Source organism: Rhopalosiphum maidis, chromosome 1 (genome assembly GCF_003676215.2).
Source record: "Rhopalosiphum maidis isolate BTI-1 chromosome 1, ASM367621v3, whole genome shotgun sequence".
NCBI classification, from domain to species: Eukaryota; Metazoa; Arthropoda; class Insecta; order Hemiptera; family Aphididae; genus Rhopalosiphum; species Rhopalosiphum maidis.
In genome coordinates, this window is record NC_040877.1 from 67,927,250 (window position 1) to 68,032,594 (window position 105,345).

Consider the following 105,345-nt stretch of genomic DNA (forward strand, 5'->3'; position numbering starts at 1 on the left):
TATATATATATATATATATATATATATCACATAGGTACAAGTGATTAACATATTAACTATGTACAATATTCTGAAATTACGAATTAATGAGAATTGATATTTTTTATTAGTTCATAGATTTCATTGATTATATTCCGAAGCGTATTCAATTAATCCGTCTATTTTTAGTTTCAAATCATCACTAATCATGCACTTATCCTTTAAGCTTTTAAGGAAAATAATGATTAATGAACTATACGCTTTAATTTCAACACAATAAATAATTTATAAATATTTTAGAATAAGTTAATATAACACAATATATAACTATATTAAGTATGTACACATATAACAATATTATGACCTAATATAATTATAGCACGAGACTGTATTCATATTTTGCTTATGAATCTAGGTAACTCAGTGGTGTTTGTAAATACTATGCGTAGTATGCACTTAGTGTAAATAGTTTTATATGATGCCATGAACGGCCTTTAAATAACTCTTTTGATGGCCTTTTGAATTAATTCGATTTCGACGTTATATGAAATAATCGAATATACTGCTCACTTTCGCTCTTCTTTTTCTTTTCACCGCTTTCCTGTTGCTCTTGTAAAACGTTTTGAGCGTAGGCCCTAGAACACCGGTCAAATAGTTATGCATTGCTTTACATTTCTTTTCACTGTTTACGTCGTTAGACGCTCCCCAAATGATCACACCGGACGCGTCGTTTTTCTTTGGTATTGAAAACGAATTCATCAGATCAGTCTGAAAATAATAAAATCGAATAAAAAAGTGATAAGTGATAAATTTGGTATTATTTTGATGTCGTCTTCGAGCGTTTGACTACCCTGAAGTGACAAATCATAAATTAACGTCTTATTTGTTGAAGAGGAACAGGAATTCAAAACGTTAATATCTGTACTACATGTTGTATTTATTTTCTGTGAACTATCGCTTGAAGATGAGTTGATAATGGCTTTACTACAATATATTTACTTTATTAAAATTATAATAATTAAATTGTTCTTTATAAAATGCATACAACTTAAGTTAAATGGTACTATTAATTTACTGTGATTGCAATACAAACAAAATTTCTAAAGAGAAAATAAACAATATAATCTTTAGTTTTCAATTTTTCATTAAAAAAACCATCCTTTTCGCCACATGAATTCAATACCACGGCTAACCAACGGCTGTGGTCTTAGAAGATACAATGTGATTATGACCCGTAATAAAAAATAACTTCATAAAATATAATTCAAGGGGATGTAAAAAAATACACAGGGTTACTCACTTTAAAATAATACAACCATTTCCCAAAAATTAACTTAATTTTAATTATATAATACTACAAATACATATAAAGACTAATATTACTACTTAATAAAAATCGTATAATATGTGAAATACAACGCCGGCTTCTTCTTTGGTTATTCATATTATATTTTGTATTAGTTTCTGAGTTGAAGCGTAGAATATATTGTATTTATTTTAAATTTTACCTTTTTTATATTATAAATGAAAAAAAGTTCTTTTCTTAATTTATTATTTTATTAAATTACAATTAAATATATTAACTGATTTTCGAATTTTTTTTCACAGAGGCTATATTATCACACCTTTGAGTTTCGAAAAAAATAACGACAAAAAACGTACGTCTTTATGATGCTATTTAGTTTTCGCTATACCTATTTCATTTAATAAAAATCAAAATATTGTTATCAATTTGGACTTATAATATTAAAAGTTATTACAATAGAAATATTACTTATTACATTTTAGTTGCTATTACCGTTTATAAAGTCAAAATTAAATTTATCAGCGTCATAAAGTTGTATTTAATTTAGTATTTACCAAACAATACCACTAAATGTGTAATCACTTGTAAAATATAATACGTTGAAAATGTCTTTTATTATAATATTTTAAATATTGTTAAAATTTTTATTAAATTGCCTATATAAAACCCCTTAAAATATGTATGTATGAGGCATTTAACAAAATTCAATTATTATAATTATTAATATTATGTTTATTTTCGTGTTAGATTTGTTAGTGAAAACAATTCAACAACTATTAAGTTATAATTAACATGAGTATGTTATAATATATTTTCATCTTGATAGAAAATTAATTTAAAGCAAAATAATGTATTGAATTAATATTCATATATTTTTTTTTTTATATAAATAAATTTATTACTCTCTTAATAATACCTATAATAACATCGGTTTTGATAAAAATTTATTTTTATGGTTTGTCTTTGGGAAAATGCTTTTTGTTTCAATATTTCATATATGATTGAGAAATAATTATGAAAAAAAATATTTTACAAGATTCACAGATGTATTCAGAAAAATAACAAATACTGGAATAAAACTACTGAAATTGTTTACAATAGTTGTTTAAGAATATATGAATTATTAAAATATTTTGAAATAGTTATACACTTCTTACTTAAGTGGTCTACTCAACACGACATGGACATATTATTCACGTGCCAAGTGTGTTCGATCTTTTTATTATTAATGTTTTTAAAAATATTATCCTTATTTCATTGCGAAATGTGAAGTTGTTAAATAATGAATGCGACCCGATATGGACTCGTTGGTTGTTGAATATCAGAATAAATAACGAAAATGCGTTTAATGTCATTATTTGTAATTTGTATGCATATTTAACATTATAATTTAATATAATTTATTCTCTAGATCAAATATTTATTTTTATTTAAATATTTTTTTAAATTTCATCTTGATTAAATTATATTAAACTTTATTTACCTTTTTTTGATAAATTGTAAATTATAAGATTGTATCCTGAAATTATAATTACCTTCTCTACAAATTGTTTTGTGTCATAGTATTTAATCCATGTGTATGGATAAACAAATTTTTTTGAACTGCTCATTTTCTCTACGCGTATTGCTTCCACCATTCTGCCTTGCATAAACTTAGATCTCTTTTCTGAACTCATATTTTCGTATTTGAAATATAAAGATGGATAAATAGCTGTACTTTCTTCAAATAACCATTTTGATCTATACGAAAATAAATATTACATTTATTAAGTAACATAAAATTGTACGTTATTTTACATTTTTCTCCAATTGGGTATAATAATATTAATTCGTATTTAAGTTAAAGTACGTATTGTTAGATGAAAAAAACTAAATTTAATTATTAAGTTACAAGGTACCAATGACTAAAATTAATTTATTAATAATAATAAAAAAAACCTTTTAGAGATTAAATGTTAGTATATAATATAATTTTAAACCGTTAACACTTATTATCTTAACAAGTATTAATGTTTATAAAATATTGTTTATTCATATAATTTTAATTTATTATAAAACAAATTCTTTATTAAATATTACGTACATTATCAATATTTTTTTTTATCGTTTTTATCATCTTTGTTTTTTTTTTTACTTTTTTTGAATGATATCATGCAACTTACATTATTTAAGTACTCAAAAGAATTTTTTTTTTAAATCGTTTAACAATTAAAAGCTAATTAAATTGTTAAAAGAATAATTCTCTGTTTAAAAAGCAAACTAATCACAGAAGTAATCATAAAAAAAAAAACCGATTCAGTCAACCGATGCTGGCCGGTTCGGACTTCGGAAAGCAGAAAACTGGTCCATCATAATATCTCAATTAGATTGTGTAATTGATTTATTATAGACTTGACAAAAAAATTTGTTGCCTGGACTTTTTGTCTTCCGGACTTTAATAGAAATTACTTACACTTGGATTAAGTCAATATACAAATAATTCATTTAAGGAATAAATTATTAATGTAAGGTTCTATACATTTTATAGCAGCTCAATGTTTTTAAATATATTATATACTTACATTAATTATATTTATTTTTTAAAAATGTACCTATCTATATTATTTTTTTGGGGTTCACAAAATTCCGACTGCGTATTGGTTATACGTGCAATTTATTAGCCGATATCATTAATAACAGTTTTTACTTAACCGTAAATTGTAAATACAAAATCAACTAAAATTTAACCATTTAATCTTGGACTATATTTCAATATTTTAAGTTATTTCAATATTCTAACTTGTAGCGTAATAATTTAGAATAAATATTTGTTTTTAGTATTTATTGCTTTTAATTATTTGGTTTTAAAAATATTTTAATTTACTTACAATGATTCTTTAAGCTACAATAAATAAATATTACTTTTTGGTAAGTATATTTAGATTTTTAATAACAGTAACTACTACGAGTAGTTCAATATCGCCTATTATTGCACGCACTTATTATAGTAGTTTATGAAACATTTTTACGAGTTAATAGTCAATGGTATATAATTTTCATAATTAATAAGAAATTATTGTATCTATTGTAAAAAATAAAAGAAAAAGGATATCTTTAATTTAATGAAAAACTTGGTTGTAACATGATATTTTCAGTTTGAAAAAAATAAATTAATTTTTATTAAATACTATCATCGTAACCATAATAATTATAGCAATAAGTAAGAATGCATGTTATTATTAATAACAATTATGGTGATTATAAAATGTGTGCATTGAACTATTTTACTTTATTTATCGGTTAATTTAATTATTCTTGTAATTTTACTGCAATACATTTATTATTTAAAAATTCAACTATACACCTTAAGTGCATTGCACGTAAATTTAATAATTTAGATTTACCGTTTGAACCGGCTATTGAAGGAAAATTATACTGTAATTTAGTAAGATCCTCTGATTATCATTTTAAGTTTAAAATGGCCCATTTAAATAGTTTTCTGTTTTGCCTAATCTCCCCTTCTGTTTCTACATCATCGATTATATATCATAGTGCACATCTAATTTTGTTAAATCTCTTTCACCGCTACGTCATACCACAACTGATGTGGTTTAATTCTAGATATTTTTTTCATTAAATAACTTACTTTATCCGTTTTAGATATCCACCTGCTCCTAATAGATGTTTTGACTATTCACAACATTTTATTAATCACATTAATAAATCTTTCCAAGTCCATTCACTATCAATTTTTCTAAATATATCACTTTCAAAATATGTTAGCGTTTGACGTTTGTTCACTAATCACTAAATAATCTTTCATTTATATGGAATGGGAATAGATATTATATTATACACTGACGCACTTTGTACACCTCGACAATGTGGCTTTAAAATAGTCTATTTTATATACATATTACAAATTAATGTCACAGTGTGCTACTTAAATTTCATTGTGCATTTTTCTTTTCATTTATTTCAACTTGGCAACTTTCAAATAATTTAAATTTCTCACTTATCTAATGAATAAACTCCGATTATACTGAGATTATTAATTGTAAATATATAATACACTATTATTCGAAACATATCTTAGTAGGTACAAAGAAATATTATTTGTTTAAATACCATTATTTATTCTCTATAAACATGATGTAATAACAATATGTTTGTGCATTTTAGAGTAGAATACGGAGGATATTGAATTTATAACTACTATGCACAATATACATTTTGTTTAATATTGTATTTAGATTTCTGTTGTTAAAAAATTACTCTAAAAATGAAACATATTTATCCCTATAAATTAAACTTATAAGACTATGTAAGGCTGGTAAGTTTTTTATTATAAATTTAGGTGTAATGAAATGTAATATATTATACGATATTATTTACCTGGATATTCTAATCGATAGTTAAGAATGATAATTTTATTAATAATTTAATGGATTTATCATTTATGAGATTTATTGGAGAAAATAATGTTTTAATAAATTAATATTATATAATTTGTAGTTTTGTACATTACTTTTCATTATTCTTCATTACATTTGATGAACATTTTGCTTGATCATTCTTTGGTGTGTAGTTGTAACAAAATGGATATCCATAATATCCCCAATTAGCATTTGGTCTTAATGACTTTGCAACTTGGAGAGTTCGTTTAAGGAACTGTGTAGCTGCTTTTTCAAATTTTCTCGAAGCCTAAAAAATGTTTTGAACACATGAATTGAGGTAGCAAAAATATGTATAGAAAATATAAGTTGTTTTATGCACTATAAAAAAAGAATGAAGACTTTCAAATCAAAGTCAACGCTTAATTAAAAGTGCTTATGATCGAAATAGTGGGTTAAATATATGTATATATATATATATATATTAACAGAAAAGACGGTCTTTTGTATAGTAGATTTGTAATGTACCATAATTTTGAAAATCATAGAGTAGGAATTGCATTATTTTATTACAAAATATTAACTATATTCAGATTCAATTTGATCCATTAATCTATATGCACGAAATACTATATAAAGTAACTTGATACTTTAGTTTTAAATTATAATATTTTTATTGAGAAATTGCATTATATTTTCTAAACGTTTCTATCATATTTTTTTAGTCAACAATGTTGACAAAATTTGTGTTTTATTCTATAGCGATAATAATAGTGATAACGATAACAAGCTACGTTCAGAAATTTAAATGTCATCTAATACATTTTAAATATAATTATTCCCAAAATAAAATATAGCAAGATAAAAACTTCGAAATTATTTTATTAAGGTTATAAAGATAAATATACCTCTCTTTGGAGATCTTCTTTTTGCCAATACGGATGGTTATATTTCTCAATTTCCATGGAATAATCTTTGTATGGCGATAATGATCCAAAATTTTCTTCATACATAGGACGCCAGTGTTCAAAATCAATAATAGCTAACCCTAAACATTAGTATTATTTACTTAGTAAGTAAATTTTATAATTTTTAAGTTTTTACTACTGTTAAATAAATGTATAACTATTTCTTTAATGTTATACTAAATTATTATTCAATATAACTTTACTATTATTTTATTTCATTACTTATTGGATAATGTTGACACGACTATGGCGGTAGGTGCTTGGTGGGTCCACGGTGAGCCGGTCAGGATAAAAAAACAACGCGAATTTCACTATTTGTATGATGTATATTTATTGATGACGAACAACGGTACACAATAGTTGTTAGTTGTCAAATGTCACTATGTCAGGTTGTGATGACATAAAAGAGAATATACAATTATGCTTTACGCGGTCTTACGACTAGGAGGCGTTGTCACCGTTGTCGGTAAGACGGTTCACGGAAGAGCGCGAGACGCCCGGAGGCCGGTACTCGTCCAGACCTACTTGTCTCCCGTCCCACCATGTACCTTTGCGGCGTGGGAGAGAGTACTTTGTATTGGCGACCGTTGCGTACCGTGTCAATTTGTAATATGTGAAGAAGAATAATTTTTAATACGTATTGTTTAAATAATTACATTATAATAATATATTCGTATCGTACATATAATAAGATTGATAGTTAGGGCATTATAGATGAGTATTGTTTTGAATAATTCGTTATTTATATAATTATTTTAATATAATTAATTTTATTAATTCAAATCTTATTATATAATTTCTTGTTAATAAATTTGAAAAAAATTTAATAATATAGTTATAAGATATAAGTAATTGGTACGTATTATGCGAAATTTCGTTTTTCATAATAATAAATATTTGCTTATCGTTATTATTTATTTTCTCAGTGATTACTTACCCGAAAAACTTGGGTCCGGTACTAGCTTAGTGACTATGTCTCTAGTAAATATTTCCAGATGCTTGGTAAGGTTGCCTTCGTGGGGCACACCACCGTTCCTAATCATATGATTGCTCCGCGAACCCCCACCTTCCATGAGAGCCGGAAACAGTCCCGGATCGTACAGCAAACTGATCTTATCACCGCGAAAGTTATCGTCGATGTTCTGCTGTATGCCCCATTCGGCCACTTCGTTGAATTTGTACCCAAACTTGTGACATTGAAACGTGGGCACGTTCCAATATACACGGAACTCATCCAACACGTCGTTGTACTCGTCTGCTTCGTCTATCGTCGATGTATAGTCATCGTCGTACTTGGGATACAAAATTCCCCTGTACGTACTATCGTCAAACAACCTATATGCATATAAAAATATAGTAAAGTAATTTTATTTGCATTCTATTCTCATTCACCCGGGTAACGAAATCAAGAATACAGGATGATTCTTTTATCAAATAACACTCATTATTTCAAAAAGTATTATTGTTTTTGAAAATATTTTTTTACATAGTTTCAAGTTGTTAAAAAACAACGTTTTTATAAAAAATTTATATTTTTTATCCTTATAATTTTTTAAGTTTTTTACTTTTTTGAATAACAACATAGTGTTTTAATTTTATATTCCAAAGCAGAATAATTTTCTCAGTTTTTTGATACAAAAAATTCGAATTTAGGTTGAGTAATTTATGAATTATACTTATTTAAAGTTTAGACAAGCGGAGTAGTGGACAAACATTTTGCGGGGTAACCCCGTATTACTCCACTCCACGCAACTAAACTTTAAATACGTATAACTCATAAACTACTCGCCTTAAATTCGATTTTTATGTATCTCCACAACTCCTCATACTCAACAAATTATCCTGTTTTGGAATATGAAATTAAAACACTATGTTGTCATTCAAAACAGTAAAAAACTTAAAAAATTATAAGGATAAATAATATTTAAAAATATAATTTTTTAGTAAAAACGTTGTTTTTTTTAACAATTTGAAACTATATAAAAAAATATTTTCAAAAACATTAATACTTTTTGAAATAATGAGTTTTGTCTGATAAAAGAATCACTCTGCATATTACGTAACACAATGGACAAAATACAGACACCACGACGTTTTAATGAATTAAAAAGACCTAGTTTTAATTTTTAAAGAAAATTCTAAGGTTTATATAATATAAAGTAGACGATGGATTTTTAATACTAATCTATTGAAGGGTATTAAATGACCTGTTTTATCTTGTAATATTGTATTGTACTATATTACTATATCGAATAAGACTTTGAATGAACTTTATATTTTTCTTTTAATTATATAATAAAAAAGTTAATAAATATGATATACAAAATCTTAGGTAATGATTTGAAAAAAATTTAAAATGTTAAAATGTTGTTAACATTACTCAATGTATTTTATTACAAAAAAAAATTATAGTATCTACCTTTAATAAACATACGAAATTTATTATAAAATTAGAAACGATTAACAAACAATATTGTCAATAATTACTCAATATACATTTTAAAAATGTGCAATATTGTCAGGCAACAATATTTTTTATATTTTTAACTTTTGTGATTTTTTATTGTAAAACTATATGGCGATACCTGCTTATTATTTTTTGGTTTTGAGTTTTTATTAATAAGTTATATTAAAAATAATTGTTTATTTATTACATTTAAATAATCAAACGTAGACGTTAGTCACGTTATGATTTATTCCAAAATAAGTGAAATAATCTAATGATTTGAACTACATATTTGGAAAAGATGAATATTTAACGTTGAATATGATCTTACCGTAAAATTTTAAATTTAAATACTGTTACAAGAACCTATTTCATAAGACTTATTGATTTCAAACATCATATTCATGGGTATAGAGCCAATCCACGTGTTGCATAAAAATTAACTACAAAGTAAGTATTTTTTTTTATAGTTGTAGAGTAATATTTAACATATTTATAAATTGAGAATGAATTATAGGAATTACTAAAAGATAATTTTTAGCCTATGAATTAAAGTAATTCATTTCTAAACTAACATATTATGTATTATTTTATATACACCTACTGTTATACTATAAAAACAATGTAAAATATAATATTTATCATTGTGGAATAGTACCTAATATATATATATATAAATTATATTATTATTTATTATGTCATAGAAATATTGAATACGTGATGTGTCAGGATTCAAGGTGAACCCTATCATTTGAATAGAAATAATATTCCTTAGATCCAAAAAGTGAGGATAATAATATATATTATGATATCTTCAATAAATTAATGAAACGAATTCAAAAAGGTTTTATAGCATTTTTAAAATATTTATAATGTAATATTATGTATACTGATTTAGTGTTTTTAACAAATAACTTATTTATAACTTTAATACATTTTATTTTATAATAATTTTACATTTTTCGAAATATTTATGAAGTAATTTATATTTGAAAAATATTATTAGATCGTTACAACTATATTATTAATTAAAATGAAAAACTAAAACTAAACTGTATACATTTTTTATTATAATGTAAGATAATAATATTTCATTTAATTATTACACAATATTATATAACAAATAATGTTGTAATAATATAATATAATAAATAACTGTAACAATTATTTAATGAATTTTCGTATTAAAAAAAACCGTATTCTGCAATTCTAATATGTAATTTTATCTAGGTACTAAAAAAAAAAAAAAATACTAAACCATGGACGCGGCGTTAAATTATTGTTCCGCTTGAGATGTAAAGATTCCAAAGAAAATTAAATAATATCAACAACCAAACTATTATATGATACACCCACCCTAAAATGTTTATATCTATAATATTGTGTTTAATTAAATGTATTTATTTTTGAATAAAACATAATATTATGTTTACTTTAAAATATTTTAGTTATTAATTTACGGTCAAATATTCTTAAAGCTAGCAATATAGTTTTGTTATTTTCGTCTTTAGAACAATCATGTATTAACAGTAATATATGATGAATGATGTTCCTACCTATAATAAATTTAAAACTTAATTAGTATTATAAGTTATGACATTTTCTTTTATTACTAACAGGACGTTGTACCCCAGTTAGGTTAGGTCATATAGGTTAGGCCCCCCAGAATGGTTTATAACTTTGAAACCCACTCAAATTTTACGTGAGTAAGAGATACTCTTAATAATTCTTGATTAAGGAATTATATAGTATTTTATTTAATATTTTAATTTTTAATTTGGGGCGTAAATGTAAATATGTGTGTATATTTATACTTTTTAATAATAGTCAGTACTTTGTAAATAGATATGTAAAAATAAATAACATTTTTATTACGAGTAAATTAACTGTTGAAATACGTTATAACGGGAAAAAATGTTTTCGCCAATTAATATGCATAATATAAAGTCTGCTGATATACCTACGTAATATAATTATTAATTTCATATAAAACGAAATAATGTGTTTGTCTTTAATTATTTAATTTCGTGATTGGCTGAAATTCTGACAATTAATAGAAATGCCATCGGAAACCTAGTAGGCATTGAAGAAGAAACATGAGAATTTTACACAGTGTATATGGCGGCACTCCCAGTGAAAGTGTGCACGATTTTAAGTAATTAGTAAGGAAATTGTACATTGCGAATTCTGACTCTCACGCATCTCATTGTGTTCATGAACTTGACGAGGTCAGGTCGTAGAGTGTGAACCATAAATATAAAATTATGTGGTCAATATTTTTACTTGGCATGTATTTTTATCGTCGTTTTTAGGGATTATAACGTGCCATATGCGTGGTTGTTGTGACTCCTAAATATAATTTTGTAATTTACACACACGTATTATACATGCAAATCATAATATGAATATTTTTTCAATACTTATTATAAAATATCGCAGAAGCTTGTGATATTGTATAAAATGAAAACAAAATTTTACAACTTGTATACCTACATTAAACGGTGAAAGTAAGTACGGACTGCGAAGTGTAGGCACATACAAAAATATGTTAATAGTTGTTAATAAAAATTTGTAATAACAGTATGTTATATTTTATATTGGATGTTATTAGTTTTAAATATTTAGCAGTTAATACTATAATTAAAAGTTACACCTTGCACACTTCCTGTTTTCCCGCGGATACGTCATTTTGTGTACTGTGGTAATGTAGATTGTAGCATAGTCCGAAGTATTTTGTTCTTTCGTGACATTATTAAATAATAGCTGATAATTTTGCCCACAACCCATTAATCTGACCCAGTTCCGTTTAAATAAAGCTTTATTTTGTCATCGTATTATCAATCTTATGCGTGATATAATTTGTAATGTTGACACTTATTGCCAGGCTTTATCATTTAACAAGTATGTATTATTATTATTATTATCATTTATAATATTATTAAAATAAACAAATTCTGCCAAAAAACCAAATTTTTTATATAGTATTACGCTTTCTGGCAAATACCCAGTCCTTACTCCTTAATCCGTTACTCTACTAAGATAAGTTTTTATATAAAGACTTTCTATATACCTACAATTAGTTATTCTTAGCAATTTCATAAAGAAAATTATATATTTAATTAGATATTTATCTTAATATAGGTCTCCTATAAAAAGTAACGGTACTTATATTTATAGTTAAAAAATTTACAAATTATCGATTACTTGAAATATTCTAAAGGAAAAAGTAATATTAATTAATATAGAATTAAATTATGCGTACGTTTTGCAGTGAACACAATTTATTTATTTAACAAAAAAAATAATAACTCTGTAGCTAAAACAATTTTTTGTTTGTATTAAATGTTCAAAAATAGTTAATAAACTTAAGTAATAACCATTATATTGCATTGGTATGGTTAATAAATTATCTAAATTAAAACAGTATTAATTATTGAAGAAAACCAGAAAAACAACAAAAAGAATTACAATTTTTTTGCATTAAATATTTATTTGTATGTAAAAATTTATATGGTAATTACTACTTTCGGACGTTTTTCACTTCAGGTTAGATACTTCTAAAATTAATTAACCATAAAATAAAATATAAACTATGAATACATAATAAAAATGCAAATAATTAACAATATTAACTACAACAATTTTTGTGATATTGAACAATTGTTAACAACATAATTTTTTGGTTTATTTTGGTGATTAGCAATAAGTTGTACAACATATTAATATCGTATAGTATAAAACGTATAAATAATGTTGGTATATTAAATTAATTATGTAAATACTCATAATAATAGGTGGTTTATCTGGTTACATCAATACATCGTGAATAGTATTATAAATGGGCGCACCTTAGTCGGTAACATAGTACCTAATTAATCAACTATTAAACTGTTAATAGTCTTAACATTTTTAATTATTTTCTATTGAATCTAACATTTAAAAGAATAAAATATCTCATATTTCTATTATCTACTAAAATATACAAAAAAATTAATTTTATACGACTTATAAAACAAATAATGAATAGGTTAACCTAACTAATGCGTCCACAGTCACATATATAAAATAAATGGACTTTTCATACACATGAATTTATTTTTATGATAAAATCTTTTTTTAAGTATTTAAAATATATTTATATAATATTTACAGTATTTTTATCAACAAGTTCATAAATAACATTATAATATAGAACTTGGTAAAATTAAAAATAAATTATTATTTGCTACATCTTTTTATACATTATCCATAGGTTAGGTTGTTTTTTTATTTATATTACAAATATTATTGTATATTGTATATAAACATTAAACATAGTTAGTGCCTATGTAACTTTTTAATAATATAATACCTACTCTTAAGTTTACTATTCAAGTTCTCAGGGTTTTCCAAACATACACATAAGTACAAAATTTCCACTGTTTTAAGTTCTAACACCTATAAAAGTTTTCCGAAAATATATTATTATTTATTATTTAAACGCTACTTGTCGATTATAGCATCTTGGTGACTCAGTTATAATATAGTTAAAATTTTTTGAAGTAATTTTTAATTTATTCTCACTGTTTATGTATGTATGTATATATATATATATGAAATTTATAGACATAATGATTTTTGTTACCATGAAATACTGAAGGACCTGGTGGACGGGACGTGCACAAGAAGAATCAGTAGCGAACACAAGACGGCGGCGGCGGCGACTGGTTCGGGTACCTGCGACGGCCGTAGGAGACGCTTCGACCATGAGCGGCAGCGCGTCATTTCCAGAAGACGTTATGCAACTAAACGCACACTTTTCCGTCTCGATTCGTCTATTAAAAACACACTCTTTCAAGTTCCCCCTCCCCCTTCTCCTTAGATATCACCCACATCACACGGTAAGTTTATAATGTATAATATAGTTATATTATTACGAATGTTAAAACAAATATAACATAGGTACGTTGCCGTACGTATACACCTAGGTACAGAATATAAATATTATACAGTTACACTATACATATATTTAGTATATAAATTATAAACGATATTTTATACCTCTTATGTTATAGTCATCACTAGCCGTCGTATAATATAGCTATATAATCGTCTTGTATGTCGAGTCTTGACGACAGTATTATAGGTACCTACGACCGTTCGGTCGTATAAACCTCGACGATCACAGCAGTCTCGAACAGCCAGATCTGAAGCTAAACATGGATTAGTATACCAACATTGCATGCCTACTATAGATACTAATATTTAACGTTAACATTGAACAGTGCTAAGTTATATTATAGGTAAATAATGTTATACAAATTTCACAACGCGCGAGTTTCAATAATACTAACTAATACAGTTTAATACGTTTTTAGCTATAATGCGCTCGCGGATAACATGTTATAGTTACAGGTTGACTATAAAACAATGTAAATAAGAGCAATATTGTTTTTATATTACGTATAGGTACACAGTGGTTACAAACACGCTCACGGGCTGGTGTTAATCGTCGGTTGTCAGCGTTTGTAATGTGTCCATAACATTAAGATTGCATACAATAACATAATATAATGGCAGTTATTGTAGATCTTTTTGACCGTGAAAAGTTGTATTGAAACGATTTACCTGTTATGAGTAATATTTTTGTTTGTTTGTTTTTAAATTGCTGATTTGATTCACTATAAACTTTAAGTTATACAATACATTATTACATTATTAGTATAATGCCTTATTTTATAATATTAAGTATATTAACTACTATAACTGGATGAAATTAAAGAGAGTTTGTATGATGTGGACTTTGGATGTTGCAAGATTTGACACGCTCGGAAATTCCCGGGAATATTTATTCCCAAAAATACCAACAACTGTGAAAATGTAAAATTTTTGAAGTTATTATCTTTTGTTATAAATTTATAATAGGCAGTCACACATCTTGTTTTATGATTTTTTACATGAATATAGTTATATTACTTATTTTATAATAAATTTAAAATTTATCATAAAATCCTGTACTATATTATATTATAATTTAGGATAGTTATTGGTCATTACTCATTATAATCATTATATTATGCAGTATTAATATTTTTAACATTAATAAAGTAATTGTGTTCATAGTAAGTAGTAATAATAGTATATTAGGTACCTATTAACCTATTTATAAACTACTTGATTACTAAGAAAAGATTTTTAAATATGTTTTATATTCTGAAGAGTGTGAGGAAACTATAATATATATATATATATATATAAAACAATTTAATAAAAAGTCAAACAAATACTTTGTTGATTATTCAATGTTATTGCTAACACTAGGAGCGCCAATCAATTATTTAAATGACATACATCTAGTTGTAGTTGTGGGTTTGCCATATTTCATTTTACTTGAATTAAGACAAACATTATTGTATAATTTGTATAGATAAAATCTTAGCACTCCTTCAGGGCCAATCATTAGTTTTAACACTCTATTTTTTTTATAAGTTCCACAGTTTCACACACAATGGTTAGCACTCTATGACTTATATTTATAAAGTAAAAACTAACTCACTTACAAATTGGAATGAATAACCGACAAATTTAACAATTAGCGTAATAAATTTCAACGAAAATAATCGTAAGGGAACGGGAAAAGACAATGTATGTGTATTCATCAATAATTGTCGTCTCTAAGATATCAAATAATTTCATCGTATAGATTTTGTCAGTCAATCGATAATTAATCAACTTATCTTTCATCTAACAGAACAATATTATTTTTTTTTTTTTTACTAGACATGTTAAGTAATTATTTAAATAAATAACTATTATTGAAGTTTCGGGAGAAATTTGAATTCCAAAACACTTTATTTACAACCAGGACAATATAATAAAAAATCGGTAAGTCCTGACTAAATCAGGGCGTATGGAAATCCTTATTTATTTGTCAGCTCCCCGTTAATTGTATATACTCACTAGTTACTGTGGATGCCGACATACAGTTAAACATTTTTCCTCGAGTTTCAAATATTTTAGATGTGGTTATAGTGATCGACATGATCCGTTTTTTAAAGTTTATCGCAATGTCCCGAAAATGTTTATTAGGATTATCTCAGAAATATGTCTGGCTTTATTTACAAATAAGCATTCTAATAATGGCAAATTATTCAACATGTCGTGCTAAAATAACATAACTAACATTTACATTTTACTACCTCAAAGCAAAAATCTTCTTTAAAGTGGTCAGTTTTTAATTTTCCAATAATGCGTTTTATTTATAGTTACTTATAGCTTCGCTATAAGTATCTATGTATAAAAACAACGACATAAATTTCAAATGGTGCAAATAATAATTATTACAAATTATATTTAACTTCTATGAGATATTTTGCAAGTAAAATATTTATTTAATTTCAAATATTTATGTTTTTAGACTAAATTATCTAATTTCACGAAACATTTATAAAATTAAATTACTATACACAATTATTATAGGTCGTAAACCTACGTAATTCGTTGATAAATTATCTTAATGCTTAGTAATCAAAACCCAACTTGCTTTGTTTCTATTTGCGTCGAATTCTACATAAATATTTATTCTTAAAAGTTAAGACTTATTCAAGTCAACGAACCTAAATAATTTTGTTGCCAAAAGAAAAAGCTTAAAACATATATTCTTATTATTTGGACAAGTCCTCTTAGATATTCCTCGGCGTAAACAAATTGTAATAAAGTTATAATAACAATGATAAATTGTATCAGCTACGTTCAAGTCGTTCAACGTACTACATAATATATAAATCTAAGCTAATATTTTATGTTTTTCTGCAGAGTTCGTGTTGTTAAATTACGATGTGATGAGTAACAACTCGATTATAAATATTTACAATGGCGAACACATGCTGTTCGTCCAATTTCACCCGTCTACGATTTTGGACCACACACACCTACTATAATATTGTTTTTCAAGGTCGTTTCCTGTTTACAATATTTCGAAGGACTTTCAATTTTTATATTACTTATTACACTTATGTTGTCAAATGCTTTATCATATATCTATTGTTAAATAGATGCACTTTGTGTATTGCAATTAATTACCTTGCTAGCTGTTGTTTTTAGTTGACCTAATTTTTCGTTATCAACCGAGTTTTATAATTCGTCCATTTATTCACACGAAACAATAGCCAATAGGTGCATAATATATTTCATTATTCACTTTGGTTGATATCACACAAATTTATGTTATCACAACACTAATTTGTGAACATTGAATTATATGAATTTGCTAATGCTAATGCTAATAATAATAATAATAACAAAACCGTTTTAACTTAATGATGTTTATTAGGTGTCACAGTTTAAGTATAGATATATTCAATTATCATATAGGTTATTGTTATAGGTACTTTCCTATCACACATTTACATGTAAATAACACACTTCAAATGTTTTCAAATTATGTTCAGTGCAAACATAAGTAAGCAAATATGTTGTACCTTGACGTTAGTTATAACTCGTGTGGTTTATGCAATTTTTTCATACAATATTTAGCTTGCATTAGAATCGATTTTTAAAAGTATTTTAATAAGTATCAGGTATATTTACCCGCAGATATGAGTAAATTTAAAATTATTCAATATATTTAAAAAATCAGATAGGTATATAATATAACTGGTATAAATTATAAGTTACTCTTAAATAGTGTATTTTTTTTACAAGTTAAATCAAAAATTCTAAAAATATTATTTTCATTAAGTTATTAGTTTTTTATTATTTGAAGAACAAATGTAAATGAAAATACAAATTACAATGTAACGATTATAACGCATTAATCAAAAAAAGAAACCAAGGGAGTTTTGCAAAACACCAATATAATTTATTATAATATAATATCTAATAATTAATATTATAATATATTTAATATATTATTATAACTAACAATTAATGTTATTTAATATACCTACTGACGTACCGATGAAGCCACGTAGGTATCGTGTGAATAGTGTGAATAGGATCGTCATGGCATAAATAACTTAAAATTAATCTAAATATTTTTTAAATTTCATTATGTATTGTAGGTACACAACTATATAATAATATACCTATTTAGTGACAACATTTTTCTTTCAACATTAACCCTACAAATACATATTTTTTTTCTACAAAAAAATCGATGACTAAAATCTTTATTTTTTGTTTAAATAGGTAGGTATTCAATTTAATAGAAATTTCACTTGATATTATGTTGATAAAAAATTGTACCTATAATATATTTATTTATTGTTGAGATTTTTAGGTTTCTGTAAGAAGGAACAATTTATAATATTTTTAATTTTTTTCTAAACGATAGGAAATAAATAGGAGTAGGTAGTAGATTACTGCAATAAAATAATTTTAATGATTATATTATTTGGTCCCATCATGTTAAAATTAAATATATTTTATTTTAATGTTTAAACATGACGAATCTATCCATAAAAAACACATTCTATTCATTATTTCAATTTTCAATATTTTGTATTTTTGTGACTGACGTCGTTTCTCAAATAGGTGGTTGGTGGTTCAATTAGGTATAGTTTATAGTGTTTACTGTTTATAATAGTTAATTATAAAAAACGTACCAACTTCTTGTTTATCGTTATAGGTATCATTATTAATTACTTATTTTGTATTTTTGTTGTTTAATGCCTTCAACTTGCAATAATTAGTTATTTGTTAATAACAGTTATTGAGTATTGTTTTTTTTTTCGTGAAAAAAATTTCAATATTGATATTATTAGGTTTAGGTATGTTATTATGACGTCAAATAGATTTTAGTTTGCATTTATTAAATTGTATTCGTCTCGCACTGTAATAGCACGTGCACATCATAATTGTTATCAAAATATGATAAGAGAACGATAACATATTATCATAATAAATCTATTACTTATCTATTATGACCATTATAATATTTTATATATTTTTGAGTATATGAAATAATGTTAGTACCTAAGTAAGTTTAATGATTATTAGTTATAGTTTATTGTAAAATTTTTTCATATAATAAATATTAATGTAGTGTTTTCACTGAGATGACATCTGTTAAGCCTTTGCAATTGACTTTAGCCATCATGAAACCTCATGTGGTGTCCTGTCCATTTTCTTTACTCGTAAGTGTTCTTAAAATGTTATATTTATATACACCATTTTGTTTTAACATGATATTCTTAGTTAAGTTAATATTTATTGCATCTGTTATAACTTACATTAACCAAAGACAAATATTCTAGTACCCTTTGTACCTAATATGGCTATGTTGTATATTCTGGTCCTCACGGAAAGTAAATCATTCGCGCATGTAGACTGATGACAGTGACCAATTTCAACTGACGTCAATATTGTTGATATTATATCAAATGCGTCAACTCAGACGTGTGTTGGTCGGGACATGATTTACTGCATTTATGGGCCAGAGCATAGATATTTTTATTGAGTTAATTTGAATTTGTTGATGTATTAAAATAATATTGTGCACACAAATTAGATTCATAATGGTAAACTATTGATGTTTTCAATAGGATATTAGGCGAACAATACTGGACAATGGTTTTTACGTTGTACGTTCAAAACGCCAAACTATTAAACTAGAACAGGCAAAACAATTTTATAGTGAGCATAAAGCAAAGTTCTTTTATAACAGACTTATCACATTCATGACAAGGTATTTAAATTTATTTTAATAGCTTAAGAATATTTTACTTATATATCTGTTATATCACTTAGTGGACCGTCAGAAGCATATATATTGGCTAGAGAAGATGCAATTTCAGTTTGGCGTCATTTAATGGGTCCAACTAAAGTTTTCCAATGTCAGCTGAGTAATCCTGATTCTATAAGAGCTAAACATGGACTAACAGATACTAGAAATGCCACACACGGATCTGGTAATTTTGTATTTATTTTGTGTATTATATTCCATTGTTGTACTTATTTTAAATAATATTCATGTAATCATATACTTTAACACTAATAGTAATACATACATTAAAATAATTACACAGTACTTTTAATTTTAAAAGGAAATAAGTTAAATTTAATTATTGTAAATATTATGATCCTATATTTATTAGTATCAAAAGAAAAACTTAATGTTAAGTTCATGCTCTATGCAGTTTGAATTAAATGTATGTAAACACTAAAATAGTTTGAGTTTGGCAGTACATCACTACATCATATTTCATTAGAAAGAAAAATAATTAGATTAATTATGCTATTTTATAATTGCATTTCTAATACTTTATTTTGTTTTATTTTTTAAATTTTTAACCAAAAATATTTAAAATAAATTCTTTGAAATGAAACAAATTATGAGGCCGTCTAATACTTAATTCTTTTTATTTATGTAATTGCTGTTGTGAGTATTAGCAAAATTGTACAATTACTTAATGATTTATTCAGTATGAATAAAAAAGAACAATGTATATTTTTGCTGAACATTTATTGGAAAATTATATTGTGAGTCAAAAGAAAGATATATATAAACTTAGTTTAAAAACTGATATGTCTTATTTAAAAGGGAATAAGTCGTACAATTCCAAAAATATTATAAGTAATAATTTTAAATGTATTTGTTTAATTGTTAAATAGTTTTTTTCCCCTAAAAGTAGTGTTATCCTTTTATCCATATAATTCTTAATTATGAGGGAAAATATTAGCAAGTTAATTTTTTCAAGCCATCTGTACTAATATCGATAAAATATATATGTAATAAAAAATAGCCCATCTATACATATATTGCAACCTTGTTATCAATTTAAATAACTAAAGTAGTTGAGGTTTAAGGCACTATAACAATTTTTAATATTTAATAATATACAATTTATTTTATAATATTTTGTATGGTTAGTCTATAGACTAAGTTATGTTTAAAAATATTATTTAAAATCTTTTATCAATGTTAATATTGTTAATAATAAATATTAATCAAAAGTAATTTATAAACATAATATATATATATTGGATTAAATATTAATTATTTATATTACAGATTCCGACGAATCAGTTCGCCAAGAAGTCAGCATAATGGTGCCACAATTTTGCTTTGAGCATTGGAAACAAACTGAAGAACCTATGTTTAGGGATGGAAAAGTACAGTTTAATGATCAACAATTTATTCATTTTGTACATAAAAGCTAGACCATTTATTTTCATATTATGACAAGGATAATATTAAAATAATGCCAAATCAACAAAGATTATTGTTGGCTATGTTGTTTACCAATTGGTGTAATAGTAATTTTTCTATATTAGGTATAATATTTAAACAAACCAAATATTAGTAGTATTAACAATAAAAGACTTATTGTGTAAATTTTAATTTGTGTTAAACAATATGTATGAGTTTTATTAATAAACTAATTGTATTATATAATCTTGTACAAGATGTATTTTGTTTTATTTCCTTTAAAACTAATTTGTGTGAGTATAATATTGAATCAATCAAATAAGCATTACATTATCACTTACCATAATAATTACCATTATTGTTATTATTGTAAAATAAGTTGATTATAGATTTTTGTTTAAAACCTTAATGCAGAGTATTGATGTTTTTACAAACGAATATTGACAAATGTAAAATTATTAAATGAAGATATAAATATTTGTTTTATTTTAATCATAAAATAGTTTGTTTAGGTTATTCATATTGTTTATAATTCTGAATTCTCATTTATTTTATGAATGATTTTTAAATGCAATTTAAAATTTATTTCAAAATTTTAATTTTATCTATTAAGATGTGTAATAAAATGTATTAAAATATTGCATTATAATTGTTATATTAAATTAAAGAAAATGCAGATATTAGTGCCAGTAATATAATAATATATTTGATAAAATTTGTACAGTTGATAATAATATAAATAAAAAAGAATAAAATCATTGACTACTGCTTTTTTTTTCACAGCATTTTTTTTTTTTTTTTATACTGTTTATATTTTTGAATACATTTTATTAAACATATTTAACATTTATTTTATTTTTTTGTACAGGCCTATTCTAAAGTTAGTTTAGAATTAACATATTAATTTTCTATATTGTGTTATCTTAAATTTATAACTTATACAATTAATTTTTTTTTCTGTTTTTGTAAAACAAGAATAACTTAGACCTGTTTTAAATAATGATAATTTTTAATGTATTAAAATAATAATTGTGATGAAACAATGCTGAATGCTGTATGTACTAATGTAATAACTAATAAATAATATTTTTTTTTATATGTAAAGTGATAATGTACAATAGTTATTCTGAATTAGTGTTATTTGTAACTGAATATTGTAAATAACTTGCACAGTATATTTTCTACACTAATTTATTGCACTTAAAGAAAATATTAAATATGAAGTTATGCATGCATGATACATTTATTGTCTGGGTTTTTCAAACGCATAACAATCTAGATAATTTTAAGATCAAAATCCATTTTACAGTGGGATGTTTATGGGGTAGGCTAACCCAACTTTTATTTGAATTGTTAAGTTTTTTTTATGGCATGTAAAAATGTATTTATTAAAATACATCAAGTATGGTTAAGATTTAGAGATGATATTGTCTATAATATCCAACAAAAAATAGACAATTAATATTATTTTACTCTTTAAAATAAGTATTTTGTTTTTTATAATTGTACTATATTTTTTAAAGTTGTTTTTTTTAAAACCTAAATAAAGACTGAAGTTATAAAAGTAGGTGGTTAATGGTTTTTTTTTATAAATAATTAGGTAGATGTATTAATAAGTATATGTATTAATCTGTTATTGTTGTCTGCTATAACTTTAAGTATTTTTACTATTAATTAAATAATAGTAAATTAGAACTTAATCAATATTGTTACTAATTATTTGCTTTTTAAATATTCTTAAAGTAAAAAAAAATAAACCAAGAGAAAATATAACGGATAAAATTTAAAGATTCACTTCTTATAATATATTATATAATCTAGTGGTTTTCAAACTTTTATTATACACGGCACACCGTACACTTCAAACAATTTTCACGGCACACTGACCTTTTTTTTAGATGAACAAAATAGTTTTGAATTAATTATAATTATATATAAATTTAATAAGAAATATGTGATTGATGGGCTAACAAATATTTTTACGAATAGTTGACATATTCTTATATCACAACTCAGTGCAATTGGTAATTTATGGAAAAACCACGGCACACTTAGTGGATACTCTTGGCACCCAGTTTGAAAACCACTGATATAGTCAATTGTATAAACCAAATTGTACCTATGTAAAAAATGTAAAACCTAACAGAGTATAGAACAAAATTAAACTACTGTATGCCACTACATTACTGCAATGGTTGTTATTTTAAATATTAAAGTGAGTAGACCTATTAACAAAAGTTAAAAGTAGGTAATTAGTTAAGATAAGATTTAGTTTTAAAGATATTCATTTTGAAGTAAGTTATGTGCATTTTGAAATTGTTTACTTTGGTAGGATAAAAACCACACATATTATACGTTGTCTCAAAAAAATTTTATATAGGTAGAATACTGGTAGATACCTAAAATATTATTTACAGTGTTAAAAATATTACACTTGATACAATCATATAAAACATTATTTTGCCAAACTGACTTGCTATAACTGTAATTTGGTTCGGTGTAACTGTGTAACTATTAAATGTTTAAATCGGTATATTTTTAAATCTATACTTACTTATAATATTATAAAGAGAAAAGATTTTATTGTTTGTATTGAATATTAGGCTCCGAAACTACTGAACCGATTTAAATGAAATTTAGTGCATAGATAGTTTAGACACTGAGAAAGGACATAGGCTACTTTTTAATACTTAAAAAGGGCTGTAAGGGGTTGAAATATCAAACAGGGGATGGTATATATTATAACACCGTACCCGCTACGGCGTTGCCCTCAACGTCGGTGTCGGCGGTGACATGGAAGGGGATGTTTGGGTGGCTAGATATAGGCCGCTACAGTACCACGAAAATATTACATACACCGCCACGACGCCGATAACAGTCGTACCTAATCTGAGGTGACTTTTGCCCGGACAACGCCGGGTGGGTCACCTAGTCAATAATATTTTCAGTAGGTATTAAAATAAAATATTATTATGAAAACGAATGGATTGAATTGTTCAATAAATCAAACAAATAGTTAGTACCTACTTAGTATTTTTCAATTGTATGTTTATCTTATTCACACATCACACTAATTAGTAATTAATGTAATAGTTAAAAAATTAAGAAATGTATAAGTTAAATTTTGTTAAAAAAAATGTATTCTGAATAAGAACAGTTGAGTTATAGATCTAACTTGTGTTCTCAGATAATATGAAATATGAATGCATCTATTGCCGTTCTTTTGTTTTGTTCTAGTTGTCCGGTTTTTACAGGCAACTTTAATAAAAAGTTTTTCTACAGAAACACTCACTTGGTCAGTTGACTGTATACAAATCTGTATTACATACAATATTTATTATTCTATTTTTCCAGTGAGAAATCATGAAGTTACGCCTAAACTTATATGTTCATAAAGTTATTAAGTACCCTTAATCGGCTTAACCCGAAATATGTAGGTACCTACTTACAACCTACAGCATTGATTGCACGAAATATTGGTACTAACTAAAGCAGAACAACAAATCCTTGAAATCTTTGAAATGTGGTGTTGTATAAGTATGCTGTGAGTGAGTTGGATAGAATATCATCCCAAAGAAAGTATACTATGTGAAGTAAATGAACGCAGAGAGATATGTAAAATCATCAAACGATGGAACACGATTGATCACATATTGAGGTAAAAAAAATGAACTAATTTATTAAATGATAAAAATAAAATTTGACGGTAAAAGAGACCGAGGACGTTCAAGAACTTCATGTACCTACTACATATTAAACAAATGATTTCCAAAGCTATAGAATATCAAGCTATACTGAACTGAATAGGTTAGCTGGAAATAGGGAAGAGTGGAGAACGTATGTCCAACTGTAAAACTAACCATAAATGGGTTGAATACAAAAATAAGAAGAAGCTAGGTATCTACATTTTTTGATATATTTTATATTACCGACATAGTACCTACTACTTCGATTATTTACCTACTCAGTGGCGTACTTAGAAATTTCAAGATAGCGACAACACATATTTTTTCAACCCTCCCCTCCTACCCTTAAAATACTTTTATTATTATTAAAGCATCTCTGGAAAAATGTTAAGTATATAATATCAATTAAAACATATAAATCATAGTAGATTACATAGATATACGAAATTTAAATTATCATAAAGAAATTCAAAATTTCACTTTCTTCATTCAGAAATAGCAAAACCATCGATTTTTTTTTAAAAACCTAATGAATTGGTTACTTCAGCTTCAATTGATAGTATCTCTAAAAAGGTCGTCGAGTAACGATGTTGTGCTATTTTAGACTGTTAATAGTTTTTTTTTATTCTTTATACTTTTTATTATTTGAAAAAGAACGTTTTGGGCTATAATTTGTAGATGGCGTTGATAAAAAAAATACGTAAAGCAGCATCAATGTACGGATAAATACTTGTAATTTCATGTTTTTTATTAACTGTATCATTTGCATTGTTGTAAGATTAACTTTAATATTTTTTTTAAGTAGCACTGAGGTTGTACAGTTGTACATCCTAAGTTTTCTGTAATACTTCAGTAGGTACCCGTCTTCTTTTACTTACTTTCACGTAACTTAAAAAATAAAATAAAAGTTTCCATACATTTATCATAAGCAAGTTTCTTTATTTTCAATTCATATTGTCAAGTATAACATATAATAAGTGTTTATAATTAAATTGTCTCTCTTTAAAAATAAAATTTCATTGTCTTTCTTTTCATCAATATGAATTTTCTTTAAGTTAAGTTTCTTAATTAAGTAATTAACTTCAAATCTTTTGACAGCTTTTCATGTATACCTATTACCTAGCTAGGTATTTAAAATTGTATATAATGATTATAATGCATGTAAATACCATATTATTCCATTTTTGTGATAAGGAATGACAAGCGTCATGCTGGGCTAACTAGCAAATTGTTGAAATATATTTTACTGTTCATTTTAATTCAGACCATCTATGTGTTTGAACTTGTACACAAATTATATATATTTTGAAGAATATATCTATGAAATTCGCAAGTTTCACAACAGGCTCTAGCTGCACTACTTAGTCCTAACTAAATTCAAACAATGAACAACATAGAGAACAAATAAATTGTTGAAATTGAGTGGAAACAAATTAAGTTTTTATTTCATCAAAATGATAATATATGTTACCAAAATACAAATCACATGTTTTAATTAATCTTGATTGGAACGTGGATTGGTTTTACAGTAGATTCGTTAGAAAAATTGATATATCACATTTTATAATGTATATTGATTTTTCATAGATATACTATAAGGGTGATACGAGACTCCTGGGATTTATTGTATAATCACGGTAGTAAAACCAAACTAATAAACTTTGTGGCATGTCGATCTAAAATATTGGAAAGGTTTTTCCCTAATTTTTTCCACAACTTATGTGTATGCAATATGTTTACATTGCTTACAGTTTCCTATATTATATAAATTATCATCAGTGTAACGATTGAATAAGACGAAATCAATTTATTTCTCAGCCTATAGTTAAATAAATTATTGTTTGAGCTCACGGGACGTGACAACTAAACACGTTTATTTTTCGAACGGATTCTAAGAAACTTATTTTTTTTATCTCTATCGTACATTTTAGACAATATTTTGAAACGAGAATGATATATAGTGTTAGGTAGGTAGATAAACAATTAAATTGGATCTAAAAAATAGAGGCCCTCTATAGTTGACTAATAACAACGTATAAATATATATATTATAATATATATATTTATACAACATACACTCACGCAACCTTTGTTAAAGCGGAAAACAAGCTACATTATTATGCCATTCAATCAATGTAATACAATTAATAACCAATAGTATACGCATTATATTGTTTTGTTGGGACAGCGCGGATGAATCAAAATTAGAACTAGCAGTTTTCGAGTTATTTAACTTTATGCATTAAGGTTTATAAATTGATGATATGGGTTTGAAAGATATGAGGTCTATTCATATTGTTTTGAACATTTTAGTAATAATTAATAATTAATTTAATCTATCAACATTTATAATTTATAATTTGTAAAAATGTTCAAAGTATAATAAATACTTGATCCAATTTTATATTTCATAAAACCGTGTTTAAGGACTTTTATCCTAAATATCTATACACGTTTTAAAAACTGAACAAGTAGTTTAATTGTTCCAATTTTAAATTAGGTAAATTAAATTAAAAAAATAAATATTCATTACATTATAGTAAAATATAGGGACTCTAATTTGAAAAACAATAGTTAGCAGTGTTTGCACCATCACAGGACACTTTTAAAGAATTACACTAATCTCAAAAATTTGAAAACATAGTTTTGACTGAGTATATTTAAACATTCCAAAAATCAGAATTTGAATACATAATTAAATAAAAAAAATTAGTGAGCATAATCATCAGGTAAATCACCCTGTATAGGTAATTGGTAGGTAAGTAGGTAACTATTAATTGTATAATTTAATTAATTAATAATTACGTGCCATCATAGAATTTAATATTGTAAATAATATAATATACATTTATTTTTTTGTAATAATTTACACTACTATAATAGGTATAATATAAAAATATTTGAAAAACAAGATAACGTTTTTATATTTTTACATTTTATTTTTATATTGGAACTACTCGTTAGTTGTTAATAAATTATTCGTTCAACAATCAAGCCGTTTGCCTGATAAGATAACTAGGTGAATTTTAATTATGTTAAGCTATTATCATAATTAATTTAAAAAAAATAAATATATATATTCATGAATGTAGAATTTTGGTGGACAGATAAAGAAAATCCCAGTTAAATGAATTGTGGTATAAATTACTAAGTAGAATTTAGTAGCACTTATATTTGTTTAATGTACTATGTATTTTTTTATATTTTTTATTATATTAATATATTTTGTTATCATGTTATGTTCTTCAAAAAAACGTATTATTGAGCTAATAAAAAAACCGAAAGTAAAATTCAACTATATGTAGGAATAATTAATATTTAATATACATCGAATAAAAACTATTTTTTTTTTTTTTTAATCAATTTAAGTTATATCCGTATTTATTTAGAAAGTTACAATATTTCAATATATTAGATATCGTTATTAATTTTTCTATTTTTTAATTCATATCTTAGTTAACAATAAGAAATCTATGTTAATATAAAAATATTATAAGATAAAAATATTTTGTTACGAGTATTATTAAGTTTTACAAAGTTTATACATATTCGTTTTTAATAGGATATGAGTAGTGCAATTGAATGATTAAGGAGCTTTTAGCTTAATAGGTAGGTACATAAATCAAAACTTCACAGCAGTATTGAATTGTTTTTACAATTTTGTAAATCATGTTAAAAGTAACAAGGGTATCGGAATTGTTATTATTTGTTAAGCCACTTACTTTTTTTTAAAGCTGATTTAGCATTGTTAAGTGGATCTTGTTAAATCTCAATCACATCCAGTCACCCAGCCAGTAAATATTAAATATTTTGGTACTAAATACATTGACTTTAGTTTTTTAAGCCAATCACATTTTGACAAAAACTATGGTTATAAGTCTTTAGAATATAAACGTGTAGTGTGTAGTAATACATACCTCCCATAAAATAATTGCCTTCAATCTCCATAAATTGTGCATTAGAAAACAAATGATATTATTATAACAAAGTTAATAATATCAGTTATTACATTCTAATCTTAAAATCCGATGGGTACTATTACAGACATTGGAAATTTAAGATAAATGTCATAAGTACCTCAGCTATGCATTTTGAAATAAATAAAGTTTTTCCATAAATACAACATGGGTACTTATTATTGTTATATTTACCTATAAAGTATCAAAAAAATATAAACCTACTTAATTTAAATATTATAACTTTTAATGAACTTAGGCATTTTATTATTAGTGTTATGATGCTTATTTTCAAACCGATAATTTGTTATACGGTATTGGTTCAAAAATCATACTATACGTAACAAACAGTATATTATTATCACAGATCATCATAATTAAAACTAAAGGAACACAAAATTGTAACTATAATAAGGGAACTCAATCCTCACTCTCCCATCTTAATAATTGGTTATAGTAAATCTGATAGTTTGAGCTTAGTATTTTTTGTAATAAATTACCGAATAAGTGTAAAAAAATAAAAAAAAGGAAACTTACCTAACAGATATTACAATTTAATATTAAACTCGTCTATAAGTAAAATATGTAATCAAAACTGCAAAAAAATGTGTTTTTTTGTGCTCATTACATATTTTTGAATAATAAAGCAAAAATGAAAGTAAAATATAACAAGAATACAATACTTAATCACTAAGTAATAATAAGCATACAAAAATTAAGAAAAAAAATATATTATTAATATAAAATCGTTTCTCATTTCCAAAGGTATTATTGGGAGTTATATTGTTTGGAGTACCTACATTCTAGATACAATGGAAGACATAATAATATGTCCGTGGGGGTGAAAATCCTTGGAACGAAAATTATGAATATTGCTTTTAAAAAATATAAGTTATTACCTTCGATTTATTATTCGAGCTTTTTTTTTTTTTATAAAACAGAAATACAAATGATTGATTCAATTTTATTATAAAATGACAAATGAAAGCAGATTCTTATACCTATTAGTTTTTATTAGTCGTATTTGAGTATCACGCCCTGAGATAATATAAAATTATGTTCTCATAAATTTAAAGTGTAAATCAACATAGTATATTATATATATATACAAATGTAATCAAAAATAATATTAACTATGCATATAATGTATAAGAGGTTTTATAATACTATACCATAGTAAACACTGACAAAATGTAGCCTATTCTTAAATGTAGTTACATAAGAAACCACGACAATAGCAGTATATTATATACTTGGATGCAAAACAAATTAATTTAATTATAGTTTATAAGAAATAAATAAATCAAAGTAGAGTAGGTATAATAGGTATATAGAATTAAAATGACAGAAAATATATGTTAATATATTTCTTTGACCTTAAAATATAATATATTTATATACATAGCGTAAATGTGTAATATTAAAATAAGAAATAATTTGTGTATGTTTATGAATTGGGATAGGTATTTAAATAGACGGAGTACATGCTCATTAAATTATTAGACGGTAGAAATAATTGAGCATAAACATAAAATACCATTGCTTGACTGAATGTTTTCAGACTTTCTTTGATATTGGTTTACCATTATATTATTTTTACTACTTACTTGGGATCAGCAATAACTATAATATTTTTTTTGTACAGTTGAAAAAATAAATAAATAACGACCTTATTATATTATAACTTAATACACTTTAGAAATATTAATTAATAACAATAATAAAAATATTATAGTTTTAATAAAAAAAAAAATGAAAATGGCTTTTATTATTATTGAAAAAAAATGCCTCTTATATAGGTACGTAACACATTGAATAAACAATAGTGCAGACAAAATATATTTTATACAAATTTACAATAATTTACGTGAAAAAAAGGAAAGTAGGTAGGTACTTTTTATTATTAGAGTGGTGTTGTTATTTGAAATTTACAAGAGTCGCTTAAATAGAAAATGATTTATGTTAACGTATTAAAAACCTAAATTATAATAATATTATAATATGAATATTATTTTGTTTAAATATTGTGTTTTTTTTTTCAATTGTCTTAAATAAGTAGATAGTTTATGGTTGCATACTATTTAGAATTTAGATAAGACAAGGTGATTTTGAATTAAATAATAAACATCAGTTGTAATCTAGGCTTTTAGAAACAAAACATATTTTACTAGCTATTTAGTTATCCTTTTAAAAAGTTTGAAAATGTTGATATTGAAAATAGTTTTTCAAATAAAATATACTTTATAAGTCTTAAGCATAATTTTTAGTTTTTAAAACTTTGAACTTATTAAAATATGTAAGTAGCTCCTAATAATGTATGTTATGATAATATTAATTTTTAAAATTTCTTCTATAAATTACTATAGGTAATATTTATTATTTAGAATTAGTTTTTTTAATTTTATTATATTAAAATATTAAAAAAAAGAAATCCACTTGGAAATATTAAATATTATTTTTCGGAGCGAATTTCTCATATATTTTCTTATCATTTAGATTTATTTTTAGTAATATTAAACACATATTTTAGATTATAAATATTTTAAAATTGTATACTTACTTTTAAAATTATTATTATATATAATGTAGCTATTGAAATAAATTATTGTTGTTTTTCGATTTACAAAATATATATTTCGTGCGTTTTGTTGACGTTTACATTTACATACAACACTAAATGAAGTATGGATTTATTTTTATAAACTGAATTTAGTCTAAAAATATAACATAAATAGTTAATAAAATATCATTTTAGTATAAAAAATGTATTAAAATAGGATTTAAAAAGTGGTATCTTGTAAGCATATTAATTATTGTGTTAATCTCATCATATATTGAAAGTTGCTCTGGCATTGTCACGTTACTTCATTACTTTATCTATGAAGTAGTCTGACACTTATTTTAATATATTATAACAACAATAATAAAACAAAATGTAATTAAATAACTTTTGTATCAACCTAAAATGTACCATAAATCAAATATATATAATATTTTAATACATTTTTGCGTTAGTTTGAATTCAAGCATCAATCATATTATAGATTTGTGTAATATTCTATAAAATATGTATGATGAATAATATGTTATTGTAATTTTTTACAAATGATGTATTTATTTTGTTTAAAAACTTATGTATTACACGAATTATAGTCACATGAATTATTTGTTTTTAATTATTCCATATCAAAATCTTGATGTGTAATAATGATAAAGCTATTATGTAAATTGACTGATAAAAAATGCCCGAGAATTATTTCGTATAAAAACGAATAATGGTTTACAGATATTATTATAGATAGTACTTATTGTGTTTATCTGTATTAACTATACAAACCATTAATTAAAGTAAAATAGTCTTTGTTTTAGGCCTTAATACTTTTGTTCAAAAGTTCGTAAGTCACCCTAAAAGAGTTTTCAGAATGTTTTGAATAAAAAACAACCAGAGTTCAATATATATTCTAGATCTAGAACTTGCTTACTAATGTTGTTTTCTTGTATCGTCACACCTAAAAATAAATTTAATGGATATGAAAATACATGCGCGTTTATTGGTATATACCGAATAAAAAACAAAGAAAACTTAATGTTTTATTTTTCATTAGTGCAGTGCTTCGAATTTTCAAATACCTGTAGCACTTGCAATAGGTTGTAAATCAGCAAAATCGTTAACATTTTGGTTGGAAATAAATAGACCAACATAATGTTACTTTGATGCAGGATATTATTGTCATAAATCAACGCATACCCACCAGATGCGAATATGCGACACTGTTATGATTGTATATAAATTGTATTGTATCACAAGTGTTGTAAAAATGATGGATTATGACAGAACAATAAGCTAACTACCTAAAATTCCAGTATAAATGTTTAACATGATCAAAACAGAATGCAATTAGGTTGTTCGCAGAGTTTATGTGTATAATACATATGAGATTAGGTATAACTTAAACTATATTATTTATACCGTATAAGTATATATACATTTGAATACAGAATACATTACAATTACATATTATGTACATGCAATTATTATGATAATTAAAATGTTATCGAAACAATCGATTCATATTTTAAGGATCGGACTTATAAATCACAGCTACCCAATGACGTAATTTTATGAAATAGGCGATGAATTTTCTTATTCCTAGTGTTGGAAAACTTAAGTATTGCCTTCAAATAAATACGATTATTACGATAATTTATTATACACAGTTCGCGTGTTCTTCAGCCGTGTGGCCCTGTAAACGAAAGTAATAACTAATAAGTAATAACCATAGAGTCAATGACTGTACAGACAGACCAAAATACCACATATTTTCAGCTTTTGTTTTAGAACACTACTTCAAATACTATAACATTGGTATTATTATTGGGTGTTGAAAATGAGAAAGCCACGAAAGTAATATATTAATTCGATATAATAATATCATGTACCTAAGTACTTACCCATAAATGTATATTCATTAATAATGGTTTTTGTATTTTTTAAATAAATAATATTTTACATAATTTTAATTAAATCAAATCATATTGGGTATTTAAGTAATAATACACGTCACGGTAGTAACGAAGAATAAATTAATATAATATTAATAATATTATACCTGTAATTTACGTAATAATTTTATTGTTTTTTTTTTCATCCGTATGATCACGCTAATATCAATGTTTAGTAGTCGTCTCATGGTTTTTTACTCCTAGTGTAAAATACACTCACTTTATTTATATATTTGCATTCATTTTTAAATAGCAATTTTCATGTATGTGGAAAATTTAATACTATTTTTTTTTTTAATCTGTATTGTGTTTCGTTATCACTTTTACGTTCATAAAGTATTAGTTTAAAAATATCTTATCGATTTTTGTATTGAAAAGTTGTTGTAAAAAATAAATAAACGATTTAAATTAAGATTCTATACATTATTTTTTCAAATCGTATTATTAGTTGATTATTGTCTACTAGTATTAAACTTCAAATTTTTTTTTTTTAAGTCGTGAAAATAAGCTAAATTTAATATAAAACATATTATAAACCTAGCTGTTTGGATTAGTATTAGTGTTTTATTTTATTTTTATGATTCAATTCTCGTGACATTCAAAATATGTATATATATATACTCTTACGTGTATATAATATTATATAACTTATTATATCATGTTTTACATTCATACATATGAGTATGTCATGCGTTTTGAACCTTGAGTTACATCATTATTATTGCAACCCGTATTATGCTTTAAATAAAAAGTGTCTAAATATTATTTTTGTTCAGACATCTCAAAGAAAAAATCCATAATAACAAATTAAAAGCTTTAATTTTTACTATAATATAAAAATGAATTTTTTGCTTAATTATTATAATTTTAAATTAAATATAAAAATTAAGTTTTTATTTTTATCAGAAGATTAATTTTATAAATATATGTAAAGCTATAGTATTTATTTGTTTTTCACCAAATAAGAAGTAATGTTTGTGAAATTGTAAAAATAATTGGTTTGTTGAGAAGGATTTTCGGAAGCTATTTCGCAATTGACAAAAATCTTTATAGTATTAGAAACTTTGCTACTAGTATTTATTAATGTTTATTAAAGCGTCTATGTAATTTGTTGATAGACAAATTCATCCAATTTAGTAACTAAGTATATTGTATCTGCAGAATATAAGCTTTTTTGGGTCATAATAAACATAGAATAAGAAAGTACAATCTTGTTAGAAAAAAAAAATTAAATCATTATAAAGTTGTACGCAAATAGATAAAAATTATTTAATATAATTTATTTAAAAGTTAATTTTATGCGATACGAAATTTAGCTATCTAGTCTGATCAAATAATATTAAAATATAACATAATGTAAATATTGTCGGTTGCAAATTATATCTTTATCTTTTACTTACTATACCTACAGTATACCATGTTAATTAAAATGTATTTAGATTTTGAATAAACAGTATGCAATATAATAATACAGCCCACTAATTAATAAAATTAAAACAAAAGTTTTCAATTTTAATTTTTTTTTTTTTACGACGCAAAAATTAAATTTTTGATTACGATTTTATCTTTTATATTCGTGATTATAACCACTTTACATATCATACCAAAAAAATGTGTTTAACATGACAATAACATGAATAATCATACAAAAATATTATTCCATATAAAAATTATTTGTTATTTTATGGAGAAAAATAATGAAATCTAGAAATTATTTTATAAATCAAAAAAGCCTGTATTTTTTCATTTATTTTTTCGGTAACTAATTGCTGTTTATAATTGGCCAATAATGGAATACATTATTATAATTGTAATGCAACTACCGATATTATATCTATGATTAAAATTTTAAGGATAAATACGTTACTAATTAACTTCATTATTTGACGTTAGTCACTGCATCATATTACGAATATTTAAAGTAATACACTCAATGAAGTGCAAATTAAATGGTTTCATTCTTCTCATAAATCTTATTAAATACTGGACTTATTTATATATCAATTATCAACCATTATTTAATATATTATATAATTAATGAATATCCTATGTTAAAAAAAATGATTTTTAATATGAATAGGTGTAATGTGCACGTGAACTGCACGATCCATTAGAAATGAATTAAATTATAAGATATAAATGCCCAATTAGAGGTGCTTAACAACTAAGTGTACCTATATTTAGACTTTGAAAATAAAATATTTATTTTAATTTTCCAATTGTATTATTTAAGCAGTGGTTAGATGAATAGAATGTTAACAATTCACTGAAAGAATACTAGTTACTGTTAGATTAATTAAAGTGATTACGAATTTAAATATCATTCAAAGAATATTTAATTATTAAATAATGATATCATATAAATTAAATTAATAATTACAATACTTATATTGTTATATATATATAATTTTTTTTTAAGAAATACAGTTCTTATGAGCAATTTCAAACCTGACATGTTTTGTGACCATTAAATCCAAAATACTAGAAAGGATAAAACTGAAATATTACTTTATACATGTGAAGCTACAATAACTTTATAAATATTACAATAAAAAATACGATTTGATATTGTTATCTGATTATCATCAAATGGAACATTATAACCTAAATATACAGCCAAAACATATAATTTATATAATTATATATTTATTTAAATGAATTGTGTTAGGTATTTAATATTAAGAATAGTTGTTGAAAGTTACAAGAATGATTTGATGTTATTTTATTGATATATTGGATGTTGTACATTATACCTAATTATATTTCTATTAGACATTTGTTTGAAATATCGGCAAATGTATGCATATCTTACGCAGTCAATACATCAATATTTATTGTCATAAATTATTGGTGTTTCTCCCAGAAGTTAATATTAACAAATTTTATATACCAAAATAATAAACAAGAAAATTCGTTACTGTATTTCATGTTTCTAGATAGTATAATATATTATGCAATTTGCATAATATATTATAACGTATTATAGATATTGTAGTTATATCGTTGAGGTATAAAATCAATATTTAGTTCATGATTATTATTCAGTGTAGGTGCCTAAATAATATGTATGTATGTAGGTAGGTACGTATAATTAACACGTTCGATATTATATATTATGTTAATACAAGCGATTTGAATAATTAAACGTTGGTCTTATATTTGATTTCAAGTAAACCACTGCGAGGTAGTTACTAGTTAGTAAAATATTATATTACAACATTTTATTTATTTAACTCTCACAAATATTCAAGCAATAAACCTAATTATACAATAGGAATAACCTATTTACGTCAATCATATTATTTGTATTTAAATTGTATACAATTGCATATTATAGACTGTAGACAGTAGGAAATATTATATATTTATAACATTTTGTAATATAATATAATATTTACATATTGTATACAGAGTTATTCACCAAACACGCTACCCCCATTAGTTCCGTCAACAATAAAATTATTTAAATTCTAATTTTTAGGAATTTTAGATATATTTTTTATATCTATTTTGGAGTATCCTTTGGCGATCTAATTTCTTTTTTTAAATGAATGAATTAATTTTCTGTTGGTTGTTATTTATATGTGATTTTTTTTCTGTATCTAAATCAAAATTCTAACGAATTGTTTTTATATTTAGAAGATATGAGGCCTTTGATGGTTTTTTCAAATCATCAAGTTTTGACTTTATTGATTAATATTTTACAATTAGTAAAATTACCCGATCATAATAAAATACTAAGTCTAATATTATATCTGTTTTTATTCATTTTTTAGGACATACCTTATTATATATTATTGAAAAAAAAAGCGGGTGTGTTTGTGATTGGCGATTAATTCTGTATATTTATTATTATATATTAAAAAAAAAAAAAACATTCCAACAGTGGTAAACGCATTATTATTATTCGTTTCTATTATAAACAGAATTATTTTACAATGTTTTATTTTGTAATTACATATTACGTAGAACGGTGTAACTGTACGGTAATAATAATATATCATGGTATTATGTAGCTGGGCAAAGGAGTATTATTTTGCTTTTGCAAACTCTAAGAACAAACACGGTGGCATCATTATTATAACTAAATATCCAATATTATTGTTTTTGTATGACGTACACCACTGAATCAAGCTCGGTACGATCTTCATCACGTTTTGTACGGGTCATCACGATATTATTATTATTACTATAAACACAGTATTATATTTTAATAAATTGCAATCACAAATAATTGTAACACATTACCGATACATAGAATTTGTCTCCAAAGACGCATTTTTTTTTACAGACACAGTTCTTCAAGGTCTGAACGACTGCCGCATTTAATCAACGTGATTTTGCCCGATTTGCATACGAACATTTCCAGCTCGTCCCTTCTCGGCGGGGGGCTATCCACGCACACGCCGTTCGCTGTTGTTCTGTCCGTACATCGCGTTGAATAACCTCTTTTCCATTCAGACAACGTGGTGGACCGCATCGAAGCAAACTTCCCATGATTCGCGTTTGATTTGCCACGAAAACGACCGCGTCGGAAGTGCCTCAATTTGATGCGGAACTCGCGTTTGAATTTTTCCTGAAACGTCAACATTATAATACTTACCTATCATTTGTCCAAACATATTTTTAATAATATCATAAAATTCCCAATCGATCACTCTATAACAAAATACTACCCTACCAATATCACGGTGATAAATAAAACATATATTCTGCTCTCCTTAGCCCAAAGCCTAAAAGCAACAATACAGTAGTTTTGAGAAAAATGACTTTTCTGAATCATCTTGTTGTTTCTATCACATTATCAAAATAAAATAATAAATTAATGATTCTTAAATAACTTTTCCTGTAGAATTCAATAACTCTCATAAATATTCTGAGATACCTTTTAACATCAACTCGAAATGCATATATGTATTTTTAGCTTAGAGGTGTAAGGCGTTATTATTATTGTTCACAGAAGGAAAATTAGTCGAAACATTTTACGTATACAATATTATACTGGAGGTCGTAAAAATAATTACAAAACATTTACACATTTATAAAAAAAAGTATTATAATATAATAAAACTATTACTGTTTATCTAATTAAATTCGTAGTTATACATTTAGTTTTATAAATAATTTAAAGAATTTATTTATGCTAAAATTATAATATGTTTAAGTTTTCTAAAATAAAAATTCGATATTTAATTAAGAATATTTTAAAATAAAAATGTAATGAATCACCATTTGAGACTTATTTTTATTATATCTGTCCATATCTATGCAATTATCTATATATTAACAACATATTCTAATAATTAAAAAAAAAAATTGTATTGATTAATATCATACTTTTTAATACTGTATAAAAAAAAATGGGGAAAACAGGTAACGATTTTTAGTATAGTAAAATAATATAGTAGGGGTCGAGTATACCTCGTCATTATTGTAATATATTTGTTAAATTTAAGCTCAATGAAAAATTATTAAATATGAAAAACGATTCTGAGCAAAGATGGTCTATGAATCTTATTATTAAAGCACTAATTATTTTTTATGATGTAATTATATTTTTATCAAAGCAATTTACTTTACTATTAGTATTTAGTATAATACGATAAAACTAATTATGTTTTTTCCGACAAAATTGAATTTGAAAATGTCATCAATCATCATGTTTACTAGGTGAATTAAAAATAACAAAAATTAAAGTTTTGTAGATAAAAAATGTAGGTATTCATTCGTCTGCAACAATATTATCCCCTTCAAATTCCCTTCCTAACCACCCCATTTAAAATTGTACACTTACACTAGCATCTCTTTCAATCCTTAAAACATTTTTGAAACTCAGATTTTGATACAGCTTCTAGTATCCAGTTCCTTTAGCGATACACACTTTTTATCTCGTATATACTTGCAAAACAACGGAACTTTTAAGGTTCTTTTTATATATGGAAACAAAAAAGTTGCACGAAGCTAAGTCCGGCAAATATGGAGTCTGAGGCATCATGATTGTGTTATTTTTGTTTAAAAACTCATGAATATGCAGTAAAGTGTATGCAGGTGCATTATTATGCTATAAATGTCTCGAATTGTTTCGTCATAAATAAACTCATACCATTCTTAATGCAAAATTTGATCAAAATACAGGTCGCAGATCGAATTAAACACTTGAAAATTATTCAAAAAACTGGTCAGCTATCAGCAACTCAAAAGATAAAAAAAAATTCTCAAATTTGCACTAATTTCAGCACATGATATTTAAATTTCTCGTTATTTATTTTTGAACACACCTCGTAAAAAATATAATAATATACTTTGAAAGTTTCAATATAATATCTACGGATATAATATTAATATTTAATATTTTTAAATTTTATTCCAAGTAGTTAGAAATACTTCGTTTAAATATCGAATTACATTCATATTTAATTTTTTTTAAATATCCTACAAATCAAAACAGTTGAACTATCCAAAGGTTTATGTCGATCAGATTTTAAACACACACTTCATTATAAAATAAATAACATTCATTGTTCTGCTTAGAACATTGACAAAGAATATTTTACAATATCGATTCATACAAATTACAATGAATTGGGTCTGTCATATTATATTTTAGTAAAGTCATCATCTGCTTATGATAAATGATGTAATATTATATTATTATGTAATAAACTTAAAACGTAATATTTTATTTTCTAATACATTTATAACAATATTTTTCATTATTTTTACTAACATATGTTTTAACTACCTATATAATAATAACTTATGGTACTCACGTTATATATTCCATAGATAAATGGGTTGTAACAGCTGTTGCTCATTGCCAGCCAGTCACAACAGAAGAAAACAATGTTTATGTAGCGAAATCTAAAATAATGTAAATTTAAAAATCACTTACATATTCAGAAATCAAGTACTGACAAAGTAATAATAATTTACTGATTTATTGATGGGAATATATTTTGAAGTACGTTATACGTCTGTAACGGTAACCAACATAAAACGAATAATCCAACCACAATAACTAGCATCTTTATGACCTGGAAAATATCACCAAATAGATACCTAATTTGAATAGACATAAAATATAACAACATCAGATTGTATTAAAATAAAAATAATTACATTTATAAATTCATTGATGTGTTGTAATATTTTATTTATCGCTTATGAATCTAGCATCATTTTTGTCTACAAATGTAATATAGTCAACATTTATCTAATAGCCTTATGAACAATAAATTTCTGCTAATGAAATTTGGTATTCTCATTAGGTATGTTTAATCGAAACTCAATTAATTTATATTTTATAAATTGTTTATCAATGGTACATGTAAATGTTAATAATCAAACTTATTGTAATATATGAAGTATACATAATATTAGGTTCTTGTAACAATAAAGTATTATCATTGAAAATTAATACCGAAATTTATAATTATTATACAATGTGTACACGTTAAGAAGATCAATGGTTGTGCAGTTATTCAATACATTTTATACGGTTAATGTATAAAATCTTGTATACGATGACCACTGACCAGCTTATCAAATTATTATAAAAAAGTGTAAGAATGGAAAATATACATTTCGGGAAAGTATTTAAAGTATGTAAGCTTGTTGAGATATTGATTCCGTTTCGATTCGACAATGAAATATGTAGTTTTTGACTGTATAGACTCAGATTTTTTAAAACTTTGTATATAATAGTATTTGATAAAGTATGTTAAATATGCAGTATATATTGTTACCATCGTGACTTTTAACAAAATTATTTGGTTCAAAAAATCAATTAACAATTTAAAAGAATGCTGATATAAATTAAACTGTTAATTGTAACTTGTAAGAATGATTATGTGATTTCGAAAAATGCGGGATCTTTCATGCCAATTTATGTTTTATCATTGAAAGTTGGTTAATTATTTTTAAACTATTTAATTGAAAAACAAATTTTTATGTTAAGTAGTATTTCATAGTGAAAAATATATTTTATTTGATAATTTATAAAAAGTTTGGTTAAGACTGATTAAAAATTTGTTCAAATTCAATTGTTTGATTTTATACCATACCCCCGGGCATTTGAAGCTGATTAGTTTTGTCATTTTGTATGAAAAAATCTAAACATTGTAGTTTAATTATTTTTGATCAAAAAAATACGATATATTAAACATCAATTATCAAATAGCAAATTTTATGAAGATCTCAAAAATGTCATTTTTGACACTATGATATGACATTGTTTATTACAATATAGTTATAATTGTATGTGAAAATTAAGTAAAAGCTCTAAAAATCGTATTAAATTGTATTATTTGGTTTTATTATTTATACTTAAAAACAATTAAAAATAAAACAAAATCACGTATATACCAAATTGCTTGTCCTATAATAATGATAAAAAATAATACTTAAAACAAATTATCTTTAATTACAATGTTTTCTTTAATATTTATTTTTAACAGTGAGGAAATATTTTCAATAAGCACTTTTAAGGAGTAATGGATTTTAGATATGTACATATTATTTAGTATTTACTTATACTTGTACTCGTTATTACAAACATATTTTACTATCCTATAATGTGTTTCTATTTTTTGAATACAAATTGTACTAAAAAACGTTTTTATTTTAATTTTTCTGTAGCTTATAAAATTTGGAGGTACCTACCTACAATATAAACATTCTTATTTCAAAGAAAATCTCTACCGACTTTGAATATACCAAGTTCAGCTCAAAGATTATTTTTTCAAATCCTATGATTAATTGAAATTCATTATAGTGTTACTTTAATTTTATTTTGTTATTAACATGCGATTAAAGAAACATAGTTTTTGTGCCCAATCGTGCTTAAATTTTTAAATTATTTCAAATTGGAATTATAGGGAATTATAAGTCAAACAACGTACGTTTTGGTTGAATATTTGAATACTAAATTTATTAAAAACGTTCAATAATTAAATTAACAAAATGTTTAATTTTAATAATATTGATTTATGTAACAGTTTATATTTTTTAATCTTATTTATATTATAAATAGGTCCAAAATTTAGTTAGATAAAAAAAAACCACAAATAAAAGACGAAATGAACAAATATTTCACTACCTATTTAAATTTCGATTATTTAACTGTGAAATACTATATAAGACTTGTTAATGAATTCATTACTTGACATTTTTAAACAATGTTTATACCTATCAGTATGTACGATAGAAATTCTTTAGTTGAAATAATTATTGATGAAGTAATCTCACTTGTAAAAATCTCTTGAAGAGATTTTTGATAAATATTAAATATTTTTTTTACTGTATAAAGAGTCTTCAGATAAAAAAATATCACTGTAAAACCAATATATTCATTGCTTCAATGATAATACAAACATTTATCTAGAAAAACTAAAAAAAAAACTTCCTCAGAAAAGCGAGTTACTTTTTTTCTAAGTAAGATTTTTTAAATTGAGTCGTATAACCATAATTAGATAGATTGTAAATACACATATTATAGTCATCATACAAAACAAAAAATTCTTTTGAAAGCGGGAGATGGCTGACTTGACAGTACTCATATGGGATTCATAAGTTGAAAAAAGAAAACCTTTAGGCCACTTTATATTATTATAGTACATTTATCAGGATTAATGAAAAAACTGTACAAGGTAAGTAGTTGTTTAACGTGTAGTGTTTGCTGTACAGGTTACATATGATATAATTATTTAAATTTTAATATGGTACATATTACAATAAGTTTGATTATTAAAATTTATATACCATTTTTTTTATATAGTATATACCATGTTCGTTGCAACCTGTAGATGTTTTTAGGAAAGAAAAGTAATTTATGATAAACATAACAATGGTTATTTTATAAATACTACGTTACTTTATTAAATACGTAATAGCTACATGCCACGTATATAAGCCTTAAAACTGGGGATGAAAAATTATTTATGACGACGTAGATGTGACCAAGTCCATAACTAGTGTTGGGCTTACGTCGGGGTAATAGTCAGTGTAAAATTGTGACTATTTGCTAAATAATATTAGATGCAATACTTTTATTTATAAGAGTCCTGGCAATAATGTGTGGTATTGTGATGTTAATGACAAAAATGGCTATTATTTTAATGTTAATTAAAATTTTACTGGTCGATAATAATTATTATGCACTTATTGTTGGTGGAAAAAAACATTTAACGTTCGATTTTACTTAATATTTAAAGTAGAATGTTTAGTTTGAACGTACAAAATATATTAATAATTAATTAAACATAAACAATTATCTATAATAACTAGTAGTTTTGGTTTACCAATCATTAGAAATATGTATATCAATTTTAATTAGAAGGATATATGAACTGTTATAATACACCTGTAAAATCTATAATTATTATAGTTTTTAAAACACAAAAAAAAGTTAAAAATATAATGTATAAATCTACACACGATAATGGACACAAATACACAGAACTCAACAATATTCAGTAAACGTATTATGACGAAATTATATTAATTCAATTTATTATTACAGTAGAAATTACACAGTAATAGCTTATCAAAAACTTGCGCATTAACTATACTATTTGTCTGTGTGATAGGAAATGCCTATGAAAATTTGATACAATTATAAGTTCATAAGATATTACAATAATTATTATAGTTTTAAATGTTTAATAGAAACCAATAGAAGTATTTCTAATTTTATTAATTTTGTCATTTTGAGATAATAATAGGAAGTCTTATAAAATAATGTGAGACATTTATTTGTTCAATAATCTATCAAAGAACTTTCTAAACCATAGAATAATATTATTATTATAGTATTTTCTATTTAAAACTCCCAATACGGTCTTTTCATAAGACCTAAAAATAATATACTTAAATCAATAATAATGTAGTTAGTAACTTCTTCTTGAACAATGTTTATAGATTAAAAAAATGGAGTACATGTTTTATAAATAACAATGGGTTCTATCTATAATATATTCGAAAATTCAAGAGACCAATGTATAAAGTATATTAATTTATTTAGATAATATTCATTTGAATTTTGATTTCACTACTTTCGTTTTTTTATTTTTTTTATAAAACTATCTACTTCAAAATATATTGTTAGAAAAAAAAGTTTTGATTGGAACAGAAAAGTCACTGAATACAGAAAATAATTAAGAATATGAAAATATAGTCTATAAGTATACTTAAAATTTTTAAAAAATCATAATTTTATTGTAGTGAATAAATAATTTAAATATACATTTATGCGATGCACAAATACGAAATATTATACAATTATCTAACAACAAGTAGCAATATCTCATTTGTACTAATTGCTAATGAAAATTGATTGCTTTAACTGTTTTTTGAAAACAAATATTGGTTTAATATTCTCATTATGTATATATAATACAGCTCCACAACAACAAAATAAATCGAATTGTACAAAATATGAGATTTTAAATTTTATATGAAACAATATAAATTATTTTTTTGAGGCGTAAAAATAATTTATTGTCAAAAGTTAACACAACTTAGCTTTGCTAAAATGTTATTAACATTTTGTAGCGGTAGTTACAAATTTATATTAAAACCGTGTATAGTATACACCTACAGCTATACAGCTATAGGTGCTTCAGGAGCGTTCATTTTCTGCATCAGTATTAAAATGAATGACATCAAAGGACTATCATTTTAAACGAGTCTGTAATCGCAGTAACAGCACACTCCAATTGCGTTGAATTAAATTTAAATTGGTGTGGAGGAATCTAAAGAGTAAAATACCAAATTCTTACCATATCATATATTTCTATACAATTAGAAGCTATTAAAATATGTAAAGAAAGTTACCAAAATAGATTTATTAATAATTTTAAACATAATAAATCACGATTTAACCACCAATTGTTCCAAAGATTGACCGTATGGATAATAAATATCTTATTAGATATAACTTCACACTGTTTCTATACTTACAAATATACATATATTATAGTGAAGAATGCTAGTATATTATTTAATATTTAGTATGAATTTTTTATATAAGAAAAGTGATAAGTTATAATTTTTCTTTCTTTATAAAAATATTTTCTGTGGCTATAGACCGATCATATATATTATTTGAAAGGAGACACAATCGTATAATAGTTATTTTTATATTAAAATATTATGTTTATTTATACATATCTAAAATTCAATTGTAAAATATATATGATGTTAAGTAAAAAATAATGAAACTTTAACACTGTTACGTATATAGTAACTCAGTGTTTTTGTGTCACTAAATCGAATTCATTACAGTTGCAGCGATTAATTTTTTAATTTGATTCTCCATATATTTATTACCTCACCCTATTTTTTATCATTAAGATTTTATCTCAGAAGTTTTTGGTCATATTTACTTATATGATGCATTTTTGTAAACTTATAAGCTGTATTTTAATAAAATATTCTTTCTGATTTTCTTTACAGAAACAACTATATTAAAAAAATACTGTTAAATAAATAAATATTTCTATAATGATATTATTATTAGAATATCAGAGACATAATATAATTATTCTGTTCTAAAAATAATCAATTTTTATATAATATTAATGTTATATAGTTATATTTTATTATATTAACTAATTTAGAACTAATTTTTACTATCCTAAACAACAGCATTTTTTTTTAATAACGATTCAAAAAACATAAATTTTTGTACAACTTGTTTTATAGTCAATTAATAAACAATTTATATATATTTCCTGAATATTTTTATCATTTAATTTAAATTTAATTTAGTTTAAAATAATATTATTGAAAACAATTTTTTTATTATATGAAAATATAGAGAACTATTGAATTTTATGTTTATTGTTATAATTCCTAAATTGTTAAATAATTTCCTAATTAAACTAAATTGTTAGCAAAAATTATAATTGAATTTTACTACAAAAATTTTAATGTATTACTAAATAATCTATAAGATTTCAATTATTTAGTCGAGCACGTAATATTGGTGAATGAAAATATACCGATGGCCAATTCTTTAAAATCAAAATTTTCAAAGAAGAACAATTTATCATCTGGCTACCACCCTCTCATCGACAGAATGTGAAAAATAAAAAGTTTTATTCAGTTTACTCCAAAGGTTTTGAACAGTCTAATAATATATAGTGTGTCCCAAAAGTCCCGTATCACCCTTAATATTTCCATAGAAAATCAATATATTTAAACGCGGTTTTTTTCAAATTACTAAGTATGGAAATTCCGATTGAATGGCAGAAAATTAATTTTTTTTTTTAAAAATTCAAAAATTGTCAAAATTTTTTATGCATTTAAGAATTTTAAATTTTTAAGATAACCATTTTATTGAACATATTTTTTAAAACAGTTCAAAAAACAAAAAAAATATATTAAAGTTCAATAAAAATTGACCAAGTTAGAGTAAGTTATGTTTTTGAATAATTGTAATAAAAAAATCAATTGTTTCATATTTTAATAATAAAATATTTATTTTAGCATGACAATACTTTTACATATCTAATTAAAGTTTTGATTTGAATAAAATTAAAATAGCCGTATCTTATCGTTTGCTGAATAGCGAAACTAGTTACCTACTTTTAAGTATCTTAATTATCATGAAGTGAACCTAAAGTTACGAAATTGGACATAATCTTACAGTTATAATTAATGCGATTTATAATAATAATATCTACACATATCTTAAATTTGTAAATTATAATTAAAATTATTATTTTGTGTTTTTCCTTTATAGCTATTACTGCTATTAGTGTCATCGTACAGTACGTTCTGTGTCTTTAGTTATAACTTTTTATTTTTTACTTATTTTGTTCAATATTTAAAATGACTCATACATTCTCAGTACATGAGTACATCGACATGGTGAAATGTTACTTCCTAAACAACGAAAATCATAGACAATTAGTGACGTAACTACGGGGGTGTTACTGTGCTAAGGGTGCTGGTCAAAATTAAAAATTTCCAGTAGTTTTCAAAAGAGTCACGAAAAACACTAAAAATTTAACGGAAAAACGGGAATTTTCGCGCATAATCAGTTTTTGACAATCTATTTACGATTAAATTAAAATATTTTGACTTTTTTTAAGCTATTTATAGTCAATTGAAATTTTCGATTTTTTTTTCAAATGTCGATAAAAAAAATTGGCATTCTAAAAAATCTTTCAATTTAATAGAAGTTTTATTATAAGCTGTAATTATCGTAATAAAAAATAATCAAAAAGCGTTAGTCATAATTTTTATTTATAAGCATTTAAAGATAAGTTAACCTAACCAGTTTCGCTGTTCAACAAAAGACAAGACACGGCTATTTCTATTTCTATTCAAATCAAAACTTTAATTTATTATGTATGTAAAATTATTGTCATGCTGAAATAAATATTTTATTATTAAAATGAAAAACAATTGATTTTTTTATTTCAATTATTCAAAAATATAAATTGCTCGAACTTGGTCAATTTTTATTGAATTTTAATATTTTTATTTTTTGAACTGTTTTAAAAAATGTGTTCAACAAAATGTCTATCTTAAAAATTTAAAATTCTTAAATGCATAAAAAAAATTTTGACATATTTTGAATTTTTTTTTAAAAAATAATTGAATTTTATGCCATTTAATCAGAATTTCCGTACTTAGTAATTTAAAAAAAACCGCGTTTAAATATATTGATTTTCAATGGAGATATTAAGGGTGATACGAAACTTTTGGGACATACTGTATGCTATCAATAATCAAAAATGACAAGAATTTAAGAGTTTAAGGACTACTCCAAGTATGTTTTATTTATATGATATACCTGTCACTATTTATTAATATCTTCTAAAGTAGCACTAAACATTATGGCCAATACTAAAAAATAATTAAATTTACCATTATGGCCACATTAGTTTAAACTGAAATTTAAACATATTTATTCAACTATGATATTGAATTCCATACATCTAAGCCTTGTCGTATATTTATATGGTACATATAAAACACAGAAATTATACCTGCCCCGGCTGAAGTAGGTCAGACTTGTTATACCATTTATTAAAATAACCCATAATATAAATACTTTTCCTCTTCTGCTCTTCCGGGTGGAAAAATAATAAAAACGTTTTTAATTTATCTTTATTTTTCTTAATTAAAATTGAAAAACCAAAGTTCACAGTCAAACAAGTCTTTATGTGGCCATTATCCGTACTGTGAAATATGTCGTGGATTACATATTACCTGGGACTAATGCAATAAACTACCATCCGGACAGTTCAATGATTCTTAAAAATTTGGCTCTATTTATAATAAGCTGTTGGCTAATTCCTACATATTTTTGTGAAAAGTGTACGGGAGTTAAATCATATCATTCACACTTTAACGTATTCATCTTATTAATATCATTAATATAACATGAATATTATCTTATTTTTTATATATTTATTTTCCTTCATTCGAAATGCAAACACCTGAAACATTATATTTATGTTATATTCTAGTCGCATATATCATTTAATGTTAAAACTCAATAATTAATTAAATACAATGAAAAAATATTATCAAAGAATTCATTACTGTTTTATATTTCAGTAATACTTTTGTATGATAATATATTATATGTTTGAATCTTTCGTCATAAAACTTAAAGCATATTATAATATAACTTTTGCAGATAATAATTTTAAAGGAAACATTGCAGTTTTGAAAGTGTGAAACTTTTCTTTGAATGTATAACCGTGGTTCTGACTGTTTTCGATAATTTTTGAAGAAAAGTTGTGTTATTTCCGGTGATCAATAAACAGTGTCATTATTAGATGTTGAAAAAATATATGAGAGTAAAATAATTATTGAATACTCGTAAATAGAGTTAAGCAACGGGGCCACATATCGTAATAGTTGATTTAAAAATATTTTGTTTTCAATGCGTAGGGTACGTACTTTTTTTTTGTTCCTCATTAGATTTGCATCTCTACTATCCTGCGCGTTGCCTGGTGCGTGTGAGCCCCACAGCCGTAATGCCATTCGCATATATACAACAGTTATAATGACAACGGGAACTAGGTACTGGACAAACAGAAGCGTTACCCTGTAGAATAGCATAGAGCGCTCTGGAAGCCGGACGTTGTAGCAGAACGGTTTGACCAACTTCCGGCCGTCTGTAAAATATAATAAATGATAAATAATATATGAATAAAATCTACGTAGGTATATTTTATATACATACAAGGCATATAAGGTGATTTTTTTTTTAAAAAAACATTCATTTTCTTGTAAAGCATTAATTTTTTAGTAATAGTGTTTTTAAAGAATTATAAAAATTTTAATTAAAAAAAAAAATATGCATATTTCCTTTATTATTATAAATGTCCATTACTTATTTTTTTGAACGACAGCATACAATTTAATTTCATATTCCGAAAACATAAAAATATTTTTTTTTATCCATTAGTTAAATTATTATTAAATTTTTTTAATAACTTAATTTTAAAGTAGTATGGAGGGTTTGCCGTTCAATTTTGTTCCATATTTTGATTATTGAAACTTAAAAATTTATGACTACTTTATTAAATCGAACTATTAACTACCTAGTCATTCGAAATATTTATGCCTTATGAAATTCCCAAAAAATATCCAGAATATGAAATAAAAATGTATGCTAATTACGTGTTTGACTAAATGCGTTAAAAACTATTAGAAGTATAATATTATTTTTAAAAATTGTTGTCTTGCAATGAATTTGAACTATGGAAAACAATTTCCAAAACTATTAATAATTTTTGTGAAAGTGATGAATTTAAGGTATATTACCTTTTACAGTTTTACATAATCATCATATAAGTAAATCATACTACGCGCACGTGTGTGTGATAGAGAATATGATATAAAAATGGATCATATCATAATAATTATTTTACTGAAATGTTCGATTTTCTCTAAGACAAGTATTGTATGGCGTTAAATAAATAAATTTATATTGTCATTATTTCAGTTTATTTATACAAACGCGCGGTGTGAGTTGTACAATGTAATTATTTTTCATGATTAAATTAAAAATCAATATTAAGTAATGTATTATAACATAGCAATACATATATTTTTTAATTTCGTTGAATTTAGACTACTAAACAGATTTTTTTAATGTTTTATTATAACCGGCCGAATATCAACACTGATTAAAATTTAGATTAAAACAATTACAAAGTTAACTAGCTTATTTTATGTTTCTACATTATCATATTATACCAATCAGCGTATTAAAAAATATTTTGGGCTCTAAAAATGTATAGAACAATATACATTGTACATTTTGTCAATGTATGCGTGCCATACTCTATGAACAGTCAGTGATCATTAACTTTACATAGAGATATGTGTAACATCTGCATATTATAGTTATAGACTACATACGTAATTTATTTAGAAAAATATGTCCCTAAAATGGTTTTAGGTGTAATTTATTCTACCAAATTTTTGTTATTTACATCTCAATGGCTTTAATATAATTTTATTTTATATCAAGTAATAATATTAAGTGGAGATTTTAAAACATTTTCATGTTTTTCGATAAGATTTTTTTTTATTATTATATAAATAATAATATCTTTATTTAATTAAAGATATTTTTGAAAATTAAAGTTAAAATAGTGGGTAGTAAAATAAAACTAAATTATTATACTTGACCCAAGTCTATCGCTGGAATTATTTTTAAAAATCGGTATTTCAATTTATATTATGTTATATTTTATGGTTACGATAAAATGGAAGAAAATTCATTAAAAAATACCGATATTATTACTCATTAATATTTATTTATTATTAATATAAAAATCAAAGAATATTTAACTATTAAGTGTTTAAATACAAATGGCGTAAAATTAAGTGTTTGAATTATTGTGATTTACTGACGACTATAAATTATTCTATACTAAATTAATATTTAAAATTTGCGAATAAAACAATGGTAGTTGTGTTGCTATTGTTTTACATTTTTAAGAACCTTGATTTAAACATATGATACGATTGTTGGAACTTAATTTAAATTCAATTTTTGCCTTAATACTCAAATACAAACACGGGTTGGATTGAAAACTTATAGAAATTCACTAAGAGAAATAAGTTAGAAGTTGTACAGAATTTTAAATTTATTAATTAAGTAAGTGTAACATGGTTATAGACTTTGGTAAATTAAATAATTATGCTTAAAGTGTTCAATTGATTATAATAATAATTGTTCTATTTATTGAATTATATGCATACAATATAGTTAAGTGACTGAGTCTGTCTTAATAATCTCAAATCTGCTCGTTGAACAAAAAATGTATTATTTTTGTTGAGATTTTCATGTTTAGCATTTCATGTACGTATTCGTCGTTTATTAAATTTTAATTCAATATCTTACCTAAATGTTCAATAAAATATGTTGATTAAAATTAAAGATGGTTCAATATTCTAATAAAAGTCTGATCGGTTTATTTTGCAGTATAAATATTGCCATGGCAAATGGTCGAATAATGATATACATCCTTTGACTGTAGTGTAAACAATGTACTGCCTACGTAAACCAAACCGGAAGCAATGATTCGGGGTATTTAGAGACTGTTCGAAGAAGCAGTTGTAATAGAAAATGAAAGTCATCATACAAATAAAATTATCACTGACCTCTATCTCCGTATTCGATGAATTGCACTCTGAGAGCAATCGCCATTGGCGTCGCGAGCACAAAAGCTATCGCCCAAATGGTGGCTATTGATATTTTTGCTCGGAATTTCGATGGTATTGCGCTGTTAACAATACAAAATACTAATAATACTAATAATAAATCATGACTGTTAACACAACAACCATTTATACATTTTTAAATGTAGTAATTATATTGAGGTCACTTATTGTTGTGTAATACAATTTATTTTTACCTAGACAACTTACTAACCTGAGTGGACTGAGAATGGCTCTGTGTCGGTCAATTGCAATTGCGGTTAGGGTAAAAATGCTTACGTTAACTGAAAGTACTTGTACGAACGGACAAAATGGACACATTAAAGCAGGTAAATTCCATCGTTGCAATAGGGCGGCCTGAAACTTAATTACCATCGAATTTCTGTATTAATAATTTATTTAATCGATCATGATAGTATATTTTAACGCATAGACTTACACCGTTTATTCTATAAGGAGTATGTACCTACCTATCTCCGACATTGCATATTATAATATAATTGTTAGCTACTATTCTATATTATACGATATAATTAAACAAAATATGATAGTTAATTACATAAATAAATACTATTTTCCTCCTAAAATATACGGATGGTGGTGATCTATATGTGTAGGCATAATATTTAGATAATAATTATTTGTATCATTTAAACGAATAAAGAAATTGATATTCAAGATAAAGCATGATATAAATATTATGTATATATATTTTAAGACAAACCATATAGATTTTAAATTAATAAAATACTATTATTCATTAGTTATTACTTATTACACCTTTTTTGAAAATAAATATTAAATTAATTTTTATTAAAGCTGATAATTGTAAGCTAAATAACACTATCTGTTGTAATATTTATCGTACATAGTAAATTAAATAAAAATGTGAATAATGAATATCCATCAATAACTTAAACTAACTAAAAAACACGTATTCAATTACTGTAAAAACGAATTAATGAGAACACCTTTGTATAACTCATTTGATTAATACAATAAAACAAAATAATAAAAACTGTACAAAATTCCTAAATTTAAAAGGTTTATAAGTAGCTCAAAAAGATTTTTAAAATAATATCACGACTATTAAATACGTATTTAAGTATTTTGTGAAAATGTCATATTCCCGTGATTCACAACAAAATAATTAAAATCGAAAGTTGTACTTCAATATTTATATATTCTCACTGTTTTTGCTAGTTTTCTAAATAAAATATTTTAATCTTAAGAATTTCTATTAATTTTAATAATACTTAAAATATACATTAAGGTTATTATTAAGATATTTTTTATGGAATTATCTGTACCTACCTTACCTAGATATTTTATTTGTTATTTTGGTTTAACAGTGCACTTATCGTAGGTACATACTACATGTATACATCTATTTCTTCTACTTTTAACTTACAGTGGTATGTTACAGTACAAACAGACAGACACAGCAATTCGCTGTATTTTTAAAATGCACCATCTGTAAAATAAGTTACTTAAACCAAGTCAATTACTTACTTGAAACGGTATTGAAAATAGACCAATAACGATATCCGCTAATGCCAAATTTGCTATGTACAAGTTGGTTACGTTATGCATCCGTTTACTTGAAGTCACAATCCATATTACTAAAGCATTGCCAACCACTGCCATAACAGAAATTGTACCATAGAACATTGACAGAAGAACAATTATGCTTACGGGCACATCGTATAGAAATGTAGCTGTAATATAATAATAAAACAATATAATAATCCACTATTATAGTTAAAAATTATTATTAATACATAAAATACGTTTTAATATAATGAATTATTAATATTTTATTCTGTAATATTTAGTATATAATGACAATAATTTAAAATATCAACTTCTTATTTTTTTTTAAGGTATATTTAATTGAAGATATACCTAGCCTTCTTTTTTCAGATGAAAATATTATCTTTTTATACTATTAAATAGATAATTTTTTTAATTTTGATGTTTAAGCAAATATTTTTTGGTTCATTTAATTTTCTTAAACTAATAAATACAATAATTTGAATAAATTTAATACATAATATATATTATAGAAAACTATGAAACCCTTTCCTTGTTACCATGCCTGGAGAATAACGCCGTTTATTAATAATTCTAATAAATAATATCTTTTGAATTCTTAACATTATAAGCACGTACTATGTTATAAATTAATATTATCATATTAGACCCAATTGAATCATTAAATTGCTTAAGTTCAAATTAATAAGATGATATTATTAGGGGTAACTTCTGAATTAAACGTCATTCAATTCCAAGAGCTTAACCACATCAGTGGTATGGTAAATAGGATTTTTTGATGAAATTGTTGTGTATGGATGCATGAATCGATTGAATAATAACATTTAAGTACCTACACTTTACAGTAATAGTAGGAATTGTAAAATATTACTTAAATGCACAACTATTACATAACTTTATCCAAGTGATAATAATATATGAAAGCCGGGAAGGTCCGCACTGGAATATATATATATATATATATATACAATATTACAATTCACAACTCCAATGCACCATTATGACTAATTACAGTGTATAGGTATTATATAATTATAATACAAAACTGTTTCATATCCATTCAATTTCTTAGATGAACGACGTTTGGATTATGTATACTATCATAGCAGTGCACTAAATCAGATTATGGAATAAAACATAAATCATTGTAACTACGATTGGACGGTAACGGTAATAAATAATAACGATGATATTTATTACCTTATAGATATAGATTTTTATACTTATGATTTAACCGCTAAATGTTAGTTGTACAATATTATAGTATATAATATTACAGATATCCTGATATACAGTAGGTATACTATACAAATAATTTTTTTTTATTATATATACATATAATATATAACGTCATTCTTGATTTTAATATAAGTAGGTACTAGTTCAACAATCTCAATAGCTCAAACAAATGTATTCAATAATTTATATTGTAATTTTTAAGTTAGACAAGGAAAAAAACACTTTTGTTTACAATAGATAGGACAAGTATTAAAATAAAAAGCGGGACATTTAATCGAGATAAAAACAAAACAAACAAAATGGTATATTTTAATGTGTAAACTGTTTGTGAAAAAGAAATGAAAAAAAATCCTTTTTAACTTTTAACACCTATAAATGTACGTTTTAAATATACAAGAATGATTTATTCATTAAACTGATTAAAATGTTTGCATTAAGATTTAATGAATATGTTTTTAGAATGCACCTCAATGTTTTCTACTTGATATGTTATATAATAGATTTATATTTATGTATATATATATATATATATATATATATATATATATGGGTCAATATAACGTTATACGTGTAATACAATCATATGCAATGTATGTGTGTTTAAATAATAGTTATACATTTTTATTAACGTTTGCAAAACTGTACTATTATTTCCTAGGATACGCCCTTACTATGATATATATATATCATGACGGACTAACTACATGTGTGTTATATTTACGTCTTACATCATATGTACATTATTGTTATAGACGTTTGTGCCTTTTTGATTCTCGAGTAGGAATGCTATTGTTAATATTATAACGTTGGACTTTTTCCAGTAGGAATTCTGTACGTGGGATTTAAAAAATAACAATTGATCCTAATATGAACATAATATAATAATATATGAACCAGAGAATGGAGTAAAAAATACGGTTTTGGATGAAAGACTACGGTTGCATAGGTATATAGGTACTATACTAGAATGGCTTTGAATGATTCGTGTGACGCGTCAATGAATCGCGCCCGACTAATAAACGGAAATATTGTTGGCGTTGAATTCGAATGAGATCAGGTTATATATTACATTATAATACGTATATTATTTTCTCCCGAGACACGTGCTCGAACCATGCGTTTTTCGATTTAATAACCGTACCTGTAACGCGACACTTTACGGAGTCGGAGAGCAGAGCGTCTGTGAAAAAAAAAACTAAAAAAAAGTTGTGATAACAAAAGTCTTCGGAAATTGCCACAATCCCCTCTTGCCGGTAGCCAATGTCGGGGCATGACGCACGATCGATCGCTCTTTTCGAATTATAGGCACGTAATTAATCGCATCTATAATATTCACAAGAGTGTAATATCTAATGGAAAATTATTATATATATATATATTGTTATGATTTTCAATTCTCTTTACGATGCGGAATCTGCCCTATGAAGTGTTTACGACGATGGTCCTGACCGATAACGAAAAATGTCACTTTTCCAATCTGGACCACAATCGACAAGTGAGTGCACTTTCTACTTTTAGATGTAAGTAATATTCCTACACAAAAACACTCACCAACACGTAAATTATGGAAAATTGCTGACAAAGCTTCTAAACGGGTCAATGCTTTGTATCTTCTCATATTAAACGTAGTACATTTACGTTATATACGCTTATTTACTTTCGGAACTTAGCTCACGAGCATGTACATTTAAAAGTAGCATTGTAATTATAATTCATCTGGTGGTAAGAGAACTATAATATTATAACTGAATCGTTTATTAAAAATAAGACCATCAGTTGAATAAAATTTAGAACAAATTTTAAACAAATAGAACATAAAAAAGAATAATGTCTGTAACACAATCATTTTCATAATAAATGAGTTTATAGTTTTAAAATGGTCTATTTTGAAAACGTTTTTGATTGTTAATAGACTAAACATACAAACATGTCTGAAAACTAAACCACTAGCGAGCTGATTATCTATGGTGAGCAAAGAAGACGCTAATACACACGACATTAATCAATAAAACCAACGCAAAGAGGTCATGATGTAGGCATAGTAAACGTTAGCTTGTTAGAGTATTTAACAAATATTTGGAAAGTTTGGAAACGTCAAGAATTGAAGATGTGGATGATCAGAAATTTTGATTTGAGACTCGGTTTAAAAAGCCATAGTCCTTCATTTCGTGTAAGCTAAAATAACTAAAATAATAATTTTTTATATAGATTTATTATAAAAATGATTTGATCGAAAATATTGGTTAAATGTTTTTATAAATATCAACGAATCAATTATTATATTATCATACTTTTCAATTTTATAACCATAAACATATATAACACACATATTACGTAATATTTAAGAACTTAAATAGTTAACATAATATTTACGGTTTTATTTTACATCAGTGCTCCATATTATGCTCATAGTCTGTCTTACATCTTTATTTAAATATATTTTAGGAGAAATATAAATATATAAGTCTATACTATACACAGTACATATGTATACTATAATGATAATACAATATACTACTATATTTTTTAGTATATGTTTGTATTAATATTATCATGGTTACAAAAGAAATTTAAATTTAATTAAAACCATAATTCATAACACAACGTTAAAAATATATGCACCTATTTAAGGTTTAATAATTTTATCAAAGAAATATGTTTATCAGCTTATAAAGTTATAAACATTCTAAAAAAACATTAAAACCAAACGTCCAATGGTTATTGTTGATTTTTCCGTCGCTGCGATGATTATCAACCTATAAATTGCAATAAATCTAATGGGTCAAGTGTCAAATGTGTTATCTATTTAAGGTAGATTATCTGGCAAACTTTAAAGGATGCAATATCTGGAAATAACTTCAACAATTCTATAAACCAACCTTGATCAAATGGGCGAGACCGCTTTCGACCAAAAACGTACCCTTCCCTTTTTGACCGATTCACTTTTCGACCAAATTCAAAAAAGACCGATTCCCCTTTCGGCCAAAACATAAATTATAAACAAAATAATATTTATATGTAATTTTTATAAAATTATAGCAATCATATAATTATATAATTTTCAAAATTAAAAATATAAGTTGCCTAAAATGTTGTAAAATAAAATATAGAAAATTATTTAAAATATAAGAATATTTATAATATATTAACATTATTTTTATGTTAATATGTTACAATATATATAATATTATATAAAAACATAAAATAATAATATAAAATTTATGTCAATAATAATTAAGTATAATAGTAATATAAAATAGATAATTTTAAAAATTACACGATACAAAAAGTTTAATGTATTACGTTTTATGTTATACATATCAAAAATGATTAATATCTATAAATAATATTTGTCATTAATTATTTGATCGGTGGTCATCGTGTTTAAAACTTGTATTTTTAATTTTTTTCAAAATTATATAATTATATAATTGCTATAATTTTACAACAATTATAAATAAATATTATTTTGTTTATAATTTTTGTTTTGGCCAAAAGGGGAATCGGTCTTTTTTAAATTTGGTCGAAAAATGAATCGGCCGAAAAGGGAAGGATACCTTTTTGGTCGAAAACGGCCATGCCCGATCAAACACGGCACCTACTACCCACTTAAATAATAACAACAATAATACAAGTCATATAAATAACGTCAATAATAATATTAATCGTAAAACCATCCGGAAGCAAACGTCTGTTACAAAATCACCTCGATCTCATTTCTAGACTATATCTGATTATAGACCCACTCATAAATAAATCGAATTAATGATAATTTACTTTTTGCTATTTCTCTAAATGATTTTAAATTGTTTATGAGTCAATTGTTCTAATTGTTCACTACCGTTTTTGATCGTCTTAAACTATTTTAAATAATTAATTCACCAATCAGTCGTTTTTTTTATTGCTGGTTACTAAGGAATGCATAGAGTTTAGCCAATTAAAAAATGAACTAAAAGCAACACTAAATAAAACTATAATTGACCTAGCACTGATTGAACTCGACAAATGAATATATTTTTAATTTCAATTGATTTACATATTATTTGTATTTAATAATTAAGAAATTCTGTTGTTTTTTAAATAAAGAATTTTTCTGTGAAATAAGGTAGGTACTCTTAAATTCAGTTTAAATTATACACGTCCGATAATATAATACTGAATGTTAGCTTTAAAATGTACACTTTGTATGTAGTACAGTTAAAACCTGAAATCCGTTGAAACTAGTTTTAACTTATTTTTATTTAGTTGGAACTAGTTGTGTCTAAGATATATTGGTGAGAACTAGAATTATCTAGTGAAAATCCGTATTGTTTATATGGATAGGTTAAACTAGTTTTAACTAGAGAAAAGTAGAATTATAAGTACATATTAGGATAATTATTTGATATAGACATTTATTATATTATTTAATTTGACAGGAAAAACTATTGTGGCATTTAGAGTTACATAGAATTTTATTATTTCTATATAAACAGCGATTTGTTCCGCAGAATGTTTTACATATGCATTTTATAAAAGCCTTGCCCCGACCTCGTTGATTCTTTTGTTGCAACTGCACGGAAGGAAATATGATTTTTCGGAACTTGATTCTCTATGATGAATTTGCTTATCGTATCTAAGTAATGGACGACTAGTTAAAATTATCTTAATTGATTTGATGATCGACCGGTTGAGTTATCGAACAATATTTATAGAATATATTATAATATCGTTGGTGGTCGCATGCATTTGAACCTGCGGTTAATTCAAGTTTTAACTAATTTAAACCAGAAGTGACTAAAGGGATTTGTGGAAACTATTTTTGACTAGTTAAAACTAGTTTCGATGGATTTCGGAATTTAACTGTAACATATATATTATACAATATTTAAGTCATCGAAAATATATAACTAAATATTTACAACTAAGATACCTATATGTTTAAACCAACCAATAGTACAAAATAAGGTTTACTTGTATCAAGGAACACTAGAGCTATTAAGTATTATAAATATTAAAATCACGTGCATTTTATAAAAATAAAATGTAGATAAGAGTTAATACTTTTTGAAATGTTTAATGTTAATTGTATAGGTTTTGTGCATATTTGTATAAAGAATAATATTTAGAATAACAATGAAGGATAAGTTTTTTTTACTTACATTCTATATACAAATCCGTATGGTTATCATTACTATTGCATCTATCTATTGCAATCGAAGTGTTACTCTTTAGGCTTATATTTTCATTCAGTGATTCATTGCATACAATTGTGTCATCCATTTTGTTTAATTCTTATAAATCTGAAAACAGATTTATTAAACATTATTAGTTGATTAAAATTATCATAATATTTAAAATTACGTATTTTTATTATGTAGTTAAAATTTCAAATATATGAAATATATAATGTCAATATATATATATAATAACTACCAAGATTTAAAAATTGCAGTTACTATATAAGTTATTTATACCTATACGTATTCAGATACCTCGTGAAAATAATCTTGATAAAATTTATCGTCACCTGTGTAAGTATATTAAATAATATATTCGCGATAAACGTGTTGTTTTAATGGTATTATAGTTAGGTATTACATTATAATTTTTTTTTTTTTATTGGTTTCTAACTTAATATTCTAAATATTAGAAAATTAATTGTTATTTAATTATATCTGATTCTTAAATGTATTATATTTTTAATACAAAAATAAAATAAATAACCATTAGACAAAATGCTCAATTCATTCATATGTCAGCACAACTCCTTAAAGAAATATAGTATAGTAAGAGGTTAAAATCATAATTTCTTCTTTAAACTTTTAAAATAGAGATAATACTTTTAGAAAGTACCAATTTTCGAGTGAAGGTTTTTAGTGTTATCTTATATTTATCAAAAATCTGCTTAACGCTAGTTAAAGTAACTATAAGGTAAAAAAATTCTACTATTCTACTATATAAGCGTTTATTATTTCAATATTAGTCTGATTAACCTTGATGTAATTAAATCACGGTTTTTTGAAAGTACCTTTTGTCTTATTACAGTTAGTTGCCTAATTGAATTATTATCGTTGTACCTCTACTAAGGAGAAAGTCAATTTTGTAATTTTGGCATCAATAATAAATTTTAACTGTTGTATGTATAGTATTTTATTTTTAATTTAGAAAAGTTGTTGAAAAATGAGTTGGTCGGTAAATATGTCTAATAACTGCGAATAGTTATTATACACATATATATACTATGTATAAGTATTAATTTACGTGCAAGTAATAGTAGTTTTTATTTTACATGAAAATAAAAATAAATGTGGTTGTTTAAATATAAGAACAAGTAAATCTTTAAGCATTTTGAAAACAAAAATGTTTTCAATTTTATACTAATTAGAAATAAGTAAATATCTTATGATAAAGAAAGTAATTATTATGTATCTAGTAACTTTTTTTTAAAAAAAAAAATCTGATTTTACACAAATTTTGTAACACTGGGATGATTTTTATTAAAATATTTCTCTGTTAAATGTTTTTTTCTGAAGCTTATAGTGTATATATATATATATATATATATATATATATATATATATTAGGTTTGAGAACATTTAAAATATGTATCGCTTATACATACTATTAAGAACCAGTAGCACCACTAATTTGAATTCCTGCCATAACCTTTCCTGAGGAGTAAAAATATCAGCTTTTTTAATAGATAATCACGTGTTAGTTTTTGCATACAAGATTTTATATTTCCCGTTAAAATTAATATGTATACATTTTTTTATTATACAATTTATATTTATTAACGATGTACGTTTAATTATTTAAAACAGATGTTTCCTTGATAAGATAAACTTAGGTATCAGTTAAGAAAAAAAAAACAAATAAAATGAATGATTCAATGTAGTAATGTTGTTGATGATAAATTATTTATAAGATATTTAAATATTTAAATAACCAGAAACACCAAAATATATTATAGTTTATTTGAACGAGTAGAATAAAATGATATTATATCTTATAATTGAATTTATTTTAAAGTTCAAAATGATAATAATATTTTCCTATCTTTCAAAACTGTTATTCATTTAAAGCTGAACATATTTTGAAGTTGGTGGTTGTTTGTGACATAAATAGATTGGTCTGTGTAGAAGACTTAAATTGTTTTTGGTTTACTATCTTCCGCAATATGAATTTTATAACAAATGTATATTATGAGTAATAAAACTACTTTAAAAAAATATTTCAGTAAAAATATAATCGTTTTTTAAATCCATTAAACTTATAAAGCATATTTTCTGACAAGTGGTATAGCAAAAAAGTATATTAAATATTTTAAAAATTAATTTATATTTTTAAGAGGGTGTGCTGGGAAAATATATTTTGTTTTCGTTAACTACCATACACGCATATTATTATAGCATAGCCGTTCTTTGAATTTATTATTTTATGGTTTTGTGGTTCGAATTAGGGTATTAGGGCACAATGGGCACATTGTACATAACCTAATATTATAATATTGTGAACATCGGGGATACTATATTTTTTAAAGTCATAGTATGGCTGCCATACGTTATATGTAGTCAAGAAAGACTTAGACGAATTGATACCAGATTGACATAAGGACCTAAACCACACGTATAATAGTGAAGGGTAGAAGTCGTTATTGGTATTGACAGAAAATTAAATTGATGGCCTATAATGCTAAAAAATAAAAAATAAAATAAAATACGCTGACATAAAAATATTATTTTTATCCTCGATATAGTTATGATTTAATGAGTTGTAAACTATTTATCATCATTAATAACTTATAGCAACATCATTTAAAGATATTCGTTAATTTAAAACAAAAATCCTATAGTTTTGGGGTTTGCTTATTCTCTCCTTAGTCATAAATATTTATATATATATATATATATATATATATATTAATTGAAATTGCATACTAGACATATTATAAATTAGTTGTTATAAATAAAAGAAAAATTCAATCGTATATGTTTCTTATTTTATGACTATATGGAAATATTAGTAAAGAATAAACAAGGAATGCGCGTGTATGTGGTGTATTTTATAAAAAAATATTAAAATATCTCTTAGTAAACAATATTTCTCTTGTTAAACGTCATTTTCATTGATTTTGTTGAACGATATTAAGTGTTATTTTAATAGTACTAATTTACAATATTTCGCAATGTCGTATTTAAATTTTATCTTTTAAGGAGCCTTTGATACACACACATGTATTAAAGTTTGGTATAAATTATTTTCTAGTATTTACTAGTTTGTATAATAAATAATTTAAACTTTATTATTTGTTTTTTTTTTTTTTTTTTTTAATATAAATTTTACATTATATGTGTGTATTATTTATTAAATATCGTGTAAATATCGTGTACAATAAGATTTTGCATAAAAATAAATCCAATATTAGCTTATTTAATACAACTAATATAAAATGTCAATCAGAAAAAACAAAATCTTATTGTTTTGTATCATTTAATAATTTATTATAATCATAATTTGGTTTGTAGCAAAAAATGATTTTAATTATAATACAGTGGATTTCGCTTAATGTGGGCACCGGTTAATATGGGCATCTGGTTAGTATGGGCAAAATGGTCTGGTCCCAATATAAATGTATATTAACAAGGTTAAAAAAAGCCGCGTAATATGAGCAATCTACAACGACATTTTTACACAATATTTGTAATTGCGTTTTTAGACATGATATCAGTTTAATACTAAATTCTGGTTCTTTTTGAATTATTTATAAACATTTTTTCCTTTTTTCGATATTAATAAAAATTTTATATCACATAATATTTTGTTGATTTAATTATTGTTTTAGCAAAATCACAACTAGTTATAGTTATAGAGTTAATTTATAAATAAATTCGAAATATTCTTAGAAATAGAGCCTGAATGATAGTGTATCTTTACTTGGAATTTAAAAAATCCGTCATTTTATTCGTATATACGATGATCTATTTTTTAAATTCCAATTTAAAATATCCATTACAGCTTTTGATCTACCCAATAATAAGGTACTATCAAAACCTACCAAACAAAGCGATTTCCCAAAATTATTTTTCATAAAGATTTATATTTGTTGTTAAATTGTTTTACATTAAAATAGAATATTTTTTTAATAGTATGTCTTTGAAGACAATTTTAATGGTATAAGTTACTACTATGAGGAATCTGACAAGAAAAATAATAAATACAAAAATGACGATCATTCTGATAAAACACGAATGGTTGTGTCCTATTGGTGTATTATTATGCATCATATAATTCTCAAACCGTTATACAATATTATATCTGGATTCATCCATATTATATATTTTATATATTGGAAAAAAAAGTAACAAAAATCTAAAATAATATATAATTTCGGTAACACGGCGTGTTGGATAGGCAAATTAGCTACATATCTTATTTGATAAGCTAAACACGTCATAAAGATAATTTTAAATATTTGTTAAATGTACCTATCATATTTGATTTATGTATTTTAGAGTATGATACCATGTTTAAATTAAAAAGTACTCTTAAAGTATAATTTTAACGTTGCATTAATATAACATTTTAAAATATTACACTAGTAATAATGTTACATATTTTCTAAATTCAAGCGCACTCCAGAATGAGTCAAACCTCATTTACGGGAATACTGGAAGTTTATATCTAGTCACACAATTCAATATTTATTTTTGTTTATTTTCCTAGAAGAGGTTACCTTATAATCTCGGTAATTGTTATTTTTAATTTAAGTACCCGTTTTATTCAAATTTTAAGCTTCAAATACCTATTTATAAAAAAAAAATTGCTTAGTTTTTAAAATTTTTGATTTCAGAATCAGGTTATAAGCAAACTATTAGAAAATTTTGAAACTTTACCTATATAAATTGATAATTTTATAAATTTTGAACTACTAAATAATTTACCAATTATTGTAATTATTAAAAAATTTTACAAAATGTAAACATCAGAATTCAGAATTTTAGGTACTTATAAAATATTATTATGGATTTACGTTCTATTTATTTTTAATTCCAGTATTAAGAACTTATAAAGTTTCTTGTTTTAAATTTTAAATGTGTGTAAATCGTTCTAGCTGAATCTTAAATGTATGAATTAATTGATTGTTACACCCAGGTCAATGCATTGAAATTTATAAAATACTAATTTATTTTAATTGCAATATAATACAGTATGTACTTGTATCATTATATAATTGTATTATGTACATAATAATGTATATATATAAATTTATTTACTTGTTTAGCCGACGTTAAGACTATTTGATTAACCAACTCTGAGTTATATTTGCCTAATGATCCGAACTTGGATTTAAAGTCCAGCTGCTGTGGAATAATTTAGCTATTATTTTGCTCCCTTTTTAGAGTACGATTTCAATACAGGCTTATCGATCAATACTTCTCAGACATCATTTAACAAATAGATTGACTAATAGTTGAATAATGATTGTTAAAAGATTTGTTTTATTTCTAAAAAATTAAACCCGTAAAGTTGTTCCACTGGTACATATTCAATCCTCATTAACTATTTAAATAGTACTTTTTTTATAGTTGGTTTCTTTTTTCATATTAAATTCTTAAATTAATATTAAAAAAAAATTTAGTAAAAATAATAAAATTAGTATAAAACTAGTATTAGTTTCACCATATTTTTTTTAAGTTTGTGATAGATTGATACGTAGTATGATTTGTTTATTTAGCATCAAATTATTTAGTATAAATATTAGAAATATATAAATCAATTAATACACAATTAAAAATATTCATACATACTATTTGTAACAATTACTAGTGTTGGGATCTGGGAGTCAAAATAATGTTTATGTATTTAGAAAATATTAATAGCAATACATAAATATTTAAATGGTCTGTATGGTGACAAAAATAAATAAATATACTACTAATGAAACATACGTACATATCATATTTTAATTTCCAGTCAAATTTTTTTTTAATCACTTTAATATTCTTTGATAAATAATTAAATAGTTTTATTTCTCTGTATAACTTTTTTTATTATGACCGTGTTGGATTTGAATATCAATAAGTTACCTTTATTAATATTTGAATTATTTTTTGAATAAAAAATGGGTATTTTATTTATTGATAGTTTATCATATATTTGTTTTAATAGTTAATATTTTATTGAATTTAAACTGATCATTAGTAAAATTGCCTTCGTTATATTTTTGTTTCAATATAATTCGTACTATTATTATATGTAAACATAAGTGGTTCTAGCTGAACATTGTTAAAAGCAAATTCCCATACTACTATAAAATGTTAGTATTGATTGTACAATATTAAAATTAATTATTTTAATATTATTGACTTGAAATATTACACGGTTTTTAAAAAATATAAGATTATTATAGATTCAGTATGAAATTTATTTTTTAATTGTTTGGCGAATATTGCATCCATATATATAGTAGATGTAACTTTATTTAATTTTCAACGATTTTTTTAACAGAATTTTAATTCTTTATTTTTATCGAATGTAGATTAGTATTATCACATAATATAGTTTTATGAAGCGAACCTTTGATTTATTTTATTTGAATGGAATAAATAATATGGGTTATTGATGATTTAATAATAAATTATTTTTAATATACCAATCATAAACATTTGACAATTTGTCTTAGTTTCTACGTTATTCCGATTATCACCTTTAATAATAGAACTGAATTATCAAGGTAAGCAATTATATTTTCATTTATGTCTATTTCCAATAATTCATTTAGACAAATTAATAATAGCATAGGACCTAAAACAGTTCCTTGGCGAATACCATATTTTAAAGTTTTCGGATCACTTGTTAATTTATTAATTATTACTATTTGAGATCTACTGTGAAAATATGGTTTAAACTAATAAATTAAGGTAAGTTTTCTTAATTTATTTAATAATAATCTATGAGATACTGAACAAAAAGCTCGTGTTGTATATAAATTCTAACTTCTAAACATGATTTACTGTTAAAAAGCGAATTACAAGATAAATTTGCTAAGCGAGTTATTTCATCCTCACTACCAATATGATCACGAAAACCAATTTTATATCATTTATAGTATGTTTATTAATGATAATCATTTTATAACCATTATTATCATTTTGTAATTAAATTGTTGCCAACTTTTCTAGTACATTAAATATTGCTGCGACTAAAGAGATTGGTCTATAATTTGTAAGTTCATTAAGGTTTTCTGTTTTAAAAATTGGAGTTAAATAAAAATTTTTGTTTTTATATATCTGGAAAAGTACCCTAATGGAAGCTTAAATTAGTTAAATAAGTAAATGGTTTTACTATATTATATTATTCATTATTCTGCTTAATAGTATTATTTTTTTATCACTTTCATTGCTTTATATTAAATGAAACAGTTTATAACTTAATTTGTATTCATGCATGTAGTTTTTTTTTTTAGTATAATTCTTTTATGATGTTTTATCATATGAAATATTGTGTTTTTGTAGTGATAATGTTATATTTTTTACCAACATTTATACTTAGTGATTATTAAATGTATTTATAATTTTGAGTTGATATCATTAAGATCATTATTATAAATAGTTTTTGATGGCTGTAATTTATTTTTCTTACCTCTGTCAATTATTTCCCTAATTGTATTTCAGAATTGTTAAATATTACTGATATTATTTTTAATTTTAATTTATGTATGTTCTTGACAATTTTATTAGGAAACGTAGTTTGCTTTTATATTTTATATTTTTTATAATAGTTGATTAATTTTATAACATTTTTCTTTTTTAGTACCGTTTTGCCTAACTTATCTCCTCTAGTTTTAATCGAGCTCAATAATCCTACTGTTATTCACGGTTTAATTATTCTTTTCTTTACTGGAATGCAGTTGTAATTTGTTTTTTGAAAATTCAATAAATATTTATTCAAAAAATTGTTTAATTTATTTTCAAATTTATTGACATCTGATTCATTAAGAATTAATTACCAATTTTTCTTAGTTAAAAATGAAACTAAAATTGAAAAATTAACCTTAGGTTTTTTTGTTATTGGTAATTTTGATAGTTTTTGTATTATTTTTTATATTTTATTTAAGAATTAATACTCTATTATAATGATCCGTAGTATATGATTGATAGATAACTTGAATTAAATTGTTTAAATCATTAGATCTTATAAATATACGATCAATAATATAATAATATGTCTTATTTTCTCTTTTGGTATCACTTATACAACTACAATAACCAAACGTTGCCATTAATTTCAGTTCAAGTATTCTAAATTATTATTATATTTAATTTAAAGCAACACGTATTAAAATTGATATTTCAGTATCTTACTATAATGACTTTATTAATAAAATTGTAGTCATTTGAAATAATATTTAAATTAATCAAATTGTATATTCTAGAAAATTAATATTGTTATGTTGGAGCTACGATTTATAATTAGTCCCATTTGTTTTAATCTTTAGTTATAAACAAATAAATATATCATTAATTAATCATATTTAATATTGATGAACACGACTAAACCACTATTTAGTTAAAATTAATATCATATAAGCTTTATATGATATTAATCTGTCTATATTAATGTTAATTGTACAGTTTCCAAGCTAACATTCAGTTAATACAATATAATCTATACATTTTATAGTATACTTATCATACTAATAATTAACAATTGAATTAAATTTTTTTGTACTGATCATAATATATGAATGGAAAGTAATAAAACTTTTTTATTAACTACAAATGTATTACAATTTTTAATATCTGAAAGTATATTGATATTCATAATTCTGAGATTATCAGTTAAATCAATAATAATATTGTTCATTTTATATACAATATATTTAACTAAATGACGAAAAAATTATAGTAAAACTAAAAATAAGAAGATAATAGAAAAAAAAAATGACGGAAATAACAACAAGTAGGTACCTATTTTCAATTATCCCAATCATTTTTATTTCTGATTTTGTAGACTTTAGATTGTTCATTCTTGCGTTCTTAAAGATCGGGATTATTTGTTCAATCAAAATTAAATCTCTTGTGTTAGCAATTTTTTTGATTTTCCAAACAGGACTTTTTTATATTTTGTTAAAGTATCGTTAATATAGAAACTTATTAATGGCCAATATTCACGTATTCACATATTTGTTTAGTTATAAACTTATAAATTTATTTTTTTTACTTGATACTAATAGTTCATTTTTATTTTATTCATTTAACAATCAAGCTTATCACAAAATACCAAGATATTTTCATATCTGTTTAGTACTATAATATTAATTTGTATGATTTTTTTACTTCATGTTTTATATTAAGTTTATGTGATATATTTCTTTAACTATGGTTTTGCAATCTTCAGTAATTATTGATATACTAACTATTTCAATAATGTCTAAGATTTTTTTGGTCTAATTTATCTACATCGATTTGCAATATTTGAAATTTTATTGGTCTTTCATTGTTTTCATAAAGTATCTGATTTTGTCCTTTGAGCTGTTTCATTTCATCCAAATTCATGTTCACTGTAATATTGAATAAACTGAATTTCCCACTCACATATTGAATTTAAGTCGAATTCTAAGGTAATTTTTTCTTTTTTTAAGTTATAGGTTTTTTATTTTAATATTTTCCATTAATTCTTGCAACAATAACATGTTTATTTGCGTTTGGTATTCTTGGACAGTTTGAAAAATGCATTTTTAATTTTTAGCAATTATAGCTTATAGCAATTAAACAATTGAAGTACACTATTTCGTCTTCTTTTGCAATATTTTCTGAACATTTTTATCTATTCATATTTATATACCTAATTGACCTATGTATTTCTAATGTAGAATATGGCTTGATTTTATCTGTGCGATAAACAATTTCACACGGCCAGCTCGGGTGATGATGTATTAAACATTTCATTAAAATCTTTTATTTTTTAACACATTAAATAAAATGTGTTTTTTTAAATTAGTTTAATTAATTAGTATTAATTCATTATTTCGATTTTTTTTTTACAGTTCCGAGCTATTAAAAAATAAATTTTTTATTTATGTTTGAAATCTATTAAATGAAAACCATATTTAATTTAATTCAAATGGACTAAAAGAAAATTCCAAATAATATTAAGTAAAATTACCTATAATATATTCTATGAGTAATTTATTTAAAACTACACTTAACTATATTCAATCAAACAATATTTTATGTTATAAATGAATATTTTATCATTTCTGAACTATAGTAAATTATTTTTATCTCTATAAATTATTTTTCAGAACAAAGGTTGTAATATTTGTTTTTTAAATATCAATCTTGAAATTTATCTTCATTTTAATATTAAAAAAATGACTTCAACAATTATCTAAGATTTTAAATTGATTGCATCATAACAATTGGTAAGTTATTATTATTTATTATAGATTATAGTATTAAAGTTAATAAATCGATATAATTCAACTAAAAACTTAAATTTTTTAATTTATATTTTACCATAGATAAATTATTTATAGCATGCTTGTAGATAATAATATTTAAATATACTAAACCTAAGTAATATAATATTTTTTTTTTATCTTACAAAATATATCGTTATTTTAAGTGAATGTGTAAAAAACATATATTTTTCCATTAGGTATGATTATTATGATGGTATGAATAGGTGTGATATCAAATTTCTTTAACATGCGTCGAAAATTTTGTAGTGGTTACTCGATATGTGTGATAAAATGTCGTTAACGGATTATCGTAATTATCAAAAGGTATTTTTATACTTTTTTAGAAATATATAGTATTATAATAATATTTTTGATTTTAATGCTTAATTAATAGGTATTAAATTGCGTTAGGTTACGAATAAGTCTATATTTTTATTTTTGATATTATAATAAATTATTTATAATAATTTGATTTTGATCACTGTTAATATTTTTAATATAGTATGTTTTAAAATGATTTTAGAAAAATAAAATTTATTTTATTAATTTGGGTTTTATTCAAAAATGTTTTCATTTATTATTGTTAAAATAAACTATAACATATTATACAGTTATCAAAGTAAATAAAATAAAATAATAAATTAGTATGATATTATAATTAAATTATAATAATTTACCAAAACAATAATATATTTTTAAGATTATTAAAGTAATTAAAAAAATTAAATCATTAACAAAATAAAAGTATTTATTCAGTTTCGAGGATTAAAAAAAAATCTTTTTTTGTGAATTTTAGAAATGTCGATAGAAACTTATTAAATAAAAAAATATTATCGAACATATTGCATTTCTAGCAATGAAATATTTTAATAGCTTATACATTTATAATGACAATGTATGATGATAAATTTAATATTGATAACTGTTTAATGTTTATGTTGAAACATTATTATTTTAGATTCAACAAACGTATCAAAAGAATTTATTACATAATATCCAACTAGATTATTATTCAATAATTTTACAATTACAGCTACAATATTTTTATTTTATATGACCGTTATCATACAAGCGTAATGTAGAGATGTGTTTAATTTTTGGTGTAATGAGCTAATGTAGAATAGGTTTTAATTAGTAATAAATTATTATAGTATGTATACTGTATATTTATATTGGCTACCAAGTATTGAATGTTATATGCCTTCTATAGTGGTCTCATTTAAGTAACACATAATTTAGAATTATTTCCACTAATTTATTTTATTGAATTTGAGATGATGTCAGAAAAAATATAGGATACCGGATGGGGGTAAATAGCTGAATACAGGTTGACAGGCATATCCATACTTAGAGCCCATCTCTAAAACAAGAAATTTGACATTTGAACTTTTCAATGTTTTTAACCTACATCATGAAACAGAGCTACAATTAATGCAAAAAACAAATTTGACAAAAAAAAAAAACGAATACCTGAACCGAACAATGGACCTTGGCCGTTCACACATTAAAATGTTTTTAATTAAATTTGCACTATTATATAATATAGTCTGACACCCAGTATTATATGTGGAAAATTAGTACCCTTGTCATTTTTTTATTAATTAAATAATTATCTAGTACCGTATTAAAATAATGTTGTACTAAACATACATTCATATTATTTATATATAACTGTACTATGAATAATATTATCGTTACATGTTTAAAGTATTATAAAAAGCAAACAAAAAGAATTTAGTTATTCATTAATTTATGTTTTATAAACAATGTGTATCAATTTCAGATTGTTTAAATTAATATAATAAATGGATAATACTTATATATAAAATTTGTACATTTAGTTATTTAACAGTTTATATGGTTTAAAATACTAATTAGCGTATATGTAATATGTATTATGTAACATGTAATGAATATATGAGTATATATGCCTAAGATTTATATGCTTTTATTTAATTTAATATAGTAGATATAATGTGAATATAAATATAATCAAAATATGACTGTTGCTTTATTTACAGTTTTAAATATCATAGATTATTTATATACACTTAATTTTTTTTCATTTTTATACATTATAATTATTATAATAATGATACCTATAAGTTTCAATACAAAAGCCATAGTTAACTGAGATAATAGCTAATTTGCTTAATTTTAATTTTTCTTTTTTTTTTCTGAAAAAAAATATATAGTTAATTTCTGAGATTCTTATTAAATTTCGATTTTGTCTCAAAGTTATTGCGTATTAAGAATGCATATTCATCATATGACACAACTCCAACTATATAAATTAACTGTTTGTTTTGCCAAGCTGTATAAACGTTATATGCTGTAGATTGAAAATTTTAAGGAAAATTAGATGCAGTTCTTAAACAAACATTTGGAAATACAATAGTACATGAATAATTAATAAATATATTTTTTATTCGATAATAAACTATCTCTATTTTTTTTTTACTGGAAAAAAAATTTGGTACATCGATTTTATTAAGCTTTGTTCATGTTTATTACATTAAACATACATAACATATAAACACTATACATACGTCATATATATAATATAGGTATAATATATAATGTAATTATTTCTTTTAACAATTACTATTTGATTTGATTTTATAATATCTCTTAGTCTAAAATATAAAATAAATATATTTTATTTTAAGTTAAAATACATTTATACATTTTTTTCAACATTTTAATGTAGAGAACATTTTTTTATTTTAAAATATCGAAATGTCAAAAATAATAATTCAACTAACTTAACTATTTTACATAAGCTACAGCTATTTTTGCATAGACTTGTTATTTTTATTTATGGATATTAAAGAGGATTTATTTTTTTATCAAAATGGTTTGAAATGCAAAATCCGTTTAAGAAATATCTTTTTTTATGTTCTTCGATGTGTTTTATAATTTTGTTTACATAATAAACTTTAAATATACTACTTAAACATATGATAGTTCCTATTTTTATAAACATTAGTTTAGGTAATTCATATATTTATTAACGGAATGCATTATTTTAAAAAGCCCGCATACATGTTTTAGTTATAAATATAACTATGTAATAATAAATAATGAAGAACTTTACGATATTATAATTCTTAATCTATAATATTTATAACTAAAATAGTTTAATTAATATAATATAATATACTAGTCAAATAATAAATATACAAGTTACTCATAAGCTAGAATAAAAAAGCTTAGTACAAGACAGTGGTAAAAATGTTGTTGAACTATTATTTTAGACACATTAGATCCAAAAACTTTGTATAATTATATATATAACTACCAGACTGGCCATTTTGTGACGTGTCAAGCATATTATATTGAAAAAAAAAGGCAACTTATTATTCAATCAGTGTTAATTTTAGATCATAGTGATAAGAATGTCATATTGAATGACAGCAAAATATATAGGTACTTAAATAAATATAATAATGTTTTATAATGTTGAATGTACCTAATACTCAATTCGTATAATATATTATAATTCATTATATTGAAGTTTAATTAACAAGTATGTTTTATTGGCATAAGAATAGGTATTCAATATCTATTGGTGTTCATGCGCGTTTATTGTTATCAAGTTTGTATACAAATAATACCAAAATATATATAATATACTGTAGACGAATTGGTATCTGACTAAAACCTATTCAGAGGAAATATAGCAGAATTGTTTCCTAACTTAACATTTCAAACTTTAACTGATATAAATTGACGAGCTAACTATTAAATATATAACTTATTAATTAAGTAAAATTAATTTGAAATTGTTATGGTTTATATTTTAGTAAAGTTATTGTACTATTAGAATAATATCGTTTTATAGCTTATATTTTTATTTTTTTATGTTATAAAATGTATATCAGATAATGACTTAGAACTTTGATGCCATATTTATATGATAATAAGCAATTATTTTTGTTTCTAGATAATTGTAAGTTGAAAACAATCAATATATTGTTTATAACTTACTTTATAGTTATGTTTTCGATACTATTATTTTTGTTATCTGAATTCAATATTTTGTATTAAATATAGACTACAAATAAATGTAATGCAATGTTTTCCAATAAGATATATGTAAAATAAATCTTGCATCATTTTTCCCAACTTGAGATGGGATAACGTATATTTTGTACGAAAAGAATAACTCATGTGTATAATATAAAATTTACCTCAACTACGCTGTACTAAAAAATAGAGATATTACTATAGTGCTTTTTATTTATAACCATAATGAAATAATGTTTATTGAATTTTCTTTATACTAAAATTTAAAAAATATAGAAGTCAAAATTATTGATATATAAATCTATTGTCGAATTTACATTCTACAAATGGACTCAAATATCATCTATTATCGTAAATACGTAATTACTAACATTGTTTTATTTAGCTTAACATAAAAATAGAATGCATTTAATAAAAACAAAAGTTATGGGATTTATTGCAAGAAATTAGTTACCTTGGGGATTTATTGTCAAGAATATTTTATTATATATCAATAATGCGTGAATATATTTTAAGCTAGAACTTTGGTATCAATTACACTATTTCCTAATCTGTCACTTACAATATCGTTCAATTACAATATTATATTTTATCCAGGAGGTATACATTATACACGATGTATAACCAATAAAAAAAAAAAACTGAACAATTTTTTACTTTGAAGGTTGTATTGTATTTTTGGATAAATGATTTGATATGATATGTACTCTAAACAGGTAAAAACTAAAAATCTAAAGTGTTTTTCAAAATTACCAAGAACAACAATAAAAATTTTTGATTTTAGTCGATAAAAATTGTCAACAACAGTAGAATAAAATTCAATGAGTTCATTTAATTTTTCATCATTCAATTTTGAACTACTTATCAACATTTGAAATACAGTTATAAAATAGCGAAAAAAAACGTATTTTGTTAATAGCAATATATCTTGACCTATTCATGCGCGACAGCATAGATAATTTATAGTTCCAGTTATATTAATATGTTCAATGATGTTATTATAGTACTAATTGTATTATTAATAATCATTTGTTATCTTAATATGGAACTATTACAAAATGATTATTTTTGTTGCTAATAACAGTTTATGTAGAATTTAATAATCTTATTAATCTAACGTTAGTTAATAAAATTTATTTTATATAGCTCGTTATAAGTATGGTCCAAGGAGAGGGGTCTTAACCCGGGACCCCCTAGTTAATTTAGGCAAGATTTTCGTTAAAAAAAGTGTTTTATACTTCATATATAAACAATTCATAATTGTGTCCAAAGCTTGATTTATTTTTTTAAATAATTCTCATCATAGTAACTAGTTTCTATTTGAAAAGAAAACTAGGAAATAATTTAAGAATCTTGTTTTAAAATTAAAATTAAAATTTATTATTTCAATATATTTTATATTATTATATTTCATGCGCATACGTAATCTAATCTACATTCATTGATCACTATAGTGTTTACTTTAAAAATAATAATCTCTGCAACTTCAATATACTCATAATATTACATCAAAATATTTAAATTTAAAATGCATATAACGTCAATCATATTATTGTTTACAGTAGGTATTTAAAATAATTATGTTAAATTAATTAATTTAATGGTTCACTAAAATTCAATGGACTAATCATCAGCCACTAAACCATGTTTAAGGATCATTAGCTCAGTATCGATTTATTTTATTTTCATTCAATGTTTAATGATTGTTTATTGTTTATTCAATCAGTCATGTAATCTTAATAACCTCCTTTAAATGAGTTGAGTGATTTTAACATATCCATTATAATAATCATGACTGGTAGTAAATATTTAGTAAATTTCCCTATCTAATACATCAAGTTACCTAATTTAATATTGATTTTTATTGTCTATGTTATTTTTTTTAATTATGCATGACGCATGTATTGAATATGTATAATTTATAAAATAAAAAAAAATGATTTAAAAAAAAACCGTTAATCAGTTCAATTGTTTACTAGTTTTTTATTGTACCTCGTCATTAGGTATCATTATAAACAGTAATTTAACGAAGTTTGATGAGAATAATCGTAATTTATTATGCATATTTTTTCACTTTTTACCAATTTTTTAAATAGTCAGTAACACATATACCGATAATTCAATAATTTTATGTATTATTTCATCACCTACCGTTCTTTCAACCAACTAAAATTTATCATAGGTAGTTTATTTATTTTATGAATGGGAATGTCATTTTCATGAAAGAACTAGTGTAATTTATGAGGGTTGATAATCGTGTTTTTCCATAAACGTTCATACGAATTCTTTATTTTATACTTAACCAATATCGATAACAAATAAATGGGCATTATATGTTTATATGATTATATATACTATGAAAACATTGATACAATTAAATGTTCGGATTATCGATATTATACAGCACAATGCATTTGTTGAAACCATTAATACTATTTGATTTACTAAGTATATTTTTAAAGTTAGGTATTTGCACAGAATCAGAGTATGATCAATATTCATTTTAAAAATATAATCTAAAAATTATCCATTTGTGGATAGTCTATAATATAATAATGTAAATATTATTAAATTATTTAAAAATAGTTAGTTAATTTGTAATTTTTGAGTAATTTCTTATATTTATTTCGAGGATAAAATATTATAAGCCTTTAACAAAAATTGTTCAATATTTTTATTTCATCATATAGTGTTATACAATTATAACATGATTAAATATATTTTGTCTCGACTAGCTGTTGTTCAAAATATTATATATCCACTAGTAAAGAAGTATTTATCAATACATTAACCAACAAATAATCTTTGAACATCATCTACAAGACATGATTAATATCAAAATATATGACATCTGAATATCATGTATTTTATAATGTAAATCAAGTATTTTTTTTTTTTTTTAGCTTCTAGAAAATCGAGTATATTCCTATAAAAATTCAAAAAACATAACTTTCGAACATATTTTTCTTTCGAAATATATATAAATATTTACATACTTTACAACTTTTAGCGAGATGAAGAATGTATTGGTTTTAATATTATGAGAGTTTTTTTAGTAACTTTTTATAGTAGAACGTGTACTCTGATCTCAAGTTCGAAGAATATTTCTAGTAGACAATTCAATCTAGTCTGTACTTTTTTCAGTAAATATTTTACTGTGTATACAAAACAATCAATACGTAAAATCAATAGTATTTAAATAAAATCAGTTTTTGACCAAATTCGTTTTGTTTTTACGTTGTAATTCAATAACAGATACCTAACTGTAGGCATTTTAAGTTGAATACATTTAATGAATTAAATGTTCAAATTGCATTCCTAAGATTAACAAATTGAATAAAAAGTTTTGAATAAGTTTTCCTATCATTGATTTGAAAAATAAATTTAGTATAAAGTAACATTATAAAAAATTTGGCCAAAATTTGTCAAATTTCCAAATTAGTTTGTAGTTATATAGACTGACATACAGTTTCTGCTAAAAAATAGTTTTTTAATCGATTTATTATTGAATTAAATTTGAATCTATTGCAATGACCCACTTAATGACGAAGATACCTAATATGCAGAACAACTTACCTATTTTTTTTTTTTACTTAATATATACTATTGATTAGGATTAGTATTGAATAAAATAGCATAAAAAATAATGTATTAATATACCAAGTTCATATTTAGAATGCAAAACGGAACTCTGAAGCCTACTATATTATGAATTTGTGTAACTGATAAACATTTATGTATAAAAAATGATTTAATAATTAAATGTCCTGTATAATATTTATATATTTATTACAAAGTAAAAGTTCAGTATGGAGTCCAGATAATGATGTATTGAAGTGTTATTTTTAACCTTACGCTTTAAGAACTGATTTATAAGGAAATATTACAATAAACATATGTTTTTATATAAATATGTTTATGATTAGACTTAGGAATATCAGATTTATATTTATAATTTTAAATTTTGTATTAATAAATATATAATAAAATATACTTTTACATTTATATTGTAATATAGCAGGTAAAAACCGTCTTTCAAACAATATATTAATCAATGTAATCAATGTGTTAAAATTAGCAGATTTTAAATCAAAATTAAAAATTGTTTTTATCTGGTGATCAATTATAAAAAAAAAATTCAGTAATTCTAACTTTGCCGAAAACAATATTATTTTATAATATATACGTAGGTATATATTTCTATTATGACTCAATGGAATCATTTCTTATTCGTCATCTATGTTTGATCTTGATCGAGGACAAACGTAAGTCATACGTACTTTTTAAGACTGGATAAATAAACTACGAACAATTAATAAACCTAACAATTTGACTCCCAGTCCCAGTTTTAACAAACCTAGTAGGAAATAAATAGTGGACAGATCTTCAACTGGATAGAATTAAATATGCCTGCGAGTTGTAAATATGTATATTCGACCTTCTTTTATGTCAACGGTTGAGTATGTTAACAAACACAAATTTACATTTTGTTATTTATTCAGGGCAATATACAAAATATTTGAGTACACAAAATAATTATTAAAATAATTGTTTGTCTGAGTATGTTTTTCACTTCTTCTCAAACTATAAACAGCTTTATATTTGTAGAAAAAAAAAATTAAGATTTTTTATCATTTTAGTTTCAGAAATTGATATATTTTTTTAATAATAAATAATATTTCATAGGATATTATCTATTTATTTTTAATAATAAATAATATATTATAATGGTATATGATTAATATTTAGTTAAAAATGATTATTCAAATAGAAATAATTTATGACGGAGATATTTGTAAAAATAAAAAAATAATTTAAGTATCCATTTACCTGGTATAATTTCCGAACCTGAATAATCAACATAATATTTAAATTTTTTGCAATACTATTGTATCTGTTAATGAAACAAAATTTTTAGAAATACTTTCTGTATGATATCCGTACATTATTAAATAGTAATCTCATGGTCTTAATACAATCAGTAAAAGTGTACATATTAGGTTAATAATGATATGTATATTATTGGATATGATTATATTTTTAGTTTGAATGATTTGTTTGTTTTAGTGATGTTTAAACATATCAATATACATTTAAAATAGTCGGTTGAATAATATCACCATAATATTATACCTTTCTGGAAAAAACAAATAGTTTGTTTTTTCACACATTATAATGGATATACAGTAGGTATAAAAAATAATAATCGGTATAAATTTTAATATTATTTAAATATAACACACTATAAACCAAATAAAGTGTTATTATTATAAGTAATCAATGAGGTAATTATATAATAAATAATTAGGTTATATGTTTAAGTAAAATATGTATAATTTATTATTATTTAACGTTATTAACAATTTGTTTGATTTTATTTTAAATATAACTAACCACGTTTGTTTAAATTAGCTATAATATAATTATTATTATTATCATTATGGGTAAAAAATGTTAATTTTATATTTATTGTAAAATGTTAATAAGGGTATAATTAATATAGATAATAAAATAATTAAAATTAAAAGGGAAATATAAAAAGTTTAAAGACCTTTAAGTGAAAAGTTTATCCACATGGACGTGAGTTTCCTTCCAACTTGCTATTAGGTGATTTTGGATAGGATTAAAAATTCATTATAAATTCTAAGCCGAGCGATAAATGTAGGTATTGATTTTACAATGATTTGTGTTTTGTGCTTTAAACACTTTTTGTGACATTAAAAATTAATTTATTTTCAAAAATGAAGGTGGTTTCTGGTAAAAATTGAATCTAATTGGTACTTTGGCAAGTCAAAAGTAAAAGTTAATAATACAATTTGTATTTTGGAAAAAAAAATAAGGAGAAACGGGGATTTTTCCACAAATTCTTTTTTAACAAAATAGATTTTTTTTTTTTAAAAAATAAATAGATACTTGACATTTTTACAAAATTATAATGTTATTGTTATTTATTTACAATAAAATTTTCAAAATATTTCGACTAAGTTTGAGCTATTTATAAGAAATGTTAAATTACTTAATGTTTTTAGAAATTTCGATTAAAAATTACTCACAGGATGAAAATGCTGAAAATTTAAGTCAAATCCCTTTATATGTTGTTTTTTTTTTTAATTATAAAATCTGTAATCTCGATTTTTTTTATTAGTGTTTTAAGTTAGAATTTTAACAAAATTTATAAAAACTGCAAATCTAGCATATTATTTTGGAGTGGAAATCCATATAAATATTTGTTTTTGTACCGAAGATTCAAAAAAAACTACTGAAAAATATATTTTTTAATAGATGCTTGAAATTTTCATCAAATAATTATATTATCATTTTCATTATACGATAACAATTTTTAACTGTTATTAAACTGTTTATAGGCATGACAAATAGTTTAATTATGATTCGTATAGTTAAAATTTGAAGACCTTACGAATATATGTCTTATATATTTAACTTTTTACAGTATTATTAATACGATAAAAAATTATAAAAATATCATTAGTATTATAAAACGCCTCTCATTTTATAAATCATTCATGTAAATTATAATTTTCATATTATTTAAAATATTTTATTATGGCCAAATTAAATTACCTATAATATTAAATAATAAAATAAACTAATACACTTTTGTATATTATTATTATTTAATTTTCTTTTGGAAATTCGCGAACATGAATTTTCTTGTTGTCTATTTGCACGTGCAAAAGAAAAGACTTAAAACCTATATTATTCTGAAAGTTAAAAAAATGAAATAAATCTATTTCATAGATATTTTTTACACTTTTATAATTCTACGTAAAATATATTAAGTGACATTATATTTTATCCTACAACGAATAAAATGTATGTATATTTATTCATCAAATAGATACCTAATCGTTTTAATTTTATCGAAGTAGTTACTATTGATATAACATTTAATACATATGTATATATAAAAAAAACATATTATTCTAAATGTAAGTTCTTTTAGTAAGAAAACTATTTTTAACTGAATCGGATGATGTACTATAGGTGTTTATAATTTTTAATTTGTAGGATATTATTATTGAATTATACCAAAATAGTTTTATTGAATGGTAAAGTTTTTCAATTTTATTAGAATATAAAATAAATTCCTTTTTTAAATTTGTAAATCATATAAAGACGTGAATAATTTTGTTTTATTGTTGTAAAACTACCTAGTAATAAAATATGGCAAAATATAAAATACATTTTATAAATCTACAATTTAATAGAAAAGTTACACATTATTTTACAATTCAGATCTACATATCCCATGTTTTTACCTATACTTGTTTTCGTTTTTCAATCCCATATTATGTAAAGTTTTGAACATTTTTCGCCAATAAGTGTTTTACAACAATAAAAATGCATGTATGTATGACCAATATAGTTTTCTAACTGTATTCACAAAGACTAACATAATCTATAAATTACATGAAATGGAGTAAAATTATTTTCATAAGCAAATTATATTATATTGTCAGTATAAATGTTACTAACCTCATCTAGTCTATAATCTCATAAGATGTTCACTGTCTACAACCGAAAAAACAATTATATGTTTGTAAAATATTTTCCTACTTTATCACAGAAATTATTTTATTTTCTGAACATTTTATTGTATGTCTATTTATGTTTTTAATATTTTCATTACAAAAAAAAAAATAATAATAAAACGGTGTACTGTATAGTTTTATAAATTTTGATTCTATCACATTATTTAGTAAGTTACTGTTACAATTAACAAATGTATTATGTTTTAATACAATGATAAGTCGTGATTCCATTCTATCATGGTTAATGAATCCATTAGTGTAAAACAATTCCATTGTTTATAAAAAATAATTATTTACCAATGTAATTATAACAATTTTCAGTCCACAGAATAATTTTTTTCTTGTATAAATTTCCAATTATATAAAATTTTAAATTAAAATTTTAAACGTTTATAAAAACTCGCATATTCTATGATAATACATAATACATAATTAATAATACGCTTTGGGATAAGCTATTTTCATTTTTTATTAATTTCACTTAAAACAGTTTTTAAAAATATGTGTAATCTAGAAACTACATGTTAATTACGCTATTTCTCCCGATTATAAATATAACCATATTAAAAAAAAAAAAAATACATTCATTGCTCTGCTCAAAATTTTAAATAAATTATTAAGAAATTTGTATCCGGTATCTATATTTTACGTATAGTACGGATACGTAAAAAATATTAGAATGTTATAATAATCAGTGATATTGGTTGTATAACATTATACCTAAACTATATTATATGTTTGTGTGTGTTTATATTAAATTCCATACATTTCTTTGAAATACTCTGATTGTATTTTGTTGATTACTATTATTGTTGAACTATGGTATTCATCAACACCATAAGACATTTATTGAATTATTATATTTTTAAAACATAAATGAATGAAACCTCTTATTGCGTTTTGTATATTATTTTTTTCTTAATAATTTTGTGGTAAATTACCTATCTTTAGTGACTTGTGATATAGACTTTATCCATTGTTCTTTTGACGTTTTTTTCTACTATCAAAAATGTGTCTGTAGTAATCTGAAAAATATACAAAATTATACATGGATTATTTTTTTTTTTTTTTTAATAATTATAAAAGTTCTAAACATCTACGTAGCAAAAATAACTACAATGAATTAGCACGAATTTATACACTCTTTTTAAAATGTATTATATCTAAAATTATGTATGACATTATTTAGACGCACAAGTACTTGCTGATAAACTAATTGAAGTGAGATTGAAGGTAGATTAATTATATTCTGTGATATTTTGTTGCCAGACGGTGAACAGTTTCTATCATTTTCAGTATTTTAGGTCTCTTGAGAATTATTATACATTTTACCAGGGATAGAAGCAATAAGTTAGATATAAGTCTGGATAGAAGCATAGCTTTGAGATGGCTTAATGCGGTCCCAGATGTGTACACTATCTTTTCAAATGAACCTTGACAGAGGTTTATATAACATTGGATTTGTGTGAATCGAAAGTTTTGATTTTTGTTTTTAAATTGGTTCGTATTGTATAGAGCCTGCTACTGAATGCTTATTTTACCTTATGTAACAGGCCAAAAAAATGATTAGTATGTAAAAATAGTTCAATAGCTTGGTTTTTGTGCTTATACTTATAATATTAATGATAACGCGTGGAAATGATATAAGATATTAAAAAAGATGACCTTCATTATTATTCGTTATTTATAATTATATGTATTTGATTTACATCTTATTTAAAACTTTTCTTAAGGTATAAGTTTGTTTACTTAAACAAAATACATGGTTCATTTAATTGTAGTTAAGTAATTGTTAGGAAACAATTTTACGATTATTTTTTAATTTTTTTTTTTTTCAAGCTATTTATCTTCATTTTATTTGTTACAACGAATTGTTTATATACTACTTTAATCTACAATAAAGATTTTTAAATGCATTTTCTATCTACAGGTGCATTTAGGAAAATATTGATTTTCTCTAAAAATATTGCTGTTTTTTGAAATATTTTCTTATTTGTACAAAACCCTAGTACATACTTCTATATATTTTTCTAAATAACAAAAAAAAAATATTAACGGAAATTAAAAAAAAAAACAATTTTGATTTTTGATCGAACTAGAAATACACAATTGTAGACTTGAAAATTTCACTGATTATATATTTTATGTCTATACAACATATATAATTTATATTAGCATATAATACTATTGAAAATTGTTTTGGCCCCTTTCATGCTATTTATATGTGTTTTTTTAGTGTTTTTGATTGTGGATTAGTTTTATGAATACGATATAACATAAGCTATTGCAATACGTAGTTGGGTTACAAATTGGAATCAACTGCAAAAGAGGTAACAATAAGACATAAGTGAATTGTGATTAAATATATCAATAACAGTAATATGTACATAATATATGATTACAACAGCTTTAAGCAATGAAGTATTTAATGATCCTATGCGTGCCGTGAAGATTGACAAAAATATTATCTACAATAGTTACAATGAAATAGTAACTAGAAAGCCCCACAAAGCATTTTTTTACGAGTGGTTGTAGTTAGATACAGCGCTAACCTATAGTAGATATTATATATCAGTGATTCTATCTAATACAGTAGCAGCTATAATACTATAAAATACCATTGAGATAACATTAGAACAACATTTTTCATTGGGTTTAAAAATTATCGATAATCAAAACCATAATAATAAACCACGATAATTACTAGTTTGACAGGTAACTATTGTTATTTACTAAAAAAATAATATTAGTATTATGTATAACATCATTTAATATAATATAATATATAATCAGTGAGATAAATTAAGATGGCAAAGTATTAAAATATTATCGAATCAGTGATAAATGATATGTGTTCAAATAAAAATTATTTCTAATAAATAAAATATTTTTAATATAATTTTATTGTAAAAATTAATATTTTAATATGATTCATTAAATTATGAAGAATTTTGAATGATAATACGTATATAATTAAGTAATATTGAATTTTATTAAACGTAAATGCATTACTCTTTTAGATGTTTCGTAAAAATATAAGGTTTCATAAAATTAATAATTGCGTATATATATATATATTATTATGTATAGTAATGGGGCATTTTTTAAACGAATGGACATTGGACCATTGTTAAACAAAACGTCAGACTAAACATGACATAAGAAATAAAATTTCTTAAACTAAGATCACAAAAAAGGGAAATATTTTAATAGTATTTTATTTACATTTACATTTACATTTATACCTATACCAAAAAAGGAATTTTAAAATTATTTAAAATTTTATTTGATTTGGATTTTATGTAAATTATATATATAATTTATATATTTTATGTTTTTTTTTTTTATGTATTTTAAAATACAAAATGTATATTATATTATAAATAAATTTTGTTTATTTATCAAAAACCCTATGAATGGATTACCAAAATAAAAATTCCAAACTAGTGGGTATAGCTCTACTATATATTAGGTGTTAAGTGAGTCACTTTCATAGGTGTGTTTAATTTTAATTCAATGATATATCAATATAAATTAAAAACGATTCTGAAAGGAAACGGTCTATCTGCCTATATAAGTAGGTTTTAAAATGCGTTTTTTTTATACTTGTAACTATTAGTCATTTATTATATATTGTTAGTATTTAATTATTATGATATTATGAAATATGAATTTATACCATAGCATATAAACTTACATATCTCAAAACTTAATAAAAATTTTTTTTAAACACGGTAAAACAGTAAAAATACTTATTTTACCTATTATAGTAATACCTATTTCTATAAACCTTATAGTATAAATAAAAAATATTTTAAAACAAATAAAAAATGTCATCATGTATAGGAAAATTCCTAATTATATAATATATGTAACAGTGTTGAGTTATACAAATAATATTTATGATTTATTACAAAATAATTAACATTGTTATTTTTTATTAAAATACAAAATATTGTTCAAAGTCGAACTTCTTAAAATATCTACAAAAAATAATTGTGTTTGTATGTTTATTGTTTATATATATTATTTTTAGTTCCAATATGAAATACTTACGAGGAATATATACCCAATTTTCAAATCCTTAGCTATAAAAATTAAACATTTTTCAAATTGTTTACTACAAATTACTTTTAGTTTGTAATTTTCGTGATTTTAAGAAATTTTATAAACATTTTAACTTAAAATACTTATAAATAAGATTGTGCGTATATTTGAATAAGATACAAGAAAGATTTATGTATCAATGAGATTTCTAGAAAAAAAACAATGGAAATTATTCCGTTTACAGAAAGTGATAAGAAATGTTAATTTAAACAATTTATGTAAATTTCAAATGTCTAAGGTTATTAATTGTTTTTGAATTAGAACAAACAATTTAATATTCAAATTTTTAAGGTTTTTTAACAAATTTAGTCTAAATTCAAAATTTCAATATTTATAAAAAACTATTGTGACTGTCAGTTTGTGATATTTTTTAACTATGAAATCATTTAATAAAAACCTCGTATCTAGTTGACAAGCTTTTTTAAGCATTCATAATTTTTTTATCGATATTTACAAAATAAATTGACAATTTAAATTTTCTATGAATAGCTCAAAAAAAGTAAAAAATATATTTAAAAATTGATATCATAGTATAAATACGAGTATTCTCAGTGGGATCCAGTATTTCATTATATAAAATTAAAATTAAATAAATAAATAATATAAGCTTGGTAAAATTCCATTTTATGTGGTTGTTAGTTTTTGAATTATAAAATAAAAAGAATTAAATTAATTTTAAAATTGGTTTAGAGTAAAAATTGCCATTTAACCTTAATATTTTGTTTGTTTTTCGTGCTTATAAAAAAAGAATTGGAAATTTTTAATTTTAATTATAAAATACATCCGAATTGCTGATAAAATAACTTTCGAAGATTAAAAATAAAGTATTTTATTTATTAAATATAGCATGTGTATCAAAAAAATAAAACACATTTTGTAAAATCATACACATTCTTCGCTCTCTTTAAAATACTAGATATCTTATAACATCATAAATTTTGAAAATCATATTAAGTGAAATTAATATTAATATTTTTTGCTAATTTACACTTGAAATTATTATTCAACGTATCGTATTCTATATAGTATGCAACAAGTCTAATGTAAATGATCCTTTATACTATACACTATATCGTAGTATTGAAAAGTGTAGTTCTACACGCACATCATACATACCGTATATAATGTGTAAAATATTAAAAAACAAATAAATATTAAAAATATTTTAAAATATCCCATATTTATCTCACGATACATTCCTCTAAAATGTATTTTAAATAACTACAAAATACAATAATTCATATACCATATATATGTGTATAATATATATTTACAGTAATTTACCGTTTGTCAATTATTAACAAAAAGTACCATCATCAATGTACATTATTTTTAATTTTTAGTAAAATGCCTTACAGCTTACCGTTTTTTTTTTTGTAACTATAATTTTAATAATACAGAAATTTGAAACACAAATACTTCCATTTCTGCCGTAATAAAAAAATTAAAAGCGAGTGAACTTCTTCTCTTTTATTTTTGTACTTTTTATTTATATTTTATGAAAATATGTTTTACTTCAATTTAAAATAAATCATATTATTTTACAAGTTGAATGTTTATTTCTGGTTATTGTAGGTATTTAATTATAACCGATTATAGTTATAATGTACACCTGTAAGCTGTAAATAACCATATTCAAAAACACGAAAACGTCGAAAACATGTTATTATATAAGTGAGCCATCGCCAAAAAAATTCGGCAATACCTTGGAATAATTTCAATTTATGAACAAATTCAAATAAATCCAACTATAAAGGAAAATAAAGGGTTCCCCATCATAGGTCTTTATGATGAAGTTAATGAAATGTATTGAATAGTCACTTGACTATTGTGAATACTTATTCACTGTTGAATCCATCTAAAAAAAAGTTCATTAAATTTATGAATCCACTTGAAGTGGATTATTTGTTTACAAAATTTATTTAACTCAAGTACCAAGTGTCGAGTATAAACCAATGTCTTTAAAATACATTTCATCTAATATGACACACTTTTCAGTTCCGCCGTATTTTTGTGATTTTGAGATGTTATGTTATTACTGTAATCGTTGTTTAATGGTGTTTTAATTAAAATCTCGTAACATTTTATTGTTAGTCAAATCATTATAAGTTATTTAGTTATACAGCTTTTATTTAATAAATTAAGTAAATGCTTTATTTACTTTGTTTGAAAATTAATATCATTGAGTTATTATAACTACAATAATGAGTTATATAAAATTCTATAATATTATCTTATTAGTTTGTTGTCACTTACTACTTTATGCTTTAAACTTTTATATTATATTCTTATGAAGATTGTATATATTTATAAAAAATATAACATAAAAGTTTAAAGTATTCTTTAATATAAATATAAATAACAATATATTATACAAATGATATAATCAATAAAATATAATCAGTTGTACACACAATTTTCCACTTTAAATGTAAACTCATAACTAATTTATTTGTATATTTCATAATATCCGGGTATAATTACAATTTTAATTATGATTGCTCTTAAAATAATATAGTAATTAAAAAAAATATGATGATATGTATAAAAAAATATATAAATAATTAAAAAAATTAAATAGTCTAAATGATTCATGATATTGTTATAATGACTATTACAACAAAAACTAAATAAATAATAAAACACATTTAACACTTTAACAATAAAATTAATTTCTAATAAATAATAATGAAATAAATAATAATTTATTATGATTAATGGCTTTTAAATTGTTGATGAAATCGAAATAATAATATTTACAAGTATTCAATCTATCAAAAAAATGAAATGATAATTTATAGAAACATTCAAAATAATATTTATACAATATGTATACTATGTTTAATGCTATACGACCTATTTGCAGTAACATTTATATAATAAGTAGATTTTTTGTAATGCCATACAAATTTAGACACACGTCAAGTGAGTTTGAAATGTGATTTAACTAATGCTTCTTAATATATTTTAAATGTAAACTACATGTTAATTATATTAACATAGGTACAATATGATTTTTTTTATATAATCACTTATTTTACTGAAAAAATATTAGTATATTTCATAAGAAATATCTTCTTAGTATAGTAGGAAGGTTGTCATAATTCTTCTAAGAAAATACTATACTTCTAAAAGTAAAAAATACTCTGAGATGTAATTAAAAATTTTGGTCCATGAAATCGTTTTAAAAATAATATATGTTTGCAGTAAATTGTTGATCGATTAAATTATGATTTTTGCGAATAACGATTAATAAGGTTTAAGACCAATGTACTGAGAGCTACAAGAAAGGACAAAATGCTAAGTCTTAATATCCCACGGGTTAAAATTTATGATTACTTGTATTTAAATCAAAAAATCGTATCTTAATACTGTACATAACAATAACAAAAAACTTCCTTTAAAACAATTGAAAGTTGGAGAATAATAATTCATAAATTAATAAAAAATTGTTCATATAATCAAAATTTTAAATATATGCGTAAGTTAAAAATAAAATATCTACATCATTCACCCTAATTTCCTAATTTATATGTGCCTGAACTGTGAAGATAACGGTCAAATAAATAGTATGATTGTTACTATATATACACAATATATTTTGTAAATATTTACCTTATTGAATAAAGTATAAACAAATAACATATGCTTTAATTCTCTAATGTAAAAAAAACAAAAAAGGAGTTTTATGTAACTGTGATTATCTTGAAAATGATCGTACTGATTTTTAAAAATTTTCAAAATATAAATGTGTCAGGCTTCTTAAATTTCAACAATAATATTTTTATTCGTATCATATCTTGTTTATCAAACTTTAAAAAAACTAATCAAATCATGAGAATTAAACAAAATTAAGTCACACTCTCCCTTTAAAACATATTGTTTTTGGCTTACAGCTCCAAAACTTTATTACGTATTTCAAATCTATGATAAATCCGTTTTACTTTTTTTTAAACAATGATCTTTGTACTTAAAATATACTATCCAAAAGTCTAAATTTATTGAGGGGATTTTTAAGCTCTCAATCTTTACCCAACAACATATAAAAATAAAAATAGTTATATTTATTTACTACTAAAGAACTAATTGCTTTTTTTTTGTCAATAGATAAAATCAACAAAATACGAATCATTACCTTCTTATTCAATTATTTAGTTTAATTTAGAAATGGATTTTAAAAAAAACTATTATAAAACTGATTTATGGTGAAAATATAAATGTGGTAAACGAATTCTACCCTTTTTCATGCTATTTGAAATCCGAAAATTTAACTTTACTTGTTATTAAAAAGTAATCATATACACATGAGTGGTGAAGCGTTGTTGTTGCTGTAAAGAAGTAATCTCATATTAAAATTTGTTAACGTTAACAGCGCGAAATACCGTACAATAAATTATACCATATAAATTTGGCATAATATATCAATACAGTAAAATGTATAGACAACACATCACACCGATCAACGAGTATAAGACAGTTAAATTGTCAAAATGTAAACTTCAAATATTTATAAGCAAAAATTATGTTCCCACATATTTCAATATTTTTAAATCTCCATAAGAGCACCTTGATTAAATTTTGAAACTTAAGCAGAGCTATGCATTTTTATAAACATGTATTTATCAAAAAAAAAAAAATAATTAAAATTCCAAATCGTTTGTATTTTCCCTCTCCCTAAAACCAACACTTTGTAACAACAATCATTACTTATAGGTCACAATATATTACTACTATATAATACTAATTACATATTATTATGATGTATTGTTATATGCATATTTTTTTTTTTACTGAAAATTAAAGATAACTACTTTAGATTTTCTATCTCTAGTAATGCATATGGTTAGAAAAAAATATATAAAATCTTAAACATGCATAACTCATGGTAGTTTCTAACTAAAATATATTATAGGCAATTATAAATTAATTGATTCTGTAAAAACAACCAATTAATTTCAATCAGATTTACATTTATATTTGGCTATTATTAAATTATAAAATACATAATTTATTTATTATATATTTTATTACAAACCATTATAATAGTTGAGTAAGTTAAATTAAATTAAATATTTTTTCAAACACCTATTTGTAAAATATTATTGATAATTTTCCAGTAAACTATAACATTAAGAATTACTTCTGTTTGGTTTTCAAAATTATGTGTGGGTTTGTTTAAAATATATTGCCATTGTATAAAGTTCGCTTGGTAAACAACAGATACTCGATGAGAAAGTGTAAAGAGATAACAAAAACTAAACTTGATTTAAATTTTTTTTTGCTTAATATTCCAAACGGTGATAATAATAATGAATTTTAAGGGATTATTATATATTATACCATAAATATTTTAGATTAGATAGTTAAAAATGATCTGTCAAAAGAGTCACAATTTCCATCCATCAAATAACCTCAAAAATCAAGATTGGGCCAATAACAAACAAACAAAAAAAAAAAAATGGTATTGTGCTAACATTTATAATTCTATTTAAAATATCGTAAACTTGATACCAAAATTATTGTCACAATATTATTTACAAGCTAAAATTCAAACTAAAATCAAATGAAAAATGAATAATATTTAAGTGATATTAGACTATTTTTTCAAACAAGTTATATAAAAATAAAACGTTAATAAGTTATGAACCGAATCAAAAAAGCGATAATATATCAATTTTAATAACCAAAGAGATGACGAAATGTTAATCTAATAATTTATAATAATTAACAACATTTATTTAATAATTAAAACATTATTATATTTGTAATAGTAATGCGAACAAAACCCCAGGCTTAGAACAATATTCATGGCTGATGTTTAATGGCTTTAGAATTTCAAAATTCCAATTATTATCACTTAAGCTACATATAATGATGCCCAAATTAGCAAAATTATCAACGAAGTTACAAAAAACAAAATATATATATTAATCATTTAGGTACTTTACAAATGTTGCGTCGATACATAATAATATTTTGTTTCAAATATATCCGAAAGCCGATCAAATTAATATAAAATATTTGAAAGTTTGTAATATTTATCTAAAATATGTAAACGTTTTGAAAGTATTAGTATTTCATTAAAGTACTGGAGATTAAGTATATTTAAAAATATATATTTTTCTTAACATTCTTGTAAATTTTTTATAATATTCATAAAATTAAAAAAAAAAAAATGTTTGTCAATTTTATAACTAGGCTTTAGTATAATATTATATTACGTATCTCTCATTTTTAAAATGAATTCAAATAATTCAGAATGATGTACAATCCAATATATATTATGAATATATGGTTCAGATGAAATGCGTAGTTTGACCGTAAATTAATGAAGGATAAACATTTTTTTTATGTAGTAAAATTATTATGCAAAATAGAAAGAAAGAAAAGGTCTTGAATAAACTGCCCATTGCTTCTCAATTATTATATCAATAGAACAATTATAATAATATTGATAATAAAAACAGTTACTGAAACAACTAAGTAAGATCTAAGTGAAAAAATAATAACAGTTTTTTTTTTTTTTTAATTTAAATTAATTGATAATTTATAGTAAAACATGAATAATTAAAATATATTTTGTTAAATTATTTAATTTAAATTGTTTCTTTTAATTTGTTAAAAAAAAAGTTTCCAATCCAAATTACACTTAAGTTCAGATTTGTTATAAAAATAATGTATTTTAAATAAAATTGTTCATATAAATAGTACACATTATAAATTCATAAGTCACTGTAAATATTATAATTTCTTAACAGAAAATAATACACAATATGGCATTATGTAATACATTAAATAATATAATTAAATTAACATATCATATTTTATTTCTTTAAAAATGAAGAGTTTTTTAGAAAATTTAAAATTCAAGTCGTGGTTTTTTTAAAAGTACTTTACAATAAACTAAATTTTTAAGTGTCTTTAAATTGTTATTAGTAACAAAATAATGAATTCAAATATCTGGTTAAAAAAATTTTAAATTCCGGCATCTTAAAGTACGTTTACCCCCCCCCCCCCGCCCCACCCAAAAAAAAAAAACAAACTATCAAACAATTATAATATTTACATGTGTGCAATTTATATGTGATTATAAATAATTATATTATATACTATGATGGTTTAAATTTCTATTAATCTAATATAAATTCATAATTACTCACACTGTTAAACTATAAGTTGTCGTTTGAAACATTTTGTAACCATATATTAATTAATCTTTTGTTCCTGTGTTGTATGTACGAATAAAAAATAATTCAATGAGTAAACACCATCGTAATTTTAAATGATTGAACCGAACGAGAGAAGCGATCGTGAATATAAGCGCTTTGGACATTTTGGTTAACCGCTTGGCGACACCGGACTGGCAACCTTAAACGTGTGCTCTCGCGTTGTGTTGCCTTGCAACAACCCCGCGCAAGTCCTGAACCCTTTTTAAGGCCTTGTATTTACAGATGCACTCAACAGAGAATGGCAATACATACTCCGCACTGTAGGTGCGTGCGTTCGTATGTGTATATGCGTATGTGTCTGTGTGTGTGTGTGTGTGTGTGTGTGTGTGTTGTTGTTGAAGTTTTGTTAAAGTTTTGTTTTTGTTTTCTGTTATTATTATTATTTTTTTTTTTTTTAATTAAGTACGTAACACAAAAAAATCAAAAACAAAAAACATTATATACGTGTTGAACAGTACATTTTATTTACCAAATAAAATGGATGTAAACGGAATTCAAATTAATTTAGTTAACTTTAATAAAACTAAATAATATAAATACATTAATTGTTTTATACATTTCTGGTAACTATTGTCTATTTATATAGTCGAAAGCTAACAACACAGTTTGTTATAATTTTTTAATACACATGTAGGATGTTTTTATTTTTTTGACTAAATTAGTTTTATTTTTAAAATCAAATTTGTAAATATATAAAATATATTTCGTAAGATACCTTATTTTATAGATAATTTTTAATACTGAAATAATGCTGGATAAGGGTTTAATACCATTACTTTATATTACAGTTTTATCCGACCGTTTGACGTAAAATCCGTAAACACTGTTATAGAATACAACACATAGTAGACACATTATATTTACACTTTTACGAAGTGTTTATATTGTAATACATTTGAGTACAGTGTATAACAAAATATTTTTATATATTCAAATATATAAATCTTTAATGGCACGTTAAATTTTAAATTTGTAGTTTCACTAAATTTTCGTTTTCATAAGTACTTCACTGTTCTGTAGTTTATAAGATAATTGTTATTTTTTTTTTTGTAATATTATGGTATGATAAATCAATACAATTTTTATTTGCATAATAAAATTAATTTTTTTTTTTATTTAAAAATTCAAAATATGTAGTTTCTAACAATTTGTATGATAATTTGTATTATTATACTATCCATAAGCAAGTATACTTCAGGTTCCATGTTATAGATATTAATACTTACAGTAAAGATGTAATCATTACTATTTATCATTTAAACTTTAAATAATAAGATGAATTTTATAAATATGGACCCCGAGGAAAACACATTCTGTTTACCTATCTAAATATTATATTGAATTTAATAATATATCATTAAATAGCCATTTTATTATATGAACAAAACTTTATACGTTAAACAATTTATAAATCACACACAACGTTTTCTTAATTATGAATTATTTCAATCATTCAATTACAAATTAATAAATACAAAAAAATAAAAAGATAAAACTGTACGGAAATTTTTGAATACGTATAATATAGAGCACACTGTAAATATTTAACTTTTTACTATACACGTTAGGTATTTCATACTTTACGTACTTAAGAATTAGAACGATTTTCATATAAGAACTTATAGGTTAACGACTTATGAGTCTCTACGGTAATCAGTTATGTATAAATAATTTAATATATTCAGTATTCAAGCTTTAATAGATCATTATGAATTGTAAATTATGTCGTTATTAAGCCAAAAACTATGAACACATAATGTAATAATTTTATTGATAATAATGATAACACTACCCAAAATAATATTAATTTACCTTTTATTGAAATTATAGAAAAATGTTAAAATATTTATAAGTCAACCCTTCTAATAATAATATGTTATTGTAAGTTGATACAAACAATATAAATGTATTATAATATATTATAATAGAATATTTTTTAAAATAAATTATCATTTAATTTATATTGAGTAGTATTTATTTAAATGTATCAGATAAATTGTAGTATAATATAGCAAGTCTGTCAACATTTAATACTAATTTATTTGTTATTACAATAATAACCTAATTAATTAATAATTGCACAGATATATTTTTTCATATATCCATGCGTTTACCTATTAATTCAATTTATTCAATATATCAGTTGATAACCTAAAATAATATTTGAACATCATTAAATCAAAAAAAATAAAGGACTTAGAAAATTAGTCTAATCTTAAATTTTTAATAATTATTAAACCTAGGGTTCTGTATCAAAAAAAATTGTCAAAAAAAATAAAAGGAAAAATTACAAAATATAAATGAAAATAAATACAAAATTCGTTCTCTTGACAAAGTATCTCCTCTGGGATGTCTTTTCAATCTATTATTCCTGTTCTGTATATTATTGTATCAATTGAGTTTAATGTTCAAATTATAACAGATTGCTAAAAAAAATATATAAAAAAAAAGTTATCATCAAAATATGGGTAGGATAATTTCAATTTATTAAATTGTGTAAAAAAAAAAATATTCATATTTTAAAGTCTTTATAAATTAAATCAGAACATTGCATTTAATAAATGTTATTAAAATATATTATAAATATTATGTGTTTAATACTATTCTAATATTATTCGGTAAACGTTTTTTAATCCTATTTTTTGAATTCATAAAATGGCATTAAATGTACAAACCAATAAATAAATAAAATTATCAAAACATAATTTTAATTTGTGTAAAAAAAGTATATGTTTGCTGTCATTTAAATTATTGTTTTGGTTTAAATGATGTGAAAAATTACGAAATACTTTTTTCTATGTGTCACACGAATGTTTGATAAATATTAAAATATATTTTATTAAATGCATGTAAATATCACAAGAATTAATACATTCATATATTATCTATAATATCTATCCATTTATAATACTAGTCATGTAGTCAGTTTTTCTATTGTACCATATAACTTTTTTAATATGGTAATAAAAAATTGATGTTATACTTAGGTACATTGATAAAAGAAGAGAGGTTAGCTTATAATTCATGTTTAAAAAAAATACATCAATATGTTGACATTATAAATCCAGAGTTTTCAAACTTTCTTGACATGTTACCTACATTGTTAATAATATATTAATATGCGTCATACTTCTATGTTTTAATAATACCCATAATAATCAATTCTAGTATTAAATTTGATAAAACTTAGCTGAGTGCATTTTAAGAATATGAACAATAAAGCACGGAATTGTTTAAAACTAAGAGGGCATTGTTTATAGACTGTTAAGAGTATTGTTTTATTCGCCACACATTAAAAAATCATATGAATTTTTGAAGACTAAACGGGGATTTCTGTTGTGAATGAATGTCCAATATAAATAAAAACAGATGGTACACGACAATCAAAGCTTCGACATGTGGCTCCGTTATATACTTATATCTACTACTAAATGACGCATAACTGTATCGTTGTCAATGTTGTCATTACAATAGACTCATTATAAATCATTGCATAGATGTCCATGACCAATTAATAGCTGTCAATTGATTTACAGCAGGAAGTAAACACTTAACTATATAATCGTATTTGTCGATTACAGGTTGGTAGATTAATATAAAATTTAGTAATCACGCAATAACGAATTTCTCGTAAAATGTAATACAATATACTCATTTAAAATATATTTTATTCATTATTTAGACTTTAGAGATTAAAAAATAATATTTTGATATTTATAACATAAAATATTATATTCATAGGTAGGTAACAAAACTACAATACATTTCATGATATTTTATATTATATGTTTTAATATCTTCTACCATAAAATCAATATGATATTATCGAATAAATAATTTTTACAAATTCTATTGAATAATTATTTGTTAAAATAAAACTGTAAAATTAATTGTCTTACTAACATTGCTCATAATTTGTGGAGGTCTAATATTGATTAATCTATTAAGTATTAACAACATTATGTAAAGTGACATTTTTTCGATGTAATCTTTGAAATCATAAAATCCGTTTTATGAAAAAAATCTAAAATAAGTGAGAATATACAGAACCATTTATCAAGTTTATATATTTTTTTTCATTTGGTCTTTTAAGAAAATTCAATTATATTTCTAATTGAGTGATGAAAAGTTACGGTTCTCTTATTTTTTTTAAACTTAATTTAAATTCAAAAACACCAATATATCATGAAAAAAAAAACTTTTAATTACTTAAGTACGGATCTGTAAAAATATAAAAGTAGTACAATAAATAATTATATATTTATTATGTTCGCATCAAACGATCTTATTTGAAACTATGTAGTTATAAAACTTCATTGAATTTTAAATAAATTGATATTGATGCTTAAATATTATCATACTGAAAATATATTAATATATCTATTATTATAAATTAGCATACGTTTTTATTTATATACTCATATTATTCAGTTAACAGATTAAAAAAAAAATATATTAAATATTATTTAATATTAATTAGACGATTATCAAATAAAAATAAAAATATAATTAATAATGACAATGACGCAAAAAATGAAGACGTGACTTGAAGACTAAAACCAAAATACACCAAACATCGTATCTCATAGTCGTTCATTGTTATCCCGGTCTAAGTCGTGTAGTATAGCTAGTCTCTTATAATTTTCAGAATGACTACCGTTGAATAGTTCACAAATATTAAGAAATAATAAAAAAAAAATATTTCATATTCCATTATAAGAAAAATATTTCACAGCCAAAGTTTTTTTTTTTTATGTAGTGAAAATTGTCTTTCTTAGTTAGCCTTCTCGGTTCTTTCTCACGCAAAACAGATTTTGCGTAAATATTTTTAATAATAATTATAAAAGCATAATTATTTTACATACCTACATTTGTAAGACGGAAACTACACATGCAGGCGTAGCATTTTCTTAATTATTGTTTTACTGAGTAGCCTAAACACATTTCTGATAAAATTTTAGAAACTAAAGTAATATAAAACAGTTGCTGTAAATAATTTGACATGTGTGATACTGTACATTATTATATTTTAGAAAAAATAAATTATTTTTCTTTAATTATCAAAGTTTTGAATTGGAATTTAATGAAGATATAAAAAATTACATCCGCATAAATGCTTACCTAATTCAGAAATGTTTATCACATCTTTTATACATATTAGTGGTGACAAATACTTTTTCTTTTACGTTTGAGTGTGTGATGAATGGCACTAAAAGTTAACATAGTACGAAAATAACAATAGCGTACGTGTACTTGTTGGTTGTCCACACAGTATTATTGTGACAACACAATATTAATTTTGTATTCCTTCATGTTTTCGCAGTCGGTGTCATTGCATCATTTAAATATGCACACATATAATAATATATAAACATAAAACTACGTGTTTAAATGATATAATGACAGCGACCGCAAAAGGAAGGAATACGAAATTAATATTTTGTTGCCAAAGCAGTACTTCGACGACAACTAATAAATACACATATTCTACCTATTGTTATGTCCGTACTATTTTTATTTTAAGTGGAATTCATCATAGATACAACAAAATAAAAAAAGGATTTGCTACCACATTTTTATTGTAGTTTGTACATAATGTAATGTTCACATCATATATATATGTGTGTGTGTATGTGTGTGAAAATACGTATTGAAAGATACTTTCATCAAATAGAGTATATTTTATTTTTGGGGAGTATGAGGGATTAATATGCGTGTAATAAAATGCACCCCTCTCCAAAACATAATCAAATTATACGACACTATCGTGAAAATTGCAATTATATATGCGTAAATTAATAACTTATGCAGTTCACATTCATGGAATTTATTTAATTACAATATAATAGTTGATATTTTTAAATGCTGAAAATAATAAAATATTTCTAAGTTATTAGGTATATGCGACATCAAATCAAGTCAAATTTGAATATATTAAATGCCATATAAGACTGTGAAAATTATAATTACTAAAAAAAAAAAACAATAAAACGAACAAAACTAATTGTAAAGTAAAAGTATAAATGCTTTAGTTAAAAATTAATAACTTAGTTCATTAATTTCCCTATCTCAGGTAATAATGTACCAAACAATTTTTTTGTATTACCCATTAATCTTAGAATTACCGGGTAGTATTTATGGTCCGTCGTTATTTGAATGATTAAAACTTGATATTAAGTAATCATTCAATATATTGTCTTGAAATGTTTTTAGTTAACTAAATTAATACATAAAAAATTATTTTATTAATCAATTATGTTAAGGGGATTGGAAGCGGTGACTTTCTGTCTTTGTCTAACACACGTGGAACATAGCTATACGCCTGACGAAAACTAAGGTACTTCTAGTTGTTCGATTTAAAATATGTAAAGATGTTTTAATTAGTATACAAGTTTACTTTACATCGGTTGAAGCACTTTTTTGGTTGTTTTATTATTTAAAATAAATATTTTGATGAGAATAAATTATCAAATTTTATAAATTTGTCAATTTTTGTTTTTAAATATATTAGAAATATTTAAAATATGCTTCGACGTATGCAAAGTAAACTTGTATACCAATTCAATCATTTTTACATATTATAAATCGAACAACTAGAAGTACCTACATTTTTGTCAGGCACGTATATAGCTATTTTTCCTATGTTCCATGTATGTAAGACAAAGACAGAAAATCACCGCTTCCAATCCCCTTAATTTAAAAAAAAATAAATAATAATTTATCTAGATAAGATAACAGATAATTCATTTATTTATCTAATTTAAGTTAAAAAAATGTTAAAACAGAGATAAAAAAAAATATGTTTAATTAATTTTTTTATAAATAGTATTTATTTATCATAAGTTAAACATAGATATAGTAACATAGAATAATCTAAAAATATCGTTTATCATAATTATGATACCTTACAATAGTCAATTCACGACTAAATATAAATTTAAAAATAAACTATTATAAGATCTCAAAAATGTATATAAATTTAAAAAGAAGCTAATATAATGATAATTATAAATTACCCTAGACAACAGTGTACATTATCTTTGTATGACATTTTAGATAAATAAATAATTGTTATATCCATGTGGATCACTGTATATTAACAGCTAGGTACTATTATTCCTAATAGATTTTTTTATATAATATTTATAACATACAATGAGTATACCTAGTATAAAATAAAAATGGTTATTAAAAAGTTGAAAACTTCAAAATTATGTGAGGCCAAGTAAATATATTTTAAAAATATTACGTGATATACTAATGTTAATGTAATCATTTTTTTTTACACAAAATGCATTGAATGTATTTTTGTTTATTATTGATTAACTTAAATTATTATGTTTTTCAAATATAGCGAGTGGTTTTTTTATGTGCATTTGATATATTATCCCGTTTTTAAAATGATTTAAAAATAAATATATTCCAGTTGAATACTTAGGGATGTTACTTTGGAGTTTCTTATACAAATTCTAAATTTACTTTAATTTATTTTTTATTTCTCCCCAAAAAAAATAGTATTGCAAATTTTATTAATTTTTAATCCCCGTATGAACGAAATATAACCATACTATCAGAAAATATTATATAATAGTTAAGAATTATGATGAGATATAAAAACTAAAAATATATAAAAACACATATTGTAAAATCATTGTCATCGCTCCACTCATAAATTTAACTTAATAGTGTTCTCCTTAGAAATAATTCATTTAAATTAAATTTATTTATTTATTTTATAATTTTATAAAAAAAAAAAACAAATATATATTACCATGTTTGAACATTTACATAACTTATTTATTTTTCTAGATTAATATTGATTATATAGGATAATAGTATAGTATAATTTAATAATTTAAATTCTATTGAAATATTCTTTTAAAATAATTATTACTTATTTGAAATAAGAAAAAATTTAATAAGAGTATTTATATCTAATTGTGTGAAAACTTAAGATTAATATTTAGACCTTCGAAATAAGCAAAAACGAAGTTCTGTTTTTATAGAATGCATGATCATTCAAAAGATATAATCATAATAAATGTTTACATTACATAATGGTTATATATCATGGACATTAGTACTCTTTGGACTACATAAGTACTTCTCATATAGATCCATTCTAATTAATGTTACATAAATACTAGTTATTGAATAATGTTAAATTATACTTCTTGTAGTACCTATTGTTATATAAAATAATGGTTAAGGATCAAGGTACCATTCGTAATATTTTAGATTGATAATTATGTTTTTTTAATCTTTCTTGGTATCTGATAATAGTTGATTCTGTAGCATAACGTATTATTAAGCATACATAAAATATTTAAAAAATGTGTTTCGCAAAAACAAAAAAAAAATGAATTAGTTATATAGTTTGTACAAACATGGATCATTTCTTGAATTGATTATTATACAAGTAAACGACTAATATTGAATGATTTTAATATAATTAAAATAAATTAACTAAAATAAAATATATATATATATTTATACATTTTATTTTAAAATACTAAAATTGTATTTCGAGATAATTTAGAAATTTCTTTTGAATGTTATACAAATGAAGATCATTTATCATATACAGATAACAAACTTTAAAAATACACTTCAATATGCTATAAAATATTTTTTGTGTAAAATTTAAGAAAATAGGCAAAATAAAATAATTTTCATTTTGCCTAGAACAGTCTGCGAGCATCACAAAAAAATTCAAAATTCAAGAAGTCTCAAACTCTACTTATAAGTATTATAGTTAAGAAACAAAATGAAATAAATTTAAATGTTCACTTTTGATGTAAAACGTTTATAATACAGTGTAACTTGTCTTGTTAAATTAATATAGTAAGCAAATTATCAAAGTTTGGTAACTTGCAAATTAAAGAGAAGCTTATGAAAAGTTTCAATAAGTATTTCTTAAACGCAAAATTTAATTTTTGAATCACAGAAAAAAAATATTTTTCTTGTAATATATATTTTTTTTTTTTGAATATTGAATTCTGATTTTAATTCAGCCACACAATTTCTAACGTGTAATTCCAGTAAAAGTTGTCTATATAAATCAATAGATAACGTAAAATGTAAATTAACTGTACAATAACAAAAATAGTATATTGATAAAATATAAAAAAATCAATGTAATGACTATATTTAGATAGAAGAGCATTATTTCATAAATTAAAATAAAAATATATTTTGATATATAAACATTGTATTATCATTGCCATTTTGCATTTAATTAAACTATAATACTACATGATACTCACTATACTTAATTTCTTTATAATATTATTATTGACAAGTAATGCACTCACGCCGATCACCGTTTGAACTATTGTTTTTTGAAAATATACAAATGGAAATAATAAATTATCAACAACATGTTATAGTTATAATAAATACTTACATTTAGATATTTGACAGCAAAGGTATCGTATATAAGGGGTAGTTTTTAATCTACAACCCTCCCTCGACAACCACGGATCTGGGAGAAGTAAACAATTATTATCTCATTGCACCCCTCTTTTCAAAAAAGGTGAGCACGCTTCTGTTATTGACTGTCAGCATAGTCGATTATAAATTATTATTATTATTATTATTATTGCCTTTTTTTATGCTGATATCGAATAAAATTTACATGTTCCCAAAATGTACCAAGAAGTATCCGAATTGGAATTCATCTAAAGATATAGATAAATTGGCTCAATTTTTTTTTATTAAATTAATAATTTTTATCATTGAGAAATCATTTAGTGTACATCAGAGAGAAAGGGATTTTGTAACTCATATTATTATCTCATTCATGTTATCTACATCGATTTTATACTTTATAAGATAAAATAATAATAATAGTAAGGTATAAGTTAATATAAAGTATATAATTATATCTTGGTATAAGGTCTGCTGTTTTTTATCACATGCATTTTAATAATACTTAAACAGAGGTACTTACCGTATTTGTTATTTTTGTATTTTTGAAACTTTGTTCCTAAAAATTATATTGTTACTACTTTTGATATTTCAATAGTTTATTTTAATTTAAGTTTCTGTTTGTATTTATTGTTATTTTTTAATGAAGGAATATATTCAGATGAGTTAAATAATATATATTTGTAATGCCAAGATTCGGATCGAAATTTTAATTACTTGCTATTACCAGGCTGAGTTTACAATTTACATTTTCGTTACCTCTAATTGCCGACTCTAGTTTGCAACAAAAAGGTAATTGAGTTTATATTTGTTTAGAAAAGGTATATTCGAAATCATGCCGTCTGCAATCATGTTCCTATTATCGAAATTCACAATCACTCACAATATTAAATTTATTTAACAAAAATTGATGGCATTTTAATTAATTAAGAAAATAATATTATCTTAAAACATCAATCTAACATATAAAATATATGAACCATAAATACAAAAATTATAGGTTAGTCATAAATAACTATCATTTTTAATATTTATTTAGGTACCTACTGGCCATAATATTTTTTTATTATAAAAACTAAAACCTATATAATTATAGTAAATTAAATTTTACACATGACCAAAGATGCTGACATTTATCAAGCTATCGCATAAATAGTTAGGTGTCGTAAATTTTAATTTTTCTAAATCAATATTTATACAACAGAGATATCACTTATATAGTTTAGCACCACTCTTGACATCTGAGGTCATAGAATCCAGTCATTCACATCTTGTCAAACCCCTAAATGGATCAATCAATCAATGCGTCAGTAAGTCAATTAATTAAAATAAGTTTAATTGTTTGTTTAATTTATTTTAGTATTCATTTAGCGTCTACATTGTGATTAATGTGGAGCGATTGTCCTTTCGAATTAATGTTAAAATACTTTTCATTTTTGAAAACAGTAAATAATCACCATAGAATACTATGTTTTCATTCAGTATATAATCAACGTTTTATTTATAATATATTATATTACCTGTATTAAAACTATATAATGAATAATCTACATTATAATAGCACACTACATTACTATACAATAATTTATTTATTTATATACTGGATACACGGGCATAGTACCCTTACATAAATATACATTTTAGGTTAATTTAAATGAAAATTCTTAATATTATGTTTAAACAAATTCATAGAACTTCTGTGACCATCTATTTTTAAACAATTATTGTTAATTACGTCAAACAGTATAGTATGAATACAATATATTATATGACTTTATTGTTGTAGCTAAAAACTTAATTTTTTTTTTTGAACATGACAAATACTGAAATGCAATTATTTTGTCAACAATACACTGTTATTAATTCAAAGGGAATTATTGCTGTTATAGATTATTACATTGTTATATAGTCATATAATATTATTTCACATACGAAGATTTCCAAAATCTCAAATATCTATATACTTTTATAATTCAAGGATAAATAATATCATAATAAGGGTAAATGTACATTAATCCATACCAACTAAACCACCACAAAGTACAAACAGTTTACAATTCACATTACCATTTTATCGTGCTCGCATTTACAGAAATAACTGTTACAATATCTAAGCCATCTCTACTAATTTTATTTAAATTATAATACGTACCTACCTAAAATATATTTTATCAATACCATAATAAGTAAATAAATTTTACATTATCCTTTAATCGATAGTTAATTCTTTCCGCTAAGGTGTATATATGATACGGGTTTTAAATATTTTATTGTATAGCAAACATTGTGTAGATTATGTAATATTTTTATTCACAAGTATTAAAATATTCAACGTATTCGCAGATTATATATTGATATTATAACAATAAATAATTCTAAACATTATTATTTATTATAGTATTCTTCAAAATCTTTATTAACTAAAATTCTCATATTTTAAAATCCAACCGTGAATAATATTAACTATTAATATAACATTAATAAGTACTAGTATTCAATATTTTTTTACCTCATCAACCAAATTTAAATGATAGAATAACGCCATATGTTTAATTATTTTTGTTATATTTATCGTATTTTTCAAGATTTAACATCACTTTACCCAGCAACTAATTTCTACTCATTGTATTCATAAAATTAAATATAAGGACCGATTGATACTGTAGGATATCATTTGAGTTAAAGTAGTTAAATATAACAAAAATTTA

At 23.3% G+C, this 105,345-nt stretch overlaps 3 protein-coding genes across 3 annotated transcripts; 1 reads left to right on the forward strand and 2 right to left on the reverse strand.

Moving 5' to 3' along the window:
• Positions 1-245: 245 nt before the first annotated feature.
• LOC113549824 (hyaluronidase-like) lies at positions 246-13,836 on the reverse strand. The gene is made up of 6 exons (XM_026951299.1): positions 13,697-13,836; positions 7,564-7,961; positions 6,567-6,706; positions 5,793-5,968; positions 2,821-3,025; positions 246-747 (listed from the first exon to the last, which is right to left on the reverse strand). Exons 1-6 carry the CDS (start codon positions 13,834-13,836, stop codon positions 520-522), a joined length of 1,287 nt encoding a protein of 428 aa, XP_026807100.1. The 3' UTR covers positions 246-519.
• Positions 13,837-18,980: 5,144 nt separating this feature from the next.
• LOC113549833 (nucleoside diphosphate kinase 6-like) lies at positions 18,981-21,373 on the forward strand. Its single transcript, XM_026951311.1, has 5 exons — positions 18,981-19,030; positions 19,097-19,187; positions 19,596-19,738; positions 19,801-19,961; positions 21,065-21,373. Exons 1-5 carry the CDS (start codon positions 19,017-19,019, stop codon positions 21,211-21,213), a joined length of 558 nt encoding a protein of 185 aa, XP_026807112.1. The 5' UTR covers positions 18,981-19,016; the 3' UTR covers positions 21,214-21,373.
• Positions 21,374-36,662: 15,289 nt separating this feature from the next.
• Positions 36,663-93,391, reverse strand: LOC113547905 (RYamide receptor-like). The gene is made up of 11 exons (XM_026948481.1): positions 93,140-93,391; positions 82,814-82,897; positions 59,981-60,121; positions 53,559-53,764; positions 52,261-52,409; positions 51,990-52,111; positions 49,269-49,486; positions 40,281-40,381; positions 40,118-40,208; positions 37,596-37,923; positions 36,663-37,536 (listed from the first exon to the last, which is right to left on the reverse strand). The coding sequence occupies exons 3-10, from the start codon at positions 60,099-60,101 to the stop codon at positions 37,633-37,635; spliced, it is 1,299 nt and encodes a 432-aa protein (XP_026804282.1). The 5' UTR covers positions 60,102-60,121; positions 82,814-82,897; positions 93,140-93,391; the 3' UTR covers positions 36,663-37,536; positions 37,596-37,632.
• Positions 93,392-105,345: the final 11,954 nt, after the last annotated feature.

Coding starts and splice junctions, on each gene's coding strand:
- LOC113549833 (XM_026951311.1), top strand. Junction 19,188..19,595: donor CCTGTCCATTTTCTTTACTC/GTAAGTGTTCTT, acceptor TGTTTTCAATAG/GATATTAGGCGAACAATACT. Junction 19,739..19,800: donor CTTATCACATTCATGACAAG/GTATTTAAATTT, acceptor TATATCACTTAG/TGGACCGTCAGAAGCATATA.
- LOC113549824 (XM_026951299.1), bottom strand. CDS start 13,836: ATGACGCGCTGCCGCTCATGGTCGAAGCGTCTCCTACGGCCGTCGCAG. Junction 5,969..6,566: donor AAGAAGATCTCCAAAGAGAG/GTATATTTATCT, acceptor AACATTTTTTAG/GCTTCGAGAAAATTTGAAAA. Junction 748..2,820: donor CAAAACAATTTGTAGAGAAG/GTAATTATAATT, acceptor TATTATTTTCAG/ACTGATCTGATGAATTCGTT.
- LOC113547905 (XM_026948481.1), bottom strand. CDS start 60,101: ATGGATGACACAATTGTATGCAATGAATCACTGAATGAAAATATAAGC. Junction 52,410..53,558: donor TATTTTCAATACCGTTTCAA/GTAAGTAATTGA, acceptor ATGGTAATTAAG/TTTCAGGCCGCCCTATTGCA. Junction 52,112..52,260: donor GCCATTCTCAGTCCACTCAG/GTTAGTAAGTTG, acceptor TATTGTTAACAG/CGCAATACCATCGAAATTCC.